The sequence below is a fragment of the Anguilla anguilla genome, chromosome 12, assembly GCF_013347855.1.
Source record: "Anguilla anguilla isolate fAngAng1 chromosome 12, fAngAng1.pri, whole genome shotgun sequence".
Lineage (NCBI taxonomy): Eukaryota > Metazoa > Chordata > Actinopteri > Anguilliformes > Anguillidae > Anguilla > Anguilla anguilla.
The window spans coordinates 18,321,449-18,431,305 of NC_049212.1; the positions used below are offsets into that span (position 1 = coordinate 18,321,449).

At 44.2% G+C, this 109,857-nt stretch overlaps 3 protein-coding genes across 3 annotated transcripts; 1 reads left to right on the forward strand and 2 right to left on the reverse strand.

The window, feature by feature from the left end:
- Nucleotides 1–19,825: 19,825 nt before the first annotated feature.
- On the forward strand, nucleotides 19,826–53,542 carry LOC118209944 (rho guanine nucleotide exchange factor 26-like). Its single transcript, XM_035385675.1, has 16 exons — nucleotides 19,826–20,062; nucleotides 20,894–21,627; nucleotides 21,940–22,545; nucleotides 23,252–23,303; nucleotides 23,779–23,924; nucleotides 25,896–25,952; nucleotides 26,613–26,773; nucleotides 32,550–32,702; nucleotides 33,391–33,520; nucleotides 35,900–35,974; nucleotides 36,072–36,161; nucleotides 39,255–39,409; nucleotides 43,521–43,730; nucleotides 51,273–51,343; nucleotides 51,894–51,998; nucleotides 53,337–53,542. Exons 2-16 carry the CDS (start codon nucleotides 20,998–21,000, stop codon nucleotides 53,477–53,479), a joined length of 2,784 nt encoding a protein of 927 aa, XP_035241566.1. The 5' UTR covers nucleotides 19,826–20,062; nucleotides 20,894–20,997; the 3' UTR covers nucleotides 53,480–53,542.
- Nucleotides 53,543–54,958: 1,416 nt separating this feature from the next.
- On the reverse strand, nucleotides 54,959–77,622 carry dhx36 (DEAH (Asp-Glu-Ala-His) box polypeptide 36). Its single transcript, XM_035384692.1, has 25 exons — nucleotides 76,967–77,622; nucleotides 76,083–76,231; nucleotides 75,607–75,796; nucleotides 75,212–75,250; nucleotides 74,105–74,275; nucleotides 73,464–73,543; nucleotides 71,490–71,564; nucleotides 70,490–70,656; nucleotides 70,304–70,385; nucleotides 70,011–70,151; nucleotides 69,696–69,801; nucleotides 66,967–67,054; nucleotides 66,348–66,403; nucleotides 66,073–66,137; nucleotides 65,514–65,657; nucleotides 63,570–63,687; nucleotides 62,057–62,155; nucleotides 61,612–61,785; nucleotides 61,360–61,446; nucleotides 61,070–61,153; nucleotides 60,284–60,383; nucleotides 60,103–60,193; nucleotides 59,289–59,409; nucleotides 56,723–56,875; nucleotides 54,959–56,249 (listed from the first exon to the last, which is right to left on the reverse strand). The coding sequence occupies exons 1-25, from the start codon at nucleotides 77,222–77,224 to the stop codon at nucleotides 56,064–56,066; spliced, it is 3,024 nt and encodes a 1,007-aa protein (XP_035240583.1). The 5' UTR covers nucleotides 77,225–77,622; the 3' UTR covers nucleotides 54,959–56,063.
- A 6,096-nt stretch (nucleotides 77,623–83,718) lies between these two features.
- Nucleotides 83,719–90,991, reverse strand: LOC118209096 (probable G-protein coupled receptor 149). The gene is made up of 4 exons (XM_035384235.1): nucleotides 89,571–90,991; nucleotides 88,658–88,829; nucleotides 87,873–88,318; nucleotides 83,719–85,414 (listed from the first exon to the last, which is right to left on the reverse strand). Exons 1-4 carry the CDS (start codon nucleotides 90,540–90,542, stop codon nucleotides 84,842–84,844), a joined length of 2,163 nt encoding a protein of 720 aa, XP_035240126.1. The 5' UTR covers nucleotides 90,543–90,991; the 3' UTR covers nucleotides 83,719–84,841.
- Between the last annotated feature and the right edge of the window lie 18,866 nt (nucleotides 90,992–109,857).

Sequence of the window (109,857 nt, forward strand, 5' to 3'; positions counted from 1 at the left end):
ATGCGAGGGGCATTTTCTCTTCCGCCAACTTCTCAGGGATTCAATTTCTATGTATTTAACCTCTGGTGGCCTCTGCCTTCCCATCTCTTCCTTCCCATTAGCTGAGAATTTGACAGATCTGACAGTGTGACTCATGCTTCCTTAATCTTAGAGAAACTTTACCTCTCTGTCACATCTCCTGAGAGTTTTGGGCAGAGAATCTTGGTAGAGTCACATTCTGATTTACTCCTTATTAATTTTTATTTTATCGGGAGGCACTCTTGCCCAGGATGGATACATAACTCATGTTTGATATATTATTCATTTATACATTATGTTCACTAAAGCAGATCAAGTTATAGTACCTTGCTATAGCAGTGCCCTATCCAGGTACTGAACCCGTAACCCTCTAGTTAGTGGCCCAGTTCCTTTAGCCCTGGAGGTTGACTATCGTCTGGTTTTCTTCAGACAGAAGGAGAACAAATCTCCCACACAGGGATTCTTGGAGAGCAGCTATACCTGCATGTTTTACTGTGGAGTTAGAGAGCATGAGTCATACACAAGTGACTCACCACACTGCAGAGGGCCTCAGTATCAGTCTGATCTCCATTTTCCTCTGCCCCTATGTCTTAATCTGATATGGATTCAGATGGTGGTGTCGGGGTCATCCAGATATTTTGCCCGGCAGTAAACTTGAAAAAAAAACTGCTCATTTTCTCTCTTTTAATTTGCATGAGGGTTGAGAAGTCAGAACTCTTATGTCCAGTCCTAAACACACACACCATAACAACGGTCAGGTTCTGTACATTCACTACTTCAGTGCTACTACCTGCTCAATGTTTCCAGATAAAAGTGATAACATTGCCATATTTTCCAAAAAAATGTTGAAGGCCATTGCTAACATGATACAAATTCCATTTGCAATGTGCTGTGGAGATTTTGCCTGGATGCACACTGTCCCTTATTATAAATAACAAAAAGGGTCAGTTACACTCACGTACCACATCTAGCAACCATGCTGATAGAGGTTCATTTGGCTGTCAGAGACTAACTATTATGTTATGTCATAAAAAAATACACATACACACACACATACGCGCACACGCACACGCACACACACACACACACACACACATATATGAACACGCACACACACTGCCATGAAACAGCATTTTCCTCCTTTCTGATTGCCTTTTTATTGCATATTTGTCACACTGAACGGTTTCAAATCTTTTTAAAATCTGTAACATTTAGTCTGTTTGGCCTATGGCTATTGTGGAAGTGATTGATCATCGCTGCACAGCAATATTGACCTCTGTGTCTATGGCTTTTGCACATTGTGACCAGTGTTGTTTGTCTCTTTGTATGCCATTACCCTGCAGTTTAACTTGACTAATACAACTATTTTTCAAATAGCTGTGGCATTACCTCAGTTTGAAAGTTTGCAAAGGTAGAAAGCCACAGACAGATACATCATCGTAATCATTTTATAAGCTGCCCATAAGAACCCAGTCACATTTCCCACCTTGTAGAATGCAGATACATACAAGTTATTTTTGTTGGCTGAACAAATACATATACATATAGAGGTAGTGTTGTCTCTGCACACCCCTGATAGCACCGGTGGCTTGGTATAAATATCATATTAGGGCATTATACTCATCAAATTCATCAAATTAATGTGTGATATAACTGATCTCTGAATAAATATTACTCCTCATTCACTAATTCTAGTATAACCTGAAAACTAAGAGGAATTCAATCCACCTGAAATTGACCCTTAATCCCTGTGGCCTTCAGATCCTTCGGACCTTCTGTATGCACTTTCCAGTTTCTGTAATAATGTACTGCTAAAACAAGAACCATTGTAAAGCAAATCTACCATCGCCTTGAGGTAGAGATAGATAAATGATAGGTTGAAGTATTTTAAAGTAGAAACCACATTGACTTTCATTTATCTCACGTGGATCTTCTATCTGTCCATTACTTTTCTATTCATAGGAGGACTCTATTGCATATACTCTACTGTATGATTATTATGGTTCGGGCATGGCTTAGGGGGTGGCTTGATATTCACATTATGTTGAAACATAGTTGCATTCAAATAATTCTGAAACAGTGAGGTCATTTGTTTCATCTAGTAATTCAGAAAGAACAAGTAAAAACTTATCAAAAACACCGTTTATTGAACATATTTCTTTTCAAAGAAATTGTCATATTTTGAACTGTTTAACCAACCTTATCTAACCATTTTCAGTAATCGAATGCTTTTTCATTTCATAAAGGTGTGCATAAAACATTATTGATCCACATTAAGCTGCTAAATCATCCTTCTAGACTAGAAGACAGATAGAGTACAACACAGCTGTGGGTGGCAACACTCCATTCTTTGACACCAAAGAAGCAAAAGTAAAAAAAACAAGTTATCCAGTATTTCAGGTACACTACACTGAAAATTGGTCCAATTTACCCACAACATAGAAGGAGGATTAAATATTTCTGGCTGATGGGAACATAAATGATACATTACAGCCCTAAACAATACCATCAAGCACAGACTAATTCACTTATTTGACACATTTTTGACATCTTTGACATACAGTGTGTTGATGTCCAATTTCTCATATTGTGTGATAGTGTACATTAGTGTGATATAAAAATACATTATATTATACATAGAATAGAGATGTCCTGACAGGGCCAGTGCTCCAATCCCTTGAATTAGGTGGGTAAGAGGGACCATTTTGGTCACTGAGCCATTCCTGCACAGAGCCCCTAGACAACACCCTGGGTGGCCCCATTCTCCCATTGTTATGGCGACTGATGTCACATACATTACAATGCAAGGGGGCAATACGTAACACTGCAGCCCTTAACGCAAACATTACATCACCACGGCACCCAAAGATTCCGTTTGTCATACTCAGCGTCAATGCACATTCAACCAATTCACAACTGCAACAATGGCATAAGTAATGTATAACAGACTCCTTGCGATGCTCATATTTTGCAAATTTATGTAATTAGTAAAATGAGCAATTGTAAAGCCCATGTCAGCCATTTAAAAAATCTAATTTAAATATGCCACAAAATTTTCACCCCTCATCACTATCTCTTATGAATGAATCAAAGCTGCATAGGTGAAATGTTACCTGATCCTTACAGGAAAAAATACAGCACGAACCATGCTGTGAATCTGCTCATTGTATTTGAGCCCAGTATTGTTTGTGGTCTTTTATTGTCTAGGTAGCTATTACAGAGAAGCTGCATTCCTATTAATAAAATCTCAGTACTTAAATGAAATGACACCCACAGATTCACACATTAAATCTCTGGGGTTGAGCTTCTGAACTTTTCACACCCATTGATATAGTGTAACCGTAGCTCTTAGCCAAACATGTCAGCCACGTGTATAGATGGATGAATTCCATCGATGCACATTTAGTTATAATCCCAGCATGCTTCAGTTCATCTATAACACATTGTACCCCACAACCAGGAACAATGGCTTTTAATCCATTTATAATCAACATGCTAAACCACGTCTCAATTTACCCAACATGCTGCCTAGTGACACTGATCTGTTCATAACCGCATTGTTCACACATTTTCATTTTCATCAGGTATGCACCAAATAGCCTTGATGTAAACACCCATATTTCATAACACTGAAAAGCAATACCTATAGACACATTTACACATTTGCCAAACTAGTCATGGGTTATACTGAACTGATTGTTCTGGAAGAGTGCTTTTATTGGCAGGTTTTTATTTGTTACTTATTGTGGTGCTGAGTACAATCTTCTCCTTAGTGATATTTTGTTATGAGGTGATTGTGTACTGTTCAAGCCATTCCTGCAGTTTGGGTTTTATAGGGGCTTTCGTACTCTAGCCAGGCGGTTTTTTATGGTTTTGGGGAGGGATCTTACACAGAGGAGAGGTGCACGCTGCGGTCGCTTAGCAACCATAGAATTCTGTAGAATGAGGGGGTTCCTGTGTAAAACATTCGAGGGATTTATTTTCCACTGTATTCTTCAACTTTGCATGAAACTGACTGTGCTGCTCAACCACCCCCCCCCCCCCCCCCCCCAGCCCCCAAGTAACTGACAGAGGAACGGAGGCAGGATTTGGGACCCTCTCACTTTTTTTACCTCGATCTCTCTTGCTCTCTCTCGCTCTCTTTATCTGAAGTTTCAACCGGCCTCAAGCAATGATTTGTGGCTTCTCTTTGATCCGTCTATTCTTCCCTGGTACTCTCTCACTCTCTCTTTGTCCCTCCCTCTACTTGTTCATTTCTATGGCTCAGCTCTCTCTCTCTCTCTCTCTCTCTCTCTCTCTCTCCCTTTCTTCCTCTCTCTTTCTCTCTCTCATGCCCAGTTTGGCCTTGTTGGTGGCTGATTTACTCCTCTGTCCCAGTGAGCTCTGCTCATTCCTATTCCACTCACACTTCTGAGCAGCGGTCTCTCGCCCCCGCTGTTGATTGTGCTAAAAATGTACCAAGGTGTTAGAAGGTTAGATTAAAGGTCATGTTAGAGTGACCCTTCCTTAGATACAACAGACACAGGTCAGGTTCGGGCTATCAGCAGTATTCCATTGGCATTATTCTGGCATAAATACGTGGAATTGTCTTTAGTAAAATATCTAATATTTCACAGTATTCTAGTAACACTAGGCCTATTCCAGAAGTAATATTCCAAGTTTGTGTTGTTGTTGGAATATTGCAGAGGCAGTATTCTGATGAGAGGATTTTAGTGAATGGAACTTTTATTCTCGTTCTTACATTGTCTTTTATCTGACTGATCAATGACACTGGTGCACAGAGACTGTGACCTCAGTGACCTCATATGGTATTAATCTCTCCTCACCTGTGCTTACCTTATCAGGACATCTGATCTTCTCTACACACTAACAAGACCTCCAGCTTGGCAGTGTCATTAATTATAAGACCACGTGAATTTTAAATTCAAATTTTAAAATTCAAATTTTAAAATTGACTTCTAGTTGCGCTCTTCATTGATTGTCTATTGATTTACTTAGTTGACCAATCCATACTTGAGCCATTCATGCAGTCAAGCTTTTTTTGCATTCTTAATCATTCAGGTTGCTTGCTGATAGGTAGAAGACTATGGATGGATATGATCCTGTTTGAAAAGACATTTCTTTCATGAATATGCTCTCAACCATTAGCTCATTATCATACACAGGTATTGTATTTTTCCAGTCCTTTTCCCTGATATGGTGTACCCCTACAGTAAATGTTGTTGCACTTGTTGCTCCTCTGATATGCATTTTAATGTTGCCTTGTCAGGAAGACCTTGCACCTCCCTCTGGATAAGAGCATCTGCCGAACAGATGATAACGACGGTGGCCACATCCCATAGCGTTTATATGCAGACAGCTGAGGGCCGCTGTCAGCGTTCTCCTGTTTAAACGCTTTGTTCGGTTTGCAGAGGGCAGGTGGGGTAATATTGCTCTACCCCTGGAGTGGCAGCTTAAAGAGTGTCTCTCAAATTAGCCCTGACAAGGGTACCATTGGCGTGCCAGCATCTGCACCACTGTATGGACCACGATTGGCGGTTTTCATTTCACCGCCAATTAACAGAAGAGCTACCGCGTAATTACCAGCGGCGCAGCCCAGAGAAATTATTAAGCCATCGTTTTGGAAATCGGCCGCAGCCTTCAATCAGGACAGAATGGCGGACTTCACAGTCAAACAGATCACATTTAATACATCAAATGTTTTTAATTATGCATTTTTATTTTATTATCATCATGTTTGCTTGGCAGAGGTCCCAGTCCATTGAGACTAGAAACAGCCGAAATTATAACAGCTGAAGCATTTTGTCTGTTACTCCTTCATGTAGATTTTTGTTTCTTAAGACGTTGCTTTGGGTCTGACAGTTCTGTCCCATACCCAAAGGTCCAGTCTTCAGGGCCATATCTGAGGTGGTCATATACTTCTTGTGTCCTTTGACATTTTATTTATTTATTTATTTATTTATTTATTTATTTATTTATTTATTTATTTATTTATTCCCTTGATATCCAGTAAAGTCTGTCTCAATTTGTCTTGAAATAAGCCTTGCTGCAGTCCCACTCTGTTAAGAGCAATTGTGTTTTTCCCCATTTCAGGTTTTATTTTCACATTACAAATGTTCTGTCTATGCCCATTGCTATTTATTCTTTCATCTCCTTCTCATAACTACCTGTCATTCAACGTACTGATACTCACAAGCAGTTTCACAGCATCAAGTGACGGCTGGGTAGGTATGAGGAACCGTTCAATGTTAATCCAACTCTAACAGACTTTATATCAAAGATGGGATGAATGTACACTACCAGAGTACAATGTGCTTTATCAAAAATGATTCAACACTGAAAAGATTGTGCTGCGTGGGCCAACTATCTGTGTGCTGAAGCATATCAGCATCAATAAGAAGGATCAGTTCTGGGATAAAAATGCCAGGCCCTGCATTCTTGAGCAATGAATAAATGCATTATAAAAATGAAGGTGCGCTCTGATGGACTAGCAAACCATGAAAAGATGTGGGCGGGTGGATACAGTGATGACTAGACTAAAGGAAATAAGGAAAAAGAAAAAAAGAACCAGGCATCATTACAATGTCTGCTGTTTCTCTTTGGTGTGACACAGAGATGCAGAGGCTCAAAGCTAATTCTCAGACCAGGGTAATCAGTCTGAACCCTGATCCCTTTGAACCTGCAGCTCAACATATCGGTCTGACCTCTGAACCCTGGGCATCTGCTGCTGGGAGAATCAGTTCACTCACCCAACCCAGATGCATTTTCTAACATGAAAATAATACAAAAATGTCATATTTTGTTGTGTAATTTAATGTATGTCATTAAATACTGAACACAAGTGCATCAACAGTTAAAACCCCTCACTTATACAACATGTAAAATATATTTATTTGATTTCATTTGTTAATTATTTTCAAAGATAGCAATTATCAATTAAATCACCAAATTCATTGAAAGGCAGTGCTACTTGCTGCATCAACCTTTATCAAAATGTATAACACATGACCAGATTAAAATTAATTTTTATTAAGTTGCAACAAATATGCAATGTCTAATCTAATGTCAAATCTAAAGGTTGATTACTTTAAAAACAATTAATGTTACAGACAAGTTGCAGCCACAAAAGAAATGAATGAAGAAGATATCACCTCCCAAGTTGTCCCAAGAAAACCAAGATCAAACTTCAAAACCAAAATATGACAGCAGCATCTTCAAAAAATCCCAGGGTGAAAATGTAAAAATGCCAGATGAAGACATACACTGAGCACACTGCACACAGCACTGCAGTTATCATACTTCAGAAACATGCCTCAGAAATAAATGTTATCAGTAGAACTGCCACTGCATGCCATACATGATGAAGATGATAGTTCAGGAGGTGGAAGTGCACTTGCTGGGGATGAGGATGTTTATTTCCATGAAGAAAGATATTCAACTATATTGAGTATTATACCTATAGGAATATAACCATTATTTTACAGGCATTACAAAATCTAGTTATTCTCAAACTGTGGTTGATACATTGGGATTTATGTCATTTTTGTTTGTCTCCAGCTTCAATAGCTTGTAGCTTAATCATTCAGTTCATGGCAAAAAAAAATAAAAAATAGTGGTTATTTAGATAGTTGTTTATAAAGGGTTTTTGTTTGTTTTATCTTATACTTATATATGTTAATTAAGAGAAAACAGTTTTATTTAACCATTCCAGTTCTCTGAGCATATTTACATTCAGTGCTCTACTGATATTTTTATACATTATAAAGCAATGGTATGTCTTATTGACACAGCTCTATGATGTGGTTACTCCATACAACCTAATCTTGTAATGTAAAATGATATACCTGAGCTGACACATTTTTTTAGTAAGCAAAAATGATTTTTTCCTCCTATAATAGAGCCTACCAACTAATCCATATCATATCCTGGCCTAAGCTTGACATTTTCCCCTCAAAATGAGAGCATGCATGAGGGGTTATCTATTGAATAAACCTGTTTAATCTGTAAAAAAACTGAAAGTAGTGAAATAACCTTTGGGTTCAATGAGTTTTAATTGCCCCAAGGATGTTTCCTTTGATGTGTGTTGGGGGGAGAGCAAGGAGAGAACAGATAACATTCCTATGGTCACATAGAGCAGGTCTGACAGATCTAATTATACTGTCTGCTTCCCAAATGTAATAATCTAACTGCTAGATATCAGACAGACCCAAAGTTTTCTTCCCTACAAAATGATTTGGCTCACAGTGCAGAACGGTTGCCATTCATTTCCCTTATCATTATTACAGTCAAATCCGCATGTGGTACATCCTCTCCTCTGCCCCCGGAGTCCCTGTGAAAATCACCGTGCTAACGCTGAGCCGGCAACCCCACCCCCCGATTTGTTTGTTACCCCAACGCAGTAAGTAACAAAAATGCCCTTCCTCTCCTCGCTTGGGGGGAGCACTTCATCAAAGACCCACAGAACACACGTCGGGGCACATTGGCATTTCAAGTATAAGCAGTCCTTTTGAACACATTATGATAACTCCCTGGTGTGGTGAGCTCATATTAGACTAATACATCATATTAAATGAATGGGCTGAACACAACTGTGAGTTAATTAATGTTTTTACGTGGCTGCATCCCCAAGGGTACCGTAGTTTGTTAGAAAATTATAAATAAATGAATAAATTTGATTAAATAATACATGCCTGTTGGAGTCCTTTGGGAGCAGAGACTACTGAAGGGAGGGAGGGGGGTGGGTTGCTTCATTGTGAAAGACTGCTGCATATCTTGGAACCGTAAATAAGTCCAAAGCTTTGAAGGTGCCCTAGCAGTGGGGAGGAAAGACGAAAGTTCTGACTGTGCAGATGCTTTGGGCACTTGTCACCCTTGTTTTATTACTGCCCAAGGCTTAACAACATTAATTACAATGTGCTCAATGGAATATCTGCTGTTGCATAGTATGCCAATGGCACTTGGCTTCATAATATATTTGTAACACAGTCATTGCTGTTTTGAGTTAAAGGGTTTTACTTTAACACTTCATTATGTCAGTTGCTTTTTAATAAAATTTAGTTTTGAATATTGGTGAAAATATGTTTCTTTTAAAAATTGTTAATAATACTCAGGGCTATCACAGGTGTGATATAATGGTTTGTTTAACAGACTTCCCTGTGCCTTTTTCTTTTTTTGCCTTTGTTTTTCTGCTGGAGAAAGAAAAAGAAAAAGCCCATATCAGTGGTGCAGATCCAACAATTAATTCCTCAAAGGGTAAATCCTAGTGTCCTGGTGTGAACCTTCATGACAAGGTCTTAGAAATGATTATATATTGCAATACTATTGTAATAAGATATATACATTAACACATTATATTAAAGTGTCAAGTATTCATTTATATTTTATTGATAATGAGATATCAGTTTTGGTCCCATTGACAGTTTTTTATTTAATGTTATTAAACGGTACAAGCCTCAGGGTTTCAAAGGAACAGTTTAGATTCACTATGCAAAGATGTGTGTTCTCCATTGTGTTGTGATGTATCAAGCTAAAACAGAAACATAGGTGCAGTCATGTGCCCCATTGCACAGAAATAAAACCCTGATCATTGCAGGGGTGGTCAGAAGTACCGTGGGGCGTTGCATAATTACACACAGCGTCACACAGTTTCCACCACTGGGGAATTCCACACCACGCCCACACCGCTGTGGCAGCCACGCAGCATGCGCAGTCCTCCGGCGGCTACGCATCTCATGCTCTATCAAACTGCAAGGTGGAAAGAGGCAGTGGCTGACTGCACACGTATTGGAGAACACAAACGCTTGACCTCTGCTCTCCCTGATGGAGGGCGGACTTAGTAGTGATGGACTTGGCTTACATTTGTGGTTGGGTATTCAGAAGTAGAGTGCTTAGGGATAAAAATTGTTTACGAAAAGTTTATACACTTATACAATAAAAGCTTATACATCTTTAAAAAAAGCTTCACACAATGAAATAGTCTAAATCATCATCTTGAAGCTGATGCTCCTAGATACTCACTAAATGCACTCACAAATTTCACAATGGAATTCACAGTATTCGCATGTGTAATATTTCTTGTTTGGTGACTGAGCTAAAATAGCTTGTGTTTTTTCAATCTTGTCATTTATTTTCATTTGTCTTGATAAAAACATTTTTTTTTTCTATGCCATTGCTTACAGGTGAACCCTACACAACACATGACAATAAATGCCACAATAGTCTTTCTTTCCAATGCTATATATTTATCATAATTTAAAGCAGTTTATCTGATATTACTTATAAAAAAGGCAGAAAGAAAATGCTCCAATTTCCTATAATGTTTTCTTTGTTGAAAACACTACTGAGTTATTTGGCATTTCCGCAGAGGCAATCATTTCTGCTGCTTCCATTTTAATATTCAAACTGTCAAAAAGCTGTCAGGTGAGGTAGCCTTCAGTGTTTAATGATGCTTTTGGGGGTGGGGCTAGGGGTGGGAGGGATGTTGCTGCTGAAAAAGTAAAGTATAAGGAAACTGAAGAAACTGAAAAGAAGGTCACAGCAGGGCATGTCTTTCAACAGACACACACACTTGTGTGGGGGAGCTGCGGCTAATGAGGATTCTTGGGTAATAATCCCTGGAAGTGCATGAATTGCATGGGGATTTTAAGGATCACCAAGCTAAAAAGCACTGGCAAATAGAACAGTTTTATGATAACACAAGATTGCCTTAAAGTGGTCCATTTCACAGTTGCAGATATTTATGAGGGTGGAAGTTCTCAGTAGAAAAATACTGGGGTGTTTGCTCCTGCAAGCTAAGTTGGAGAAGTTGAGTCTGCTGTCTGAACCAGCAGGGGCGATGATGGCTTTTATATCCCATGGGCGGGCCCATAAGAGACGAATGGATCTTTGCACCAAGGGTGCATCTCAATATGGCCCAATCGAGTGAACAGATCAACACCCACTCTGGGTCAGGCGCTACCACTTCAACACACACAGACGCAAAAATGAAAAATGTACACTTCTAAAAATAAACCTCTACTTTTTAATGCCTGCATAGACTTTTTGACCAGTTTCTATAACAACCAGGAAGGGCCACGATGTGAAGGGAAAGTGATGCAGCCATTGGTGCACTTCAGAAAGAACGGGAGGTGAAGAGAGGTGTGTAGCTATTTCAGTGCCGGGAGTACAAACGAAAGGTCCAGGGCTCGCTTTTAGCGTCAGTGACAGCTCTTCTTAAATGTCAGCTTTCGAATCACAATCACAATTAGTTGTTAAAAATAACTCGGGAAAGTTATTAATGTGCTTTTTTGTCCATGAATAATATCTGTCCGAAATCACAGCTGTCAGCATGACTGTGGTGACAGAGATGAGAGGGAGTAATAGCTTGAGTTGAAATGGGGGGGAGGGGGGAGCAGGAGAAACACAGGACAGGTGGACATGGGTAGGACTTTAGGACTTTAGAAATGAATGAAGAAGACAAACCAGGTTCGGCAGTGGATCCCAACCTACATGACAAGCTGAAAAACAGCAAGTGCAATAAATGCGAAGAAGAAAGAGGGGAACTCCCATTCCAAAGTACACAAGGTAAAAATTCTTGGGCTGAATGCATGTGGGAGGGCTGGGGGAAGGGGTGTTCGGGGGGGGGGGGGGGGGGTGGACATTCATAGATCTGTCTCATTCTCTGAATGCAATCCATTAACCACTGGAAAGGCACATACCTATTATACCTACTGGAGATTGGATCAAATCACAGCAGTCAGAATAAGCAGCAAAACAATCCCACAATGGTTCGCAGGCTTTCTGGTGCGATGTCTCCTACTCTCACAAGCTTGTGGTAGCTATGCGCTCACTGGTTATAATACCAAGGCATGCTTAATCAAATTGGATTAGGTTTAGTCATGTTCCCATTAACTAAAGCTGTAATCCCCATTGAGGGCTATTTAGTGGAGTCTGAGCAGAGCCCATAGCCACTGTAATATAAGGAGCAGCGGCTCATCTACCTCACCAGGGTCTAGATGAGAGAATCAGAATTGGAACTGAAAGAATCTGCATTTTGTGATTAATGCATTAAGGGAAAAGGCATGCAAGGCCTACTGTATAATTTAAAAAAATACTCCAAATGCACTCACCCCATAAATATGTGGCTAAAATATATGGCAGTGTTATCCAGCCCATCCTCCTTTATGAGAAAGAAGCACTGGTCATTCAATTTCAGACAAAATAAATAAATAAATAAATAAATAAATAAATAAATAAATAAATAATCAATTTGAAAAATTCCACCAAAAATTCTGTAAAGCAAAATTGCAAGTTCACCGAAATCCCCTTGACACTGTGTGCTTCCCCCTCCTGCTGTGAAAAGCAAAAAGAGCGCTCACATTCTGGGTTCATTTAAATCTAAATCCTCACTGCTGCACAAGGCACTGAAGAGAAACCCAGAGAGACCCCCTGGGACAAGTTGCCATAAAATACAAACACCGATAAAAACTAATTCCATCTGCACCATTCAAAAAAAAATGAGATGATCAACAAAAAATGATGCGATGACCATTCACATGATGAAACCACATCAAACAGATGAGATAAATGAAATAAATGAGAAACTTACCAGGCTTTAGACAGAGGTTACCCCCCTAGCAGATGACCTCATCTCAACAAAGTAAAAAACCCTTAACCCAGGCACACATTCACAATGAACAGACTAGGTGGCCATAGCCTTCCACATATTAACAGTATTAAAAAGACAAAAAGTAATGAAATAATTATAGGCAACAATATCGAACACATTTTCAATAAATTTACCTTAGTCATAAAAAATATATGTAAAGATATTGTTCTATTGTGTGGACCCCGTGGTCTAGCATAGATTCCAGACTGGTGCCAATGCTGACTAGCCCAGCAGGGTAGAGGATAATTGCCTGTAGCACTGCTCAGGGAAGACAGAGGGACATTCTTGTCTCATTACACAACAGTGACCCCACCCTCCCTGGTTAGCCAGGCTTGCATAGTTTGCCTGCACAACAAATGAGGGTACTTAAATGCAAGACAGCAGAATAAAAAAAGCAGCGTTGATGTTTTCAGAAGACTGCACCAGTCTGTCCTCTACCAAAGTGACAAAGCAGGTCACAGCATGAACAAGCAGACACAATTATACACCCCAAATAAGGAGGACATTTAAGGATAGTAATTAAAAAATATAAAAAATATATAAAACACACTGTATAAAATGAAAAACAGTGTTCAAATGAGTTAATCTCTTAAAACTTACTTGTCCTCATGTGCCTATTCCTCTTAGTTTTGACTTCTTAGGTTATTTATTTATTTATTTCTATTTTTTATTTATTTTTTATTGTAAAGCGCCCTGGGATGTACGCATGAAGAGCGCTATATAAGAGCTTATTGTATTGTATTGTATTGTTCAAAATAAATATAACAATTACAATTCAGTAGTACTTTCAGAGTATATTCCTGCCCATTGCACTTCAAAAAGTTTAAGGTATACTGAATAGCTATGCTGAACAGCATAGACATCCAAGAGAATACTTACCTGTTCTCTACGTCAAGCATTTCAGAAAAGTATGAAGAAAAATAATGCATGAAGGGAAGATTTGGCCAGTTCTGATTTATAAATAAATCATGTCCAAAAAAGAACCCACTCAAATTCTGTATGCATCTAAAATAGTGTTCCTAAACAAACCAAAAATTCTTATTTGGAACACAATAAACTTAATCATTATCAGGCTTTCAGTGCTGACTGAGGCTGGTCAATGATCGCTTCCTTGTTAGTAAAACACTGCAGAGATGGTTCATGACTCATTTGTTTCAGGCTAGTTTTTTATTATATGGCTGGATAGACCAGTTGTTTATGTAGCTGCAATCCAGCAGAAAAACAACAGTATTCTGAAACAGTTTTACACTGTACTATAATGGCCAATCCCTACATCTCTGCCCAGGTCAGGTTTATGTGTTCGGACTCCAGTGGTACGCTCTGTGATTAGCTACATCAACAGCACAACACAGACAGCAGTGAGGACTCATGCTTCACCACTGCTGGTTCTCGGGAACGAGACGGGACCCGACGTAGCCTCACTGGGAGTTCTGACACTCAAAAGTGATGCAGGAGATAAACGAGGTGACTAAGTTTGTGCTCTAAAACGTTTGACTAGGTTTGCGATCTAAATCAGGTGACTAAGTTTGTGCTCTCATGCCTCCTCTACAGTAACTCCTTTGTGAGGCTGAGGTCTGGGGAAACTGGGGGAGAAATCAATGGCAGGGTAAAGGTATCAGGAGGAAAGCTAAGTCCACCAACCGTCAGCTTTGTTTAACTGAGAGTAACAGACAACAAGCAGTGAGGAGCTCCTCTAGCGTCGTAAGATTCTTTGTCAGATTTTTCTTTGTTTAAACAAGGCACTTAGACTAGTAAATTGCCACTTAACAACAGCCACGGGTCACCAAATTTACGTTGAATTTCATGCACTCATCCCAATCAGTTATGCCAAACATTACACAGGTGAAAATATCCTATTTTAATTCCCTCATATGAAATGCACTTCATGAGGAAGAGCTCTCTCAGTTTTTAGAGGCTATTAGCTGCTCAGCTACAGTTATTGTTTCACCTTGAGAATAATGATGAGCAAACAATTTAAAAAAAAAAAAAACGCTCCAATGCTCACACATGCACACACACAAAGCAGCATGTATGCATATTACGCTTGGTTGTGGAACCTAGCTCAAAGGTCGTTTGTCCTGTCCCGTCTGACCGTTTCGCTTTAGATACACCCTCTTTCTGATATATGACCAGACACTGACAGTTCTGCAGGCTGATAGGCCAGACAAGACGAGGGCCAGCTTCACACGGGAGGCAATTAACTAGCTACTAGTGCATGGCCACTGCCCCTCTCTCATCCATTCGCCCGTTACCAAAACTTCACCCGACTGTCTCCTTTGATTTTCCCCTCTTCTCCACTTTCCTGTATCCCTCCATCCCTCCAAACCCCACCCCCCGTCTCACCACATCTAAAGGTCCTGCCCTCTGGGGAAACCTGCAGCTATGGCAGCAGACAAGCTTCTCAAAGAGAGCATTCATTTTTGCCCATTATGACCTGTTATTAAAAAAATAAGTTTTTTTCATTTTATTGATGAATGCTTATGCTTATGATGCCTTTGTGGCCAACACTTCACAGCATGTTATGGTATGACAAAGTAGCCACAAGGTATTTTGGTAGTTCTTAAGACAGTCACATTGAGATCATATCACTTTTCATCAAATTAGACAACATTACTTTGCAACACACTCATCATACTGGGCTGTAACCCATACAGTAACCTATAGTAGGTTATGTCCAGCAAAGTTCTGTACCAAAATAGATATGTAGAAACACAGGATTAAATCCTTGATTCAGGTTTCAGCTAAATATATAAATATAATTCAGATAATCTCTGTTAATACCATTCACTGCCAAACGTGACAACTTGGGTAACAATATTCAATAAGTATGCATGTCAGTTCCACTCACATTTCACATGAAATTTTAAATGAAAAAAAGGCCTCAAAGGGACAAGTTAGGGACATGTAATGAAAAACTGACAAAGCTGAACTGTGGTTTTTATGTTAATGCTTGTAAGCCAATCCGTACACCTGCTGAAAATAGTCTCCCAGACAACTCGCCCACACATTGTTTAGTGTGAAACTAACATGGAAAAAGGCAGTTGGGGGGGGGGGGGGGGGGGGGTGATGCAGGGGAAACAACTCACCTTTTCAGAGTTATTATTGTGGTGATGACGTGTCCCTACTCAAATACTTTCGAAAAGGCTGAAAGTGTATTCCCACCTGACACTCTTGGCTGCCTGAAAATGTGACAGAGTGTGTAGGAGTGGAAATTTGTCTCTCCTTTCTGGATGTGAGCTTTTAATTTTTTTTCCCCACAAAAAAGAACAACTTTTCAGAAAGAAACTCAAAGACCAAGATTGCTCTGTCATTATGAGGACTATGTGTGTCTCGTACATTTGAAACAAAACTTTGAGGACGGCTAAAACAGCATCCCATATCTCGGCCCTAGCTGTGCTTTTCTGCAGTTGTGATCATTTGAAGGAAAAAAGAGGAAACACAATGATTATGGGGTACAGTACAGTTTGTTGCTAATTTCTGGCCTAATAATAACACCCAATAATGGCCTAATAATGATGATATTGATAAAAATAAATAGATGTGAATGACCACACATATTTGTGCTCCATGATTTCTTTTTTTAAATAACTAAGGAAACATATCAAATCCTTGAGTTGTAATCCTAGGTTTATGGCTAACACTTCAGCATGTGAGTACAGTATGGTTAATTTGAGTACAAATCTAACACCACAGGAAATATTTGCTGTTTTTTTAATGGTTTGGATTTAGTAGATGAAATATGTCCTTCTAGTATTCATCTGTATGGGTGTGATTTGGTAACAATAGAGAGACAGCAGCTGCCCAGGTCCCTGGCCAGGAAAATCTGCTAAAAAGCACATCCAGGATGGGCTTCGCCTGCCCCAATCATAATTATAAATACTATGAGAGCAAAAAGTGAAGACAGAATAACCTGCACCATAAGAATCCATCTTCAGTTCACGGTTTGACATGGTTACTTGTTTATATACGTTAACAAAGTATATTTATTCAGGAGAGGATAGCCGTCTTCAATAGAATAGCTTCATTGGACAGTTTTGTATCCTAAAAAACTGAAACATACATTGAAGACAGTAACATATTGAAGAAAAGTATATTTAAAAAAAAAAAAAAAAAAAAAAAAACCTGATTGCTGCTATGCTGCCACTGAGCATTATTGACCAACTTAAACAGGGCTGTGCTGCCCCCTACTGATAAGTATTTATACTACAACTTATTATATTGGTCAATTCACCAAAACTAAACTGGTTAAATTTGTCCCTTTTCCAAACCCAAGTTGTTCTGATGTATAAAAAAAAAAATTATATATATAAAGTTTTTTTAAAAAGATGACAGCTTAAATATGCAAGAAATCTAGCCAAAATAATAATACATTTCATGCTAAATATATCACTGATTTGGGCTTATAAAAAGCAGGCTGAGCTCTACTGCAGTTTCACACAGAAAATGTCAACTATACTTATTACATATTTTCACAGGTATATATCCTGGTAATGCATTATCTATTAGGTTTGTAGGATCTACATTCCAAGTTCAAACCAATCTTATCTAAGAAACTGGGAATTTCCAATGTGGTGTTTATGGCCTAAAAAGGTCCTGTCTGGAATCATAGAGGAACTGTAGGCTTTATGTAAAATCTTATCATATCAATATTTGCTGCACACCAGTCAATTATAGGTGCTGCCAAATAGAGGTCATTTCCAAACTCTTAACATAACATGTAAATCAAAGCTAATGGAGCAAATAATTACATAATGGGTTGGGCTGCGTTTCTGGTCATTTGGGAGGATTTTATGTGATTCCAAGAGATTAGTCTTTTCTTTCTCTCTTTTTTTTTTTTTTTTGCAGATGTTAAAGAGATTTAAAGACTGGCTGTCATTTGTTTTTCTTTTCTTTTTCTATATAAAAAAGTATCAATTGAAATGTATCAATGGAAATCGTGTGCCCATGGATTAAATTAGATTTTTAATTATGCCATTATGTACTTAAGTTTAAAAATGCCACAAAAAGGTTATGCGATGATCTTTTTTGAAGGTGCTCACAAATTGCTCATTAAGAACATGTGTCTGGCGGTCTGACAGTGTTTAAAAACACTGAGTGTCACTTTTTATTATGCACAGAAAGAAGGTTGACTGACTGAAGGTTGACTGTGCTGCCATTTTATTTACACAATAAAATATCATTTTTTATATTAAACATTCTCATATTCTTATCCTTCAGTGAATAAAAGCGTGTGTGTGTGTGTGTGTGTGTGTGTGTGTGTGTGCGTGCGTGTTCTTTAGAACTGTTTGATCATATATGAGAGTGAGCTATACTGTTTAGTCAAGTGTACTTTTCTTCAATTGGGTACACAAGTAGGCTAAAGAGGCACCACATTGCATGACTTAGCTTCTAGTATTGGGTTTGAGTGGAATCAAATTCAAATAAGTATCAATAAGCTGTACATGGGTGCTTTATTCCTTCAGAGCTTGTCTAATGGCTGTTCAGTGCAAATAATGCAGGGATTTTCTCACTTGAATGTTTTCTGAAGCAGCAAGCTTTAATATAATCAATTTAAAAATAACAACAATCAAGTCAGTTAGTTCTAAAATATCTAAGGGAGAGCCATGTTGTATAGGTGCATCCAGAGATGCCTGGTATTTATTCCTTTTTTATTGACTTTAGTTATGAATTTGATACAACTCTTACACTAAGTCTCAATGCAAAATTGCCCAGGCATGTCAAGAGCTATTGTGTGTGTGATTGAACTCTCACCCTCTTCATTTTTGGACAGCAACAGGCTGTTAAAAATACCCGAAGCTTTCATCAATAACACAAGTAGACCGCAAGAACATTTATGCTGCAGGATCACAATTTATTTATCGTGGTTGTTGGGCCTACTTCCATATGTTATACGTATAAGATGCATGCATATAGTATACATGACTAAAATGAAGAAACATGCTATTGATTTCTGCAGGGATAGTGGGCCCTGCAACCACTGTAAATAAATAGTTAAAGTCTTGGGACGGTACACTTCCATACATTTCTAAGGACTACTGTGTCTAAATTTTGTTTGAAGTGGGAAGGATATACTGCAATGATTAATAAATACATCAAAGGTTCGGGCTAAAGTTGTAAAGGTGTAACACACACCCACTTCTTTTAATCTCTTGGCAAGCTATTTTACAATGGTGTACCCTGTGTACATAAGCACTGAACCAGCCCTCTGGGTCGATGAGATTTAATTACTACATATATGCGGTTTCAATTCAGACCTATTAGTATTAAACATACAAAACATAACTGATGTATAACAAGAGACTGAGTATTGCCTGTGGCAAGTTGCTCTTGCTTTCGGTGTGCAATGATCATCAGCATTGAATAAATTGACTTGTGTTAAAATATTTAAGGTATGCACTCATCAATTACAGAATACTAGAAGAAATGCTACTCACAGGTAATCTGGTGCTTTCTCTAGCTGGAATGGGCAAAGCTTCAGTTTTGCATCAAACAAAGGGAATTAATTATTATGACTCAAATATGAAAAGAATGCTCCTTGCACATGAGCAAGTGTACACTCAGGCAAACGAACACCTCTAATTGCACATATGCACAAGGCTAAAGTACTCATTACCTAACACCAGCTGACAAATTCTGTCTCCACCAGTCCCGAAAAATAATAAATAAATAAAAATTAGGAATGGTTTTTGTTTTGTTTTGTTTTGAAACAAGAATCACGTGTCTCCTTAAAAAACTGCCTTGACCCATCTGTTTTCAATCGCCTTGAATCAAATAATGATAATAATTATAACAATATTATATATATATTTCGTTATTTTATATATTCTGTATATCTGAAGGGTTTTTAATATTCTACATTTTATACGAACACAGCAGAGCGTTGCAGACACCATCGCAACCAGAGGGGGGAACCAAACCATAAAAATACATTTAAATGAAAATGAAATCATTTGGAGAAACTGGTGAAATGCCTTATTTTTTCTCCTTGGTTTTACTTTCCTTAACGTTCCTAAACGTATTTCCTCAGTGTCGTGTAAAGCTGATACATAGCCTCCTGATTGTTTAATCATTTCGGCTCTGTACTGTCCTTTCGCGCACACTGCCGCTGTATTAAAGTTCAATGGACTCACTGAAGTCTGAAAGTGTATGACGTCATTTGAACTTCGGTAAGCTTCAAGTTTTGCGTTCCACGCTCAGTTCGTCAGAAGAGCGCTCAGTCCGCAGGGTGCACAGAGAACGCGGGGATAGCAAACTTAAACAGAGACAACAGTGGAACTACAAAAAAGTAAAATACATACATTATGTATGAGTCACCACCTGTCGATTGAGGATAAAAAAGCTCATTCAAATACAAGATAATGAGGAATTGCGACCGCTGAACAAGGAGAAACCAGAAAGGTAAACGCTCACGGTTTTCAAAAAAAGTTTGGAAGAGTTTCTGGCATGGTTTTTTTTTGCGTGTTTCATGTCCTTGCAAACTTTTCGACCCCACTAAAACAGCTTTCTCTTCGCTGAATGTGTTTGGGAAACACTAGCATTTTATTACTTATTACTGTTGGTCATTGCACTGTTCGCCTTGAAGTACGCGATGCTGTGATTGAGTTCTGTGCATAGGTTTGGATGCCAACCTGGTCGCTTCAAGGTTCAAAGCTTTTCTGTTTGACCCTTTGCTTGGGTATCGAGTTAAATATTAAAAATCTACTAACGTCACTGAGCAGCAAAAAAAATGTTTGTGCGTAATTTTGCTGCGATTCTCAATGGCTCACTGACCAGTGTGAAAACATTTTCTCTGGTTCTTCAGTACTGGTGTGCTCTTTGATACATGCGTTTGTGTGTTTTTCTGCGTTTGACTGATTTGGATCCAACATGGACACAATACTTAATTGTCTCCAGATTTGGAAGAAAATGAAAGTACAAAGGGAGGAAATTCAAAACGTAGAACTAAGGGTTAGATAATATACAACACATCAAAATGTATACACGCATTAATTCAGCAGTGCATGTTAAAGATTATTGGTAGTTTTTTTTATTGTTTAAGCCAGAACGGCACTTTTACATTAAATTATCCATTGCCATGCAGCGGTTTCAGGTGTTGGAGTGCAGGAATTCCAGAGATGTCTTTATGCTGACCTAGAAAGGTTTTAAAATACTAATGCTAAAATTCACCACTAGCTCATTGGAATCTTACATATTATCATAAATGAATTAATGGAATATATATTTTTGTAGAGGCTCACCTTGGAATCTTCGGCACTTTCTATGTGATTTCAATGTTTACGCGTTGAGCGGCTTGGATCGGACTTGGCTTCGCTGCTTGCGTCAGTGGATGCGCTATGGAAGGCGGAAACGATGTAGATCTGTCCAATAACAACATCACTCCACGGTGGAAGAAAAGGCCAGTTAATGGAGCCGTCTCAAGCAGGCCCAATCCCAGGCCCCTCAGCGGTCAGACAGCGGGTGTTTTAACGGAGGACAAAAGCGCCTTCACCTTGAGCCAGCCCGCCGAGAAGATCGTGGCCTCGCCCGGCGGCCCGGCCGTTTTGAAGCATGTCCTCAACAAGCCCTCCCGCAAGGCGAGGGTGGTGAGGAGCATCAGCATCGGGCATCTGTCCAACGGGCGCTTTACCCTGTCCAAGCTCAAGTCGGAGGGCGACAAGCCGAGCACGGACAACCGGGCGCACCACGATGTGGACGGGGCCCAAACGGGGAACGGGGTGGCGCACAGGCAGGACAGGCGCCCACCCTGCGACCGGCACAGGGATGTGCAGAAGCGGTTGTCCAGCCCCATGACCCTGACCTCTCAGACAGATCAGATTGTCTTCGGCTCCAGTCCTTCGGACACGCCTCTTTGGAAAACGAGCTCTCCCACTAACAGCTACGGCCACCTGTCCCCCCCAAACCAGCCGCCTGAGGCCCGAAGCCATTCCCCTTCATCCGGCACACCCTCCCACCCCCCCTCACCCCGCACACCCTCCCACCCCCCCTCACCCCGCACACCCTCCCACCCTCCCTCACCCCGCACACCATCCCATCCCCCCTCGCCCCGCACACCCTCCTGCCAGCCCTCGCCTCGCATCTCTTCCCACCCCCCTTCCCCTCGCACACCCTCCCACCCCACCCCACCTCACACACCCACCCATCCCCCCTCACCTTGCACCCCCTCCCACCCCCTCTCGCCCCACACACCCTCTCACCCCCCCTCACCCCTCACCCCCTCCCACTCCCTCTCGCCCCTCACCCCCTCCCACCCCCTCTCACCTCACACACCCTCCCAGCCCCTGTCACCCCACACTCCATCCCATACCCACTCGCCCCACACACCCTCCATCCCCACCCCACCCCGCACCCCCTCTGACTCCCCTACACACCCTGCCCCACCCCTGGAGGACAGAGACGTGGTGCTCCTTCGTCAGACTTCAGGACCATCCCAGGGCCCTGACAGTAAGCCCCAGCCCACGTTCGTCCTGAGCACCCACAGTCCGGTGGCCCAGAAGATGGGCACCCAGCAGCTCATACCCCGGGGCCTGGCCTCTGACGTGCGGCTCTGCAAGACTGCCCAGGGTAACCATGGGAACCACGGTAATGTGGGCCAGCTGGAGCCCAGCAAGCGGGCGCTGCGGGCCATCAGCATGGTGGAGACGGGCTCCTACTTCTCCACGGGATGGGGCGATGCTGAGGTGGACCCCAACGGGGACGGTGATGGCGACAGCCCCGGGATGCTGAGGAGGGGCCTCCGATCCACATCCTATCGCCGGGCCGTGGTCAGCGGGGTGGACATGGAGGTCCCCAAAACTGACCCCAAAGCTCATCGCCTGTCACAGCCAGTGCTCAGGGGGCTGCCTGTGGACAAGGAGCAACCCTCCAGCCCAGGGAAGGGAAAGGTAGGCTACGCCTACTTATTTTCACAGCTAGAATGTGCCTGCAGCTAAAAGCGTATGTCCCCGAATTGAAGGAAAGACTTGTTTACTTAATTGGGTTTGGGTTCTTTCTAAATTGCTCAAGGGTTTCAGCCCTAGTGTTTTTATCTTCTGCGTTGGAATAATGTATAATAGTTATAGTCTTATATGTGTATTTCAACTGCATGTATGGTTGCCTACCTTAATTTGGTTGTCTGCTGTATTAGTGTGGCACTTTCACATTAGAGGGAAGGGATGCTGGAGTTCATGAGAATATCCATAAACAGGCGATTCTCATCAGCTAGCGTACTCTGTTCATCCTGGGGATTTTATTGGTTCAACAGGGTAGCATAAAGCTGCCTTCCAAACTAACAGATGATTTGCGGGGATTAGAAAAAAAAACAGCTGTGTTCCATTAGCCAATTATGTCCGCTATGGGCCCCTGCTGTCGCCACGCAAATTTGGGGGAACTCCGTCTCGTCACTTTGCGCCTTCCGCACAAACGCATTCAGTAGCCATCGCGGGCCAACCCCGCTGACCTCCGGCCGAAAGTCATCCAAGCCGTGCGCCTTCGGTGTGGAAACAGCCGCCATAAATGAACCGGCACAGGTGACCTTTGGTTGGCGGGACGCGCGAGGCCCGAAGCCAGAGTAGCAGTAAATAATCTTCCATCTGTGTCTTTGTTCATCAGAGTAACGAGAAGAAGAAAGGACTACAGCCTCAGAGAACATTCGATAACGAAGGTGAGAGGGTGTCATGGATTTTGTACCGCTAGTCTGTTTGCTTTATGAGAGGGGAATCTAGCTGTGCGGTACTGTATTTCAGTCTGCACCTGTCGTCCTCACTGTTCCTGCTCTTAATGTGTGTAATGTTGCTTCATTAGGGTTTACTCTATGGCTATAGTGGAGGTGATTCTCAGTGTTAAAGATGTGTTTTCTGGTAGACCAGATGTGAAGGTATGTATAGGTTGTCCATGTATTGTTGTTTGTGTGTATGTCTGCATGCAGACAAACATCTGTGTGACTTACACATCGCCCTCCAAAACGGTTTTCAAATTACATACTGGCTGTCTGCTTCACTGCAGACCAGGATGAGTACAGGAGTACTCGCTGGTCTGAAAACACATTGAAAGAATGTAAATATTGAGGTTGTACATTGCAGCACGCCACAGCTACTGATCGTGTTGCTTCCCCCCGTGATCTCGCCGTGTCTGTTCAGAGGACGAGGTTCTGTACCAGAACTATAAGGAGAAGGCCCTGCACAATGACTCCGATGAGGACGCCGAGGCCAGGGAGCCCAAGCCTGATGATCGCATCGTGGTTCAGTACAGACCCATACGGACCTCCTGGAGCCAGCTCAGTGTGGTGAGGCTTTACTACGCAAAACACAGCGTACACACACACACACACACACACACACACACGCACGCAGTACAGACTCATGCCCCTCACACACAGTTATTGGGCCGAAGGATGCCTGAAGATTTAACGGTGTTGAGTTGAGTCCAGGTCAAGGCAGCGTTCCTTATGGACGGGTCAGGGAGGAGCAGTCTGCTTCAGTATGCCGGGGTGGGGAGATAAACAACACCCCCGCGGAAAGGCTATGGATATTTCCCTCCAAAAATGCAGGGAATGTGGAGAGAAGAGACTGTGGTTCCTCTGGTATTGACACATTACGTAATCCCGTTTGGAAGCTGGATGGCCCAGTTTTAATGGTATTTTCCAGCTAATCAGGCGTGTGAATGTTCCCAGACTGAGGAGGCAGGAAGAGGAGTTGGCCCTCTGGCATCTTACGCACGCAGTCTGAACACTGATCCAAGCACTGTGGGGTTCCTCGTACTCCTGCCCGCGTTCAGTAATTGGTCATCAACACTATGCAGTTATTTATAGGAATGAAGCTAAGGAGTAGTGTTTTGCCTCGACATCAGCCTAAGCACAAGGACGGCTCAACAGTGCCAATAGCCAAGATTAAGTTAAAAATGTTTATATTAAAGGTGTATCAGAAAAGAAATAAAGTGCAAAGTATGTAGCCAATGCGTGCATGTTGGGGAAAAACCCCTTAATTCAGGAATAAGCTGTAGGTCAGTGGAAAGACACTGAATTGTTGTATTGTACCATGTCAGAGTTATCTGGCACCTGGGAATTGCTGTTTTTTTCCTGTGTTTTGTTGATGGGAAAGTCCGGATATTTGAACTTTGCCCCGGTGTTCTTATTTCCCTGAAATGGGGATCAGAGTAGAAACGATCAAGGTTTCAGTTTCAGTTCTGAGGTATGGCAAAAACTCTTTTTTTGGGGGTTTCCCCAGTGTTTGTGTGGGATGCGGACGGGACAGAAAGCGAAGTCATCGTTTGAGAAATTTGAGAAACGCAGAGGCTTGGCTGCCTGGAATGGTTCTTTGGAAACGGGCGATGTAAAGCTGCCCCGCCTTTGTGCCATCCTGCTGTGTTTGTTTTCTCTGTTTGTCCAAAGGCGCTCGAGGTGAGGTTGAGGTGAGGCTGAAGAGCAGGCTATTGCCAAGAATCTGTGCTTCGTTTCCTCTTGCTGCAGCGAATGCTCAAGAGTGGCTGGCTGCGTGTGTTTTGAAGAGGCTTGGAAGGAGCTCGTTGACAGGATTTCCTGGAAAGCTTTCACCCTGAGACAGTGGCCATGGTTTTGAATCTTAGGGAAGATACAGCCATTTGTACTTTTCCCCTTCTTTTTTACATTTACATCTGATTGCCTTGCAGATGTGAACTGGGAGAATGCACAAACCATTGAATTCATTGTTTTGGGCACCTTACCTGGCCTGGCTGAACTGAAGCTATTTTTGTATTGGCTTTATTGGACTTTCTGTTTGACCAGGTTAAGAATTAACAGAATGTGCTGCGGTGGCTCCAGGGGAGTTGCGAGTGAAATGTGATAGTGTCATGCATTAAGACAGAGACGCGTGCAAACATGTACATATCCTCAGTGTGAGTGCACGCACATGACACAAGATGTTTTGGGAAAGTCTAAGGAAGGTCAATCAAAGCAACAATGGGATACATGCACTGTAAAATGGGAACAGGGACAGAGATGTAGTTGAATGAATAAACACATGCATACACTGTACTGGAGCAGCATAATATCACTGGCCAGCTGTATCTTTTGATTCTTATGGCAGCTGTTTCTCCCCAGTAATGTGTAAGCCACATGTCCGGATGCTCTGTGATATTCCACTTTTGGACATATAGCATATACGATGCAGTTGGAAATAATGCTGATGTTGTGGTGTTGGAAGTAAAGCGCTGTCATTGGTTTTGGAAATGAAGCTTACTTGATGACAATGGAAATAAAGCATATTCCTGTGTCCTTCAGGTTAAAAAGAGTGGAATTTCCCAGAACTTAACCCCAGAGGAGCGCAAAAGACAAGAGGTAAAATCAAATTTTTTCCTGTAGAGAACTTCTATTAGATTCCTGTAGCTAGATGCTGTGTTTCTGGGTGGGGCTCTGAACTTGTGACATCATCCAGAAACCTTCTTCTTCACTGGCTGCTGGGGTGAGGGAGGCTGACCTTGACCTCTGGAGCCCAGCTTAGATGTGCTATTTCCCAGGGGGAGTATAGGAGGTTAAGGGGGGAGGGGCTGTAGGGGCTGTGGTCTCTCCAGTTCTCTGGAGCCAGGCTGGCCTCTCCACTGTGGGAACAGTCTGTCCAGGAGCCCTGAGGCAATCGAGGAGGAGCTGACAGTTTGGTGCAGTGCATGCTGGGAAGTCTCTGGACGTACAGTGTACACGAGCTGGTGGGTGGAAGAGTAAATATCCCCATTAGACCAATAAATAAAACCCTATAAAATGGGGGAAATATAAACACAACAAACAGACAAAGGATGTGAAAAGAGCTGAGTGGTGTGGAGGCAGTAGTTCATGGACAAATTCCAGGATGTTTAGATAAATAAATGGTGATCTTTAAAGTTGTTCCCTTTAAGAGAGGACAATGAATAAATAAACAAGTGGATGGAGAGGCAAGTGTTTCTCATCTCTCAAGCCTTTCTTTGACTCTGCCTGTTCCCTTCTCTCCGTTTCCGTCTGGCACAGGCGATCTTCGAGGTCATTTCCTCCGAGCACTCCTACCTGCACAGCCTGGAGATCCTGGTGCGCATGTTCAAGAACTCCACAGAGCTGAGCGATACCATGACCAAAACCGAGAGCCACCACCTCTTCTCCAACATTGTAGATGTGTGCGAGGCCAGCAAAAAGTAGGCCTCGAGTCTTTTAACCATTAAAATGTTCCCTTCCCCAGGCTTGTGCAAATAAATGTATGTACTACTTCAGACTCTAGGCTTGATTTCAAAGTTTTGCCATTGTGGTTGCTGCTGTTCAAAATCTATCAGGTTTGCCATTTGAAAACGCATTCTGCTTTCCCTCTTTGTGATGGTTCATACTTCAGCAGAATTCCTGTGAACCTTTGCCCTGAGAACTACTACACTGGGTGAACATTAAATGATGTAATCAGGAAAGTCTATGTACTAATCTGATAAGTCTTCAGGTGCATTTATATCAGTAATTAGGTGATTTCCATGCCCACAAGTCAATTTTCTGGGGAGTGGTTGTGTCCTAGTCTTGCCCTGGTGTCTTTATTTGCCTGTGAAGGAAACCTGTCAGATCAAAGCCTGTTTCAACCTGAACCATTTCTGGAGTTAATGTTGAGCCAATCACATATTCACTAGCAAATATACAATGCAAAAATATATTTACTTTGTGTTTTAATTACTACGTTGTATTTTGTGCAGTTACTCTACAACTTTGTCATCCATGTAGTCTTTTATAGTTTACCTAAGAAATGGCCCCAAGGACATACGTTACTAACTTTGCATTTGTACTCTTATGATTTTTTTATGTGTACGTCTGTTATGTGTTTGTTGTGTATATTTGCTCTATAGATTGTTTAATCACTTTGTTTATTCTTGGCATTGGTAAATGTGCAAAAGGCGTGTGAGTAGTGTAGTTTTACCTTCTAGTGATAGCAAATTGAGTCTAATCCTATTTTAAGGTCGGCAGGCAACAGGCACAGACTTGGGGGTCACAGATTTTTTTAAAAGTGGGTAATAGTGTGCATAAAAGCAAATAGAAATCTTGATATGTTATGAAATTACAACAAGTAGTACATTTTTTTTTAAACATATTTACTCAGGTCCTACACATCCTGATTGGGACAGCTCAAAGGCAGTCTGTTAATAATTGAAATTTATGAGTTTGAACAAAGTGAGTGTAAATATTTTCTGTGCCGGGTAGTGTTGCCATGGTTTCCAATGTATTCCCCGGTAGGCACTGGGCTAAAGTACAGTACTGTGTATAGTAGTTTGTTCTGGGTGGGTGGAAATGACAGTTTATATCTATAGGTTCTGTTTATCTAGCCCTGGGCTTCTCCTCTTTATTTGGGACTTAGTCAGGTTAGCAATGGTCAGAGTGTGAGAGTATGTATCTAGATCCTGCAGCTTGAAGTTAACTAGGGGCCAAATTAATCTACAGGGAGTGGTCTTACCCTGCAGAATAAATGGGCAGGGTACTAGACACTTATACTTGATGGTCTTGGGTCATGATAAAGCTGCTATTGTGTCGCCGTGGTGACGGGCAGCAGCATTCCGTCCAGGCCTTCGGCAGTTCTCAGCGCCTGCTCTCTCTGTGTGTATACATTGTTCCCCACGGCGACTGGCTGGACACTGCATCAGACCAGGCAGAACCAGACCTTGCAAGAACAACTGCGCCACTGTGTTTTTCCGGTATGGCTCAGTCATGCACCCACTTCCAATGAAAGAGATGCCCTTGTGTATGCTGGGTCAGTATGTAAGGTTTCCAGGCTCCCATCTTCTGCAGGGTTGTTTTTTTTGGGATGATAGTGTCATGCAGGCATGACCCAGCCTGGAGTGAAAGGACAATAGGATTAGAGAACTGCAAGGGTAACGGTTAGCTATGTCACCATCACTTCTGAAACTTCAGAGATACCTCAGTAGCTTTGAGAGGTTTTTCTGGAGGTTTGTCTGTTGCGAAGAAGAACTTGCCTGTGGCAGTCCTTCCTGCATGGTGCTCACATACGTGGTTGTGTCACTCTGAGCTGGATTGGACTTCCCGTGCATGCGTGTTAGGGCGCATCCAGGGCCTCGCTAACCTTGTTTGCCACACACAGGCCCCCTAAACCGCCCCGCGGGAACGTCATATGGGCGTCTGTGTCCCTGCCGCAGCCCTGCGTAGGCACGCACTCGTAGCTGACCGCGCTGGCTGACTGACAGCGATGTGACACTCCCTCACGCTCTTCTGAAGGAACTCCTTCCTCGGTCTCCTCCCTCTTCCTGTAAACAGGCTCTCTGCTGCGCGTTGTTTCATAATATCAGCGATGCTGATGGAGATAATCGGCGGCTGGATCTGCCCTGCCATTTCTGGGTAAAGTTCTCCAGGCCCTTGAGGGTGACAAGGTTGAGAGTCTAATCGTGACCGTCATCGGCAGCATTCCGCACCATCAGTAGCTCAGCGCAGAAGCGCGCGTCCGAAAGCGGCATCAGGAAAGGAGGCGGTGGGTGGAGGCGTAAGGGCTGGAGTTCACTGGGTTCTGCTTCTCCTGCTCTGTGGTGGCAGGGGGGCGTGGGCCCGATGGAGGAATGGGGACGGGGTTAAGGGGAATGTATAGAGTACTGCCCAGAGCTGAGAGGGATCAGACACACTCACAGGCTCCATCTTAGATTGCACAGAGTACTCCAGCACAAACAAACAACACGCATACGCGTGCACACGCATGCACGCACGTACGCGCACACACACACACGGAAGGACTTGCAGACACACGCACCTGCAGATGGACAGCTGCACACATGCACGCCATACTGTTTCTAGGAGCTCCTGAAGATGTGATCTTTGGCTGTGGTGTTGCTGAACAGTGTGACTTAAAAAATGTTTCTGGTGTTTCTTAATACAGACTGGGTTATTTGGCTAGTCTGTTTGTGTAGTCAACTCCTGCAGTGTGAATGGAATGACAGCTGACATAGGCAGTTATTCTCTCTGCTTAATTACAGCCTTAAGTGAATTGCTTTTTTCATCTCCTCCCAATGGTTAACATTAATAATTGTTTAAAGACAGCTGGACAGCTTGGCCTTTTTCGGCCAAGATTTCGACCCCCTGCCATTTAACCCCGATTCTCAAGACAAGTGTCAAGTGCTCCTCTCACTCCGCACACAGGTTAGCAGAAGGTAACCTCTGAGTGTCCCGACAGTGCGTTCCTCCATGCAGACCCTGGTCGTAAACATTGAACTGAAAAGGGAGAGAAAAGCTCAACGTTGGGGTGAGAGAGGCACACTCCATTCTGAGCTAATGCCTCCTGCTAATGAGTCAGCTGAGCCATTGAGTCTCTTCATTATTGAGTTTGTCTTTTTGGCGGAATGTGTTTAAGTTCCTGATAAAATCATCTTGGGCTGGAACAACCTACCTTACCAGCATTTTCTGCTGACACGTGTATCAGGAGTGGCTGGTGGGTGGGTTTCCCTGGCCGAAAGGCCCTGGGGGAGGCGGGTTCAGTAAAGCCGGTTGGTTACTGAGTGAAGTAACCGACCAGGAGAGAGACTGACAGAGAGGAGGAAGATGGATTGTAGATGTTGACTTTCTACCCTCCAGACACACCGCTTGGTAGCCATCATGTCAGGCTCCTGTACCTGCAGTGCTGACCTCATTTCTGATTGGCGGGAAAGCTGTGAAGGGCACTCCCATGCAGCGAGTTGCTATTCTCCAGTGCATCGGGCTGACTTATGGCTGCACTAAATGACGCTGTAGGCTAAAAACTGGTCACACTGGATTTCGGAATGATGGTGCGGAATGCTGCCGATGACGGTCACGATTAGACTCTCAACCTTGTCACCAGTGTGATTTCTTAAATACTTTTTGTTGTAGCCCAAAGTAAATGGTTGGGCTGTGGTTAACTCTGATTGGTTTAGACACCATACCTGCGTGATAGTGGTATGTGCATACCTGTTCTACTTTAAATGTTGTAGATGGTTTTTACAGACTGACCGTGTGATATATTTCCTGTTTCTCTGAATGTAATGATCCCTCTTATGAACCGAGAGCATGCTATGGTAGGCGTAGACACAGCCCCAGTATGGCTGACCGCGGGACTTGTTTCGTTGTTACGGTATGGTTCAGTGACTCTCCATGAAACAGGCATTCTAAGGATCTGAGTGAGTGAGGTCACCTTTCCCATTTTGTGTGAAGTCATTGCTCTTGGTACAGACACCTGCTAAATATGTGAATAAGCAGATATTTTTTTCTAATTTAAACCATTTTTTTGCACTGTAATATTTAATCAGAACAGTGCATACCTCAGTCATTGTTTTGTTCAGGTTCAGGAACTTGTGGTGGATCAAGGTGTGCATAATTATGCTACCTGAAGTTCTGGTCTGGCAGGATGTTTAGACGTGATCTCGGCTTGAGATTTGCTGTCGGTCAGCCCTGTAGTTAAAGCCAAGACGCTGTGCCCTCCCCCGACTCGCATGGAGCGGGGCTGGGAGGCAACACCTGCGTCGCCAGGGTAACCGGTATTGGAGGCTGACTCAAAGATATAACGATTGGTTGTTGCTTTGTATTCGCATACCACCCCACACGTGCTTTGCATTTTTAAATGGAATGTTAAAGTTTCTTTTTTTTTCCTGAGGGTGGGAATCTTGCGGTCCGATTATGTAAATGTTTTCCTGACTATGAATGTCACTGTGTGTTCTTTGGGCACACTTCACTTTCTAAAGGAAACGAGCGGTTCTCCTCAGTTATTGGCTTCCTTTATTGAGTGATGCTTAGGAACAGCCCTTTGTCCACGGGTGTACCTCCCTCAGAACACCAACCCAGCGGCCCCTAATGAGCAGGGACTGGAGCCTGTTGAGAACCGATTACCATTCTCTGTGGAGCAAGAAGGGGAAGGGAGCTGGGGCCCAGGCTACCTGGCATTTTCACCATTGCTGTGAGGTTCAGTGTTTGCTGGGTGGGTTGTAGCCCTTTTTTGTGTTGCGTTTATGGCTAGTACAGGATGTACCTTTAGCATGAAAACTTTGCTTGTATAAATCTGTTTGCTCTGTGCTGTTGCTTTCCATAGCATCAGGCCTATTGTATTGAGCGATGGTGAAATATTAAGTGGATTTACCTTGATTAACTTTCACAAATGTTGGCAAACTTAATAACAATAAGGATCAGATTTTTAAATGAAATGTTTGATTTATTATTGAGCATTGGTTTTGTGCTGTGATCGCGTGGTGAAAGCTGATGAAGCCTCTTTCTTTTGAGGTTGTGAGGCTGTGCTGGTAGCTCGCTCTGTGAATTGTTCGGCTCGCTGTCTTCAAAGCTAACACAGCTCTCTCTGAACTTTGTCTGAGTTGAACACGCCTCAAAGAATGTCAATGCCTGAGCGCTTCTCTTTGTGGAACGTGTACCTATTTGACCGGTCTGCGGCTGCAGAACCGAAAGGGCTGCGGACACCTTGAGGAAGGGTACGAGGCCGGGTCTTGGGGGAAGGGGACGGCGTGACGGAGGCCTCAGGAACAGAAACATGATTTCAGCCGCCGGTGTCCCGGAGTGGGGCCCTGGAACGCAGGCCACCGCTGCGGGGGTCACGGGGTGGCGCCACAGATGGCCCCCATCTGCCCAGGAATGCCGGCGCAGCTGCATTACCGCTTCCTGCCTGTTACCTTGGGGACGGGAGCGCCCTTTCCATCGCTGTCGTGCTCCGTAAATCCGGCTTGCTTTCAAAACCTGTGCCGTTGTTTTCCAGAAGTCCGGTGTTCCCTCGTCTATTCTGGGCCCTTCCTGAACTGTGATGTCAGGATGGGGCTGGAAACTGGGTCTCATCAAAACTTCCTGCTTTTGTGCTCTAATGTGTGATGATTAAATCACAAGGTGCTGGCTGCTCCTGGTGTGGTGTGAGGTCTGCTATTGTTATCTGTGAGGCGTCTTCCTCTTAATCCCACCTCTTCATCCTCTTCTGTCCTCTCCTCTTTCTCTTTGCAGGTTCTTCAGTGACCTGGAGGACAGGCACCAGCAGAACTTCCTCATCGATGACATCAGCGACATTGTGATCAAGCACGCCCACTCGAACTTTGACCCCTACGTGACCTACTGCTCCAATGAGGTGTACCAGCAGCGGACACTGCAGAGGCTTGTGTAAGCAGAGCCAGCCCCCCCCCCCCCTCCACACCTCCATAGACCGCCTCCTGTGTGGTTCAGGATTTAGGTGTTGACCTCATAACCTCTGACACTGAATAGCACATACTTGCTATTAAGACTGCTTATGACCATAAAGCACACTTGCACCCCCCCTCCTCCCCACCAGTAATGACATTCAGCACCACAAACAGAAACAAACGTGTGCACACAGTAATAGCGGTGCTGTGATTCAGATCTGGGGCACGCGGCGCTGTAGGGACTGTCCCGCCCTCCTGAGGGTGAAATCGCCGCGATAGGGCGCCTCGACCTGCAGTGTCTCCCCCTGACTCACTGAGCGCCGTGGCTGCGTCACAGCTCTGTCATTGCCCCTCACTGCTAGGGCCCTGACCCTGCAGCACTGTCCGTGACTCATCTCTGACCTGTTAGCGTCCGCGGAATGCTAATGTTTCCCCACTGACTGAGTGTGCATTTTTCTGCTCTGAGTCTGGAGTGTAACGTGGGTGTGGGCTGCCGGCCCATTCAGGTGTTTTTGGATTAGGATTTAGTCACTTATCCTGCTGTCAGAGATGCACTGAATGGAGCGGTTGGAATTCTAAGCAAGTCCTGACCAAGCGTTTTTGGCATTATTTTTTTCCCTCTAAAGAGTCTCCATATGTTGTTTGCATGTTTCTTTCCCTCTATGTAGCACCAAAAACCCGTCCTTCAAAGAGGTTCTGACCCGGATCGAGAGCCACCAGGACTGCCGTAACCTGCCCATGATCTCCTTCCTGATCCTGCCCATGCAGAGGGTGACCCGCCTCCCGCTGTTGATGGATGTGAGTGAGCCCCCCGCCCCTACGCCTGCCTCCTCCCTCTTCTGCCTCTTATTCGCCTGTCTCAGCTCAGGCCACACCCACATCTCTCCCTGTATGCGTGCGCCTGTTCTGTGATTACTCTTCAAGCCTACATCTGAAATAGAGAGAAGGAGAGGAGTCTGCAAATGTGCAGCACGGTGACTTCGACCTGCATAGTTCAGCTGGGACGCTAACGAGCTCTGCCTGACGTTATGATTGTTCGTAGCCTCACTGCTGCAGGGCAGAATCTCTTTTTTATTTTCCGTTTCTTCGGGAGACCTGCCCGTTCACAGCAGCCGTCTCAGGGGGGGTGTGCCACACAGTCTGCCAAGAGCACATGGTCACAGGGGACCAGTAATAATGAGACACAGACATCACAGGGAAAGGTAATGATGTGACACGCTTCACGGTGCAAATGATGATATGGCTAAAAGGGCATGGGAGGTAATGCAGCGCATGTAACTGGGGGACACATAATGATGTGGCGCATGGGACTGATAATGATGCGACACGTCACGGGATGGTTTGTGGTCTAACACACAAGGGCCAGATAATGTGTAATATGACATGGGGCAATAAATCTAGGTACATGCAGGAGGCAGTTTATCATGTGGCACATGTCACAGGGACTGATAATGCTGTGACACTGGGGTGCCAGCAGGCTTAAGATATTAAAGCACTCTGTTTCTTTGGGGTTCTGTGGTGAATAAAGATCAGTGGTAAAAGAGTGTTTGGGTATGAGATATGTGTGTGCTCAAAGGGAATTAGCCCAGACTGTTGCATAATGCTTATGATTAGATTAATGTGATCTATTCTATCTCTGTAAGTCTCTGTCTCCCTCTCTCCATTTCCCATTCTCTCTCATTCTTGTTATTTTTCAGTTGGGAGGAGTGATGGCTGTTTTGTTCGTTTTTATCTCACGACATGAGATATGCAAATGGTTGTTTCTAAGGGCTGAATGATAGTAAATCACAAATATCTCTCTTTTCTCTCCTGTCATGCTGTTGTGGTCTGTTTGGATTTACTTGCAGTTTTGACTGCATTCTTTTGGGGTAAGGTCCCTTGTTCCTTGGCCTCTGTGCTGTACTGGATCTCTGACCTGTTAGATTTAGAGTGTGGATTTAGCTGGATTTTTGTCTGTGTTTATCTCTCTCTCTATTGAAAGGCACGCCAGGAAGGTTTGGAAGAGATTTTTCATTTGCTGAACCCTGGAAATAATAGGGGGACCCTAGGAATCAGCTGCCCTGTTATGTTTCACCATCTTACATAGAGAAATTTTATTGGAATAATTTTTTTTTTCTCTCTCTCTCTCTCAGGCATTGGACATTGTTCCTCCAGTCTCATTTTTACTATGGCAATTTGATGGTCCTAAAGGTAGCGATAGCAATGACCGTAGTGCTGAAGTGCTCTGCTAACACTACTCTTTAGCGTACCGCAGCAGCCCTGTTCCCGTTTCGGATTCTGTGTGCTTGCTGAAAGCTGCGTAGATCTGGGAGTCGAGCCCTAACCTTGCGCCTCGTCCATCCTGCCAGTGCTGTGGCCTCTGAGGTGTCCGTTTATGGTCTGTCATCAGTAAAAGTACTTTTAAGCTTCACCGCTGGCCGCATCCTAGCAACGTTTGCGGCTGTGTTTACACCGCCGACTCGATGCATTAAAATGTGTGACAGTCCTCCCGCTCTGAAGTTAATGCCAGGGAGAGTCCTCACCTCTTGTTGTTCGAGTGAATAAAAGCAGACCGGTGTCTGATGCGGATGCCATCGACTGCAGCGTGTGGCTCTTCACACGTTTCAATCATCTTGACGCCAAACACAAGGGCCTGCTTCCGCAGTTGCTGGGGAATTTGATGAAAATTGCTTTTATTTTGTGTTCTTGCATTGGCTTAAAAATAGTAATGGCGGTTCATGGGGCCTTGGAGAAGTGTTTTTGAGAATTTCCATCATTCACGGCAGGCAGCTACCCCAGGATTTATCGGTCTAATATCTTTCCATGTCCATCTTTCTCTCTTTCTCTCATTCCCTGGTGAGCTGGTAGAACTCATTGGAAGTGTGCTGAGAGTTTCTTTTCGCTCTCCCCTTCCCTGCCCTCCTGCAGTTTAGCGAGACCCTGTCTGAAATATCATACATGCGTGAAAGAGAGAGAGAGAGAGAGGTACATGATCTGGAAGTGGCCCTTCGTGGAGAAAAGCAAACAGTCTTTCTAAAGCTTCCGAAAACAACTACAGCTTTTTACCTAAGATGATTTTTATTTGATATAAGCTTAAGTACATGAACAATTTTATTAATTTTTATCAGGTTTCTTTCATCTCTGTTTCTCTGCCTGAGACTGGAGTTACAGCACTCTCTCTTGTCTCTTCCCATACAGACCATCTGTCAGAAGACCCCCAAAGACTCCGCCCACTATGATGTCTGCAAGAAGGCCCTTCAGTCTGTGAGCAAGGTGAGGGATCAGATTTTATATGTTCATCTGCTGCTTCAGGTTTAATGAACACCAGTAACCAACTAATCTGTGTGTGTGTGTGTGTGTGCACGTGCAGGTGGTTCGTCAGTGTAATGAAGGAGCCCGCAGGATGGAGAGGACGGAGATGATGTACACCATCAACTCTCAGCTGGAGTTCAAAATCAAGGTATGAGACAGATCCTAAGTCTGATCTATCGCCCTGTTATTTCCTAATCTGTGACTGATGTCTTTCCTCTGTCTGTGACTGACATCATTCCCCCTGCCTTTGATTGGCCCCTTTCCCTCGTTTGGAGAAACAATATCCCAGGGCTGCCCAGTGCACATGAATACCCTTGATTTCACTGGCACATAATGGGTGTAGTGCTCAGTCTTAACAGTCCCTGGCAGTCCTCCTTTGGGTTGGCCCCCAGAGTGAGGGGCCACAGCCATGGTGCAAAAGCACTGCCGCTCGTCTCTCAGTCCACAGACGTCTGGCCAGCTGACTGACAGAATTTTCCTCTCTGTGGTTCAACAAGGGCTTTCCTGTCTGCTAACAAACTCCAGGTGATGTGGAGTGGAATGTGGAGGGGGGGGAAGCTGTTTTTACATAACTCCATTACGGCTGGAGTTTGCACAGCCCAGGGAAAAACACTCAGCACAGGGTCGCTGAGAGAACGATGACAGGAGGAGTGGGTTTGCGAGCGGGTACATATTAAAGAATATGTAAGTATTTGAGTGTGTACATGAATGTGTGGGTGTGTATTTGATTGTGAATGTGGGTATATTCAGGTACTTCAGTATTGTTATCATTACATAACTCTTACATTGACACCCTTATCTGTTGTATTTTGTCAGTATTATGGTTATTATTATTAATTGCTCACCTAACATGGTAATCAAAAGCAACTTTGATGTTTTCTGTTTCTGCATACATTCCATTTAATGCAACTGATGTACATTAATGCAACTGATGTACATACGGATACAACATGGTGCCACGTCTTAGATTCAAGCCAGTAATTTTCCGACTTGTCAATCTGTAAGACCGGTATATGCGTTCTGTCCTGTTCCCTTCGAGCAGACTGCTTTCCAATGGTCTCCAGTATGCTGTCTTTAACTTTCAGTGCTGAATACAGTACTTGTCTGTACAGTGACTGCTGTTAGCACTGGAGTGTGTGTTGCTGTTAGCACTGGTGGTGTGTGTGTTGCTGTTAGCACTGGTGGTGTGTGTGTTGCTGTTAGCACTGGTGTGTGTGTGTTGCTGTTAGCACTGGTGTGTGTGTTGCTGTTAGCACTGGTGGTGTGTGTGTTGCTGTTAGCACTGGTGATGTGTGTGTGTTGTTCTTAGTGCTGGTTTGTGTGCTTGCTGGTGCTGTAGTCCTGCTTTTGCTCCAGCACAGAGAGAAATCTTCATTCGCTGCTGTCCGTCCCCCTCCCTGTCACACTCTAATCGGGCCGCGCGTGCCTGTTTGTGCCCTCAGTCCTTCCTCCGCTCACTAGCGTGAGGCCCAGCGTACTGCAGCCTTTGTCCACGTGGCCCCTTTGCACCTCCTGCGAAACCCGGGCTGTGAGTCCCCTAATCGGATTTCCTGAACAAATCCTGTTTTTACGCCCTTTCCCTGTCCGTGGGCATGACTCAGTTAATCGTCACTGAAAGGGGAACAGCGGTCCCCCTGGCGTTGCTGTGGGAGATCCGATCAGTCTGTGGAAGACGGCTTCTGTGCAGCTCCCTCCAGGTCGCCGCTAAGAGCTGGTGGTGTGCAGGGTTGGGGGTGGTTAAGAGGCTGAGCTGCTGTTCGAATGCCCTCCCACTTGCCCTTTGCCCTGTGGTCCAATGAGAGGTTCTGTTACTGCTCAAACGAGAGAGGAGTGTTAACCCCCCCCCCCCCCGCCCCCACCCCCCTCCACCGCACCCTGCAGCTGCATGCTCTGCAGAGGGTGCTGGAATCAGGGCTATCTCCGGAATTCTCTCCATATTTAATCCCGTGCACAGGTGAGAGTATTTCAGGGCGCTATCCCATGCCCCCTGTCTCACACATGAATGCACACTCGCATCAGATGCAGAGTCCACATGCATGCACAGATACGGTCTCCCTCTCTCTCAGGCATGCACACATACATGCCCTTATCTCTCAGCTGGCGCAAGTGTGTGAGGGCAGTGTGGGAAAATGGTGCTGGACACACCTGGTATACGCAGATGTCTGGGGTCTTGTGAGCATGCTCAGTGTCTGAGGAGCTGTGAGCGTGCTCAGTGGGTGAATGCCTGGAGGCTTGTGAGCATGCGCAGTGGACAGATGTCTGAGTTGTGAGCGTGCTCAGAGAAGGCTCTCATGCAGCTGTTCCTGCCTGGCCAGCACTTCAGCACTTAATACTTACAACCGGAGGGGGGGGGGGGGGGGGGGGCACTACGAAGGAAGCTTAACATTCCCGGGAGTTTCTTCGCGTGAGCTGGCTTCACAAAACCAAACAACCACAATCAGGCTTAACCGGTATCACGAAGGTGGTTATCAACTTACGAAATGAACACAGGCTTTGTTAATCAAGCTCTGTACGCATTCCAATAAAAGTGGCCTGTCGGCAAAAATGCGCCTATAGCAGTACAGCATGGACTGTACTAGAGCAGAGCATTTCTCACCTGAGGAAAATACTGATATGGACAGATATAATGGACAGATACAAAGAACATGAAAAGCTTAAATTAGCTTGTTATCTCGTAATCTAGCTTTGTAGTATATCCCATAGAATGGAACCACAAAAGCACTCCCATGCCAATCAGAGCATTCGACCACAGTAGCATGTCAGAGGTTCATTTCCGCTGAACAATCTTTTTGTTACTTTCATTTTAAATTTATGCACTCAAGTGAGTTTGACTTTTGAAGTCTTCAAATATGACAAAATTCAGCATTGACGTATAACTATATATCACCTATTATTTAGAGAACTTGATTTGTGATTCATAATAAATCGCAGAGTGCTAATACCAAGGCTTAATCTGTTTAATAGTTTAGGGGAAGAATGAAAGTGTTACCTTTGGTGAAAAACTGAGCAATTGCAATAAAGGGAGAAAATAAAACTTATGAGTTCAATTGAGAACTCTGTAGATAATGCATAATTATCTCTCCCGCACCTTGCTTCTCATGGTAGAGGAGGTGTATAACATGATTCTCTCCCCAGCCCTCCCTCCTAGTTGTAGATGTGTGTAATGGCATCATTATATCTTTCCAAAACCCTTCTCCCTAGTGGTAGATGTGCGTAATAGCATGATTGTATCTCTCCCCAGCCCTTCCCCCTGGTCTCCTCGTCCCGGTGGATGGTGAAAAGAGGCGAGCTGACCGCATTTGTGGAGGAGAATGGCATCTTCCTGAAGCGCACCTCACGACAGCAGGTCTACTTCTTCCTCTTCAATGATGTCCTCATCATCACCAGGAAGAAGAGGTTGGTCTTTCGCATGAGGTGTTCTGGGTTCCGAAGGATCTAATTTCTTACTTGTGAACAATGCCTGCCACATAGGTTAGGCTGTGGTCATAGCAACCAACAACCTAACCTTGCTGGTCTGATTATGCCTGAGTTGATCTTGCAGTTTAGTGACTGGCAACAAGTGAATTTATATATAAGTGCATTTAACATGGTCTCATTGGCACTGGAAAACTTAATTGTGAAAGAAAAGGTTGCCATCAATTGGTATACATTTCAAACAGGAGCATCTATTGAGCAGATTTTGATGTAGTCATGAAGGTGATTTCAGGAATTATGATTAAACACTGTTGACTGTCTTGTTCACATGCCAGTGCATGTCTTTGTGGCCCAATGCTCCCTGGGTTGTGGGAAACTACCTTCACATCCACTCTGGAGGGTGTCCTTGGCAGGTTTGTCATGCCTAAATTGTGCATCGTCCTGTTGGCACACGTCTGTTACAAAAGCTGTGGGAAAAGGGTTGCCTGCATTTTATTATCCTTAAGAAGGTGTCAAGTAGTTCTCGTCGAGCCAAATTTAGGTAAAGAAAAAATGAATAATTTATTGATAAAACTAACCCGTTTAGGCAAGATGGCTTTGCCAGAGTTCTTGCTAAAACGTGTTGGATTTATTAATAATATCTTCATTTTTTTCTTCATCTAAATGTGTCAGAAATCTTATTTTTTATAGTGTTACAGTGTTAAAGTCACGTCATATGTTTTGTCAAGCCAAATGGACAGCACTGCAAACTGAGCAAAAGGAATCACTCCTGTTGGCTTGCTTGCTTTATCTGTTATTTGTTAAGTCCTCAATAAGTATGCCAAACATTAGCCATTCATGAGAGAATTCTTTAAATACTTATTTCATAAACTCTACACCCTTATCCAGGTCACCTTAATTTGTGAAAATCTTGACGTTCTTCCCATGTTCATCAGGATGTTTACAGGTTTTTTCAGATGCACTGCCTTGATCAAATACCTTACTAAACCAGCAGCAGTGGCTCAGAACACATAACCCTCTGGTTATTGAGGTTGTACCCTAAGAGAACACGTGCTGTCCGACTCAGCTGGGCTGAACCCTTTGCAAGGTGCAGAGATAAGACCACAGCTCTGACGTGCATGCATCCAATCTTCTCATGCATTCATAATGAGACCAGGCCCTGGGAAGTCACATGGCCAGATGTCAGTGAATTTTTCCCCATTAAGTACATGCATGCTTACGTGTTTGCGTTCCTTTGTTATGCATATAGCTGCGTTTTATATGCTACTTACTGGAGCTGCTTTGACTTTTGTTGAGTGGGATGAGTTTCTGGAAGCGATATGGACTTAATTACTCAAACTTGTTTTTCATCCCCGCTGTTGTGAAACAGATTGCTTCTCTGCCACTTGTTCCTCTCCGTTTTCTCGGAAAATAACAAAGTGTTCAGAAACTTCTGTTCTCGCTCCAGTGTGATGGAAAGCTCTGGCTTAATAACTTGGGACCGAATTGTCATGTTGATGTGCTGCCTCCCACGCTAGCAGAGGAGCAGTGTCACGCTAACTCCTCCGAGATTTCGAGGAAATGAGAAACGCGTGAGCCCGGGCTCTGGCTTTGGGACAGTTATGTAACTCCTGGTAATGACCAGCTGGCTGTCTTCCTCTCCTTAGCCTTTGTTGTTTCAGGTCTGTTCAGTTTTTCTCTGCAAGTTGCAGCCGAGGCAGGTCCCGGGGGGACGGCCGCGCTCGTGAGCGCTGAGCTACCCGTATCCTGCGTTCTGCGAGTCTTTGTTTATTTGACTGGAATTACTGCCCACCTCCCACTTCTACTGCGATTTTCCAGGGCCTCTTGAACTCTCCCGCTTGTTTGATTCTCTGCTGGTCTGCGACTTCAGTGGCAGACGGTAAATATTCACACCGCAGAAATATTGTGAAGTTTGCTTTGAATGATGTTTAAGGAGAGTAAAGTAAATAACACATAGCTCTGAGCACCAGGGTGCGGTATGCATGCATGTGCGCACGTGCACGTGAGCGTGTGCCCGTGTATGTCATTTCCAGGAGGAGGCAGCTGGGCTTGCTGTTTACACTCCCCGCTTGGCCGTAGCAGGCAGCAGGACGTCGGGTTTGATACGCCTGAAGCGGCAGGCAGTTAAGGGGTTAAGTCTCACCAGGCCAGATTGCATCTGCGTTGCGTCTGTGACGCCGCAGATGGTTCCGCTCCGGTTATCAGACGGTAGCCGGAGCAGGACGCGGCCGCGTTTTTCTCATTCCAGCAGGGAGGTGCGTTTCCCAGCATGCACTCTCAGACCGGCGTGTAAAATCTGAACTGCCTCTCAGAGGAAATGGGAAGTGTTGTAAGGTACCAGATGCATACCCCAGTAACGTATTCCCTAAGAGAAAAGCAGCTATGTCCTGCGGAGTGGGGGAATGGCATGAGTAATTAACTCTTAAGGCGCTGAAAGAGGCAGCGGTCCAGCTGTGGCCCTGTGTTTGCCTGACAGTGTTAAAATGAGGTTGGTGCCTGTGCTCCAGTTTGGAGGCTTTCAGCACTGAGAATCTTTCTTTGAGCTTAAGGCTGCTGTCATTCCTCCCTTGCTTGTTTTTCTGACTATTGAATGGGCATAATAAACGCATACATGTGTATTATGCAGGCAGTTACATACTCATGTGCTCACACATACACGCAGGCTGTTAAATACGTGCACGCACATGTCATCTCTGCTATTGCAAAGTGACCAGTTTTCTGTTTGGCGCCTTTTACGCTAAGTCTGCTTTACACTGTCCTCTTTCACCTCCTCCTACTGTGGAAACTTAAATAGCATTCCTCAGATGTCTTAAATTCTGGCCTCAGGTCAGTTTTGGTGGAGCCATCCGGAGGGCTGTGGTCACGTCTGATCCGCCCACACTGGCTGAGACCAGACTGTGTGAAAGCAGATTTACTGTAACGCTGACGGAGGCTGCATCGCAGGGCGCGGGGTCGGATTGGGCAGTCTGCGCGCCTGTCCTGAGTTAGCCCCGGGTAAACATGAAAGGCTGCTTGGCACCTGTCCTGCGTGTCCTCAGTAAGGGTGGAACTCCCTCCTTGGCTTGCGCGGTTTGAAGGGCAGGGGGTTGCAGATTTATGCCGCTCGCGCGGAGAACGCATCGGCTGCGCACTGGTGGGAGTGGCGCCCGGTTGACCCGGTTTCCATGTGAGCCCTGGACCCGTCTCCGATAACCGCTGGTTTGTGAACCTGGGGTTAAGCGTTGGCTGTAGGCTCGTGTTCACTGAATAATTGGTGCACCATTTTCTCTGTTTTTGTGAAGTATTTTCTTTTTCTTCTATTTTTCCAGTTGAACAACAGGCCAGAGTGTGAGCATTGATCCTGCGGGACTGTATCTTGCCCAGAGTTTTAGAACTCTTGCTGGGCTTGGGTTCTGAAGGTGATGAGTAAGAACAGCGATGGTTCAGTGCCCTGAGTCAGAGTGGTGATGTTCCCTGTCAGGAGGGCTGTTATGGAGGCAGCTGATGAAGCAGCTCCTCCTCCTCCTCTTTAACTCCGCAGAGGTCAGTGGCACTCTCAACAGGAGCTTGCCTTCTGCTTCCTGAACCGGAGGACTGTAGGGACTGGGTTTGAGGTGGAAGAGGCAGGAGCCCATTAACCAAAACCTTAACAGCAGAGGATGCTGGGATGAAATCGCTGAGGGAAGAATGTGACTTCCCCTTTAAATCAGGAGCTGAGTTCAGAGAAGCTTCCCACTACATTTCCAAAGGTGCACGGTAGCACATGTTAAAAGAAACCTTACACCAGCGACCGAGGCTCCCTGCATTGTGTGAGATTAGGGGAGTTATGGGTGCGAGGCATGGTAGGAGCGTTCCTGCTTTGCCCCCCGAGTGAGATTAACCTGGTTTTACTTTCACGCAAATGGCTTCCAGATGCAGTGAGTCAGAAAGGTGGAGGCCTGGGAAGGCTGTCAGCCGAATGAGTGAATGAACAGATAACGTGACCCAGGTGCTCATGGGATACGTGAGATCGCGCGTGGAGGCCCGAGAGAGGGGCAGAGGCGTGCGCGTCTCCTCCCCGCGTTCCGTCCGAGCGCGCTGATCGCGGTCCGCTCTCTCTCCGCTCTCTCGGCAGTGAGGACAGCTACGCCGTGATGGACTACGCCCTGCGGGACCAGATCGCGGTGGGGCCATGCCAGGCGGAGGACCTGAACCTCTCCCCGGTCAGGACCACGGCCGGCATGCTGACCTCGCGGCAGAGCGTGCCCAGCCACCTGTTCCGCCTCGTGTTCCGCAGCGTCCACTCCGGAGAGAAGGTGCCCATGGTCCTGGGGGCGGAGCTAATGTGAGTACTGCAGCCGCCGCCTGCGAGCGTGTGAGCGAGTCTTTGAGTCTGTTGCTATATTGGGTGACGAGGTATGGAATACCCAGCAGACTGAAATGCTCTCTCTGTTAGCGATGCTATTGCTAATTACGCCCCGTGGGTCTCCCAGCTACTGTTGGGACTGGGATGAATGGATTCCAGTACGCACAGTGGGGAGAATTATGGCACACTAGGAAAGAGCTTCAACCATGTACACCCTCCTGGAGCCCCAGTCATAGTCTGAACTGCTTCTCTGAAACGACATAAAGATCAAATCCTGCCTTTCACAGGTCTCAGCTTATTTTGTGTTTTGTAAACAGCAATGCTTTTTCTCACACTGGTGAATCTTGCCATGCTTTTATCAAGGTATTCTAATGCTGCAATATTGTAATTGGTTGACATTCCGGTTTATTACATGGTGAATCTTAATATTGGGGAACTCTACTGATGCCTGTCGAATGTAAAAATGCCTGTTGAACAGGTCAGGGTCCTGCTTTGAAGCATGGTTGAGGAGGATGGAAGGAGAGAATAGAGGGAAAGAAAAAAGAGGAGGCAGCCGACTTGCGCTTTATGCTGTCATCACCACTCATTTTTTTTGTCGTCGTTGTTATTGTAGTGAAATAATAGCAGCTGCGCATTAGTGGCATTCCTTAAAAACTCTCAGAAAACCATTCTGCCGCTTCTCCGTGACTGTAGATTCAGCTTTGTGTTCTTCTCTTTTGTCTTTTATAAATTGTGGAGGTGGTATGAAAGACCCTTTGTCACTGTCGGGATGAGTGGTAAATTGGGGAATGACTTCATTAAGCGCTCATTTCCTGTCGGGGGGGGGGGGGCAGCCGAAGTTTTCCCAAACGCAGCCATCTGGAGTAGAATGGGCCTGTGGCAGGACTGTGCCGTCTGTCTCTGAGTGAGGGGTGCGGGGGTGCACGTAGGGGGCGTTGGGGTGAACTGCAGTACAAAGGTTCGATCCAGTCGCTTATTTTCACTCCTTCTGTTGTCTTCCCTGCATCTTTTCCTCGCTCCTTACATCCACCCAATGGAGGACACATGGGAAGAGATGATGCAAGATTGAGATTGAGATATGGGGATGGAGGAATGGAGGCAGCGTGTATCAGTCAGTCGGGACGTCCTCGTTCAGCTAAGCGTCGGTTTGAAGCGATGTCAGTTACAGACGTGGCAGATGTGGAGAGATGGATCCACAGGTGGAGGATCATGTATAATGTCGCACCATCTGAAAAAAGACTTCTGCTAAAGGCAGCTCTTTTGTATTCTCACTGAATTCTCCTCCAGGAGCCTCCTTGCTCCATGCTCCTCTCTCGTCCAAGGAGCGTTTAACAGATTAGCCTGTCTTTAAAGGCGGCAGACCTCGATTGATTTTGGAGTCACACGAGGACCGAGGAGATGAGGACAGATAAAATAAGCGATTGGAATAAACCACAGGACTGCCTGGAGGTCTGCCATGTAGCATTTTATTTTATGTCCTTTCTGCTCCTTTAAGGCATTTTTGTGGTATTATCTCTCTCCTAATTCAGCCTTCTCATACTCTTCCTGTTTGCTGATATATAATACACACTTTGATTTCTCTCATAGGATTCTGTTCCCTCTCATCATCAGTTTCATCTCTTCCATTAAACTGCCACAGCACAGATATATATCAGACCATCCTACATTTCACCGAATGTGCCTCTGTGGCTTTTGAATTGTACAATATGAAAGAACATTTTTTCAGAATGGCATGAACTGTGGGGGCATGGAAATTATGATTCCAGTGGATTTCTAACTGTATAATCAGGGGAAATTTTACAACAATACTTGATGTCAAATTTCAAAGCCACAACTAATCAGAGTCACTCCATTGCCTATACTAAACAGCACACTTTAAGCTTTTAGCTTAGTAGCCTTTGTCTTGAAACCACGTAATCAGTACCAGAACTATCCTCAGCTTCCTGCAGTGCTAGTTTTGCCTCCAGGCTTACTGTGTGGCCAAGTAACCCTTTTCATAAATTATGGCTTGGGACTGAATTGGGAATGTTGATTCTTCCCCCACATATTGGAAATCCCCTGTGTTCCCCAAAAACTCTCTGTGCCCTGTGACATCATCAAGCCCCTCCAACGCCATGAGTTCCGCTCCCTTCCCCCACCAGCGAGCCATTCTTCTCTGGCTCATTCTCGGCGGGTCCTGTGGCACCTTGTTACCAGGCAGCGGCCTATTGTTAGGCCCCCTCGTTCCCACAATTCTGTCCCCCCGCCCCCCTTGTCTGTCGGCGCTGCTTGGGACTGCCGTTCCCCAGGGTGGGGGAGGGGCAGGAGCGGAGGTGTCTTGGCTGCTGGTCTAGATGCGTAAGTTCAGCGCAATGTTAATGTTAACTGAAGGCGCGCAGGTGTGGGGACATGGGAATTCCACCGGCCACCCTGACTCTGCCCTTAAGGGACCTGGGTGCATGACTGAGCCATACCCAGTGAACCGCTGGAAAAGAGGAGCAGAGATTAGAGTCAAACATACTCCAAGCCCTCAAGGCTGCCTTTCAGGGGAAGAAAGAAGAGGGCAAGGGGACAGACAGACAGAACGAGTGAGGGAGGAGAGGAGCCCAAAGGTTATGACTCAGAGTGCGCCTCACATTCAGGAGTTCTGTTTATCATCTGGAAAAGACATGCGGTTTTCTATTTGGTTTATTCACTTGTGTTCCCTCTGGCTTGGATTGCTGGACTGCTGCTTTGTTTTTAAGCATTTTTTTGGTTCTTTTTGTAATATGTCAAAAAAAGCGATGTCTACTGTGCTGCACATTTTTTTTTATAACTTTAAGCCAAAGATAAGCCTAGTCTGTTGCCAGTGAGCTAAGTGTAGCGGATAGGGCTCATGAGCTCTTGAAACTGGGAGTCGATTCAACACAGAGGCGGCGGGGTCAGTTAGCTACTGAGATGAGGAGAGCTGGATATTGCGACTAGGGCCAGTTAGGCTCTGAGCCTGGCAGTAATGTCTTTGGTTATCTCTCTGGAAAGAAAATCACATTTTTTCCTCCCCAATAGAGTAAGATTAGTTTTCCCATTCAAGTTGGCCCCTGTGCAAGGAGCTATCATGCACTTCTTTAGTGCACTCACCTGTGGACCAGTCATTTCATTCTACCTGCCCCAGGGCAATACAGGACAACCTGTGACAGTCAGAGTAGGGCTTTATCTCCTACTAATGACAGCTGATAGTCTGAGAATTTGGCATGTCATTGGGAGGCGCTAACGCCATGGTAACCAGAGGAACCCTAGCTAAGTTAAACCCACCCTACACGTGAGACGAGGCCAGTTGTAATCTGACATGACAGACTCTTGGCGGTACTAACTATCATAAATAACTAATGACATAATTATTGTATGTTTTTGGTTATTTTTAATTCCTGCGTGAACTTGCTAAGTCAACAATAGCTTTGTGCTTTGACCTACCGTTTTTGTTTTTATTTTTTTTGCATCTGTTTATGTCTCTTGTGTTTTTCGATATTGTGATGTTAACTTAAAGAGAAGCCTATTGTAGACAGCTGGCTGGAACGGAAGCCAACCTTTCTTTTTTTTTTTTTTTTTTATGAGTGGAGACAACGCATACAGTAAATGTCAGATTACATGAAGGAACATATTTATTCGCATGGCATGAGATGGGTGTAATGTTTTCGAGAACCCGATAGCCAGTAATTTGTAATCTGTGACCCATTGCCAGCTGTTGGCAGCGACAAGCCATATCCTGCCCTCCATAGCAAGTTTTAACTCAGGAAAGGTTCTGTTAGATTTTTTTAAATTTATTTAACCCCAGCGAAACTAACGATGACATTCCAAATCCATGATTGAATGGGAAGTCAAATCCCTGTGTGCTCCGGGTCATGGTTTTAGAATTTATTTAAATTAATTAATTGCATTTATATAGCACTTTTCCGAACTTCCGAACGCTCAGAGTGCATTACAGTGATGAAGGGGAACTCACCTCACCCACCACCAATGTGTAGCACCCACCTGGGTGATGCACAGCAGCCATTTTGCACCAGAAAGCTCACCACACATTAGGGAAGGTGGAGAGGGAGAGAACATTTTTTAGCCAATTAAATCAGGGGATGATTTTGGTGGCCAGTTTGCAAGAGCCAGATCTGGGATTTAGCCAGGACACCGGGGAACCCCCTACTCTTTGCGATAAGTGTCATGGGATCTTTAATGACCACAGTCAGTCAGGACCTCGGTTTAACGTCTCATCCGAAAGACGGCAAGAGAGTTTTAAGGGACTGTACTGAACCTGGGTGTGGCCCCTGTGGGTATGCCTCAGCCCAGAATCCACCACCTCTCTGGCCAAAAAAACAGGGAAGAGGTGTTGTGAGCTAGCCCAGTGTCCCACTGCCAGGCCACCATGCAAGCACGGGGCTCCTGGTCAGGATTCCCAGACGGACAGAATTCCCTCCCCCCCCTTCCCAATCCAAGCCCAAAAGAGTACCAGACTTTCACATTTGGCGGAAATACTCCAGGATGACTTGGCCCAGTCTGGGATTCAAATTGAGGGGGAGGAGAGATTCCGGAAAAATGACATAGAAAATGTTCTCTGAAGATTTAAAGAAAAAAAAAAAGAAAAACTGTTTTTGATGCAAGGCAAGAACATTTTATAGGGGTTTCATTGAAATGAATTAGCTGCTTGTAAAATGAGATCAAAAGGCCTTTTATAGTTATCAGTAACTGACCAAATGACACAGTCTTGGTTGTAGCTGTGGAAGTTATTCCACCCTGAAATTGGCAGTCAGGTCAAGTGAGAATTCAGATGTCTCAGTGATGAGGCAACCATCATCGTGGGCAGACAATACTAGAGATTTAGCAGCTCATCAGCTGTAGGTGGAATGACTAGTTGAACAGCTTGAGAAAGCCATTTGGAGAATTTTTACGAAGCTACTGCTGTTAAAACCGATTAATTAGCATCTTAAGTATCATAGTATGACATTAAATCAGTACCTTGTCATGGAAACAATTATCCTTTAACACTGTTTTTTCGTATGAGTGCGTACGTGCATGTGTGTGTGAGAGTGAGAAGGAGAATGAGCAGACCCTGGCCTGGTCACACTATTCAGCCTTCTGTAGTTGTTCCATGCGTATTCATAAGTGTTTCATTCATATAGGATTTTAAGATTGAATTTTGTTTTGGTGTACCTGAAGTTGGAAAATTCAAATGAATGGGCATATAAAATGAGTTCAGAAATGTGGTGTAGCATTGATGAATAGACAGTAGAGTGGTAGGGGACATTGGCACACAAGTGAGAGAATGGCTTGTAGGAGTGGTGTCCAGACACCCCTCCCCCAAGCCTGAGGTAACTGTCATCATGCATTCCTTACTGTGGGACTCCATTCCGGAGATATCCTGCAAGTCTGAGTGTGTGGAGGCAACATTCCTGTGTGTGCGTTTGAGCAGCAGGACACACCTGCTGTTTTTCCATCTTCCTCCCTCTCCCTCACAATTTTCAATTTGCTGTATTGGCAGGACAACTACAGTCATATTGCCACAGCAACACATGTGAAACATGGAAACCACACATACAACATGTAACAGGTATATAAAGTATACCAGTATCTCTCACACTCGCACGCACACACACACACTCACACTCGCGCACACACACACACGCACACACACACACACACACACACTCTCTCCCTCAGCGCTGTTAGCCTGGCCCCTGGGTCACTCATGCCGTTCCACACACAGCCATTAATGATAACAATGTGACCATATGTGTGCGTGGCTGTATAAATAAAGCCACTTCAGCTGACGTTTCACATTGTGGGAACGCTACCTGTTGATCCCAGCGCAAGATTCTGAGTGTCAGGCAGCAGTCCCTTGTGCGAGGCGATGGTGGTGTTTCAAAAGCGCATGAATATGCATGAGCCTCTGCCGTATCTGTTATCATACCTTAATGCTACATTCAGCATCCTGGCGAGCAAGTGCCCAGATTAATGAGCTTCTGTAACAGCGCAAGATCATTTTCCACCACCCACTCCTCTGTCAATTAACTTCCCCAATGTTGTATAACAATTTTGTTTACTCTGCAACGTAATAAGATCCCGTTGCACACTGAAAAAAACAACTAAAGTGAAGATTTAAGTTGCTTGAGTACTCAGCCTCATGACCATATTTATCAGCTTAAACTGCAACCAAGTGGGGATCGGTCATAGGGGCCCTTTTGTGTGGAATGTTTTCGAGGTCTTTCACGCTCGCAGCGAATCCAATATCTGTGAACTCTGCAGCGCCCTGCGTACCGCCGTCACCGAGCCATTTCTGCGCCGTTTCCCATAAGAAGCGCACATTGTTCCCGTCTTCCTCTCTCTTTGTCTCTCTCTCTCTCTCTCTCTCCCTCCCCGCTTCCCTCCGTTTTTCTCCCCTCTGTCCGCCGGCTCTGCTGGAACACTGAGGTGTTTTCAGCTGCGCTGCAGCGGAACAAAGGGGGATTGAGAGGAAGGAACAGAGCGGCTTCTCCTCCGTTCGGTGGGCGGGCTCAGGTTTCCTCAGGTAACCCTACCCGTCTCACCTGGGCTCCGCGCGGTGGGAAAGGGCAGCGGGGGCTGGACCGCGGGGAGAACGCACCTGTGAGAATGCGCTCAGGTCTTCCCGTTCTGAAACCGGGGCTCACATTTCAGCCCGGTGTATCGCACACCCCCGCCGCCCCACCCCACCCCGTCCCGTCCCGTCCCGTCCCGTCCGGCAGAGGGGCAGCCGTTTGGAGGATGGCTGAAAAGTTTCAGGGTATTCTAGCATCTGTAATGTCACTGCTAGTTGCGTTTTTCATACCACAGTTCCCTTCAAATGCACAGTGAGCTGAACTAACTTTAAACCTCAACTCATTTTACTATGTGCTAGTGGTAATCGGGCTGAGTGCATAATTATGCTCGTCTTGTTACAGCCAGTGGTCGCTGGCAAATTGCTTTGTACGGATGAGAATGCATAACGGCCTAGTTTACACTGTAATCTTTGCACTACTTCATAAAATGTTGATGAGTTTGTTGTTTAGTTTGTCAAAACCAAGCAACTGGAAGAGGAGGTGGCTGGTCATGGTCGTGAAGACATGACTGTGCCAAATCTGGACAGCCATTGGCACAGTGGTCCAAACATTTTGTAGGGCGGCATAGAAAATGCCCGGGGACAGCAGTAAGGGTATATATAGCTATGTGTGCTGCTTACTTAAAATGCTGTGTCAATCTGCAATTCTCTGTGTTTAATTTAGATTTGAGTGACTTGGAGCGATGGTAAAATCTTTTGTAAATGGTTTTCGTAAACAAAGAGTATCGATGCAGTGCTATTTATAGAACTTTGCGTCTCATGCCAAATTTGAGCTCTGTTCTTGGGTTACTGGTTCATTGTGTGACGGAGGGGAAAGTCGTGCTGGGGCACGGCTGCGTGGCGGTTTCGTGCTCTGCGTGGCGGTTTCGTGCTCTGTGGCGGGAGGCGGCTTTCGCCGGTGCAGATACGGGCCCCGGGGCCTTTCGCACGTCTGACACGGGTTTCTGCTCTCATCGACACAGGAACGAGCGAGCGCGCTGGATCAGCGCCCTGGGCCAGAGCGGCAGCAACAGGAAGGACGCCGACAGGACCAGTGAGTGTGGCCTTGGCTCGGTGACACACCGCCACCTAGTGGTCAATTTCTTAATGTCAATAATGTGTTATCTCTGTAGTTTCATACATACATACAAACGTCAATAAGTATCTGTATTTAAAATTTTACAATGTATATATATATATATTTGAATACAGTTTTTGTTGCCTTGCCTAAGCCTCAGATAATGCATGTTTTTTTTATTTTTTATAAAGTATTTTATAAAAGAAAGATGTGTGTTAGACTTTAGTTGTGTATAGGCTTGAAATGCTTTAGATTGAGATGCTGGAGAAAACTGGATAAAACTCCTGTATATAGCAGAATTTTTACTCTGAATATTGGTGAAAATTGAGGTTTCATGTTATCTTCCAAGATTATTACTGGTGTCTAAAGAATAGAAGTATCTCAAAGGCCTTTTTCTCCCCCTGTGTGTGTTTGCGTGCATAAAATCTATGTCAACGTTGATATTACTGAAATACATCTGTACCATAGATGTAGCTGCAATAGATAATTAAGAGTAACGTCTGCTGAACATTCTTTGCCCTGCCAGACGTGATGCAGGTGGAGATTATAAGGACGTACACAGCCAGGCAGCCAGACGAGCTGAGCCTTCAGGTGGCAGATGTGGTGCTGGTGTCACAGGCCGTAGAGGATGGTAGGTATCCTCCCTCTTCTCACTCCCTGTTTTTACATTTACATTCGTGGGAGCCTATAAATAAAAACGTTTTATTTATTCATTTTTTATCCTTCTTTTTTGGCCATTGGATATGACTTAATGTTTCTTAGGTCCCAGAGACTCCATAAAGACTGTAGCTTTTGCTTTTTGCTTTTGTATTACAGCCTTAGAACCCGAGACATGTATTCGCAAGCTAAAATATCAATATTTTATTGACTTTATATATCCCCCCCAGCTGAAATCAATTCAGCCTTTTGATGTCTACAGTTTATCTTTGGTGTAGAATTTATTATTTATTATGCAGAGTAGCTAGTGTCTGATTGTCTGGTTTTTAACTTAAAAAGAGTTGATGCTGTGGATACCAGAGTCACATCAGTCTGACTGCAGTAGTGTATCAGACAGTCATCTTAGGGGGATGTGTAAAGGTGAGGTAGAAGTCTGAGCTGCATCTCCACTGACCAGCTTTCATGTGGGAAAAGGGCACCCAATATGAGAATAGACCATCAAAAGGCACCTGTGAATCCTTTATCACGCATTAAAAATACAGCATCGAGTTGAAAGCCGACTTCCAGCTTTGAAAGGGAAGCTTTCTGTCCACCGCGTATGAACTTATTTTTAGCAGTATTTTTAAAGAGGCCACTTTTTCTTTATTTTTACTTCCTCCAATGAAGGGCTGTCTCTTTGTACTAATTTATATGCAAGATTTGTCTCAGAGAGTACGACTTGTAGTTCTTTTTAATCTCATCGGTTTACTGGCAAACTTTTTACAGTCCTAGTTTTAATTTAAAAAAATTCTGGGACTTTCCAAGAATGTTCAAGGACAATTGCCAATTATGTACCAGTAAATTAAGTCTTACACAAGCCTTAGTAAATCTGTAACATCTTGCTATAAAATCCTGTCCTCACATTGGTAAATACAGTAGCTTAAAAGAGAAACTTGGCATTGGAATAATATCCATGAATATAACTATACAAACCAACAGAAAATCAAGTACCAAATGCTTTCATACCCTTGAATTTTTCCGCATTGAATGTTTTTAAGGACTCCTAGGAACCATGTAAGAACGTGTGTGAGAGGGTTTTTTGAGGGCTATGCCACAATTGCTGTGTTGTGAATGTGGGTGAAGGTGTACTTAGTGATGGAGTGTGTGTTTCATGTCATGACAGAGTATGTGCTTATGTGCGTCTCTTCTGTGTGGCAGGGTGTGTGAGTTGTGTGGTTCACTGAGTGGGACTGTGGCTGATACACATCACACGAGTCAGTGTGTCTTGTTTGCGTGATAATTGTGTGCGCTGATCCTGGCTGCTCTCCCACAGGCTGGTATGAGGGTGACCGTCTGCGGGACGGGGAGAGGGGGTGGTTCTTAGCCGAGTGTGCCCAGAAGATAACCTGCCAGGCCACCATCGAGAAGAACATGCAGAGAATGGACCGCCTCCAAGGGCTGGAAACCAATGTGTGAGCAGGACCCACCCACCCAAAGACCACTAAAGACCACACCCACCCACCCACCCACCCACCCAAAGACCACACCCACCCACCGAACCACCCAAAGACCACACCCACCCACCCACCCACCCAAAGACCACAACCACCCACCTACCCAAAGACCGCACTCACTACATGCGTCAGCTCCTCCTCCTACCATTGAAGGACTACAAAAAAGCTCTTCCTGCCACATCTTCAATGACTGCACACAACTAGGACCTTGTATTTTACAGTGTGCAGCTGCGAATGGACAGACTCAATGTGATAATCACACACGACTTTTCCTTTTAAAAACAACCACTAAGCCTTAAATGTTCTGCAGAGGGACAGATGGAAATAAAAGGGGTTATGTAACTGATAGGATTTGTTGTGAAAATTATCTGTAATGTGAATTAGGTTTATTCCCCATTATTGCGTAGTGTCTTGATTTACGAATGCAAACTGCCCATAACTCTTCTCGCCAAACAGATCGGAAGTGTTTTGAAACTATTCTTGGCATGACGGTGAGAGGGTTTTTTAATGACTGAAAATGACCAAAGAGTCTCAATTGGTATACTTGTGAGTATATTTGTAATTTGTATTGGAGTGAATGAATATCAAAACTGGAACACGGGTTTAATATGAAATCTCCAGGGGCCACCACACTCAATTTGCGCAGTAGAAATCAAACTTAGTAAAATAACAGGATGAATATTGTCATTGGAGCTAGTCTAATTTGCACTCAGGGAAAATGTATACAATGACTGTAAATCACAAAAAAATGTAAATGTATTGTAAATGCCTCAGAACCTATTTTTAAACGTGTAATCCTTTCTGATCAACAGATTTATATCGCAGACACGTGAAACTGCTTACGGCATATCGACGTTTTTATCCATGGTTAATAAAGCTAAAGGCGGACTTCACTGTGATCTCTGCATTTTCATTGTGTTCTGGGCATAAAAGGGAGAAACCCCAGGCAAGTCTTTTGGGCAACACCCACCCAACATGAAAGCAGTTGCACACCCCACCCTTTATTTGGTGAGAAATTGAGCTCTGCAGGGTCACTTTTCCATCATGCTATGCATTTTTTTCTTCAGGTCCTGCTTGTTGCTCCCTTCCTTGCAGAACGAATGCATTTTTCCGTTGTGTGTTACGGGCTTATTATTCTAGCTACATTTATAGTTGATCTACCGCACTGCTGGGGAGGCTGTACGATCAGAAAGTGAGCGATACTTCATTCACAAGGTCAGGGGGAACCGTGTCCAGAAGCTTGTTGTTCATAGTTAATGGACTCTGCAAACAACTAGAGAGAACAGCCTGGCCCACGGAATCCTCAGTGACACAGACTGAAATGCCTCATCCAGAAGCCTGGTGCACATTTCATTTAAGGTTATGCAAATGAAAGGTCAGTTTAATTCCAGCTGTCATTACTCATTTTATGCATCAAAGGAAACCAGCACAAAGCAATGTATTCAATTCCTAAAGGTGCACATAAAGTTTATTTTCTGCTGACTCAAAACCTTGAAATGACATTTAGCTGTGATGCAGAACTGACGGAAAGGCTTCCAGTACTTTTTTTTTTGCATTTAAAGAGACTGAAACTATCATTTTGACAATGTGTTCTGACCTTGGTGTGACTATCTTTTTTTAAGAGGTACAAACAGGAGCTGCTTCCATGAAAGACGGTCTGAATCGACGTTCAGCCAGCTTTAATAGGTTAGCACGGGTGAGGGGTGAAGGGAGGGGGGGAAATTCAACATGACTCAACTGTGCCACTCATCCTTTTTTTTTTTTTATCATAAAAACTTGGCACGCAACGTCAGACTGAACTTGTCCAATTATCTGCGAACGCAGGCTCATTCGAGCGCAACCCCACCGCCGATTCTGGAACGGACACGTCCGTGGTTCTCCTACGTAACGTGGCGTCCCCAGTTGCTTCTCTTGACACACTGACAGCAGCTACGCTCGCGTGGAGTGGAATCGGAGGAAGTAAATTCATATGCAGTGCCCGATCCACCAGCAGGGGGTGCTGGAGGGCAGCGATTGCCAACTGCACGTCGCCCAATGGAGTTATCGGCCACAGACGGCACTGCCACAGTCTGGATTCAATCAGGCTGTGGGGTTCATCCTTACACTACAGCGTGCTATCTAAAAAGAATAAGCCACCCAGCAGCCCCTGTGCCACTTCATATGTAAAAAAACATGAATGCACACGTATGTAGCTTTTACACGGGGTCAAACAAGACTGCAGTACACCGGATGCACAAGAAGCTATATAAAACAAAAGTTCCACAAATAACAGAATATACGAGCAGTGAGGTCTAACACTTTCACTTTTGTATTTTGCATTTGTTTTTTAGAGATACAAATAATCATCCTCAACATTAACGTGCGCAGTCCTTTTGCAACGTTCCATTGTTAAATAAAGAAGAAAAAAAACTGAAAAATCAGTTTGAACATTTTGTCAAGCCTCTATCATTGCTGATCTGCTTTCTGTTCAGCACCTCAAAAAACCCTGTGGGGGGGGGGGTTTCAGCAGTGCTGAAACTGATCCAAGGTCAGTGCACGTGCCCCAGCTAATCGTAGTAGCTGTCTCCGCCTCTAGGGGCAGCGCCTTGGCCAGAGCGGCTCTCCTGGGTGGTGATGAGGTCGATGATGGCCGAGATGACGGCGCAGTCCTTGGACTTGGTGTCGTTCCAGTTCACGGGTTGAGGGTTTTTAATCCTCTCCTGGAGAAGAGAATCGAGCTCCTTCTTCAGATCCTGAAAAAAATGTTTCGTTTTAATGAGATCTTTTTTTTTGACGAGGGTAAAAAGACAACAGCTGGTCAGTTTCTGTTAGCACTTCAACTGAAACAATATGAGGTGCAACCTGAGGTATCGCTACATCTTATTATGCATTCTCCACCAAGGCTCAATTGGTCAGTGTGAACAGTGTTGATTTTTTATACTTGATATAAATTTAATTCATTTATTCTGTTACACAAAACTGCATCAATAAATGCGCAAGTACATTTACTTGCAATGCACCACTGGATTTGAACCTATGAGCCGTAAGGTCAGTTCTGCAACAATAGTACCAACCGAATATATTAACCAGTTCATCGGTTGGATTTAATTACGCTACCACTGAAAAGCTCAGCTGACTAAACCGATGTTGCGTGGGGGGGGGTGGGGGGGGTGTGGGGGGGTGGGGGTCGCATGCACAGCTCGTTACAGCCGGCTGCGAGAGTCACCTTGACGAGGTGTGCGATCCGGGCGGGGGACTGAAAGACGATCCACTCGTCCACGGCGATGGTTTCCTGGTCTTGGTCCTTCTGGATGGAGATGTCCCCGCCGAAGAAGAGCAGCGAGAAGGGCGACACCTCCGTGCAGTCGTACAGGAAGATCTGGGGTCAGAGGTCAGAGAACGCAATGAGGCTCCACACAGCAAAGTGTTCTAACGTGTGACAACAGTCCTTCAGCACTGTGCGCCCGACTCTTCTGTAAGATGGCTCAACATCGCACACGCGCACACACGCCAGCGACACACACACACCAGCGACACGCACACACACACCAGCGACACGCACACACACACCAGTGACACGCACACACACACCAGCGACACGCACACACACGCCAGCGACACGCACACACACACCAGCGACACGCACGGACACCAGGTTGTGAGCCGCAGGAAATCAAACGCGCTCCCCGAGCTGCCGTCTGGATGACGGGCTCGCCCCTCGCAGATACACCCCGCTGAACACGTCCTCTCCTGGCTCAGACGCGCCTGTCCATTTTCAGAGAGCCTCTGAACCAGCAGTCATCGCGCTGCCAGCGTCCCATCTGGCCCGACGGGGCCCGACCGGCTTCTGCTAACGTGTGAAGTGAACACATTTCCCATCCCGTCTTTCCTGAGGTGCGAATGGAGCCCGCGGCAGGGCTGCCCCCCGCTGCAGAGATGCCCCCGGTCCATGGCTCTCTCACCAACACTGAGAGCTGGAGAACCAGGCTGAGCTGCCCCCCCCCCTCCCCTGCAGAGATGCCCCCGGGTCCATCACCCTCTCTCTAACACTGAGAGCTGGAGAACCAGGCTGAAGGCACGGCTCGTACAAACAGCAGTGGATACATCAATGTCTGAATGATGAAGACTGAATCGACATGGAGAAGGCTGGAGGCAACAACACAGACACACACACACACACACACACACACAGACAGACACGCACGCACAATGTGCGCTTACATTCGCCTTTCCACCTGCCTACACAAGCCCAGAGGTTTGAATGAACAAGGCACCATCTAGGAGCGCGATATAGAGACAGGAAGGCTGTACGTTCAAATCTGGTTTAGAACACAGCTGCTATGCCTCTGAGAAAGTTACCTGACCTTGGCCTTCTTTGGAAGAAGATGAGAACAAAAAGTGCTTGGATAATACTGGCAGGGTGAATTAACACTGAATAAAAAAGGACCCTGTGTGTGTATGCGTGTGTGTGTGTGTGTGTGCGTGTGTGTGAGAGAGAGAGTGCGCATGTGCGTCCATGCCTTTGTATTCAGAGATTTAGCTCCTGGATCTTGACCTCACAGATCGCTGCCAGCTTCCAATCAAAAACCACCGAGTGAGAAGCACTTCGGGTTTTCACCTCGCCTTAGAAACGCTACTTTCCCCCCGTCTTCTTCCTCTGCCAACGTGAGTCCCAGCTCCAGTGGTGACAAAATGGAGGCTGCAGCTTTAAAATCTCCAGAGCGCTAACTGGGTACCCTTGTGAAACCTTCTCACAATGCAACCTTAAATCGGACTGAATTAGATTGCAAAAGCCACGTTTTGAAAGCAAATGGAGATGGAACCTTCTCATATCTTATGAATTAAGAAAATAGAAAATGGCGAGAGCTCACTATCAAACCTGCCTGGCCTGCTACCCGCTGCACCCGTATCCTGCAGGATCTCCTTATTATGAGTGATATGCTTGCCTGTATGACCTGTAGTCAATTAGCGGCTGTCAGAGTTTTTGTGCGAGTAAAGCAATGGAAATTCAACATCACCCTGGACAGGGCAGTCTGCCCGAATAAGATTAATGCAGGGGGGATAACAGTATTTACAACCTTCAGAAACAATTCTAGATGTGGCCAAAAAAGAAAAAGAACTGACCATAAATCCACCCCAAAAACTAAAGAGGAAAAAAAAAGCATTCCGCCTAAATGATTTATCACGACTTGCAAAAACAGACGAGGGATGATTCATTACTCTTTGATGGCTCTGTATATGGAAACTGAATATTAAATTGTGGTGGAGAGCGACTGCCTTCTGTTTATTGGTGTAGCTGCAGGGGAGTAGACACACAGAAGTAAATGCAGTTTTGTAGACTCAGTGGTATTGACGCAAAGGTGTAGAGGCAGAGTACATGCAGAGGTGTAGACACAGAGGTGTAGTAGACGCATTGGTGTAGACGCAGAGGTGTAGATGCAGAGCTGTAGACTCAGCGGTGTAGACGCAGAGCTGTAGATGCAGTGGTGTAGACGCTGTGGTGTAGAGGCAGTGGTGTAGATGCTGTGGTGTAGATGCAGAGGTGTAGACTCAGCGGTGTAGACGTAGTGGTGTAGAAGCAGAGGTGTAGACGCTGTGGTGTAGAAGCAGAGGTGTAGACTCAGCGGTGTAGACGCTGTGGTGTAGAAGCAGAGGTGTAGACTCAGCGGTGTAGACGCTGTGGTGTAGAAGCAGTGGTGTAGACGCTGTGGTGTAGAGGCAGAGGTGTAGACTCAGCGGTGTAGACGTAGTGGACTAGAGGAAGAGTACATGCAGAGGTGTAGCACACTCACGCTGCTCGTCTTCATTTTCAGGTGGTAGATGAGCCAGGTGTAGTGAAACTCTGTCTCTTCAGCATTCACAGACTTGGGGTGGATGTTGACCTTTCCGTCTGACTTAGTGTAAACCTTCACCCTGGAAAACAACGTTAAGAACATCTAAATCGAAAGTTTAATACCGCTAGACATTTACTGAAGTCCTCCATGTTTAGCTCCTTGCTCAAGGATGCAATGGCAGTTCTCACAGGAATTTAGTCTGCACCTCTTGGGTAAGAACTTTGAAGGCAGTCTCTAACTGCTACACTACACTAGTGCCCCACTCACACTCTCTGTAAGATTCAGAGCTGCAACCGATGATCTCGCACACACACTGGCGTTCTTCGATCTTGCAGATACCCAGCTTTGCGTAAAACTTCCCTGAATATATTAAAAAGGCAAAACGAGCCCTTCAGGCATTCTGCTCAGCAGTGGAGAAGTGCAGAGTCAGTAAAGGCAGCATGAATTTCCATTGATTCAGTAGTCATTCTTGTGTTGCATTGTAAGTTAAATTACTATTATTAAATGTTATTATGTAGTTACTGTTTTTCCCTCCACCAAAACAGAGCTACGTGTAACATACCCGCCACTTAAACACAAATACAACACACACACACACACACAGACAGCACGGCACACAGACACACACACACGCGCACACACACACACACACACAGCAGGGCACACACAGACACGCACACACACACGCACACACAGCAGGGCACACACACGCACACACACACACACACGCACACACACACACACACACACACACAGCAGGGCACACACTCACATGGGCCTCTTCTTGCTGAAGCTGGGGCGGATCTTGGCTACTTTGGGGTACAGCCCGGCGACGATAACGGCTTTGATCAGCTTCTCGTTTTCTGTGGAGAGGCACACGGACAGGCAGACGTTGTAAAAGCGGCAGAAACGCACGGTCAGACGCTCAGTCGGGCACATGTTCCTCTGCTTACCGGAGTTGATGTTGGAGCTGGGGTCTTTGGGGTTCTTGCTGCTGACAAAGCCTGCGCCCAGAAGGTGCTCAGCGAACTGGCCCTTCATGTTGTGCAGCATCTGCAAAAGTGACAGGATGAAGTCACGTGACACGGCAGACCATCTGCAGCAAATATACTGAAACCTAGGACCACATCAAGCCCTCTCAGGTAGAGCAACATTTCAATCTTAAATTACATTAACCATTGTAGTGGAAAGATAAACAAATCTGTTTAGTGCTTCTCTGAAGAAAGGCAGCAAGCTTTCTGGATACTCTGCGTTCACGGGAGTGTTTACGTCAACCTGTATGCTTATCACATTCTGGACTGATTCAATCACACGCACATTCAACTTCCCGCTGACTCAGCTCCAAGCGAAACATCTTTATCTTTAAACAACTTTAACCGCTGATGAACCCACACGCACACACACGCATGCACGCACGCATGCATACACACACACACACATCCATGCACAACACACACACAAAATAATCCCTTTCGTCTGTATAACTGTAACTGGATATTCTTCAAGGTTACCAGCTTTGTCTCTATTAGCGTTTCCTATTCCTCCCATTTGGTAATGTGACAGCTGATGGTGTGCATTTCTGCCGTTTAACTATGTTAAGTGACCTTGGGCTCTGGAAATGCGCAGTATAAATGTATTATTATTATCATTACTATTATTATCATTCAGGAAGAGGGCAGCTTATTGGCCGATTTCCCTCTGCATTTAGCAGCTCCTCGTGTTGTGTTTCCGTGACGCACCTGGAGTGTGTTGGCTGAGAGGAAGTTGTCCCAGCAGAATTCCCTTTCGAATCTGCCGCCCCGTCGTTTAGCGTCCTCCCAGCCCTGAAAAGTGAACATTTCCAATGTTTTTTCAGGGGTTAAGGGGTTGGGGGGGAATGCTACACTGCCAAACCTCACAATCCCTGAACCTCAGGGACCTACATTATTGGGAAACCCCACCCTCCTGCCAAAGACAGGATGAGAGAAACGCACAGAAAGGTTTAAGTAGATTCAGAGTGACCCCATAAACCTCTGAACAGTGATCATACCCAGAAGGCATTAACGATGGTCAGGTGGTCACTCTTGGAGTTTTTGGACAAAACTTTTCTCCTCATGTCTGCAAGCTTCTCCTTGCCCTGAGGGGGGAAAAAGCAGAGAACACATAACACCTTTATGTGTGTGCGTGGGTGCGGGTATGTATGTGTGTACAGTATGTGTGTGTGTGTGTGTGTGTGTGTGTGTGCGCGTTTGTGTGCGTTTGTGTGTGCGTGGGTGAGAGAGCGTGAGAGAGAGAGCAGTACCAGTGGTATGAAGAAGGGGTCTTTGAAGCTCAGGCTTGCAGCGATGGTCAGTACGGGCTCCAGGCAGCCCAGCAGAGCTCCAAACAGGATCATCTTCCCAATGTGGGGCTCCACGGGCAGGCGGGCCAGGTGGAACCCCAGGGGAGTCAGCTCCTCGCTGCGGTCCAAAGCGTTCTGACCACAAACACATTAACATTCTGCTAATACACAATAAGACTCCTTAATACAACAGAACAAGCAATGAATGGCCTTTGCATTAAAGTCGAAATGCTTCAGGACAGATAGACTATTCAGTAGCACACAGTATATCCAGACTCTGCACCCGCATACGAGTCCCAAGCAAAAAAGTTACACATTTAAACTCTTCCCCACCCGCACTTTATCCTCTTCATCCCCTTTTGAATCGCTCCTCCCCCCCATGTGAACTGCCCCTCCCCTTTCTCACCAGATCCATGAGGTGTGTGATGGCCAGCTGGACTGCCTGTTCTGAGGGCGGGTCTAGGGCCTTGCGCAAGAAGGAGGCGATCCCTCCCAGCTTCAGGATCTGCACAGCACAGCATGGAGAACCGGTCCAAACACTTAAAATACGTCTGCTGCTAGAACACAGGCCTGGGACAGCTTCCCAACAGGTGCGGCATCCTCTTAAATGACACGAGAATCCATCCATGACACCTAAGAACAATCCTCACAAGAATTCAGTTCTGCTCAAGTCGTAACACGTCAACGTCTACACATCTAATTTTCTCACCTTCAAACTACAGAGTCAATAAAATATGAACTGCTCTGAATAGATTAGAATTACCTTGCTAACCTTCTCCAGGTAACATTTAGGTAGGAACCGCATGGAACATCACAGAGAAAAGGCTACGATCGTGCCACAAATCACGCTTCGGCTGCACTCCTCTCATCCCAATAGTCAGAGAAGGCTAACGGGTTTGTCGGTACGACATCCTCTTATTCAATCAGGGTGTTTACATTCAGTTTGTTACAAGGCATATATCTCAAGCATTTACGTTCACCTGATGTACGTCCCGTGGGATTATTTCTAGTACAAACTGTTCCAGTATATCACATTAACTCAAAGGATGCTAAATACAACTTTGCAGATGAAAGCGGACTAAATACAGCTCTTAGCGCAGATATTTTTTGCGCTCACCTTGCTAAGAAACATGAAAAACTTTTTTTGTCCCCTAGAGCAGGTTATTTTGAACACAGATATTTATATTTATAAGACGGAGCTATTTTTTCCTCAGATGTAGTCACCTGACAATAACTTCACATGAAACATGAACCCATGCCAGAAGACCCGAGCGCGTCGGTGAGGCAGCACTCATAAATATGAATGTGAGAAGCACTGCTGGGGCTAGCTGCCTGTGAGCTTCAGAGCAGACGAGTGGAGTGATTAATAATGCGCTCAATAACACACCCGTCTGTTTGGGAACAATAAAACTCACACAAATCCATTAGGAGAGAGAGACAGATTCCCCACATGAGCTCATCTCAGTAAATAATCAGCAGGGCCTGGTGGTCTGCAAGCACCACAGCACTGCAGTCACGTCTGAAATGAATGTTCTCTCCTCTCACCCCGCCAACTCCCACCGCCTTTACGCTATGTACCACTCCCAGCCCAACCCCACCCCCCAGCACTGCCACCCTGACCTGAACTCCCCCATCACTGCTATCCTAACCCAACCCCCCAGCACTGCTATTCTAACCCAACTTCCTACCACTGCTACCCTAACCCAACCCCCCATCACTGCTATCCTAACCCAACCCCTCTCAGCACTGACATCCTAACCTCTCAGCGCTGCCACCCTCACATCCTCAGCCACACTACCATCTCCCCTCCTCCCCCATTCCCCTGCCCCTCCCCTTTTTCCCCTCCCCCATCCCCCTGCCCCTCCCCTTTCCCCTCCCCCACCCTCTCGCCCCGCCCCTTTCCCCTCGCACACCCGTACCTTGATCTGCAGGCAGAGCTCCTCCAGCGGCGTGCGCATGATCTCAGGCAGCTGGTAGGCGTCCAGCAGGCTGGCGCGCAGGCTGTTGTACAGGTGGTAGCACTTCCCCGGGGAAACCCTGCACAGACACACAAACAACCTCCATTCCGGCTCTAAGGGTCTCTAAACCACCAGAGAGAAAGTGTGCAAAGAGGAGGAAACTGTAACCGAGCAGGAGCGCACAGCATTTACAGGCCCCGGCCCACGCACGCACGCGGGGGCGGGGCTCGAGCACGAACAGCGGCGACACTGCAATTAGACGACCGCAGCAGAGCGATTAAAGCTCTCAGCAATGCATCTGGCTGTGTGAGGGCAATTTGTCTGGATGAGCTCATTGGCAGTACAGTAAATGATCCTCGTGCCCTGTCCTAATTGACAATTACAAACCACTATGCGCATTTGCGCTCACACACACACACGTACACACACACACAAACACACACACACACACACACACACACACACACACACACACACACACACACACACACACACACACACACACACACACACACACACACACACACACACACGTACACACACACACACTTTCTCTATCTGGACGGGGGGGGGGGGGGGGTAATAAACACCACGCAGATGAGAAATACTCCACTGGATGGGAAGTCAACATAAAAATTAACAGAGAGAACACAACAGACATGCACTCGGTAAACCATTTATACACGAAGCGTGCAAGCTACACGCCCGCCCGCCTGCACGCACGCACCACACGGATTGGACCCCTGCGCGGTGCGGTCAGGCACTCCGGGACAACCGGGCGAATCGGACCATGCGGGCACCGCCATGTTTGCCCGCCGCGGTTGGCCGAAAGGCCTGTCCGAGGTCACGAGGACACACTTGGACACCGGGAACGCGCGGCGTCCGCGTTTCAGCCGCCTCTTCCCAGCGGGCGCACACCGGGCGCGGCCGGGACCGACCGAGCCGGGGCGCGGGCTCCGCGGGGCGACGTGACGCCGCTCCCGCCTTCCTTTCGTTGCCCGGCGACGGAGAGAGGAGCTCTTAACGCCGGTCTGAAGCCGCTCGTCAGATTTAAAACTTCCTCCAACCCCCGCTGCCTCGCCCCCAAAAACACAAAAATGCATTAAATCAGTTGTGCACCTGCAGCTCCTCTCCCCTCATGAATAATGCAACGGCACAGCCACATTAACATCGCTGATGGTTGGAGACGGCGATTGCAGGGGTGCTTTTTGTTGACTGGCGCATATTAAACTGCATGGGGGGGGGGGGGGTTTCGTTTAAAACCAGAGGCGACGTGAAGACGCCTTGCCCGCCCCCCCGCGGGGAGAGTGGTGTCCATCCTCGCTCTCTTACGCGCGCCAGCATCAACCTCGCCCTTTTACCCTCGCCGGCCCGTCCCCCAGGAAGCAGACGCCCCGCCCTCCCCGCACGAACACGTCACTCACGCTCGCCGCTCGTCATATCTGGCCTGGCCCCGACCGCCAGCCCCAAACTCCGAGTTTTTTTCTGAGTCACCGAGCAAACCTTCATTCTGCGACGTCAGTGACGTCTTCCTCTGACGTTTCCAAAGTGGGACTCGGTGTCTATGACAGGCCCCACGTAAACCGAACACAAAGAAAGGACCTCGAATAATGATATCAATTCTTTATTTTAAGACGACCTGATTACTCTTGATTACGCTCTTAACGATGAGCTGTTAGAGTCAAAAATAAATTTTAACCACAATGCCGGCAAACTCTGACTCAGTACAAACCTGTACGGGACCCATTTTAGGAGAGAGAGATGTAGATGAGAGCAAGAGATCAAACCGAAGAAAGAAAGAAGCCAATAAACAGAAGATGGCCTGGCTGAAAATATAGGAGATAGAGAGAGAGAGAAATGAAGGGAGGAGAAGCAGAGCCGCGGGCGAGCGGGCGGAGTGCGTACCTTCCCGCCCGGCCCCTCCTCTGCTTAGCGTTGGCCAGGCTCACCCACTCGGCCGTCATGGTGCTGATGTTGTTCTGGGTGTCGAAGTGCGTCTCCTTGATCTTTCCCCCGTCAATAACATACACCACATCATCGATGGTGATGCTGGGGGGCAGCAGAGAGAGTGAGAGAAACGAATGCAGTTAGCACCCAGCATGCTATTATTCACAATCATTTCAGTTTAACAGAGACAGATTATAGAGAACTGAAAAATACACAAACAAATCTGAAGTACCTTCAAAAAGTTTTTTATTTGCTTATTAAATGAAGACAGATTATTATTATTATTATTATTATTATTATTATTAAGTGCTGTGAATTAATCAGCAGTCTGGGTGCCATCACGCCTTAAATCTAAAGTGGTGACAGCACCGGTTACAGGGCCCGTAATTAACCAATCCGAGGGGCCCGTTTAAGCTTTCCCCGAATCGGTGTGACAGCTCCGGTTTTAGATCTTGGACGGGAGCGGGCCTGAGGCATGAAGAGCAGATAAAAGGCACGCACGGAGGCGCTGACAGACCTGGTCTCGGCGATGTTGGTGGCGATCACTATCTTGCGCACGCCCGGAGGCGGCTTCTTGAACACCTGACAGGGCGGAGGAAAGCGCAATCGCTCACGGACACCAAACGCAATCGCTCACTGACATCAAACGCAATCGCTCACTGACATCAAACGCAGCTCCCGTCAATAGCCAGACATGATACTCTCACGCGTCCCGCACCCGCACAGAGAAAAGCTCCTTTACCGTAACATTTCAAGGGCTTTTATTTATCTGAGAATAAGAGGCATGCTTACCTGAGTCTGATTGACAGTGGGCATCAAAGAGTGTAGCGGAATGATGACAAAGTTTTCTGGAAAAGAAAAAAGTAATTTTACTGTGTGTTTATTTGAACAAGTATGCAGTATGCGGCGAAAAGGGGTGTAGATATAAAGGTGCGGCTACTTACATAGGGGTGTGGTGTGGGGGTGAAGGTGTGGCTAATTAAACAGGGGTGTGGTGTGGGGGGGGAGGGTGTGGCTAATTAAACAGGGGTGTGGTATAGGGGTGAAGGTGTGGCTAATTAAACAGGGGTGTGGTATAGGGGTGAAGGTGTGGCTAATTAAACAGGGGTGTGGTGTGGGGGGGAGGGTGTGGCTAATTAAACAGGGGTGTGGTGTAGGGGGGGAGGTGTGGCTAATTAAACAGGGGTGTGGTGTGGGGGGGATGGTGTGGCTAATTAAACAGGGGTGTGGTGTGGGGGGGGAGGTGTGGCTAATTAAACAGGGGTGTGGTATAGGGGTGAAGGTGTGGCTAATTAAACAGGGGTGTGGTGTGGGGGGGAGGTGTGGCTAATTAAACAGGGGTGTGGTGTAGGGGGGAAGGTGTGGCTAATTACATAGGGGTGTGGTGTAGGGGGGTGGGGGGTGTGGTTACCTGACTTGAACATCTGCTGGGCCATGAGAAGATCGTTGAGCCCACTGATGTTGTCCCAGCCAGGCAGGAAGACAAGAATAGCCCCTTCCTGAAACGCAGCACCGTGCATTTAAAACAACACACGCACACAAATTCCAGATTACTGACCATTTCAAAATAAACATCTATTCCTAATCAATATTCAGAACAAACTTAAATTTCATAGCTTGCTATATATAAGCCACTGCTGACAGGACAGATCAGTACCGCCCTGTGTGTGATGCGCACACGCATAAAAAAGGAAAAAGGGTCCTGTTGTTTTCCATGTAATTTTAGACGCGCTTTTCTCTCCACCCCCCTCCCCCCCCTCCACAATCGAGCGCACAGAAATCGACAGCAGAGTGCACCGCTTCCTGACGATTGTGTGGAATTGGACGTCTGGATTCGCTGAAAAGGAGCTTTCAGTTGTAATTAACAACAACAAAGAAAAAAAAAAAGGACGGGTGGGTATTTCAGATATGAAAGAAACGGTGAAACCGATGGAGGCTGGGGGCCAGTGAACCGGGCCGAAAGAGGACGGTGCGCTGCGTTTGCTCCAGCTGTCTCCGGCTGCTATTTTCAGCCCCTCCGCTGCAGGCCGTTCTGCCACACCCGCTCCACGGCCCCTCCCTCTCCTCCACCCGCCCCCCCTGCCTCAGGCCCATCCCCCCCCACCACAATTTTCAGGTTGGATAAGAGGTGCTACACAAGCGTGAAGCCACTCTCGTTTCAAAACGGGAAACAAACAAATAAAAATAAAACAGTGGGGTGGGGAGGAGTGTGTGTTCTGGCGCGCGAGGGATCGGTGACCCACATTCCTGACGCTTGCGAGACCAGACTCGGCTCGGTATTCCCAAACCCGATGCTTAATTAATGGTAATTAATCTCGGCCTTCCACATCTGGGACTGGCACGGTGGCAGAAGTGACGCAGGAACTGCGCCAGCTCATTACGCGGGGGGGGGGGGGGGGGTTACTTAGAGAAAAGCAGCAGATGGATTCAGTCCGTAATATCAGTCCAACGAATAGCCGAGACCCCTCTAAAGCACTCAGCCTTTCACCAGCTGCATTATGCTCAATTTCAGCTCTGCAGCAGGACAATGTAAAAATAGAAGCCATTTATGTGGCCCTGGATGAGGACATCCAGCGAGGGGGAAAAAGTAGGGTAATCTATGTGCGAACATTCTGATACCGAACCATTTCCTCTGCTTTATCTGAGAAAGGACTGTAAGAATCGGTCGGGGAGAAGATGTGATAGTGCTAATCCGGCAGATTGCACTGGAGCCTGGGTCTTTAGCTGAAAAGCCAGGGGAGGCTAAAGGTATCAGTGGACAAAAAGACTGGCTTGTTCCCTGAACCCAGAGACAAAGTCACAGAGACAGCCGTCCCTCGGAGGGGACGGTGATGAGAGCGGCCACTAATAGAGCTGAGCCCCGACTCTCCATAGGAGAGCACCGAGTGATGTCAGAGCCCGAGCTCAAACCACCAGGGGACTCGGAGTCCGTCAGAGATCCAGGCTTGAGTACCTTTTAATCAGTTTATCTTGGCCCAGATATCCAGAGAGGGGAGGAGACAAGAGAGGATGAGAGGAACACAGGAGAGAGGAAAGGAGAAATGGAGAGGAGAGTAGAAGAGAGAAGACCATTTCGAAGAAGCAGTTCAACTCTCCCATTAACCTGAAATGCCTCCCCCGAGCCTGTTTCCTTAATCACTGAAGTGCATTGCCTGTCAACTTAAGACTTGGACATATGAGCACTTTTTCAGTCACAAACTGATCGAGGCGCTTAAAGTGCTGGAGGATATGTCCATCTCTGGGCACAGCTATGCACTGACTTGGATAAAATATTCATGGTGAAAATATAAATATATATTGTTAAACAACAGGCCAAGCCCATGACCTACTTAGCAAGGCAGCCAGCTGCAGGGGGGGAAAAGGCTGCAACAAACCAAACGCAGATTAGTTTTGATCCATTTTTCTAACTTGGGTATTTAAATGTTAAAATCTGTTAGGGGTCTGGACTTTAACCTTTAAGAAAGAGTTTCCCGTGGTATGTTCTGAGCAGTGAGATGTAAAATACAGCTATAAATGCATCCTTACAATTTTCTTCAGTTTCAATTTCATTTTAGGAAATGCAGTAACATTTTGCTTTGCGACCTGGGAACTAATGAGGACAGATGGGAGCTGGATCACGTTTGGATCAGCAGATCTGTACCATCGCTGATGCTTCTGGCAGCAGGGACAGCAAAGACATATGCAGCCAAAGTGCATTCAATTTCAAGACACCGTACATTTTAGGCTGGAAAGGATGAATATTCCAAGAGCACAAATGAATATTTGGACGTAATGAATTTTAATATATTTACCTTGATAGTTTTTTTGTTTTGTTTTTTTAACCTGCAAGTTAACTTAGAATAGTGCCTCCCTAAATATTTCTCTCATCGCTTGTAAATAGCTACCAAAATAACATAATATTGATTGCTAGGATTTAGCAACAGGGCCTGTAACAATAACACTGTGTAAAAATAGAAAGTGTTGTTGGCAGCATTTCACGCCATCTTAAATACTAACAAGGTATTGACCCGACTGCTTTTGTTTTCCTACTTAAAATGAAACTGTGAAATGATGCAACATTTTTAATGATCAACCGATGGACTGAAAACTGAGTAACAGCCCTACAAATTTCCCGAGATAAGAATACAAGAAACGACTCACGTCGTCGTTCAATACGATGTATCGGATCAGCTCCACAATCAGCGCCAGGTCGATCTTATCGTCATCGTCCATGGCCTCCAGCACATCGACCGTGCTGTCTGAGTATCTGAGGTAAACAAGGAGAGAAAGCAAAGTGCAGCTTTAGCGGGCGGCCATGTGAGAGACGAGGACAGATGTGTTTGTTTCACAGAACAATGCAGGGACTTGAACCTGCAGCCACCCGCCAGGAACAAGGCGCCGGTCGCGAGGGTCGGAAACGGTGAGATTCCGGTCAATCGCGTGGCCCCCCCCCGGTCCCCGCCCGGGGCATCTCACCTGCTCCGCAGCATACGGGCAAAGCAGGGCCAGCTCTCCTTGTACTCCTCCTCCTTCTGCTCCTTCTCCGGCCGGGACATCTGCCCCTGCATGAAGCGCCGCTTCCACCGGGGCCTCCGGTCCTGGCTCTGCGGCCGGTACCTGCACACCGGGCGCAGGAGAGCAGCAGAGTAAGCGCTACCTATGATTCTGGGTTTTTAATTAAAAAATAGACTCCGTTTCCCAGAATGCAACCTGGGACACTCCTCGGGTTGCCAGTTCTACTCATTTTTCCTCCGCAGTCATTGTCTCACCTGAGCATCTCCACCACGTCCTCCAGCAGGTATTCCTTCACCGGATAGGTGAAGCCGGGGATGTGGACCATGGGACAGTTGTCTGAGGAGAGGGACGCACAAAACGTAAGCGAGGGCAGAGAAAGACTATCATAACGAGCATTATTTTCTCCGCTCAGTTGGTGCAAACTCGCCCGTTCCTCTCACCGAAATACTTGGAGAACTTGTCTGCGTTGAGCGTGGCACTCATGAGGATGACTTTGAGGTCGTCGCGGAGACGGATCAGATCCTTGACGATGGTGATGAGGACGTCAGACTGCAGGTTCCTCTCGTGAATCTCATCCAGGACCAGGTGACTGATGCTGGACAGGTGTCTGAACAGGAAATGATAAGTGATGTTGGGGGGGGGGGGGGGGGGGGGGGGCAGGGTTACTGAAAATGTTAGGCCTGGCTAGAACAGACTTTAGCAAAGTTTAGCAAAACCAGCAGCCTTCCTCTGAGGGCTGAGCTGTTAGTCATTCACCTTTCATGATGCACACGTTCAACTGGCAAAATGTAAAACATCCGGAAAGAAGGACAAAGCATTTTCAAGAGTGGAGCATCCCAAAAGTCTTGAGATTTTCAGGCGTAACATCCGGGTATTTAGCAGTCATGTTTTTTCTTGCGCTGCTTTTTTAATAAGTCAGAGGTCTTTTCAGACCCACATCATACACACCACATTGTAATGAACACCTCAGTGAATCAGGGAATATGAAATATAAAGGCGACAGGAGCACACAGACCTCACAACAAAAGCCTCGGTCTCCTCTCCTCCAGCCCGCCACATTATCATGCTTTTGTTTGCAGCTTCGCAACCAACTGCAAATGGTTGCCAGCCACAAAGAAAGCCGCACGTGTTTTACGTCCTCTCGATGTTCAGCTTGTGTCAATGGGGGGAGCATTGTGTTGGCTTCAGACGCAGCTATCAGCCCCGAGCACATTCACTTTCTAAAAACACGGGCTCGAGGAAGCCCCCGCCCCCCGCCCCCCCCCCCGTATCCCAGCAGCCGCGCTGACTGGACGCCGCTGCGCTCCGCCGATACAATACAGGCCCGCCTGTCAAAGGCGGCGGCCAAGAACAGAGAGAGCGAGCGAGCGAGCGCTGAAGAGGAGGGGAATGAAGCGCGTGAAAGGCGGGCAGAGGTGAGCGAGGCGGGTGTGCACTCACGGGTCCGAGCGGAGCCACTGAAGGATGATGCCCGTCGTACAATACAGCACCGAGCCTTGTTTCCGTGGTAACTGGCTGGGAAAGAAAAACAAAAAAAACAGAGCGCGCAAGAGATGAGCGGGGCGGGAGAAGGTAGGAGCAAACCTCCACCCCGCCCCCCACCGAAAAAAAAAAAAAAACAAATACATAAATGTAAAAGCACACAGAGGCCTCATTTGTTAAGCAGTGTATCCAAGTAATTTCAAATGATAATTAGGTTTTCTCCCATTGTAGAGCTACAGTCACACCGTGGACAGCCAGTGCAGATGAACCTTGTGTACTAACAGGGCTGCATGGGTCTGGAACATCAACAGATGCCATGCAACATAGAATCCTATTCAACACAATACTGAGCGAAACCAAAACCTTTTTCTGCAACAGCGTATGAATCAATATCAACACTGAATCAAACTAAATGAAGGTGATTCGTGTGGAAAAGGGTAAGTGACACCTAAGTGACGCCGGCTTTGCTAAATGTAACTCCTCTACCATCCCCTCTGATCTCTCTGATGACTATTACCCTCCTCTCTTTAACATCGCTAGCGTCAGCCTCCTTTCCCTGACCTCTCCTCCCCTCTCCCAGCAGAAAAAAACATCCTGCTTTCTGCCCCTCCCTCTCTCCTGAGCCGACCGTGTCATTCTACACTCTGACTCTTTAGGGCCCAGGAGAAGGAGTGACTCAGACAGCGATGCGCTGGTAAATAATACAGTAAGACTCAGCAGAGGCCTGACAGCGACCTTCCCCACCCCCCACCCCCCCACCCACACCCCCCGCCAGCAACCTGTGCGGAACACGCTTTCATCACTTTCAACAACAAGACCTGTTTGCGAGAACAAAACACCGTAGGTCCCCCACCTCTTTTCCTCTGCTGCAATGCATTCTGGGTATGGTCCAAGGGACTGACGTATGCAGCTCATTGGGCGGGACGCATCAGGCCCTGTTTATACAGCACTCAGGCTGCATGTCAAAGCACCACGGGCCAGGCTGCAGTTACACTGAGGGACGCGCTGGCAGAGCTGGCCTCTCGCCTGCCTGCGCAGGACGCTGACGGCTAAAGCAACCGATTAGCGCTAGACGAGACGGGCCGCTTCTCTGCGTGCGCAAAGTCCCCGTCATCCTCAAGCCCGCGCGCTAGTTAGCGGCAGCGAGATGCAGCGGGGATGCAGCGAGAGCCCCAGGGTGGAGAGCCAGGGAGAAGGAGGGGGGGTGTGGAGGGGAGAGATGGAGGGAGCCAGTGAGGTGGAGAGGACACGCACGTACTCCAGACCCTCTCTTCTGACACGCTGCCAAAAAAGACCCAATTACTCGCGGCGAGCCGCTCCCCCGCCCGCTTATAATCGCGGTCCCAGAGCGCATCCCTTCCGCTTAAAACACAGAGCAGAAAGCTGCTTCACTTCACCGGAAAAAAAACCGAGACCTTAAGCACTACAACGCCCCCCCCCCCCCCCCAAAACCTGTCGTCTATACTCAAGGTAATTTGCATAATTCTGTTAAATGAGCTTCACTTTTTTTTTTTATTTGTGAAACGGCTCACACGAAACATTTTGCTTTCGCTCTACATACCAGTATGCAAATCCATCAACTGCACTCTGTGAAAATTACTTTAAAAGCATGATATCAAATGAAATCTCACGGAAATTTGATTCTCGCAGACAAAAGGAACCATTCTGCTGTCTAACACTGAAAAGCACAAAGCCTGAGAACGAAACCCGCCCGCTAGAATATCACACGAGGAGACATTTCGTGCCAGCAGCTTAAAGGAACGCACTTACAGCACGTCAAACGCACACAACACGGCTGACACGTAATGCATCCAATCAATCAGGAAGAGAGCCACGCTCAAAGTTAAAGTGCCACCCATGACCTTCTATGCGTTCACTTGGCCCCTCCTCTGCACTCCATAATGAAGGTGATTGACAGGTCAGTCCGTTTACCTCTGCAGCCGAATCTGGTACCCACAGGAGTTCCCTTCCCCCACCACCTCAGCCCTCTCTGCAGACACCCTCTCTGCCACCTAAAAAACACATTACAGACAATAATACACACCATAATATACCACAGACAGGTGAGAATGAACAAGCGACGGGTCCAGACACACCCAAGACATGTAAGAACTGATGCAGCATAATGCGATACTGCTGAAACTCCAAACACACACACACACACACACAAACACACACACACAGTCCTATGGCCATTGGGTATATTAATGGCATTTCATATGAGAGCATGGCTAGGTCACCAAGGGTCTCTAGACCCACGTCCAGTATGTAGCCTGTAGCAACTAAAAGCTGATCACATGATCAACACACATTCCTAAGGCACCGATCTGAACATTTACACCAATCTCACAGCATTTAGACAAATAAAACAGCATTCTCTCTACCCTGCAAAGACACACACGAGAAATTTCCACAGTAATGCAAGAATCTAAAAAACAGCTGTACATCCTTTTCACGTGTCCACATACTGATAATGCACTTATATGGGCATCTACCCTAACGCTGTATAAGCTGCACATTACAGAAGTGTACCCACAGTTGGCCCCCGCAGCCGTGGGGCGAAGTGAACTTACGGAGATGGCACTGATGCGGCGGGGCTGGGTGCACACCACCCTGCACGCAGAGCCCATGCCGCGCTCGATGTAGTCGTCCAGGATGAACTGGGTCACCTGCGTGGTCTTTCCGCAGCCCGTCTCCCCGCTCACCACCAGAACCTGGTTGGCCCGGAGCAGCTGGACCAGCTCCTAAACACAAGAGAAGAGACCCGTCCAGGCGGCTATGCGTAAAACCCAAATAGCATTACCTCACTGCTATTCACAAAACCTTCTCTTCCAAGTGCTTGCTTCCAGTCAGGCTGGGGGGGGGGGGTGATTCTTGTATTCTCAAAGTTCAACCCAGGTCTTACAGGGGTGAGGTATCTACAGTCACCCTTTCCAATTGCTTAGTAGAAACCAAAAGTTGATCATATGACCACCACTCATTCTTAAGACTCCAAGCTATACCTTAACACCCATCTAACAGCATGTAGACAAATAACACACAATATTTTACCAACCCTGCCGGGACATGCCACAATGTACTCGAACCAAAAAAAGCAAATAAACACATGAGAGCAACTCTTAATGGTTCCCATATACACCTTGTCCTTCTGGAGAGAGGGTACTGTACCTTTCCTTCATTTCCTAATTGACTGATAAAACCGTTGAGTCGTTTTATTGGAAGAGCTCAGTGTTTTATCCTTGACTCTGCTCTTGGGAAAACTGGGAGTTTAAAGAGACTTTTGAGTGACAGAGGGTTTCATAATTCACTCTGAAGAGTCACATGGCTGGGAGAGTGGGTCTTATAAATGCCGGCAGCAACGTGCTGGATGTAACCTACTGGATGGACTGCTCAGCAGTGCTGGTTAAGTTGTAGGGCTTGTAACCAAAAGGCTGTACACTGAACAGCCTGGTGGGAGCACTGCAGTTGTATCCTTAAGCAAAGTGCTTCACCAGGATGTAGCTCATTACATGCTAAACCTTCACAAATGTAAGCAATTCAAGTCACAATGGAAAAGGGTGTCCTGGAACATCTGGTTCCACTGATGGCTTGGAGCTGAACACCTCAATCATAATTAAAGAGAAGTTTTTATTCCAGTGTTGAGAGGGAAAAGGAAGTAAAAATGTCTGTGTTTATCTTACCTCTTTCATTTTGTACGAGGGAAGTTTCTCCCGGAAATTCTGAAAAAAATAAATAAATAAATAAAATAAATATATATACTAAATTGCAGAGTCTGGGGAGGTACCTATCGAGTGAAAATTCCTATTGGTGACTGTGCATGGTGCTGAATGCATCAGTCTTTAGGAGACAACTGTCAACCTGGCAGCAACCCAACAGACAGACCAGCTCTCGCTGTACTCCTGTGTACCACCTACCACCACAGCCCCATTAGCATAAATACAGATTATAAAACAAATGAATGCATGCCAATAGTCATAAGCACAATTTCAGGAACTGTAATAGCATTATTTTTAATGACTAGTCAATGGGGACATTGTCAGCGTCTGTACGACAATAATGGTTTCCCAGCTCTCACCAGCATCTCTGTGTACTTTGGGTTTTCTCTTTTCTTAAGCAGATCTCTCTTCAGCTCCTGGTCTAGGCTGGAATCTCTGGTGATGTCCTGGAACAGATACTCTAGGTCTTTGTCTTTCACTGCCTCTTTCACTTCTGCAGGACTTGGCTTTTTGAGAACCTCTGGAGGTGGCTCTTCACCATCAAAGTAGCTGAAAAAGCATATTTCCTGGTTGATATGGAGGACTGTACATATGCTTGGGATGTGATTTCATTCTGACCAACAGTCTACTCAGAAAACTATTAGATCGACCATCTTCAACCTGTTAAACTTTAGAAACCAATTAAATGCACGTTATTACAATTGGCAATTCGGTTGAGCCACATGTAATCGTTCAGGTAAACATACATTGGTGGACCAACACTGAAGAGTATTTTCAGACTTTCTCCAAAAGATTTGAAAAACAGTGATATTATAAGTACTGCTGGGTTACTTACCTGTGTCCACCTGTCTTGGACCCTGAGCGCCAGCTCTCAGACGTGGAGGGGTGGGCATCCCTTCCAGGAACGCAAGGCTCTTTCTGGACCGTGTTTAACAGTCTAGTGATGTGCTCCTCTCTAGACTCGTCCATCTGCACTACCGCTCTCTAAACAAATAACACAACCAATCTTACCCTCCAGCTGGCACACATCCCATCAGCTGGGTCAGTTAGCTTACACAGAAATACAGAGCATTAGCGTTGCAAAGGGTTGGAAAATAGTCTGTAACTTTACAAAAACTTCCCACGCGAAGTTATGCTTTGGAATTTTACCCAATTTTAAAAACAAAAATGTTTTAGTGTATAATTACTGGGTAACACAAAAAGGTAATTATCGATAGTGTGGCCTGTTTTGGTTAAACTATCCCCATTTAATAGATATTCAGTTGAATTTTTAATTCTTCCACCTCATATACAGTGCACTTTCACATCACATGTACAGATAATTGTCAGCATCCCATTTGATGGGAATTAAGTAGAAATACAACCCTCTGCTTACAAGGTGCATTATCCCAACAGAGGGAATACATTATTCAACTTTCCTGTTTTTTGTCATTCAGTTAAAGAATCTCATGTAACAGTAAACTCATTTAAAGCTCAACTCAAAACTAAATAGTCCATTTTTGATTTCTATTAGTCATTATGCATGCTTATGGTAAGGTGAAAGGTTTGTTTCTATATGGCATGGTGAATGCAGCCCGTGCAAATAACCCCCTCAATTTAACTTTTGTTCCAGTGAATACCCACATATTGTCGTTAATTCCCCATTAATTCCCATGGAAATGTTCCAGCCCTAGTACCAGTGTGTACAATGTCATTAATACTCAATGGATTAATACTTGCCGATTTCCTCTCATCTTCTTTCCTTTTTATGCCTCCTCTCTTTGCATACCACAGGCCGATTTCTCGGCCTTTCAGGTGTCCCGGGTGCCGACCCCGTGAGCCACCACCGCGTCCCCGATCCTCCCGGGACTCCCAGCCCGAGTTTCCCTGGTATCCCCCTCCGCTCGACCCGGCTTCTCTGTCCCACCTATCCTCGTTTCCATGTCCAAATCCTCGACCCTCTCGTCGGCCTCGCCTATTACCGTAACCATAACTCATACCGTCCTGTACGGGTGTCCGAATGCACCTATGCTACGACTAGTCACCGTTTATTAGATGTCTGGAACTTCTGGTGTCAGCTGACGCTAACTTATCTGTCGCGGTAACAATACAATTTTCGGTCCCTAGGAAGCCAGCTAGCTAGCTAACCTACAGACAGAACAACGGTTGCAGAAGCAATCCAATGGTAGCTGGGTAATCAGTGTTCGAAATAGGCTAACCAACCAAAAATCGGAATTTGCAAAATACATAAATGAACTCAATGAAACGTAAAAATTTCCAAACAAATATATAACACAATTTGCAGAAGCACTAGTGAAACTGTAAATATGTATCTAATGTAAGGGTTGATGAATTTCAGGTAAAGTAAACAGACATATCCGGCATGTCGCGTTTAAATGACGACATCAACTACGCGATGTCAACACAAAAAATACGCTGTAAACGACGATTGGTTGCTGATCCTCAATGCGGTGAGTTTAAAAAACGTTGAAAATAGATGACAACATTTTAATTTAAATGCCGTTCTGCCAGTGTAGGTTACAATTATTTACACGACGCGACTGCTATGAAATTTGGAGGATATTGAGTACTGTTTGAGAAATGACGTAAAACGAAAATACCCTAATGGAATATTCCAGCAGACAGAATTTTGTACACCAAATAACCGAAGAAGCATGATATTGAGGTGTAACTGTGGGTAGTATACTATATTTTTTTGTTATCATTTTATCATGAACTGTTTGGCATATTACCTTTGCAAATGCATGTTAAAAATATGGTACTTTTGAAACATGAACATTTATACTTTCCTAAATGAATAAATTATGGTACATTAATAATGCACTGAACTGTAATTACCCTTATAATTCCGAGCATTCTGTAAGGAATAAAATGATTAACCAAGATGTTGTCGGTACAATGTATGGTTCAAATGACAATGTCTTAAAGGAGGCACCTATAGGACCAAACATATCCAAAAAAGGTGTACTTTTTAAATGATTTATAATGTTTTTTTATTTATTTATTATTATTTCAGCATGCTTTCACAAATGTACTGTGTGCTACAACAGGGGACGGAATTACTGGGTAACTCCTTCAGCCGGTGTCACAAATGGGAAATACCGCCTGAGGCAGGAGATAGCCCTTGTGGACTTTTCTCTGCTTGTTTCAGCAAGCCATCAGCTTATCATATATTTACAGCCAAACAAGTATCCAGTGGTTTGCAGAAAAGTGCAGTATTAATGGTGAATAAATCATTGATAGCCCTTGTAGTTAATTAAAACACACTGTAGATGGTAATTTGAAAAAATAAATTAGCAAATGTTATTTTCCAGGAGGCAAGGTGAACATACTCACATGATATTACAACTGCTCAGATATCCTCTTGAAATGTGTAAGTATTTCACATATTGAAAGTGTCCTGCAAACATGTTGCAGAGAAAATATTATTTATTTTATTTTTAATGAATGTCCATGGTAGTCTAGATTTCATCATAATACAATATATGGTTAATGAGATTAAGAACCATGTCCTCTACAGGGAACTAACATCAATTACCAGGTCTAAGGAAGATAGAGGAATTTATAGTATAGAATTTATATTATTTGCACATTTATGCTAAATGTGCAAAACTATGCGGAAACCTTTAACTAGTTTTGGCATAAAAAGAACTCAAAATGAAATCAAAGCTGCATTTTCATCTATAAATCAGTTGATCTGGATTAAGTTTTAAGGGGATCCATTTTTCATTGGTGAATATTAAACTGAAACGCAATTTAACCTATTTGGGAAAATGTCATCTGACTGTATGTTACTGAGGCAGCAAAATTACACTTGCTGTCCTATGGCTCATCCCGATAAAATCAACATGACCAATCTTCCTTCATTCTGCAAACCATCCCACTTTGCTGGCTCTTCATATAAGTAGGCTGTGTAGTGTTCAGACTGAGTAGCATGTTAATGCATATTTATATTTCTTGGATTTTATTTCAAATGATTATTAAGGATGCAAATAATTATCACAAGGGACAGATTATTTCCTGAACAAAATATTTTCCAGTGAACAAATAAGTATAAAACATAATGTTCCAATTTGTTGAGCATGAGATACTGCTCATTACCTGTAATGCTTATTTTATATAGCTTTCCTTGCTTATCTTCATCAAGGGTGTGAGTAATTTTTGAGGCCATTGCAATTTCACTGCCCTGACACATTAAATATCACTACTGCATTTAAAACAACAAAGTGTGTCTCAGAAAAGAGATTGTTCAGTTATCAGTTGTGTGTATTAAACATTAAGCATACTGAAACATCCAGTTTAACCGTTGTAAAAGGAAAATGACACTTTCAGATCAAATCACTCTGCTGTAGGGGAAGAATGGCTGGGAGTGCAGTGATGCAAATCCCCCACTGAGGCCCTTTATGAAAGCCCAGCACTCATTTCATGCTAAATTAATGAATACCAACCATACCTTAATTTCAATAAACAGCAGTACTGTACAAGAGGTCTTTCATCTAATCCAGCCCAAATGGTCAGTAATGAAGAAGGTTCTCAATGTTCACAATGAAGGCAAAGCAATCCGAGCTCATATGTCGATATTTGGCAGACACATTATCAAAAGTGAAATGCATTCTACATTGTGCATTTCCTGCTACGTAACGGCTGTATTTCTACAAAATCAATGTTTCCCAACACGATAAAACCAAAAAGAAAAACCAACCACCCATCATCATATCAATAACAAAGTGATATAAAAAACGTTTTATTTTATGCAATTTGTTGCAACCTGAAACCTTTGTAATGAGTTCCTCAACGTTTTCAATGTATTAGAAAGCCTTTAAATGAATGGCAGGATCTGGAAATTGTGATCTGAAATGGAAAATTGAGAAGAATCAGTAATGGAGTACAATACATCTATCAGTTTATAGTTGGATTATATCAGTTTATGATGACTGGTAACCATTACCGTGCACACACACCCCCCTCCCCACCAAAAAAATTGCAATTGATAGAAATTGTTCCTCTTCTATGGTGTTGTGCTATCTGGTAGTAATTGATAAATTGTCCCTACTGTGACTTTATCAGAAAAGCAAGGTGTGGATTACTTGCCATTGTGTAAGAAAAGCAGGATGACCTTTTATAAAGGACAGCTGCTTCATTCAGCTGTATAAATGTCAATTGGGGACATAATTATCCTGGAGCAAATTGAATCAGCATGCTTTTGGTGAGTGCACTTGCATTTTTTTCAAAGGAGCCGGTGGGGAGTTGAATACCACTTGCTTTGCAGTGCAAGGTCATGTGGACATTGAGGTCTCATTGGTGAACACAAGAATAATAGTAAATCCTGTCTTGGTGAAGGGATGGACATACGCTGACAATCTTTCTTTTGGGATTTTAGTCCGTAAGAAACAGATTGTTTTGTGTGAATACAGCTTAAGGAAAGCCTTTGGAAAGTGGAGGATTAAATTGGTCTATGCTCAGATAGCCGTCAGCTCCTTCTTTTAAATCCATAAGGATTAATAAGGTTTGTGAAATTCAGTTTTTTTGTAAGAGCAGAAAGATAATTAGGCCCCTGAAACCTGCAGTCCTGAACAGGGAGTGATGCCAGTCAAAATCTCCAGAGCGAGGGCTTATACTGGGATATCGTAAGTGTCTTTTGTTGAATATGTATCAGATCTGTACAAGCACACCAACCCTTTGAAATGTATGTATTCCCATTTCTTCCGACATACAGTTAAATGCAAATGAATTGGGACAGCTTTACAAAAAAGGCAGTCTGCATTTTAACCTTGTATTAATTCTATTAGTTCAAATCCAGTGTGCTGGGTACAGAGCCAAAACAACAAAACTTGTGTCACTTGTGTCTCACCTTATAGCTGTACCTACAAAAAAACACATAACAGGGAGGGAAACCAGTGGCTTTCAATTCGTCCATTATCCCTAGAGATCCATAGAGAGTCTATGGAAACATTAAAATAGAAGGGTCACAGCGTAACTCTTACTGGATGCAGTAAAACCTGAAAAGGCATCACTGCAATCATTCACGCTTCTCAAATTCATCCATCATTTATATATCTCAAGGAACTTTTAAAGCAAACACAAATATCAACAATAAATGATTTTAATCGACCCCCCTCAGTCCAATGGAAACCCTGAACCAAGGAGCTGAGATCTGAGACTAATTTTCCCCTTCAGAAAATCTCTCACAAAGAGTTTTCATCACAGGTTCTCCCTCAGTAGAAACAAAGGAACCAATTAGCGCCAAGCAAGGGAGAGCTCTCAGGAATCAAAAGCTCCTGCCTCTGGCAACTTCATTACACAGCTCCGTCTACAGCCAAGTGTCTTCCCCCCTACTGCACTTCTGTGTGAGGTTACGGCTTGGTTTTCACCGACTGCAGCCTTTCTGACACACCTCGCCGCCATTCGGCCTTTCTTTCATCCTTGGGAAGCCTGCCAGCTCTTTGACCTCAGCTTTTTAAATTATTAAGCAGACAGGAAGCATTTGACTTTTTGACACTGCTATTTATGGCAACGGTGCGTGCTGGTCAGGGGGACTGACACGGAGGGAGGAGGCAGCCACAGATTCATCTTCGCTCAACACAGACGTGCTGCCCTCGCTCTTGTGAGGCTGACCCCAAGCAGGGACAGTGGCCTTGGATTCGCTGCGCATGCTTTCACAAGCGCTCTGTCACTCTTCCAGGTTCCTTATGCGCCTATCTGCTCCCACGTACTGTCGTTCATTTTCCATTCTCTTTGTCTTTCTCTCTCCCTCTCTTTTTTCTTTCACACCCTCCACCCTCCACCGAAGATGTACAGCTAATTGAGGAGACGTAGGCTGCCACAAAAACAACTTTGTATTTGCAGTGACAAATTTGTGACAGCACAGAAACTTCACCGGGAACAAACAGAGAACCAGAGAATATTGGTCAAAAACAGGGACACACGAGATACAAGGAAAAAACAAGTGAAGGATGAGGCAGAGATTAGAAACAATGACAAGTAGAAAAAGAGGACGAAAACTTTTAAACAGATAAGTGACACTGTCTAAATTAGAAACAATACTTCATTGTTTAATTTTGAGCAGGGCCTCTTGGGTATAAATATTTCACTGTCACGGTATTTTTACCAAGTATTTTGATTCAAAAAGTACAGGACATTCTATTATTTATTTATTTTCTTATTTAACAACTGTACCGTGGGTGACTTACAGTAGTCTAAATATTTCACATAGACCCAGATTCTTACTTATGTAATCCAGAGTAAGACCTTGCCCAAGCAAACATCCTGAATGAATGTTTTAGATCTTGAATCTTCTGGTTTCAAGCATAGCTCTCTAATATTTATGTCACACGGGTGCTGATCCTTCCTACAGTGGTGATGACATTAAACATGTCTCAGGAACTAGTCACAGGACGAGATGTTCTATTCCAGTGTTTCCTTGGGACAAATTATGTAACCTGGCTTTCTTTCAAACTGATCATTATGTTAATGACACTTGGTTTACAGTTGCTGTAAACTGAATACTATGTGGGATTATCAGTGAACATGAATTCACTAATAGGTATTTGTCACAAATATGAATGGGTCTAAACGAAGGCTATTGATAAAAAGTTATTTCTATCTAGTAATGTGGACAGACATTTCATTTATTGATTGAGACTAATTAGTTGTTCTAAGGGCCAAGAACAAATAAGTATTCATCTATCCATCCATTCCTCCATCCATCCATTATCTATATCTGTTTATCCTGGGCAGGGTCACGGGGGGTACTGGAGCCTATCCCAGTGTGCATTGGGAGAAAGGCAGGTAACCAAATAACTGATTGACTAAAAACAAAAATAACAAGTTGATTTTTGTCCAAAAAGCAGATGCTAATACAATGTCTAAAAAACAATTATTTGTGTAAGTGTATATGCACCTTCAACGATACTTCTCTTACATGAAGGATGCATGACAGATTAATTGCAAATATGCCAAATAACAAACAGATTTGGCAGACAGCTCAATTAAATTTATTTATAACTGGGTGTTCATGTTTAAATAAAGCATGCACACACGTGACTATGTATGGAACCACTGTACTGCAAATTTGCATGGACCACTGCAACTATTGAATAAGATTACAAAATTTACATTGTTTATTTGCTTATCAAGGGAAATTTACATGGCATAGCTTACACTGACATGATGTCTGTCAATTTATGGAGTTTAATGTTGAATTATATTCATATTAAGTATCTGCAACTTTTGGCACAACTGTAGTGTGTGATTCAAAAAGTGAACCTTCGTGTTACAATTTAAGAGAGAAACAGAATGCCAGCATGGATGACGGCCACCTCAGACTATAAGTCAATCTTTGAAATAAAGGGAATGTTGACAGCGAGATCTGTTAGACCATAACAACTTCTGGACCAGAATGCATGCTGATTATGGAGACGGTAACATTACATTTGTACACTTGTGACATACATGAATGAAGAGAAATACCATTTCAGTCCGAAAAGGTTTATTTACATAGCAATAGAGCTCTTTGAAAACATACTAGGTCTTTATGCATTGTATTACCATCCTGGAACTAATCTACTAAGCCATGTCTGTTCAGTCAGGTACAGTCAGAGGCTTTTATCAGAGGCTTCATTACATCATTACACCAACATAAGGCATGTATTTCCTAGAAAAACTGAATGAGTCCATTCTTACAAGGAACCAAACACTAACATAGAGAATGGCTACAGCTATTTTCTCTAATAAGTCACAATTAAATTACCTTTTGTGTGTGTGTGTGTGTGTGTGTGTGTGTGTGTGCTGGGAGCATTTTTTTAAAGATTACTTTTAAAAGGAATAAAATGTTGCCTTCAAAGTCATTTGATGAATATTTAATAGTTCTGAGTATTGAAACTGCAATGAATATTCAATTGCTAAGCTAAATTATGCATTTATTAAATGTAACAGTGACCTGGCCAAGCAAATGCTGTCAAGTGACATGAACAAAGGGAACATAATTGGTTTGTAACGAACATAGAGAACATTCTTTTTTGTCCCCACCAACCATAAACATACATTTTCACTCATGTAAATAACATTTCTGGAATGCAGGTGAATCAGAAATCATGTGCCTTTGTTACCATATCCATGGCTGTAGATTTTTCTGAATGAATATAAGCCATAAAATGGTTGAACAGTTTGTCTAAACAGCACCTCACTCCCAAGTCTGAGCCACAAAAACACCAGGAGTTACTTCTACACTGCAGAATTCCATCTTACAGCACTCCACAACATTGTATGACTGGAAATGAGACTGAGAAAGCTGCTCTCCCTCTCACAGACACAGATATATACACACACACACACACATAAAGACTCACTCAGGGACTCAGACACACCATTTGTCTGTGATGAGTCAGGGTGACTGCTGAATGAAAAACCACAATTGTGATCAGTGAAAAGCCTGATTCTCAACTGTCCAGGTTTCTCTCTCTCTCTCTCTCTCTCTCTCTCTCTCTCTCTCTCTCTCTCACCCTTAGCTCTCCTTTCTCTCTCTTTGGCCCACGGTTCACCTGATGTTTGGTTCCCTGACTGTCAGTTCATCTGTTGGTGCTCTTCCTCTGATGCTCAGTTCTCTGGATCTGCCTCCTGCTTCCTGTAGGCCTCGTTCAGCAGCTGGATCTCCTCCTGGTAGCCCGACTTCTCCTGGTGCTGGCGCCTGCTGTTCTGGCGATGAGCCTCCACCGTGTCTGGGATGTGTATGTTGATGTCAGAGTCAGGGTTGCTGGTGGGAATGAGGAGCGAATAGGAGGCGCTCTCGCCCAGATCGCAGGACACGAAGCGATTCTCCCGGCGAGAGTACCGCAGCGAGGGCGAGCGGGCGTGCGTGGACGACTGGCTGATGTTGGAGATGATGGAGACGCTGTCCATGGCCTCCTCGTTGTCGCAGATCTCCAGCACCTCCAGGTGAATCTTCACGTTGGTGTCACCGCCGACAGAGCTTGTCGGCTCCTCCGTCCTGGGCTCGTGCCCCACTGACTTGGAGCGGTACACCTCCACTTTCTTGCCGTTGGGAGATATCTTGAGGCCGTCGCTGCTCACCTCGTAGGTGGAAAGAGAAAGAGTCTTCCCTGTGGGGGCATGGAGAGATACAGTGCCCTGGAACGCACACAGTGGTATGGCTAAGCCTCCACTGGACCTCTGTGACAGAAACACACACACAAAAACAACAAGTGAGCTTGGTTAATGAGAATCTGTCTATTATCTTTAAGAAATCCATAATTGTGTCCAACTACAGATTTTTCCTGTTCATCTGTTTGAGATCCCACAGCAACATTCAACCATACATCAGGACATTCAGAATGTCAAATTGTCCCCTGTGAGTCTTGTGAAACACCACATATTATATTTGACATTAACAATAGGACTTCTGTGACAAAAATGACCAACAGATATTTTGCATCAATAATAGCCCACACAAAAAAATCACATGTTCAACCACCACAAATATAAAAACCACATGTGAACACCCAACATGTGAAGAGTACACATGTGAGTCAGTCGCACATGTGGAAATATGAGAAAGTTCACCTGTGACATTGTATTTCCACATGTGAATATTTTAATTTGCACGTGGAAATATTAAATTCACACGCGAAACTGGTTTTCGAATGTGAAAAGGCAAATTTCACTTGATTTGTAAAATAAGAGAATAAGCCAAGCTTCTAATGATAATATCTGGAAATATGAACCACTTCATGATTCACTGAGCTGCTCAAATGCCAAATATTTTGTATTTCCAAGAGAAACATTAAAAACAAAATGTTCTGTTCATTAAAACAAATGATGGATAACAAAACAAAACCATTTATAATATGTATCAGATGGAATGGGGAAAACACACCCGTCACAAGTGACTGAATTGAATGAATTTCGACATTTAATTTGGTCATAGTTGGCCGTGCATAATGACCCCTTTTGCATTCGTGGAAATAAATGAAGAAGAGAGTCATCAATAATCCGACCTGACTTCCATCAAGCTGTGCTGAAAATACTGTGTCAATCGATTTAAATAATTCACACGACTCGTCAGCTGCCATGGAAATGGAGTTTAGAGCTGGGCCTGAAATATGCCTTCAGCCAGCCCCAATATAGAGGAGGGAAGAAGAAATACTTTTTTCTTCTTTTTACTCCTTAGAGTCACAGGACATACAAAGAGCAGAAGTTCTGAAGGATAACAGCTTTCTTACTAAATCTGTATGGAAAACTGAATGATGAAACGGTCATGCAATCAGGTTACCCGTGCAAAACACACCTTTGTCAAGAGCAATGGTGAGTAAAGTAAGGGAATAGAGAACAGAACTGATACAGAACAGAACATGCATTTTTTCCTTAAAAAGTTGTCAATTGTAAGTATCTGCTGTGCAGCTCACTTGGTAAAAGTACTGTTTGTGAACAAACATTGTGATGCATTAGTGAGCACTACAGTTTGGGACAAAATTTGACACGGGCTTGGATTTAATCAATATTTGCCCTTAACACTTTGGCACAACACTTTGAGTGTTTCTTCAACACTCAGTTCAGAAATTAGCTTTTTGATTGCTGAACTTATCAAACTGTGCTTCTGGTCAAAAAATAACAATTCTTGCTTTTAATTGCTATCCAGGGCCATCTGGGATTTTGAAGAGAGACTAAAAGAGACATAAGTTTAAAATATGGCTTACAGCAAAGAGTTCATTCACATTGCCACTATGATCTTGCAAATTATGGTTAATGTGCTCAAAACATTTGTTATTTGATTCATATATAAGGCAAATCCTACAGTCAATGACAACAGACAGATGTATATTCTAAAGCACACTAATCAATTCTAGCATGTGTCATTGGGCTCTTATACAATTGGACCTACAAAGCATGGTTCTGAATCAGCTCTTCTCACTTAGCAGTGTGTGGAAAGTTCACATTTAAAAAAAAAAAAAACATTTTAATGAGATTTTCATATTCTAAACATTCTGTCAGTCAAAGCTTTTGAAGTGTTGTTTGAGTACTGAATGGTGACAGTACTAGTTGCAGAAGACACTTCGGAAACGCAGTCAATAAATTGATTTCATTTAAACTGAGTACATATAATCTTAGTTTCATAGAGTACTTTCTCATGTGATAAATTGAATAGTGAAGATGAAACGGTCAAAGATCTTTCACCACCAAAAAAAAAAAAAAAAAAAAACAGTGTTGTTTAATTATTGTCCTGTTGCAAATGGCTATTCAGAGCTGATGGTAATCTCAGCCATTTTCATTGCTTCCTTTGGAAATACAACCCCCATGGCAACGCCAAACAAAAGCTGGACAGGTGCAGTGCCTAGTGGTGGCTCTGCCTGGAGGAGGGGCAGGTCATTTCCTGTGCAAACACCACAATTAGGACAGGGTCATGTAAAATCCGGCCTACTTGTGGTTTCATCCACTGTCATTTTACAGAAAGTAGGCCTTTAGATTTGGAATTAAGAAACACAAAGCACTTAAATACATACAATGCTGTGTTGTAGGTCACCTATTGGCCTTATTATAAACTAATATGGTGCTACTAATGGCAGAGTGTACACTGTTCTTACGAGAATAAATGGGTATCAAAGGTAAAGAATACGATTCCTTCCTGCATTACCTGTCGTGGAGTCCTTTCCGATTTACTTCGACACCACTCCCAGTCAGTGAGCTCGATATTGCGACTCTCCTCATGGGACAGCCTTCGCTCTGGGCCCTCGAAAACAGAGGACGTATCGAGATTGTGGTCTTCTCGTACGGACACAGGGGGTGAGCCGCCGCAGAAGACGCCCTGCTCCTCGGCATTGTGCGTGAGACTGTCCGCTCTCGCTTCGCACGTGATAGTTCCGAGGAGCTCACTGGGTAGGGAGCTGTCCGCACGCATGGTCCTGAACTCGAGATGGTCCAGGCTTGATACCTGACCACCGTCTTTGCTCTCAGAGGATTCACAATTGAACAGGTTGTGGTAAGGAGGTTTTTCGATGGTGGGCGTCTTTGCTTGAGCAATTTTATAAAATCCGTAGCCTTGCTGGAAGGACAGATTGAATTCAAAACCTCTTTTTTTCGCTGTGAAGAGAGTATAGGCGCAGGTTGAATTCTGGATAACTTCGAAACGGCTTCTTAATTTTAATTATAAATTGCATTCCAGAGAATGTATTCAAATTCACAACAAAATATAACTGTGGTTAGTCAACGACCAGTACATATTTTAAACATACTTTTATTTTTAAAAAATGTATTTAAATTTTGTTATCTTAAACCCTGGTGCGTATGTTGGCCTAGCCTATATAAACAACACCTACTTATGTATACCTCAGTGCGTTTGAGCCTATAAACGGTCAAACCCACTGAACCTATACAAATTGACCTTTATTGTGGTTATTTCTCCATACTCAACTCTCTTACCAGTGGAGGGCTCGCGGCGGCAATTTATGAAGCAGCCGCACGGGAGGTGAATGAAGTGTTCTGACAGGACGAAAACTGGTGTGACCGCAGCAGAGAGTGAGGTCAGGAAAAAACACAGGGTCTCAAGGGACGAGCTCCGTAAGTGGACCGTGTGACTCACAAAGATCTGTACCTGCGGATGGAATAAATGTCAATATAAAAGGGCAGCAAACACGGTTAACGTGGTAACTGCTGGAGGTATAATGGGAGCAAGACTGTCAGTGCATAGCCAGTAGGGAGAGTGAAACAGGCTTCGTTTAAAAATATAAAATGGCCTACGCTTTCTATCCAACTCGAGTTACAAGAACGGCATTTCCCAGTCCCAACGTGCCATATCCTATGCATTTCTCTCCTGCAAACTCATTCCTTCTCAACAAATAGGTAAATAGGCTACTACCACATCTGTAAACAATCGTGAAATTAAAAAATATGAAAGAAACTCAAAGCTTGCTGATATTTTCATACATTTGGGCTTCTTTGCTTTTTTTGCCTTAAGTTCCTTTTTTAGTCAACGTTCTAATTTTGTCAGCGCGCATGCATTTGATGATTTTCTTCAAAATAATTGCGGAAAAGTTAGCTCATATTCTCACCGACAGGTTTACAGAAATATACAATTCTTGCATGCCGTTAAGGTGAAGCAGTGCATGAGAAAGTCCGTTTAAAACGTGCATAGCCCATTGCTACATAGAAGTTAAATGACAAAGAAAAAACTTGGCTATAATTGCATAGCGTACCCTATTGAGAGAGCTTATCCAATTGACGGGTGTCAGTAGCCTAGGCACTTCATGTCAGAAAACAACAACGAGATCCTTATTAAGTAACACAGCCCGCGTCATATCTAAGCTTTTCATCAAGGTATGTAATCTTGACTTACCATCATAGGCATCCATAAAACAACCCGGACCATCGCCACAATCAAAGAGAAGCGTTTCTGTGCAAAGAACACAGGAGAGTTCCTTCTACTTTGGGCAGCATCCTGGCGGTTAGGGATAGCTGACGTCGAACAAGTGTATATCTCCGCCTTGTTGTTTAAGCCAGAAGGCTCCGAATTAATTTCGCTGTATGTTCCAAAACTTTTATCGAGGCTGTCCCGAGAAAAAGACTGAATTTCACATAGCGGAGCAGATCCATCTGCGTTAAGTCCCCCGGTGATTTCCAGATAGTTTGGATGAAAAGTCTTCTGAGGGTCCCCCAAACATAGCAGGCGATATGTGAGAGGAACAGAGAACGCGACTAGCCCACAAAAACATATCGAGTATAAAACAAAAAGGAGCAAAACATAAGAACTTGTGCTCTCAGCAAAGCAGCCTAAGGTTGTTGGAGAAAAAGACCCCCAGCCGCACACTGGCAGAATGCTGACGGTCAAGCTGACTATCCATACCGCGGCTATCGCCCACATCACCCTCAACGGTCGTCTGGCGGACTGGAATGCTCCAAAACGTTTCGTAATGTAAAATGTGTAGGCTACAATCAAAGAAGCTTTCAAATTGCTCGATACTCCCTGAAAAATATAAAGAAGTCCTGACAAAGTGCACCGTGTTCCGGACCTGGCCACATCATTTCTCTCCCACTGCACGAACAAGAACAGGGAGAGCGGTATCACGCTAATAAGGTCGTCTATAGACATCGAAGCCACAATAAGAGACAGAGAGGTTTTACTGCGCATCTTTGACAATGAGAGGAGCGAGAAAATTCCACCAACTAAAGTAACAGTGGTGATGACAAAGGACAGGCAGAATAAAATCAAGTTAATCTGCCTTTTAGCTTCAGAAGAATCCATTATTTCGTAGCTCTCTGTAAAAAGGTTGGTTTTGTTGAGCGAAATCGAGCTATAGGTTGTCGGCATTTTAATGTCACCTCTACCTTCTGCCCTTTTACCCTTTAACAGACTTCCACCTTGCAATATATAGCCTACTATAAGAAAGTTTGAATCACGCCTACGGCCATTCGTATCATTCCATATAGGTCCAAAGTACAGATAATAACATACAGCCTACAAATGTCTCGCTTCTAACTAGAAAAAAAAGACAAGGCTACTCTCCACGAATGCTGCTGCAGCTCGTTTCAAGTACGGGCGAGGTGTTCAGCAGACGCTCCGATTTAATCATTTTCAGCCGAACGTCGCATCTTTTGTCTCCAGCTGGTCTCCTAAATGTAGATCGAATCATTCGTTTTTTTAAGGCGCGAGGGAGGGTGTGTATGTGACAGAGCGTGCATTACTGCCATCCAGCAGCCTGGCCTCTCGCAGCATATTGATGTACTGTAGCCAACATGAATGAGCTCGCGCAGCGCTCCTGCCCCCTGTCTCCCGTGCCGTTTGTAGTGGGAGGAGTACATTTCCTCCCCTCCACTTCCTTTGGAGAATGCTAATGTGCCCTGGAACTTCCAGAAACCATTATATCATTGTTGGTGATAAGACAAAGCAGTCTATTTATCCAATGAGTTCAAATTAATTAATGCAGAAGATATACCAGGTAGCACGTGGAGAATGGAACTGGATCTAAGCAGTCGATTTAGAGAGAGCCTTTTCCCTATCTAACGTAATCATAATTCAGAAGGTTGGTTTGGTTGAATTTGTGGTTGTGTTACAATTTATTCATTTATCAATTAATGTATTATTTTTAATGAAGAGATAGTAATATTTGCGCACTGTGCATTACATAGCCTGTCTTTATGCTGATGTTTTTTTGCTGTAGCAGTTGAGTCCCCATCTGGGACATGGACATGGGATTCCTTTGGGTTGTTTGTAACACTCCGGGTAAAGCATAGTTTAGCTATATAAAATGGTAAGAGAGGGCAAATTAAAAACACCCTAATTTTTTTTTTACATTTCTCACCTAGTCCTGATCATATCAAATGCAGCAGTCTTGTTACAGCTTTGCTTTTTTGTCCTTTCAAGGTATCAATTGCTAAGGTCCTCTTCTCTTGTGCAATTTCAAGCATCATTTTTACTCATATGCTTACTGTGGGAAGGGCCTGGGATGGACCAAGATGAAGAATGGGAGGGGAGTGTCAAAGCACAACTCCTTATAAAATTCAGGGTGTCTAGTCGCAGTATCCACATCACCCCATGCACATTACACTTCATATTGCAGTGCATGCATTGGCACAGTCCATTAAATATGATTTTACTTTATATGTAAATGCCTAGAAATATATTGCATAAAGCTTCTTTTTGATGGTATCAACACATCACTGCAACCTATTTAATGACAAAATGTGTTGTCTCTGTCCAGATGAAAATAAATAATCACTGGTTTGTTTAGCTCGCTCGGAGAATAATAAGGCCGGGGTGCAAGGCTCTGTTCATGCAGAAGTGGCCAATTTAAGCCTATGTACATACTATATACAGCCACGCAGACAAAGCAAGATGCCTGTGTATAGACGTGATTTGTGTCATTTGTGGTCATGTAATGCACACAATAATGTAATAACAATACAAAATAAGTCCTTGCTATGATTTCAAGCAGACAAGGCATTAGAATGAGAAAGCATGATCGATTAGGACATGAGGAAGCAAATGCTGAGTGACAGAATTGATCTTTTGAATTATTTTGCCCTAAATTGGTTTGGGAGCGTCAGCAGTTTGAGCGGTTAAAATAGGTTTTCCCAAATGCAATACCCAGGTGACTGGGAGTCCCATGTGACACAAAAGGGCTGCTTGTTGAGCAACATGGAAGCTCCAGTCCTGATACTCCATGCTTGGATTACAGGGCATCTGGTTATATGTGGCAGGAAGGCTTCTTTCTGCTTTCTGTTCTGTTCAACGCCATGACAGATGGTAGTGCCTTGACTCTTTAGATTTTTTGTACCCAAGGAGAGCTGGACCAATACATGGGACCATTTCTGTGAAATGGAGGCCTTGTCCTTGCGCAAGGTTTCTATAAAGCAAGACGCGGCCATTTTCATTTTCTGTCCTAACCAACTGGATGGGAAATGTCCTTCATTTACAGGCTCAGGGTTATACTAACAACAAGCTTTTTTTTTAATTCTAATCCTCCTGTTCAGGCTGTCAAGTTAAGCTGTCCTTTCTCAGTACTTTCATTGTTCTGTTATATTTGTTTGTTGCAGCAAAACTCATCAGCATATATATGACAGCGTTGTAACAAACTCTCTTTATCTTTCTCTCTCTGTCTCTCTCTCTCTCTCTCTCTGAATCGGAATAATGACACAGGGATGTAATTGTTCATTTTTAATATCTTCATTTATTTGTGAATTAATTTGCTTTTGATTTGATTTATTTGGCCATAATTGAGTGTGGAGTCCTGTAACTGAATTTTAAATAAATTGGTGATTTGAATTTTATCGTGAGGAACCTGACATTAGAGTTCAGAAATGATCACCATATTGTGTGTGCGTGCGTGTGTGTGCGTGTGCGCGTATGTTCTCAGAGGAGCTTTTCACGTAGTGTTGGTTTATGTAGAGTCTTGTAAATGTGCAGAATTGTAATTCTGTGGAGCAAGTGCAGAGAATAACTCAATGAGGAATAAGCAAACAAGTAAACTTTTATAAATAAATAACAGAGTAACAAACAGGAAGGAACACAGGATACGAACACTGGGAAACAAAACCAATAACAGCAGGAGCAAAGAAGAAATCAAACACAGGAATATAATAAGCAGAGGTGGGAAGGCTAGGGGCCAGAAAATAAACTCACCCATGAAACAGCTGAATAGTTCCTGGCTGAAGAATGGTGTTAATTAGCAAGTCCATGTGATTGTAAAAAGTTGTGTAAGTTGTGCGGGGTAAGAGCATCTGCTAAATGCCTGCAATGTAATGAAAACAAATACTTCTGAACCTGGATTTCCCACCTATGATCACAAGAGACAGGTAATATGCTGTTTGGGCCGTGGAGGTGTGATTGTCATTTTCTCAAAGATTTCTGTCAGAAAGTGTCTTTCTGAATTTGAATGAGAAAGACAGGCATTCGCCCAGACTGCTGGAATGCAGTGAGGCTGAGGTCTCAGCCTTAAAATACCAGAGAAACACCACAGCTTCTCATCTCCACAGCATAACCAATATATCTGCATGCACTGGGAATACACACTTGCAGAATGGCGGCACGGCACAGCATCTTAATCTTAATGCCGTGGAGGAAGTTTGTCTTTAATATAGATAAAGTGTCACTATGTACCCCTTTACATCTAATTCTCCCCCTCTCTGTTTTATGTACCATTGCATATTCCAAATTCATCTTCATGGCTCTCTGGGCACCAGTGAATATATGGAGGCATCGGAGGCAATTACAGATGTAATTTCATAATGTCATCTCTGTTTCTCCCTCTCTATCTTTCTTTCCCTGCGTCTGTTACTCACTGGCTCTCCCTCAACCTGGAATCATACTGAAACACAAACATTTGTACAGTTGTATGCGCACAAATACATGCGCACACAGATACATATACAGGAGAAGGTTATTAGTCATATACTTGAATTAGGTTTGATTGATGGAAAATGGAAAGCATCGCATCACTGAGTAAAGGGATTATGTGTGAAATGTAAATTAGCTGTGCAAATACACATGATCAGTCATCAGCACCTGAAGACAGATCACATCCTTCTCAAGATGGAACCAGGGCAGAGTATCTGACACTGAGGCAATTAGACAAGCTGTCTGAGGGGAGGGTACCTTCATCTGCATAAACTCATGCAAATACTCACTCAGACATGTAAGCGCATTCATGCACGCACACACGTACACACACACGTACACACACACGTACACACATGCACACGTACACACACACGTACGCACACACGTACGCACACACGTACGCACACACGTACGCACACACGTACGCACACACGTACGCACACACGTACGCACACACGTACGCACACACGTACGCACACACGTACACACACACGTACACACAAACACACACAGGGCCTGTCTGGGACATTGCTTGGTCTTAATTGAATTTAGGATTATGGCGTGCCACTGAGTAAGCAATAAAGACAGGCTGGGACTCTAGCATCACAGTGACCCTCCTCGCAGTGCAACACAAATTTGTCTTGAAATGCTAAAAATAAAGACAATCTTGCAGTAAAGTCCTTTTCAGTGGCTGAGACTAATGCTGTTCAAACTAAAATTTTTAAAAATTCTTCTCACAGGCTGTATCAACTCATACCAATGCTAGTATTTTTAATAACAGGTATATGACTGTTTATCAGCATTAGTCATCATATACATGACTCCCATGCATGAACTAGTCCCCCAGTTTCTGTTTACTCCCCTCCCCTCCCCTCCCCTCCCCTCTCCTCCCCTCTCCCTCTGGGTTAGGGTTTCCCGTGACAGTGACGCAAGACTTTTTACTCCTGCAGCACACTGCCCCTGACCCCATGTTTGGACATGGCCCTGGGCTCCACCGGTCCCTGGACACACTGTTGCTGGCAAGAGAAGCTGCTCAGCTCATGTACCTACCCCACATGGGATGCACTCACCAGATTTCCACTCCCTCACTACAGTGAGAATCCTGCTCCCCAGCCATGGCACATCAGACCCGGGAAGTTCCACTGCCACTCGCCACCTCTGGTCACTCTTTGCAGGACGAAGGATGCACCAGGATCACCGCTGGACACCACAAGGCAAGCCACAGTCACCAACACAAGCACAAAAACACAAAACACAGAACAAACAAAAAAAAGAAAGCAGGAAAGCAACAAAAACCAAAACAAAAGCTACAAAAATTAAAATAAAGACGACAAAAGAAACAATGCAAATGAATACGGCCGTTGCCTGCCACCGACTAAATTAAACTTAACGGAAAGATTTTTTTGTCCCCTTGCACCTCACCTAGACTGCTTCCTTTTTTCCCCTTTTTTAGCCAAATCCGGAACCTAACAAACAGCGATCTGTTGCGCAGCATTAACCTGCCAGCCAATGAAAAAGGAATGTCAGCTGTGCAATTAACATTCCTCACACGCACCCCAATTCCCTCGTTACACCAGTGCTTCAGGCTCGATCAAGCAATTAGGGAACTGCGCCCGCAACGCCTGACACACAGACGCACTCCAGCTACTAAAGTATGACTGTCTAAATATGATACATTTAGATCTCATGAAGCAACATTCACACAATTAGAATCCTGCTCACTTGCAGCATGAACACTTAGGGTTCTATTTTCTGGCCGGAGCATGGCCTGTTGTGAGCCGTTGCACTGACAAAATGGTATCTTTATCATGGATTTTGATGCGCCTTAGCCATTTGGTAATTTCCTGATGTGCATCAAGTGGGAGGAGAGTCACTGCTGGGGGTGTGTCAGTCAAGATCGAGGAGCGGACTGCAGTTTTGGTGCAGCTCATTGAAATTCCCCAGTCCGTCTGGTGTGTAATTTGTGGTATCACGATCCACCTGCTCAGACAAGGTTTACGGTGTAAATCACAGCCCAGCATAGAATGGATTGCTAATTTCAGATTTCTGATTACAGTCTATTCAAAAGCCAATCAACAGTTTTCATGATCATATGCTGTCCAATTTGACTTTGATATAAATCCCAGAAGCAAGAAAAATGCATGCTTTGCATTTACTATTCATCGTCCTTTTTTTTCTTTTTTATAATTTTAATTTTTGTATTTATTTCTATTTTAAATTGTTTATGGCTATTCTTATACTGCATTGCTGTCCCTGGGTACCGTATTTCAATTTATTTTTCTTTCACCCATCTGTAATGAGAAGAATGACAATAAACACAACTTGAACAATATTTTCATTTTAATTGACTGTAGTTAACATGAGAGCTACAGTACTGGCACAAATTATGGATAAACTTAATTTATCAACATAAGTTGATGAATAATGCAATACGTTTCAAAATTCTGTCTGTATTTTTCTACGTAAAAATGATAGCATTCATGCTAAGAAAAGAAAATAATTTTTGGCTTGTATATGTTATTTCAAATTACTCATAGTCACAAAACATTTTGGCCAAAAAAATTTTGAATAGGGGAGAACCGGCAATATTGTGAAAATTTTCACTTTTTACTGAATTACTCAGTAGTAATGTAATCAAAAGCTGTGAAATTTCACTACAAAGCACGTACATTTGTCTGCTACAATAAATCAATTTAAGTTTGAGGTGATTGCAAATGTTTTGTGTACAATTTAAACAAACGTTAACATAGTCTGTGTGTGGGGCAGTAGTAACAGTAGTGCAGTACAATTGTGATTGTACATTTGATAGGGCTGAGGATTTGTTTGGGGATAATTATTCTTTTTAAAAATCCTAGATAGCTTTAAAGTATGGAAGTCTTGTCATAGCCTGGACTGCTAATATGGTTTGTATTTTCAAACTGTTATGCTTCTAGAATTGTATTTTAAAATTCATTCCTAACAAACAACATCTCATGTTAGAACAAGGTTGGCAGAGGATAATTTTATCTAGCAGATTTAAAAGTCAGAAACTATTCTGCTATGAAATTGTACTTATAAATATTCACCTCATTTTTCATATTAGACCAATTGTACCTGATATGAAAATTCCAGGAACAGCCCAAAAAGAGGACAAGAAGCTGAACAAAAGATCTGTTCCTCTTTCTCTTTCATGGTATATTGCGTTCACTCTGTGGGAAGGCTTCTCAGCTCCTCACAGACTATTAAGCTGACGTTTGTGACCTCACTGTGTGTGTGTGTGTGCGTGTTACTGTGTGTGTGTGCGTGTGTGTGCGTGCGTATGTGTGTATGTGTGTGTGTGTGTGTGTGTGTGTGTGTGTGTGCACGTGCGGGTGTGTGTGTGTGAGCGTGCGGTGTGCGTGTGTGTGTACGTGTGTGTGTTTGCGTGTGTGTTTGTCTGCATGAGAACGAAGAAAGACACAAGAGATGTTGCCAGGTGTCCTTTCGGCTTTGAAGTGCAATCACATGCCCCCCACCCCCTGCACCCCTACCCATACCGAAAAAAAAAAATTGAAGATGAAAACCAGTCATCTCCTCAATGGTGCCGTCCAAAGTGGAAGATCAAACAAAACCAAATTTGATATTACACATACACAAACACACACGTACACATGTGTGCACACACACACACACAGACACACACACGCACACACACACAGGTAGTGCCACACAAAGCACATGAGCACACATAATAGTCAAAGTAGTTTAGATCCCCATCAGACAGATACTTTATTCACTCATTTGTCACTATATAGAGTGAAATCAAGATTTAAAACAGACAGGTTGTGTTCTAAGTTGTGACTAATTTAAGGAATGCTGTAAATAAAAATAAAAATATATTTTTCATTATTAATGTATGAGTGAGCTTGTTCTTTTAATCACCACTCATTGGGGGCAGGTGATTCCGGTGCTGCTGTGAGTGTGTGTGAGTGTGTGTGCTTGTGTGTGTGTGCATGTGCTTGAGTGTTTCTATGTGTGTGTGTGTGTGTGTGTGTGTGTGTGGGTGTGTTTGTGTGTGTGTACATGTGGACGTGAAATGCCTGTGTTATCTGTGTGTTCCCTGTTATAGATGCCCACCAAAGTGTCAGTTGCCCATCAGAGATGAAAGAAGAGCCTACTTTACTCTGATTGTAGCATGTGTGTAAGTGTGCTTGTGTGCTATGTGTGTTTAAATTAATATTTGATTATGTGTATCTCTGTCTTGTTTCTGTGTAGTAACTGTGTGTTTGCATACATGTATTTGAGCGTTTTGTTTAAGTGTTTGTGTGCATGTTTATTTGAATATTGTGTGAGCATTAAACTGTGTTTCTGTGCTTATTATGTCTTGTGTGCACAGCATGCAGGTCTCCATCTCTCCATCTCTCTCTCTTTAATTATTGATACATGTTGAACAACCCATTGTGCTGACACAATTGAGTCCTTATTAGGACAGACTCTTTGAATCCTGAGGAGAGCACACCTGCTCCACTCCACTGTTTCTTTTATGGACAGAATCATCTCCCAAGCACTGACCTTGCACCAGTTTCACTGTCTGTCATAATAACGGTGGTAGTTAGGATTTGGGTTGGATTGAAGGATTATGGTGGACAGTATGGGGGTGTGAGTGAAAAGAGGGATAATGGGATTGAGGTGGCGGTGGGGGTGGGGGGGTTAGCTAGTGAGGTTGAGGAAGGGGAAGGTGTACCGAAGAGGGGTAAAGTGGGTGGGGGGGTTAGCTAGTGAGGTTGAGGAAGGGGAAGGTGTACCGAAGAGGACTGAAGTGGGTGGGGGGGTTAGCTAGTGAGGTTGAGGAAGGGGAAGGTGTACTGAGGAGGGGTGAAGTGGGCCTCTTCTGTAGAGTGGGCCTGGGAGATTCTGTTTCACAGGCTATCTGAGCACTTCGAGGTCAGGACTGTGTGAATATGCATACGGCTGCGCATGCTGTGGTGAGTGTGAGATTTTATGTATGTGCTTCTGTCTGTTCTGAATGTGTCTGCATGTTTTGAGTGTTAAATTGCATACCTGTTAGTCTGTGCATGTGAGGTGACCATGCATGGATTTTGTGTGTGTGTTTGTGAGCATGTCTGTATACAGTATGTGCATGCATGTGTCAGTACATGTGTACACATAGTATGAGATTGTGTGAGCATGTGCACTGGTGTGCATTGAGCCTTCGCATACATTTGCGTGTGCATTAAGCCTGCAGATGCATATGCACGTGTGTGCAAATGTGTGCATCCATGTACGTGTGTGGTGGGAGTTCATGTGACAGTGCCTCAGCTCTGCAGAACAGCAGCAGAGCCAGAAATATTCATATAGGTGGGCCTGCATAGAACTATGTGGGCCAGAACTACCTACTTGGGCATTCACATTGAAGTGTGGTGCTTCAGCCGAGATAAATAGGTGGGCAGGATGACACTCAGGTGGCTGTGGCCCACCCTGGCCCGCTCATCCCGATGCAGTCGCTGCAGAGTCTCGATGATTACACTACCTTCAGTGGAAATAGGAGGCATTCGGCAGGAAGACACTTGAAGATGACACTCCAACAGATGAGTTTAAGCGCATCTCCCTTGTTAACACTGGGCCAGTTGCTACGGAGACGGTGATTGAAGGTCAACCATGGCAAACACAGCAGAGAAGAGGGGGCGGAAACCTTCTCCCACATGACATAAGAGGCACAGGCCGAGTATCCCGCCTGTTTAGCCTTTTAGCGACTGCGAGAGACTCCTCCACACCAATGTTCCCCCGAGACCTGGAGAGCTCAGCCCTGAGCCACATATGAAAGGTCAGGCATCACCCTTTCCACTTCCGTAAGGCATTGCCTAAGATACGCACATGTCCCCAGATCAGGTCAGCCGTCCACCTATGGGCCAACAACCAAATCTGTCTTTGTCAAATCATATTTCAAATCATTTCAAAGCAAGAATTAGCATTCCAAATACAATTTTCCCACAGAAGGACATGTTTTAAATCTGACTATGTTACTGCCACTAGAGGGGTCTATTGGACCAAGTTAGACCAGCACTTCTTAAGACTCCGGAGTTAAATATTTTTATATATACAGAACAACAATGTCCTTCTATTGGCTCTTAAATTTCTACACCTCAGTCTGTCCCTGCTCCATCACTGTGGGGCAAATGCAACTGCCCATAAATATTATAAGCGTTCAGCCCCATTATCCTCTCTCATCTTCTGAAAACAAACATTTAATCAAGAACTCAACATTTTGCCCATCTGCTTTTCTAAGTGTCACTTCAAGTTACCCACCACTTTTATCATTCTAACAACCCCCCCCCCCCCAAACAAAATATTTCCTCCAATTTGCCCTGGTTTTGACTTTTGACTTTGACACCTGCAGTATTGTGGTCCTGCTTTATTTTCTTAAGAAAATCTGAGCAGCACTCCAATTAATAATGATTCTATTTTAAAATGTTTTAGTCCTGTAATTTGATTCAAATGTAATAGATAAATCCAAGACTACATATGCAGTAATTTTTTTTCTAAGGGGTAAATTGACAAAAGAACTAAGAAGATTCAGATTTTTGAAAATGCTGTCAAATACTGGTCTGTCAGATGGTGAACTAGCATCTTATGTTAACATGTGGTCCCATCTCCGTTAGTCAAAGAAGAAAATATTGACATTTTCTTCTGTCCAATTTATTATTGTGCCTATCCTGTCTATCCTCTGGGTGTTTACAACTACAAAGATGCAGTCTATGTGTTTTAAATGTGTTAAGCTGGGGGACAGTCATAGAAAAATGAAGGTCATCCTTCAAAGGCACCCCAAGATGCTCTCTTTCTCTCTGCATGCAATCAACCCGCGGAATCTGCCTGAGTAGAAATGAGAAACATTCTGTTAAGTGCTGGCTGATCACAGTAATGTATTCATGCACTGCATGGCCATTAATGGAATCATTACCATGATAAACATCAAGGGTGCAACAACAAATGGCATTACCATTCTGCTATAAACCAGCACATGGGTTCAAAGCACCAAAGACTAAGAACAAATTTAAAAACCATTTAAAAACAAGCACACACACAAGACATAAACACAAGCACACGTGTGTTGACGTATGTACACACATGCATAAACACACACACGCACACACACACACACACACTGCCTGGGGATATTCAAGGCCTCTAAGGATTCTCAAACAGCAGTGAGTTTGGCTTTATGACTCAAAATACAAGATGAGGGTCGGGAGTTCTGCTGTTTGTCAGCCCCCCAGAGCTTGTCAGAAAGGCCACCCAAGCTCCTGGTTGTGCATGCTCCACATGTGTACACACGCTGTGCGCTTGTCTTTAATGAGGAGGCTGGAAATTATTCATTAGCCTGCATCTTGTGTGAGCGATCTCTGCATGGCAGTAGAGTTCCCACAGGTCAGATGCACACAGTTATCACAGCACAATATATGAGCGTGTAAAATCAAGCAATGGACAGCCACTTTGTCAGAGCACAGTTAATGCTGTTTAACACAGACACCATTAGGAAACAGCCACACTTATTTAACCTTCAGCTTTAGTCTTCTAACTGAATTCTGCACATATACAGGTACAGTGTTCTGGTGTTTTCAGCCAGCTATCAGCAGGCTATTATTTAGTTTCTCCTTTAATGCTGAACAGTGCTGAAGCATAATAGAAATACTCACAGAAATGTGTAGACTGTGATAATTAACATATTTCAATATCAGTTTTTTATTTGGTATGGATTAAAAATTCTTCTATACGATGGAAAAAGAGAAGTGTGTTGTACTTTTTTATATACGCACTAGAGGGCAGTGGATTTGCATAGTTGCAGGATGCTAAGTTGCACGTGTAATTATATTGTAAACAGAAGCTGATGTCTTATGGAGTACTATTTTTTACCATCATGTATTAAATTATAAGGTAGTGATCAAAAGGTAATATAAATGAACAAAACCATGAATTAATGAATGAATGAATGAATGAATGAATGAAAACAAGAAATTGCATAGTAGCTGCAGATTTATGTCTTTCATTGATCAAACATCTACCCAAATTGCATTGTAAAAACAAACTATTCAATTAACTATTAGTAAAGATTTGAAATAAAATCCAGTGATCATACAACTCCATTAATAACATTTTAAGTGTTATTAATGTGGACCTATGAAGCTAAAAGAAGCAGTCACATTCTGACCAGAAAAAAAATGTTAAAAATAATAATAAGAAGAAGTATTTTTACTGATGATATCTGTGTATTTTTTGCATCTGTCTTTGGGCTCCTTCCTTTGAGTGTTCATGTTTGATATTCCACTGGTGACCGCAGACGGTCTGATTTCATGGGATATGGTGTTCTGAGATGGCTGTAGTTTCACAATCGTGCATGTCTCTTGGGTCTATTTGAGATATAAAGTTCTGTTCTGTTCTTTCTCTGAGCTGATATGGTGGAAGGGGTCTGTGGCAGCCTCCCTGGGAGTATGGACCTCATGTGCACTGGGATTGTGTTTCTGCCTATTGGGAAGCAGCTGTACATAAACATTAAACCTCATTGCACAGACGATTAAGCCAAACGAACTTCCGCAAATCGCAAATCTGCTTGTGTTTGAATGCTTGTTTCTTTTCCCTAATTATCTAATGTCTGTAGGGTGCTTTTAGTCTCTATATGTATGTATTGTTATTTAGGGCGCCACACAATACATTTAAACTAATCTGACATAAAATTAATTTACATTTTCTAACATTTATATATTTTGGGTGGGTGTGTGTACATGGTTCAACGAGTTGATGCTTGTATATTTAACACAATGACTAGAGCAACAGCATATACCACATCCTACCATGATGACCTGCTCTTCCAGAGAAGGGGAAAGACACTTGCTACTTGGAACTGAATTGTATATATAGATATATATTACAGTGGGTGGTAGTGTGGGACCTTGGTTAAGAGATTGGATTTTAACTTGAATTGCTTCAGAGAAAATCCACTTGTATAAATCATTTTCAGGCATTTGTTTCACTGAAAAATGTGAAAACCCCACGCAACTACAAAGCACACGCGTACACACATATTGTATCACCCTGACCTAATTTATCCCACTCCTACACTAGACAAGTAACTACAGATGAGTAAAAGGCCTATATAAAATAAACAACACAGGTAACAAGCTATAATGTACACTCAAAAATAAGAAAATGCTATTATTTTAAATGTATACAATTGCAAAATAATAATTTTATTTTCCAACAGGAGAGGTATCAAATGTATTTGGACAATGGATATTTCATCCAAAGAATCCACCCCTTTCTCACTACAGCTCTTAGCCCTGGTCTTGGTACTCTAGTTGCCAGGTTGTTGTAATTTCCCATGTGCCAGTTTTCCTCCCTCTACCCAGAATGCAGTCACACAACTTGTTGACAATCTTCCCAAGCATGCTTATGTCACACTCCTCTTTATCGCACGTCATGGGCTGCTTGCATCAAGGACAAAACTTTGGCCCTAGCCTACAGGGCAGTTAATGTAACAACTTCATCATATCTCTAATCAATCTGCAGTCCCTAACCATTACCTTACAATATGTTACATTACATTAACTCTTGCCAGATCTATGCTCTCTGCACCCTTGGGGCAACTGGCTATTCTCTTCTTCCATAGTCACTCCTCCCTGTCACAATGCATGTCTGCACTGGGCCCCCAATGGTGGAATGGCTTGTCATGATGGTCAGGACAGTGATACCATTGTCCATCTTCAGACGCAGCCTGAAGACCTCGATCTTGAGACTGCATCAGGCATCTGGAAAAGAATGCATTCCCACAGGCGCTCAATTAAAAGCACTGCAGGCAGAGACTACACAACTGGCCTGACGAAGACAATGAGCAACAACTGGGCAGATTAGGAATCAGCCTCAGCTGGGTGTGCCTGTAGGTGAGGTCACCACTGTCCATTAGCCTCAACAGGCTTTGGACAATGACATTAATATATGATGATATAAGATGATAATGGACAGCACTGAAATATTTGATTCTGAATCAAAGGACATCAGTGACTCAGATGATGGAGTCTGGTGAGTCTGTAGAAGACCAAGCACACAGAGTATCTTCCCTGAATTCTTACCTTGAACAAGGATGTCTATTAACCCAAAAAGCAATAATGATAATCACGGTGACACTTGTCATTTACAAATGTACATAAATGCTAGCACACACACTCTCTACCTAAGATGTAAGTGCATGCTTATGGACCAACTCCAAATTGAACACTTGCAAGTGCTTGTTTTATCTTTGTACCTCTGGCTGCTTCTCTCTCACGTGGTCTCTCTCTCTCTCTTTCTGTGAATGATATTGAGATGTGTGCGAGTGAACCCAGACCACGGTGTCTGCGGCCTACAAGCTGAGGTGCCAGCACTGGGTATTTATCAGCAGTGCTTCTCTCCATACCCAACATCCCAGCACTGGCATTCTCATACTGGCATAGGCATATCACCAGCCTCTCAGAGGCCATCTGCTCTTCCTCATGCCATATCCTCTCCATCGCCTTCCTCTCATAGAAGCTTGCTCTTTGGGTCAGAGTTCGCACAAGTCAATGCAAGGTCCTGGGACACAGCTTTCATCTAAAATGACTGTATGGTTTACTAAATCTGACTGTGGTTACTGGACCAAAAAAAAAAAAAAAGTCAGCCTCAGCTGTAATCTAAGTTGTTACATTTTGTTAGGTTTTTTTTTTTACTGTTGTATTTAAAAGTTTACTAATGATAAATATTCTCCAATCATTACCCTATATTGCAGTTAAGTATAGGTAAATAATGAATATGCATATACTGTATACAATATATAAATGTGTTGCCGGAACAACATTAGAAAAGTGTTGTAATACAACAGAGCAATGAAAGTGTTTTTTATTTTCCAAACAAAATTCCTACTAAGAGTATTGAATTCCGCTACCCATTGCTCAAACCCACATGCTCCACAAACCCGAACCGACATTCACCACACACAAATCATGTTAAAACAGCAACCCACCTCTCTCTAGAACACATCTCTCACATGCACACCCAGACGACTCACTAACCCTAACGACCAACCCCTCCTAATGTTCCGTTTCACTGTGTAAGCTTATCATGTATATATTACCGGGTTTGAAGTATAAGCCTACATGTGTCAACCAGCCAGAATTCAGACTGTGTGTTTATTTGGAATTAATATTGCCTTGTGGTATGTACATTAGGTGGCAACTTCACTAGGTATACCTGCCTGTTAGCGCAAATAGCGTGCTGCTCCAAATAATGAATTATGTGGCTGGTGCAACTCAATATACAAAGCATGCAGGCATGGTGACGAGGTTAACTTATTTTCTAACCAAATAATTAAATGGGCATGACACACTATCTAAAAGGCTTTGACTATGGAATGATTGCTGGTGCCAGACGTGGTGGTTCCAGCATCTCACAAACACCTGCCTTCCTGGGATTTTCACACACTGCAGTCTCTAGAATTTACAGAGAATGGTGCAATAAAAAACATCAGTTGAGTGGAAGTTCTGTGGGGAAAAATACCTCGTTAATGAGAGAAGTCAGAGGAGAATGGGCAGACTCTTTCAAGCTAATAGAAAGGCTACAAATTTACAAATAACAGCTGTTTACAACAACAGCGGTGTGCAGAAGGGTATCTCTGAGCACACAACACATCGAGCGTTGAAGCAGATGGGCTGTAGGAGCAGATGACCATGCCGGGTTCCACACCTTTCAGCTAAAAACAAAATGATGAGACAACAGCAGGTATATGATCAATGACACAGGGTGACTGAACACTGTAAAAATGTTCCCTGGTCTGACGAATCTTCATTTCTGCTGCGACATGCAGATGGTAGGGTCAGAATTTTTCAAAAACAGCATGAATCCATGGATCCATCCTGCCTTGTATCAACATTGCAGACTGGTGGTGGTGGTTTAATGGTGTGGGGAATGTTTTTGTGGCACACATTAAGCCTCTTCATACCAACCGAGCAGGATAATATGTCATTTCATAAAGCACACATCATCATAAGGTGGTTCCACGAACATGTCAGCGACTTCAGTTTGCTCCAATGGTCTGCACAGTCCCCAGATCTCAGTTCAATAGAGCACCTTTGGGATGAGGTGGAATGGGAGCCAGCATGGATTCAAATCCCCAAAGATGGATTCCAGCACCTTGCTGAATCAATGCCATCTGACTATTACGGAGATAAAACGGGGTCCTACCCACCAGATAAGTGTACTCAGCAAAGCTGGTCACAGTGCCCACCGAAATTATGGGAAGGGAAGAATGAAATTTGTATTTTTTACTACAGACGTAAGGCATTTTCATTTCAGATGAATATGTGACAAAAGTACAATCAGAAATTGATTTTTCTCAAACCTCATCAGGAACTTCATCCTGCAGCAAGACACACTACCTACATAACCAAAGCATTTATCAATGGAAAAAGTGGAGTGTTTTGGATTGGCAAAGTCACTATATTTAAATCCAATCCAGCATTCATTTCACTAAAGAGAAGACTGTAAAAAGATCCTGAAACAATTTTGGACAATGAAATGAGTGAACAATATAATGCAGGACTTCCCAGGGAAACAGTGGAGGAAAGGGAATAGTGATGTGGCTGTGGCAAGCAGATGATGCATTGAAAGATTTCTGGTTGAATGTTGAATATTCTGGTGGTTAGCCACTGGAGTTGCTTCATAATGTCGTCTGTGGGTTGCACTTGGACCCATCATCCCTGAGCTATAAAGGGCTGAGTGTACAGGCACAGAGGGGGGAACAGGAACAAAAGCCAGCTCAGTTTGCATGAAAACTCCAAATTAAAAAAAAAAAAAATTCTTGTGTGGCTGAATAACTGAATGGCTCATGAATAACAGCTGGCTTGAGGCCGAAACATGAACAGGGAAGATAACATCAATGATTAAGCAGAAAACAAGATGCTTAATAATAAACTCAATAATAAACTTTAATGTGTACCCAAGGCTATGGAGTGAGTGTGTGATGTCAGTGTGTAAAGCATAGTGTTGCATGGAGTCAGTAAAAAAGGGTGTTGTACGTTGTGTAAAAACAAAAGTACAAGCACAGCGTGTACGGGGGAAGAGTAGAGTGAGTGCAGGGTAGAGGAGGAGCCTTTAATAGTAGCGCTCCCTATCCGATTCAGCTGTGAACCACAAATGAGGCAGGGGCGTAACACACATCATTGCAGTTCCATGATCTTCCACATGCTGTTGTCTTTGGGCATTAATCTAGTCTGTAAATTCAGATTCTGTCAGAGCAAACAACATCCACAGTCCCTGTAATTTCAGCTCTGAGCACTGGATCTGTGTAGGAGAGGGGCCATCTGATCACCACCTGATTCCTATTCTGTGTGAGTCTTGGATATTCAGTCATAATATCCTTTGTTACACATGCAATCTGACAAAACTCCAGAAAGAAATCTCCATTTGTTTTTCCTCCATTTCTCAATTCCTCCTGAATACATATGAAATTGAATCTGGAAGCATACTTGCTTTTACCTTTGATCCAAAAGTTCCTACATGGTGTATTCACCATTCAGTGGGTAAAATGGCAAAAACTATTTAAAATAAAAACTCATGGATAGTGTTTTGTTCGGTCCACAAAAGGGTTTACCAACCAAACACCTTCCCTAGATTTCATAGGCCATATATCTGCTTGTTTATGGGTTTTACATACAGTATTATTTTATGTTCCATTGGACAAACAAAACCACAAAATGCAACTGAAGTGATATATTAACATCTTTAAAGATACATAAAAATCAGTAAAAAAAAAAAACATGAAATGAAAGGAAAGGGGAAAAAACAAAGGAAAATATAAGACTCTTATAGAGAAATTCAATTATAATAAGTGTCAAATTCTAAGTGTTGTACCCTTTCAATTTTAGATGGGCCATTTGAGATACCCACCCTCATGGAAATTGCCTGAATCGTGTTTTCATATGTGGTGTTATTTTCATGTTATTTTATTGCATTTTATTTTATTTGCAGCTGTTAAGTCTTGCAGAAATGTTTGTTGAAAAGACTTCCCAGTTCATTACCTATTAAATAAAGATGATGAATTTTCATACAGATAAATATTGTCTTAATGGTGTTCTCCCAATAGACTGTCAACGGCGTTCAGATCCATAACACGTGCAAACTGCTTCTCTTAGCTGCATCTCTGGAGTAAAACATGATTTATCAGCGTGCATGCAGTTCCACGTGCGGGGGTTCACAATGTACAGCTGTAACTATGCTTGGAGTCATACATTTTCATGGGCATTTCCACAGAAATAATCACTTGGTCCCTGCTTGAATCTGCTGTTCCAGATAATCCTCCCATTTGAGTCAGAACTTTTGGTTTGTGCTCCACCGTGTGGGATTAACATTCCATGATAAAAATGTATCAGAATTCATTTCTTTACCACACCATTCCAGAGCGTGTAAATATACCTTTAAAAAGTATTGTACACTGTACTCTAAGACCATGAGACCGGTGCCACACATTTGTGGGTAGTGGGTACATGATTCACCAAAAATACTCTGTGTATGAAGCAACAGATTATAAGTTACAAGCTCATGTTTGTTGAATGAAAAATATAAGTATGGCATGTTCATGAGAAATAATTTTTTTTGTTTTAGATGTAGAAACATTAAGTGTAAGCAATCACTGTAAAAGTTTAGCACTATTTATTTACTGTCATTCTCCATCTCTCCCTTCTCGCTGAATGCGCATGCATGCACTGTCAAACATGTCCCAAATTTGATCCCAGACGCTATGGGGACCTGCAGCATCTGCTCGTGAAACCGATGAAAGGCGTATGGCACCTTTTTTCTTTGCTTGTCGTCTCAGATTCCGGGAGTACTTTACACTCCACATAAATTCCATCCACTTTCTCTGTAGCTGCTTGTTAAAAATAACATGCCTCAGCCTTATGGAGCTGTGTCGAAGCCAGCGTGCAGACACGGTCATCCTGAGACAGAGGAGAAAATACCAGAAATGCATGCACACTCAAAGACTCTATTCAAAGTGAGTTTGGGGTGGGAAGGGGCTGTGGAGGAAATTGAAAATGAAAAAAAACAAGCCTGAGGTGGTCAGCTGCAGGTCTCCGGAGGACAGAGAAGAGGAGATGCTGTCCTGCTACGGAGGACCTCTAACTGACCGCATATTAACTGCCCCATTTTGGGGGCATAGTTATTGTCTCTGTCAAACCAGCTGCTGGACAGGCTAGGCCTCTGATGCTTCATGAGCACATCTGCTGTCATGCTTCAGTCATCAGGACCCCCACATCACTGGTTTCTCTCAGAGGGACACCGTCGTTTGCAAGCACTGGGAAAGCACAGCAGCGCCCAGTGTAAAATTCTGCTTCCACAGAATGCTTTTGAGTCAATACAGTAGAGGCATCAATGCTAGAATTCCCTGTAGCATTTACATGGTAGATGATCGGAGCAAAATTTGGAATGTGGGAGGGTAAATGCAGATGGCTCCTATGTTTGCCCACACTGTGACAGGGTAGGCAAAACAAAGCTTGATACCATCTGGAATTTGGTGAAGCTCTGTTGCCAGTACCAAGCTGGCCCACCAGCTGGATATGGTCTTGCCTGCATGGTCGCTATCTCGAGGGTGGAGGTAGCAAGGTCAACTGGCAGGTTAGAGAAAGAAGCAGGAGGAGGAAGAGTAGAGAGAGCAGTACAGATGAGGGAGGATTGTGACAGAGTAGAGAGATTTCTCCTGAAAGTTACTGTGGGTGAGCTGTTAAATGAGTTATGGGGGAGTAAGCATGAGTAAAAGAAAGAAACAAGTTGTCTG

What these genes read in the sequence shown, in the direction of transcription:
- LOC118209944 (XM_035385675.1), top strand. Translation starts at nt 20,998, where the DNA reads ATGGAAGGCGGAAACGATGTAGATCTGTCCAATAACAACATCACTCCA. An exon ending in CCTCCCACCCCCCCTCACCC is followed by an intron (nt 21,628 to 21,939) that starts CGCACACCCTCC and finishes ACACCCTCCCAG; the next exon opens with CCCCTGTCACCCCACACTCC. An exon ending in ATCATCACCAGGAAGAAGAG is followed by an intron (nt 39,410 to 43,520) that starts GTTGGTCTTTCG and finishes CTCTCTCGGCAG; the next exon opens with TGAGGACAGCTACGCCGTGA.
- dhx36 (XM_035384692.1), bottom strand. Translation starts at nt 77,224, where the DNA reads ATGAGTTATGGTTACGGTAATAGGCGAGGCCGACGAGAGGGTCGAGGA. An exon ending in CCTCGTACAAAATGAAAGAG is followed by an intron (nt 74,276 to 75,211) that starts GTAAGATAAACA and finishes TCTTGTGTTTAG; the next exon opens with GAGCTGGTCCAGCTGCTCCG. An exon ending in CAGTGGCTCCGCTCGGACCC is followed by an intron (nt 70,657 to 71,489) that starts GTGAGTGCACAC and finishes TTTCCTGTTCAG; the next exon opens with ACACCTGTCCAGCATCAGTC.
- LOC118209096 (XM_035384235.1), bottom strand. Translation starts at nt 90,542, where the DNA reads ATGCCGACAACCTATAGCTCGATTTCGCTCAACAAAACCAACCTTTTT. An exon ending in TTTTATGGATGCCTATGATG is followed by an intron (nt 88,830 to 89,570) that starts GTAAGTCAAGAT and finishes TTCCATCCGCAG; the next exon opens with GTACAGATCTTTGTGAGTCA. An exon ending in CCGCCGCGAGCCCTCCACTG is followed by an intron (nt 88,319 to 88,657) that starts GTAAGAGAGTTG and finishes CTCTCTTCACAG; the next exon opens with CGAAAAAAAGAGGTTTTGAA.